The 127,906-nt window shown below is 43.3% G+C and overlaps 5 protein-coding genes across 7 annotated transcripts; 3 read left to right on the plus strand and 2 right to left on the minus strand.

The window, feature by feature from the left end:
• The first annotated feature begins 8,944 nt into the window (after positions 1 to 8,944).
• Positions 8,945 to 50,619, plus strand: LOC118375530 (SWI/SNF-related matrix-associated actin-dependent regulator of chromatin subfamily D member 1-like). 2 transcript variants are annotated; one of them, XM_052474069.1, is made up of 12 exons: positions 8,945 to 9,313; positions 21,965 to 22,173; positions 22,403 to 22,568; positions 23,208 to 23,330; positions 23,452 to 23,568; positions 23,749 to 23,850; positions 32,202 to 32,363; positions 32,862 to 32,959; positions 34,553 to 34,688; positions 42,593 to 42,715; positions 45,297 to 45,398; positions 48,889 to 50,619. In XM_052474069.1, the coding sequence occupies exons 1-12, from the start codon at positions 9,125 to 9,127 to the stop codon at positions 48,940 to 48,942; spliced, it is 1,581 nt and encodes a 526-aa protein (XP_052330029.1). In that variant the 5' UTR covers positions 8,945 to 9,124; the 3' UTR covers positions 48,943 to 50,619. The 2 variants fall into 2 exon arrangements, with proteins under 2 accessions (XP_052330029.1, XP_052330030.1); XM_052474070.1 differs by having other exon boundaries at positions 8,958 to 9,313; positions 22,007 to 22,173.
• A 6,696-nt stretch (positions 50,620 to 57,315) lies between these two features.
• Positions 57,316 to 96,046, plus strand: cers5 (ceramide synthase 5). Of its 2 annotated transcripts, XM_052474073.1 has the most exons (10): positions 57,318 to 57,779; positions 71,857 to 71,965; positions 73,691 to 73,821; positions 80,697 to 80,754; positions 80,854 to 80,904; positions 81,077 to 81,169; positions 88,487 to 88,615; positions 88,863 to 88,969; positions 93,718 to 93,874; positions 95,278 to 96,046. In XM_052474073.1, exons 1-10 carry the CDS (start codon positions 57,607 to 57,609, stop codon positions 95,458 to 95,460), a joined length of 1,191 nt encoding a protein of 396 aa, XP_052330033.1. In that variant the 5' UTR covers positions 57,318 to 57,606; the 3' UTR covers positions 95,461 to 96,046. The 2 variants fall into 2 exon arrangements, with proteins under 2 accessions (XP_052330034.1, XP_052330033.1); XM_052474074.1 differs by lacking the exon at positions 88,487 to 88,615 and having other exon boundaries at positions 57,316 to 57,779.
• A 228-nt stretch (positions 96,047 to 96,274) lies between these two features.
• On the minus strand, positions 96,275 to 97,258 carry LOC118376341 (cytochrome c oxidase assembly protein COX14 homolog). The gene is made up of 2 exons (XM_035763051.2): positions 97,100 to 97,258; positions 96,275 to 96,811 (listed from the first exon to the last, which is right to left on the minus strand). Exon 2 carries the CDS (start codon positions 96,799 to 96,801, stop codon positions 96,622 to 96,624), a length of 180 nt encoding a protein of 59 aa, XP_035618944.1. The 5' UTR covers positions 96,802 to 96,811; positions 97,100 to 97,258; the 3' UTR covers positions 96,275 to 96,621.
• A 53-nt stretch (positions 97,259 to 97,311) lies between these two features.
• On the plus strand, positions 97,312 to 98,830 carry LOC118376340 (pre-miRNA 5'-monophosphate methyltransferase). The gene is made up of 2 exons (XM_035763050.2): positions 97,312 to 97,518; positions 97,717 to 98,830. The coding sequence occupies exons 1-2, from the start codon at positions 97,312 to 97,314 to the stop codon at positions 98,308 to 98,310; spliced, it is 801 nt and encodes a 266-aa protein (XP_035618943.1). The 3' UTR covers positions 98,311 to 98,830.
• Positions 98,831 to 98,922: 92 nt separating this feature from the next.
• On the minus strand, positions 98,923 to 115,282 carry LOC118376344 (keratin, type II cytoskeletal 8-like). Its single transcript, XM_052474072.1, has 9 exons — positions 114,568 to 115,282; positions 110,324 to 110,532; positions 108,294 to 108,354; positions 107,649 to 107,744; positions 107,269 to 107,433; positions 103,582 to 103,707; positions 102,899 to 103,119; positions 101,819 to 101,865; positions 98,923 to 99,333 (listed from the first exon to the last, which is right to left on the minus strand). Exons 1-9 carry the CDS (start codon positions 114,757 to 114,759, stop codon positions 99,227 to 99,229), a joined length of 1,224 nt encoding a protein of 407 aa, XP_052330032.1. The 5' UTR covers positions 114,760 to 115,282; the 3' UTR covers positions 98,923 to 99,226.
• Between the last annotated feature and the right edge of the window lie 12,624 nt (positions 115,283 to 127,906).

Here is a 127,906-nt window from a genome sequence, read left to right on the forward strand (position 1 = left end):
GTATACAGCCTACAATGCACTGTACTACAGTATACAGCCTACAATGCACTGTACTACAGTATACAGCCTACAATGCACTGTACTACAGTATACAGCCTACAATGCACTGTACTACAGTATACAGCCTACAATGCACTGTACTACAGTATACAGCCTACAATGCACTGTACTACAGTATACAGCCTACAATGCACTGTACTACAGTACTACAGCCTATACAGCCTACAATGCACTGTACTACAGTATACAGCCTACAATGCACTGTACTACAGTATACAGCCTACAATGCACTGTACTACAGTATACAGCCTACAATGCACTGTACTACAGTATACAGCCCTACAATGCACTGTACTACAGTATACAGCCTACAATGCACTGTACTACAGTATACAGCCTACAATGCACTGTACTACAGTATACAGCCTACAATGCACTGTACTACAATGCACTGTACTACAGTATACAGCCTACAATGCACTGTACTACAGTATACAGCCTACAATGCACTGTACTACAGTATACAGCCTACAATGCACTGTACTACAGTATATACAATGCACTGTACTATAGTATACAATGCACTGTACTACAGTATACAGCCTACAATGCACTGTACTACAGTATACAGCCTACAATGCACTGTACTACAGTATACAGCCTACAATGCACTGTACTACAGTATACAGCCTACAATGCACTGTACTACAGTATACAGCCTACAATGCACTGTACTACAGTATACAATACTAAAAGGGACAAAAATCAAAGGAGTAAACATGTGATCAATGTGCTTCTTCTTGTCTTTGGGCTGGATCAGGCCAGAGCACTTACAGCCTACAATGCACGACATCACAAGCTATATTGCCCCTCCTGAGGGCGACTGGGGGAAGCAAGCCTCTCCTGAGGCAACGGGGGAAGTGTGCCGTATCCAGCCCTGACATGATTCCTCACCTATATCACCACAGGCTACATCCATGGCTTGCAGCAGATTTACTCTGGTGTAGGGTTGTCTATCATACACTTTCCATCTCCAAGAGGAGAAAAACTCCTCAATCGGATTCAGGAAAGGCGAGTATGGAGAGAGGTACAAGTTCATAAACTGCCCATTGATGTTAAACCATTCCCTTACCTGAGCAGCTCGGTGGAAACTGATATTGTCCCACACTATCACATAGCTGGGAATGGGATTCTCATTTAGCTCTTGACCCTGCTGCTCTTGAACCTGCTGCTCAAATAAAATATATCTTAGATTGGCAATAAATCTTAGAAGGTGCTGGGTGTTATATGGCCCGAGTGTAACATGGTGATGTAGAACACCATGGTCCTGATAGCAGCACAGATTGTGACATTGTCACCTCGTTGACCAGGGACTTCAACAATGGCCCGCTGTCCAATCATGTTTCAGCCTCTCCTTCTCCTCTTTGTTAGATTGAAGCCTGCTACATCGACAAAGATGAACTCACGGGGTCTGTCCAAGGATTCCAAGTCATATATTGTCTGTGTAGAATATACAATACAATATACTGTATGTAGGATTTTGTAAGTCGTACAGAGACAGTGCTATACTGTAGAGTACAATTAGGCTTCTGATTCACATACATTGTATGTACTGAAGAGTAATTTCATTCACATAGTATGTGTTAGTACTGTAGACAATCTGGATTACAGTAAATGTTTCTGAATGTACACTTACTTGCACATACTGAGCTCGCAGTTCTTTCACCCTTGGTGAGTTGCGCTCAAAAGGTGCTCTGTATACTTGTTTCATTCGCATCCTGTTACGATGGAAAACACGGTCAATGGTGGAAATGCTCACACTGTCGATCCCCTGGAAGTGTGTGTTGTCCTGTATCACTCGTTCCTGGAGTTCTCTGAGTCGTATTGCATTATCTTGAAGGACCAGGCCAACTATAACGGCCTCTTGCTCCCGAGTGAATATAGCTGTCCTTCAACCTGCATGTGGCAGCCTTGCAATTCTACAAAAAGTAGTTGTGCAGTTACAAAACATATTCATGCAGTACAATACATACAGTGATTAACTTTACAAATGTCTATTGAAGCAGCTGCATATAGTGTAGTACAGTAAATTTGCAATTACAAAAATACAGTAGTACACTGTACCTGTTCTCTTCTCTGAATGTCCTTACTATGGTGGACACAGAAAATTGGCTCAAATTGGGTTGCACTCAAAATCAAATGAAATTTTATTTGTCACATACACATGGTTAGCAGATGTTAATGCGAGCGTAGCGAAATGCTTGTGCTTCTAGTTCCGACAATGCAGTGATAACCAACAAGTAATCTAACTAACAATTCCAAAACTACTGTCTTATACACAGTGTAAGGGGATAAAGAATATGTACATAAGGATATATGAATGAGTGATGGTACAGGGCAGCAGACAGTAGATGGTATCGAGTACAGTATATACATATGAGATGAGTATGTAGACAAAGTAAACAAAGTGGCATAGTTAAAGTGGCTAGTGATACATGTATTACATAAGGATGCAGTCGATGATATAGAGTACAGTATATACGTATGCATATGAGATGAATAATGTCGGGTAAGTAACATTATATAAGGTAGCATTGTTTAAAGTGGCTAGTGATATATTTACATAATTTCCCATCAATTCCCATTATTAAAGTGGCTGGAGTTGGGTCAGTGTCAATGACAGTGTGTTGGCAGCAGCCACTCAATGTTAGTGGTGGCTGTTTAACAGTCTGATGGCCTTGAGATAGAAGCTGTTTTTCAGTCTCTCGGTCCCAGCTTTGATGCACCTGTACTGACCTCGCCTTCTGGATGATAGCGGGGTGAACAGGCAGTGGCTCGGGTGGTTGATGTCCTTGATGATCTTTGTGACCTTCCTGTAACATCGGGTGGTGTAGGTGTCCTGGAGGGCAGGTAGTTTGCCCCCGGTGATGCGTTGTGCAGACCTCACTACCCTCTGGAGAGCCTTACGGTTGAGGGCGGAGCAGTTGCCGTACCAGGCGGTGATACAGCCCGCCAGGATGCTCTCGATTGTGCATCTGTAGAAGTTTGTGAGTGCTTTTGGTGACAAGCCGAATTTCTTCAGCCTCCTGAGGTTGAAGAGGCGCTGCCGCGCCTTCTTCACGACGCTGTCAGTGTGAGTGGACCAATTCAGTTTGTCTGTGATGTGTATGCCGAGGAACTTAAAACTTGCTACCCTCTCCACTACTGTTCCATCGATGTGGATAGGGGGGTGTTCCCTCTGCTGTTTCCTGAAGTCCACAATCATCTCCTTAGTTTTGTTGACGTTGAGTGTGAGGTTATTTTCCTGACACCACACTCCGAGGGCCCTCACCTCCTCCCTGTAGGCCGTCTCGTCGTTGTTGGTAATCAAGCCTACCACTGTTGTGTCCTGCTTCCCTCATTGTCAGTCCATGGACAAGAACATGGTCTATAACTGTTGCTTGAATTTCATCAGATATTTCCACTCTTTGTCTTCCTCTTCGTCCTCCTCTTCCTCTTTCTTGCCCTCCTCCTCTTCCTCCTCGGTGCCCACCTCGCATACGCACTCGTCCTCATCCTCTCACATTGTTTCTTCTATCCATTCTCAGACTTTCTCCTTCCCACCTTCAACAACCTGTTTTCTCTCTGAACTGGCTTATATTGGTTGTGTCGCATCATTTGAAACAGGTTAAATCAATTTTGAGTGGTTGTGTTCAATCAATGACATATGTTCTCTATTTGTATTTGATTGTTGCCACTTGTGTTTACCAGTATGGATGACATGTGCATTAGAGTGCATAATGTGCTTTGAGAATGAGAATGAGAGTTTTGCTGAAAAGTCTAAGTGAGATCTGCAAATTTGTGTTTTACCATGTGAAATGGTTTTAGGTATTGACAACAGACTGCATAATTAGCTAAATGAGTCCAGGCAACTGAGACCTTTGTTCAGCCAATGGGTTTTAGTGTTTTAGCAATTGAGAAAAACTGTAATAAACAACACCAACTCCCCAATCCTCTCTCTCTCTCCCTTTTTCTCTCTCTCTCTCCCTCTCTCTCGCTCCCTCCCTGCCATTTTATTGGATTAATTAAAGTACGTACAGTACAGGTGACCAAGCGAGCTGAGTGAGGAAGCTAAACTGACTGTTAATAAGCAATTATCTCCTCCCTAATACTCTTTCTTTCTTTCTTTCTCTCTCTCTCTCCCTTTTTCTCTCTCACTCTCTACCTTTCTCTCTCACACTCTCTCGCTCCCAGTTTTCATCACAATTAATGTGAGTGAATCAACATGACAACATAAGAAAGATTCTTTTGATTTAAAGTCTTCCATGATTGATTTTCTAATAGAAGTGATGGCAGGAAGCCATGCAGGCTGATCAGCATGTTGTTCTATCCAAAGAACACGTCAATGGTTCTAAAATACCTTATGAGATAAGTCTGTAACTGAATACATGATGATACAGCTGTGGGGCTGAAGAGGCTCCACTGTGGCCTAGTTGTAATGTCATTGTTGTGGGTTCGATTCCCACGGAGGACCAGCTCTGGATAAGAGCATCTGCTGGCAGTTGTGGCTGCTTCGTGTAATGTGTTGTTGTCTGTACCTTCTTGCCCTTTGTGCTGTTGTCTGTGCCCAAAACGTTTTGTACCATGTTTTGTGCTGCTACCAGGTTGTGCTGCTGCCATGTTGTCTTGCTACCATGTTGTGTTTTCATGTGTTGATGCCATGCTATGTTGTTGTCTTAGGTCTCTCTTTATGTAGTGTTGTGGTGTCTCGCTTGTCATGATGTGTGTTTTTGTCCTACATTTTTATTTAATTGTTTATTTTTAATCCCAGCTCCCGTCCCCGCAGGTGGCATTTTGGTAGGCCGTAATTGTAAATGAGAATTTGTTCTTAACTGACTTGCCTAGTTAAATAAAGGTAAAATAAAACATGTAAATAAAAAGACTCCAGGAAATGAGATGTCTGTCAAATGTGTGTGTGTACATTTACAGTTTATAGACAAATCAATGGGTATACTCAGCTCAAATGGTTGTAGCAAAAAGAAAAGAAAGATGCAATCACTTCACAGACTTTACTGAGTTACAGTTCATATAAGGACATCAGTCTACTCGATGGATTTCACATGACTGGGAATACAGATATTCATCTGTTGGTCACAAACACCTTTAAAAGGTAATGGGGGGGGCTCCAAGGCTCTCCATCGCAGTGCTAGAAGCGTTACTACAGACCTGGGTTCATTCCCGGGCTGTGCCGAGAGTCCCATAGGGCGGTGCACAATTGGTCCAGGTTAGGGGAGGGCTTGGTCGGGGGAGCTTCACTTGGCTCATTGCGCTCTAACGACTGTGTTTCTTCCGACACATTGGTGTTAAGGAGCACGGATAGGCGGGTCATGTTTCGATGGATGGATGGATGGATGGATGGATGGATGGATGGATGGATGGATGGATGGATGGATGGATGGATGCATGACTCCACCTTTGTCTCTCCCGAGCCCGTTGGAGAGTTGCAGTGATGAGACAAGACTGAAAAAGGTGGGTAAAAAAGAAAACAATAAGTAGGGGCGTGGATCAGAACCAGTCAGTATCTGGTGTGACCACCATTTGCCTCATGCAGTGTGACACATCTCCTTTGCATAGAGTTGATCAGGCTGTTGATTGTGGAATGTTGTCCCACTCCTCTTCAATGGCTATGTGAGGTTGCTGGGTACTGGCAGGAACTGGGACACCCTGTTGTACAAGGGCACTGCGTTCATCCACCTCTGGCCTGCTCGCCTCCCTACCACTGAGGAACTACAGTTCCCGCTCAGCCCAGTCAAAACTGTTCGCTGCTCTGGCCCCCCAATGGTGGAACAAACTCCCTCACGACGCCAGGACAGCGGAGTCAATCACCACCTTCCGGAGACACCTGAAACGCCACCTCTTTAAGGAATACCTAGGATAGGATAAGTAATCCTTCTCACCCCCCTTTAAGATTTAGATGCACTATTGTAAAGTGACTGTTCTACTGGATGTCATAAGGTGAATGCACCAATTTGTAAGTCGCTCTGGATAAGAGCGTCTGCTAAATGACTTAAATGTAATGTAATGTAATGTACACATGATCCAGAGCTTCCAAAACATGCTCAGTGGGTGAAATGTCTGGTGATTATTGCAGGCTGGGACATTTTCAGCTTCCAGGAATTATGTACAGATCCTTGCAACATGTGTATTATCATGCTGAACCATTAGGTGATGGCAGCGGATGAATGGCAACAATGAGCCTCGGGATCTCATCACGATATCTCTGCATTCCAAATTTACATCAATAAAATACAATAGTGTTTGTTGTCCGTAGCTTATGCCTGCCCATAACCCCATAACCCCACCGCCGTTGACATTAGCAAACCGCTCGACCACATGACGCTATACACACTGTCTGCCATCTGCCCGGTACAGCTGAAACCAGAGTCATCCATAAAGAGCACACTTCTCCAGCGTGCCAGTGGCCATCGAAGGTGAGTATTTGCCCACTGAAGTCGGTTACGACGCCGAACTGCAGTCAGATCAAGACCCTGGTGAGGATGACGAGCACGCAGATCAGCTTCACTGAGACGGTTTCTGACAGTTTGTGCAGACCTTCTTCAGTTTTGCGAACCCACAGTTTCATCAGATGTGCGGGTGGCTGGTCTCAGACGATCCCGCTGGTGAAGAAGCCGGATGTGGAGGTCCTGGGCTGGTGTGGTTACACGTGGTCTACGGTTGTGAAGCTTGTTGGATGTACTGAGTAATTATCTAAAACAACGTTGTAGGTGGCTTATGGTAGAGAAATTAAGATTAAATTATCTGGCATCAGCTCTAGTGGACATTCCTGCCATTAGTAAACGCTCCTTCAAAACATGAGACGTCTGTGGCATTGTATTGTGTGACAAAACGGCACATTTTAAAGTGGCCTTTTATTTCCCCAAGCACAAGGTGTACCTGTGTAATGATCATGCTGTTTAATCAGCTTCTTGATATGCCACACCTGTCAGGTGGTTGGAGTATCTTGGCAAAGGAATGCTCACAAACAGGGATGAAGACACATTTGTGCACAACATTTGAGAGAAATAAGCTTTTGTTCATATGGAACATATCTGGGATATTTTATTTCAGCTCATGAAACATGGGACCAACACTTTACATGTTGTGTTGATATTTTACACTGTATTTACTAGATGAAAGGAAAAGTCCACACTCCCTAAAATATTCTTTAACTTTTAATGTCTTATTTTTTGGCACCCGAGGACAGAACAAAACTAATATTTCAGTGAGTGTTTTTTCCGTCCCTTCCATTATTTATTTACACTTTAAACAGGCTATTGTTTACCCTCTTAATACAGTAAACATCAGAGATGAGACCAAGTCACTATTATTCGAGTCACGAACAAGTCTCAAGTCGAGTCCCAAGTAGAACGGGTCAAGACTGGAGTAAAGTCCAAGTCGTGCGTTCTAAAATCAAGTCAATTCGAGTCACACGTTTTTAAGTCAAGTCTCAAGTCAAGTAAAAAAAATAATATCTATACATGCAACGACTTGTTCAACTACAAATCTGTGTCTATTTATTGATGATACTAGACAGCTCTTTTGGTTATTTTGTCGACAACATATTTTTATTAGCCTATGTAATCGGGTCGGCAGGTAGCCTAGTGGTTAGAGCTAACCATTGAATCGCCGAGCAGACAAGGTAAACATCGGTTGTTCTTAAACCGAACAAGGCAGTTAAACCCACTTTTCCTAGGCCATCATTGTAAATAAGAATTTGTTCTTAACTGGCTTGCCTAGTTAAATACAGGTAAAATAGGAAGTCAGCATCAAATGAGCTAAAGGCAAGGCAGGTTGACGTGCTTGGAATGTAGATGTATGTACAGCTCTTGGTGATCCAATGGTGAAAGCGCCACATCGTACAAAATATACAAGTAGATTTACCAAATATATATGCGCAAAATCTCAAAAGAAATAGCCTCCTGTCCTATCTGAGAAATCGAATCTGTCTAAGAGGAGCTCAAAAATAAAATAGGATCTTGGCTCCCAGGACCATACAGTTGGCAATTATAGCCAATAAACTGGTTCTACAATGTAAAATGCTATTTCCACAATAATCAGACTGCATGATTATTAATTGTTTCAGACATGGAACAATCATTCAACGTTATTCTGACTCCAAAGCTGGTTCTGTGCGCCCGCGAGCGCTCCTATTATGCACAGCAAAAATGAGAGAGACATGGCTATAAAATGAAACTATTGTAGGCCTATAAAACTTCAAACAGAAATGTCTACGTGTTACAATAAACGGTACGGGAATGGAATTATGAAACTCCAGCAATTACTGTGGTGTTAGATGGAATATAGATTTACCACATGCATTTAAACGTCTGAAAGCAACTGCAGACATTTCAACAAGAGAAAAAAAAGCACTTTCCACTTGCAGGAGTTTAGAGGGATTTAATTATGGCAATCCTCTCTCCATAATTTGACGTTTTGCGCTCCACCTGATCGTATGGCTGAAAAGCAAATCATCGATCTCTTCGCTAGCTCACCCGACCTGTGTTGATTGACAGTTTACTGGTCCAATCAGATTGTGCGTGGCTGCGTGTAGCGTAAACCACGTAGACTTTGCCACAAAATGAGAGACAAAACATTACAAAACCTGGCCAGATCATTTCAAATCATCCGTCTCAGTGCTCCAAGTCCAGGCATTATTTTACCTCCTTTTGTCGTGATATCCAATTGCAATCTTGTCTCGACTCCACAACTCTGGGTGACATACTATAAAAACATTAATATTAACATTTTAAACATTTTAACCTGTTTGAACGTTAAGAAAATCCCAGGTCAACGCCTGTATTGCCCACTATAACCAGTGCTAATTTTAAAACTCCTGACTCCAGAGACGTCTCCATACAGAAAGGTTTTACATGCATATATTTGGTTGTTTTTATTTTGAAACTGCTTTCATAGGGTGCTGAGACTATAACATGTTTAACCTCAATAAAGGCTGGTTGTATGGAAATTAAACAGCAGAGGTCGCTGTTGTAAAGAAAAAGAAACGCTCCGCTACATCAACTTGACTTACTCTCGCGAGTCGCGATAGTTCCGTTCCACTATCCGGTGGCGGAGACATCAGGAGGAGATGGCGGCCAGAGGTAGTTTTCAATCGGCTCCAACGGGAGGAGGTGGTGGCGGGGGAATGGGACCTGGACCCCAGGTGCAAGGTGGAGGACCAGGCATGGGACCTGGAACTCCTGGTGGAAGGATGGGACCCTCATCGGGCGCACAGAACCACCTTTACCGATCTCCGATGCCTGGGCCTGGATACCCGGTGAGCCACGATTCAACGGCTAAACGTTAGCTAGAACAAAGCCGTTTCAAAGCGGTAGTTAACCTATACTTCTACTAATGATATGTAGTTAACGACGGGATACCGTCACGTTATTCGTAAAGGCCCCTGATTACTGATTTTCGTCCTTGATTTATTGTTTTGTGGCTATTCACAATGTTATGTTGATGCACAACTAGTTAGTTAGCTGCTGTAGCTATGAGCTAAGTATGTCCCCAAGTGGCGGTTAAAACTAATACATTAGCTCGTTAACTGTCTAACTAACTGTCCCATTTACTAGTAGTTTGGCGTGTGTTAACTAAAAGTTATCTGGGTAGCTAACTTAGTCACATTTTGATTAGATTTGTCTGGTTTTAAATCCGCCGTTGCTAGAAGATACAGAACTTACCGTTACTTCCGTTTACACAAAGTTGCACTGGGGTCAGGACGCAGTCATAGTTACATTGGGAATGTGTTTAGTAAATTAACTCTGGCTGTCTACTCTGATTTCAGGGCACTCTTGTCTGAGTGTGCCAGAGCACAGAATAACTGATGAATAACCCTACCAACATGTACATATTACCTCGTCTAACCTGTACCCCAGCACATTGACTCAGTACCAGTACCCCAATAACAATTTTGCGTATATATACATGTCATTATTGTATGGTATTACTTTTTTTTAATGTACATTCATTTACTAAATATTTTCTTAACTGCGTTTTTGATTAAGGGCTTGTAAGTAAGCATTTCACAGTAAGGTCTACCTGTTTTATTCAGCGCATTTAACAAATAAAGTTACATTTTTTATTTGAATTTGAAAACCTGTTGAATTTAACGGTGTCAGTAAACGTCAGCAGAAGAACAATTTAAATGGTTGCCAGCAACACAGTTACGAACTAGATGACATGAAAACAGCCTAACCAGCTCTTGTAGGGCAAGTAAAATGATCAGTGAGGTGTTCTTTCAATCGTGTCTGGAAGTTACTAGCAAGCTAGCCAACTTTAGCCAGTTGAGCATTGAGGGAAGTTTTTGAACCCATATCTTTAGCCGCTCACCACTGTGTCTTAATGTAACTCTGATTGCGTTCTGACCCCAGTGCAGCTCAGTGTAAACAAGCGTAACTGTAGGGTCTGTATATTCTGGCAACATCTGCAGATGATTGAATGAAAGGTGGTGTGTGTGCATCACTACCACAGATGAGATGTATAAATGTGAAGCATCCACTTGGAGTTTATACTCACTACCAAATATGGTAGTGAGAGGAAGGCCACTGTCCAGCAGTCAGAGAAGATGGAACGAGATGGATTATGGCCGACATTCTGCAAATTTTCCCATCGATGAAACATTTGATCACAATACAGTTTTCTATTCCCAAAACTAAAATCTGTTATGATCAGAGTGGACTATGTTTAGTAGACTTTACCCTTTGCAAAAGTTTTTATAAATTGCGTTGTTTAGGAGTGCAAAGGCTTATTGAGTTATATATAGCACACTTCACATAGGTGTTCCCTAACGGAACTATGTAGACGTATGCTAGAATGTGCCAATAGGATCTCACTAGCTCGTGCATGGCTCTGACCACCTCCTTGCTAGTTCTGCCCACTATGACTCATTTGCTCCCGTTGGAAATGGCAGGCTGTGGTCTATCTGGGTTTAGTTTAAATCTTTGTCACTACTGTAGTCATCAGGGTTTACCAAACTTTTTTACTCAGGCCCTCCCTCCTTCCAGCATTGGGGAACATGTTTTCTCTAAATATGCGTTGTTGTACAGTTTAAAAGTAAAATACACAGCATTTCAAACAGTCAGCAATAATCTATCAATTCAGGGTTTGTGAAGTTATACCTAGGCTAAATATAAGCCTTCCACAACCATAAGACCCACTAATAATTTAATTATTTTATTAAAAAAAATAGTTTTACCTGCTCTTTGCAATAATCACTGATCTGGCTTTCTCGTCTGTCTATGAAAATGTCCTTTTCTGTTACAAGTTGAACTAGAACCATGCATGATGCTCATTCACTAATAATGACTAACTTCTTGTTGCAGGCATTAGGCTTTAGATAATGAACACAGATCTCATCAATAATCTCTCAAGCCTACATTCTCATGACAAGCCCACTAATCTTTATATTTCAAGTTTAGGCAACTTGGATCTATCTGCTAGCTAACAAGGTTGAACAGTTGAATTGTTATGAACACACCCTTCTGTCTGTATCCAACTGTTTGAAAAGCATGACAATGCCCCTGTGCACAAAGCGAGGTACATACATACAGTGGGGCAAAAAAGTATTTAGTCAGCCACCAATTGTGCAAGTTCTCCCACTTAAAAAGATGAGAGGCCTGTAATTTTCATCATAGGTTCACTTCAACGATGACAGACAAAATGAGAAGAAAAAAAATCCAGAAAATCACATTGTAGGATTTTTTATGAATTTATTTGCAAATTATGGTGGGAAATAAGTATTTAAATTGAACAATAATTCAAGAACAATATAACAAACAACACTAGCCAACAAAATACAGATGGAATTTTATTCACAATAAAAAATATGTAATAGTCATCTTAAAATTATGTAAAGTTTGCAAAGCCTTAAATAAGAAACAAAATGTGTATTTTCACTACCCAATAAAATATATTTCAGGTATAAGGCTATATGTGAAATAACCTGGAAATGCTACAGCAAAAAATCCTAATAAAAAACGATCGCAACAAAAATCATCCACAACACACAACCAAATCACTCACCAATCCATGTGCTAGGAACTCAAACAGGCGACTTCGTGTTTCTGAATGCATGAGTACTTATATAGAGAAGGTAGCTCGTAGGCAGAGGAGAGGATAGATGAGACGCCCTCAGAACAGACCGTTACGGCTTCAGCCAGAGGCACACAATTGGTGGCTGACTAAATACTTTTTTGTCCCACTGTAAATGGTTTGTCGAGATCGGTGTGGAAGAACTTGACTGGCCTGCACAGAGACCTAACCTCAACTCCATCGAACAACTTTGAGATTAATTAGAACGGCGACTGCGAGCCTAATCGCCCAACATCAGTGCCCTACCCCCTACCTAATGGTCTTGTGGCATTTCCACGAGATGTTCCATCATCTAGTGGAAAGCATTCCCAGAGGAGTGGAGGCTGTTGTAGAAGCAAGGGGGGGACCGACTCCATATTAAGGCCCATAGTTTTGGAATGAGATGTTCGACGAGCAGGTGTCCACATACCTTTCATCAACTATGCTTCTATTACTGGGCTTTACAGGGTAACGTTGGTTTATACAAAACGGGTATCTTATAAATGTCCGTGTCCAGTTGCAGGTGATTCTATAAAAAGCTGAAATATATTAAATCTATATTTTGTATCAAGTGAGAAATGCCTCTTGCCTGTGTGTAGATCTTTGTTTTGGTGACATTGTGTGACGTGCGAGCAGTACATTTGGATTTAATATCTTTCAGAGTTTTCTCTGTTTTCATTATCATCGTCATTAGGTATTCTAACTCAGAGCACAACCTAGAGACTTCCTTAATATTAGAGATTACGTACCAGTGGTTGTTAACACACCTCCCCCTTGAGCTTACCAGACGCTGCTGCTCTGTCCTGGCGACGCATAGAGAAACCAGTATATTATCCATGTCTTTGTTCAGCCACGACTCTGACAAACATGATATTACAGTTCTTCAGGTCCCATTTGATAGTATAGTCTCGAACAGAGCTTGTCTAGTTTCTGCTCCAGTGATTGTACATTCTCCAAAAGAACAGAGGGTAGAGGAGGTTTATTTATTCGCCGATTTTAGTTTCGTCAGGGTGCCCGCACGTCGACCTTGCACGGTATCGTTCTCTCCCGAGTCTCCGGCATATTATGTCCTGGTCCAGTGTGAGCCGTATGTCCTGAGCCTCTGACTCGTTGAAGTAGAAATCTTTGTGTTAGTTAGTGATCACTGTTCTGATGGGTCATAAGAAACCATTGGGATAACCATAGTTAATATCAGAGCAACAAAACAAACAACTCACAAAATAGCAGAATTGATCCGGAGGCCGTAAAATGGCTTCTATCCGTTGCAGCACCATTCTACTACATGTAGAATCACAAGCAGGTTAGTTGAAACATCTATGGCGGCGTTTGGTATAAGCTAACCTAGCGATGGGGTGGGGGGGGACACAAAACTCATGAGGGGTCTACGTGGCTCGGGGTCTACGTACCCACATCCATACCCACATATGCAGTTATTCCCCTGAAAAGCATTTCTCAGTGAAAGAAAGATCTGTCTACTTTTGTCTCATGTCACTGCCTGGATCACAAAATCCTACTTCACCTCACCAGCAGCAGTGGCGTCCTTCCTAGTCACTCTGCCACACATTCTATAAGCTTCTGGAACAACTCCCCAGTTGTTGTGTGGAAAACCAAGGTTGCACAGACATGTAAAATCGATTCCTTGAGAATTTTAATGGCTGTTGAATTCTTCATTCCACTCACACACAGTAACGTCCGTTTATTACTGAAAAGATACGTCCACCTTGATTTTTTTTTTTCTTGCCATCTAAACTGCAATGTCCTTCTGCTCTCTCGATGACCGGGCGAAGGGTTTGCAGATGAAATGGCAATAAAGAGCAAATATTTTCATATGGCGTTTGAGGCACGCTTCGGTGGTGAGTTCTCCAGCAACTCCATCTATTAGTGTACAGATTCACAAACCTCTGCTTTAGAACCTTGTCTATCTACATGATTCACTGAAATCACTATGGCGACAAATGTGAGAATACATTCTCCAATGTGGATGAAAAGTAAGGAATAAATAGATGGCTGAAGGTAGGGTGCAGGGTCATGGTAATTAGATTCCAAACCGACTGAAACGGGGAGAAACTACCTGATCTTAAGGCTACACAGGCAGACCAATTCTGATCTTTTTCCCAATTATTGGCAAAATAGCTTTCCTCCTGCTATACAATGGCACTACCCTACAGAGTGCTGAGGCTACTGTAGACCTTCACTGGGGGGGAAAAAGTGTAGTATAATCAATTATTTGGTGACTATATTTAGTATAGTTTTTTCTTAAAAGGATCACTTTTATGTTTTACAATTTTTGTTTTGTTTTTATGAAATTTACTGAGAACGGTCTTCCCCTTCCTCTCCTTCCTCCCTTTCCTCCCCTTCGTACCTTCCTCTCCTTCCTCTCCTTCCTCTCCTTCCTCTCCTTCCTCTCCTTCCTCCCCTTCCTCCCCTTCCTCTCCTTCCTCCCCTTCCTCCCCTTCCTCCCCTTCCTCCCCTTCCTCCCCTTCCTCCCCTTCCTCTCCTTCCTCCCCTTCCTCTCCTTCCTCCCCTTCCTCTCCTTCCTCTCCTTCCTCCCTTTCCTCTCCTTCCCTCCCCTTCCTCTCCTTCCTCCCTTTCCTCTCCTTCCTCTCCTTCCTCCCCTTCCTCCCCTTCCTCTCCTTCCTCCCCTTCCTCTCCTTCCTCCCCTTCCTCCCCTTCCTCTCCTTCCTCCCCTTCCTCCCCTTCCTCCCCTTCCTCCCCTTCCTCCCCTCCTCCCCTGCCTCCCCTTCCTCTCCTTCCTCTCCTTCCTCCCCTTCCTCTCCTTCCTCTCCTTCCTCCCCTTCCTCTCCTTCCTCCTCATTCCTTCACCATCTTTCCCCTTCCTCCCTTTCCTCTCCTTCCTCTCCTTCCTCCCTTTCCTCTCCTTCCTCTCCTTCCTCCCTTTCCTCTCCTTCCTCTCCTTCCTCTCCTTCCTCCCCTTCCTCCCCTGCCTCCCCTTCCTCTCCTTCCTCTCCTTCCTCCTCATTCCTTCACCATCTTTCCCCTTCCTCTCCTTCCTCCCCTTCCTCCCCTTCCTCTCCTTCCTCCTCATTCCTTCACCATCTTTCCCCTTCCTCTCCTTCCTCCCTTTCCTCTCCTTCCTCTCCTTCCTCCCCTTCCTCCCCTTCCTCTCCTTCCTCTCCTTCCTCCCCTTCCTCCCCTTCCTCTCCTTCCTCCTCATTCCTTCACCATCTTTCCCCTTCCTCCCCTTCCTCTCCTTCCTCCTCATTCCTTCACCATCTTTCCCCTTCCTCTCCTTCCTCCCCTTCCTCTCCTTCCTCTCCTTCCTCTCCTTCCTCCCCTTCCTCCCCTTCCTCTCCTTCCTCCTCATTCCTTCACCATCTTTCCCCTTCCTCTCCTTCCTCCCCTTCCTCTCCTTCCTCCTCGGAGCCTCCATTGGTATATCATATATTTCTCCCTCCCCTTCCTCCTCCTCCTCGTAGCCTCCATTGGTATATCATATATTTCTCCCTCCCCTTCCTCCTCCTCCTCGTAGCCTCCATTGGTATATCATATATTTCTCACGCTGTAATGGTATTAATGGAGCCACTACACCCGCAGTAGGCCGTAGTTAGTGTGGTTTTGATTTTCCAGCGGAGTGCTCCATTTGCAGTGAGTAGGCCTTCATCAAGTAGCCTATGCCTTTGCGCTGGAACGTTTTTTTTTTTTGTAGGACATTGACCAACACATTTTACTGATAGCCATGTGTAGGCTAATTTGATTAATCTATTGAGCAGCAATATCATATTTAGAGTTCGCAATCTAGTTTTGAGTTCTTACTTCCTCATTTGGTGAATAATATAACAAAGAGGTCGGCAAGTTCTCTGGGAAAAAAAAAAAAAATTAATGTTAGCCTAATTCTGGATCCTGTTTTGACAGGTTGCACATCAAAATATCAATTATGCATTTCCTGGATATGTTGAATGAGCTAGCTTACTTTAATCATAGACTATATCATCAAATCAAATCAAATTTATTTCTATAGCCCTTCGTACATCAGCTGATATCTCAAAGTGCTGTACAGAAACCCAGCCTAAAACCCCAAACAGCAAGCAATGCAGGTGTAGAAGCATATCATCTCAGTTGTTTTACTTGGCACTGGAAAACAATTGTCTAGAGCCTTGTTGATAATGGAAAGTAACTAACTAACTGTACATTAAACATTTTATTATTGTTGTAGTTGTTGTTGTCGAGCAAAATGGGTTACATTTATCACGACAACTTTTTGCCCATATCACCCAGCCAGCACACCCAAAAATAATTTGTTAATTTATTGGGGATTTGTCGTTATTGGAAAAATGGGTCAATTTATCACAATATGGATTTTTTTATTGTATATACTGGCCATCACTAGGGCAGAGGGCTTCATCGTTGATGAGCAAGGCACACAGCATAGCCCCCCTCCAATCTGTAGAGAGGAGAGGGAAAGGAGAGAGAGTGTGTGCATCAGCGTTGATATGAGCAGAACAGATCAGACAGCCCTCCCTCCAAGGCTGCAGAGAGGAGAGGGAAAGGAGAGGTGTGCCTCTGGCTGAAGCCGTAACGGTCTGTTCTGAGGGCGTCTCATCTATCCTCTCCTCTGCCTACGAGCTACCTTCTCTATATAAGTACTCATGCATTCAGAAACACGAAGTCGCCTGTTTGAGTTCCTAGCACATGGATTGGTGAGTGATTTGGTTGTGTGTTGTGGATGATTTTTGTTGCTATCGTTTTTTATTAGGATTTTTTGCTGTAGCATTTCCAGGTTATTTCACATATAGCCTTTTACCTGAAACATATTTTATTGGGTAGTGAAAATACACATTTTGTTTCTTATTTAAGGCTTTGCAAACTTTACATAATTTTAAGATGACTATTACATGTTTTTTTTTATTGAATGTAATTCCATCTGTATTTTGTTGGCTAGTGTTGTTTGTTATATTGTCCTTGAATGATTGTTCAATTTAGTTCTGATCTACATTAAATATCAGAGCGTTTCTACCTGTAGTTCAACACATGGATTTATTTTCACTTGTTGCTGCTCAACAATGTTTCCTGTATGCTCAACAATGTTTCCTGTATGCTCAACAATGTTTCTTGAATGCTCAACAATGTTTCCTGTATTTTCAACAATGTTTCTTGAATGCATGCCCTTTTCATGAGTCTTTTAGTTATTCATAAATAATGAGGAATTTAATAGAGTTTTCATGCCATTGAAACTGCCTCTATCTAGAGAATCACCTTGTTTGTACGATTCCTTCCACTACCATCCTCACCAAGCCACATCCTTGACCCTGACTGGTATGGTACGGAACAGAACTTATCTGCAGTGTTTTCCTCAAGTGAGTAGAGTAGCCAGCCAAATAGAATAAGTAGCCAGCCAAATAGAATAAGTAGCCAGCCAGGCGCTCCCCGGCCGAAGAAGCTCTATTTTGGTGGCATCTGGCACATTCTAATGCCTTGATTCTATCTTAAATACACAGTGAAATTATTGAATATTTTATGGAGTTTACCTCCCAGATTGGAATATTTTTTGTGGTATTGTGAAGAAAGACTACTTTACAATTTAAATAACTGAAAATGTATGAATTCAGTGGATTTTTAGAAACCTTTTTTTTTTTACAATTAACTTGTCTTCTCTTGAGATTGTAAAGTTGCATTTACAATTTTACTGCAAGATATCAATTGCCACAAATTATGTATTTTATTAAAGCCGACACATTATCTTAAAAATACATTTAGAGGTTTTGATTTTCCAGGTTTCATATTTTTGCTCTCAAAATACAGCTTTTTTTTTAAATACAAAAACAACAATTGTGATGTAAGTCCACAGCAATGCTTAAACCACACCAGAAGACCACCGCTTTTGAGGTCTGAAAAATCTGAGATGTTGATTTATTTTGTTGGTGTATATAACCTTTATTTGAGTAGGCAAGTCAGATAAGAACAAATTATTATTTACAATGATGGCCTACCAGGGATCAGTGGGTTAACTGTCTTGTTCAGGGGCAGAGAGACAGATATTTACCTTGTCTGCTCGGGGATTCAATCCAGCAACCTTTCGGATACTGGCCCAACGCTCTAACCTCGAGGGTACCCCAAAATGTACCCTTTAATTCCAGTGGACAACTAGCAAAAGTTACCCTTTAATTCCAGTGGACACCTAGCAAGATGCTGTTGTTTAGCAGTGGTTTTGTAGCACACGTAATCATAGAGTTTGCAAAACAAATACACACTGGATTGATAAAAATAATGTTATCATTCTGGCAGGTAATTGTAGGCTACTTTGTATTTAACATTTATTTGAGCATCTTTTTGGGAAAAGCCTTCAGTTTTCATTAGCATCACCGCTAACGGCTACATAAAGTGGTAGACATGCGCCGCGCCGCACACACAAAGGGGCATTCTTGTTGCCTCTTCAGAAAGTGGCAGGAAATACATCACTGACGCATTCTGTTCATGTCTTTATGATAAACTTGGACACATTTTTATAAATGTCCAGTACATTTAGTTGATTCCCTACTAAGTTCAATACATTTAGTTGATTCCCTACTAAGTTCAATACATTTAGTTGATTCAATACCCTTTTTGAATATTGTTGAATTCTGTTTTAATGCCTGTATTTTGTGAATGTCCTAATTATCATATTTGGACCAGAATGAGTCTCTAAATGCAGCCACTGACTGATGAGTCACTCACTTTAGCGTCACTGTCTGGCAAGCCCCGACATCCTAAGAAAGGAAACCAAAGAAATCCTCTGGTTCACTTGTCCCGATGGACATATAATCACATTGCATAATTATGAACGTCAAAGGCATATAGAAGAACCAACGGTGTCAGTTCAACACCTTTTATAAACTAGTTAACCCTTGCTGTTCAGTTGTCAATAAAAGGCTGGCCATGCGAAACACGCACAATTAAATTCAACGTATGTGCCAGAAAAATAATTAGGCTCAACTCAGACGCACCGGTAGATTTTCAACTTTTGCCTGCCGACAGTACCTCTAAACAGCGTCGACAGTCAATATCTTGTGTTCACACAGCAAAGACCTTGGAAGTCGTCAGCCACTCAGCCATGTTAAAATACTCCAAACCAGAAGGTGGCAGCAGCGTTGTTTGGTAATTAATATCCTGTGCGTATTGCTTATGGTCTAGATTCTAAGCTGTCTTCACTGATGTTGCTATTGTTATAGAAATCCCTTGTTACTAGCCAGATGGCCACAGCTAGACTACCTAGCAAGATGACGAAGAAACAATTTAATTCACTCCATGATCCCATACTGCCAGCCCATAGCCAAATGTTTAGCTAGCTCGCTAAGGACATTGTGCTAACACAGGCAGCTGTTTCATGGAAACTAGCTAATCAATACTAGCTACAGTTGTTAGCTAGCTTGGAGGAAGTATTTAGTGTTGTGCATTGCGTCTGTGCACTTAGCGAGCTACCATCCTATAGCCTATATATGAAGTGTGACTGGCTCATCTGTGGATGTATGGAGAAAATACCTTCTTCCTCTTTTTTTTTTTTTGGGGGCTCCCCAAAAGTAAAAACTCAACAGAGACCATGAAAGCTTAAACCAAGTTTATTCTTCCCAGAGGATCAATACAGCTGCATTAGACAAAGTGATACAGGCCATAAACTTTTATTTCTCCCTTAACGTGACCTGACCTGATGCTTGCTTTGTGACTGACAGGTGACTATCCTATCAATAGATTGCTATAAGATGGATATCGTTCATTCTAGCGGGAAAGGGCTTGACAGACTAGCGAATTTAAACTTTTAAATTAAAAGTAGCCGGCTGAAAACGCAAATGGAAAACACGATCTGTTGTTGAACACATTCGGTAGACTGCATCAAAAGGAGAATGTTTAGTCTAAGGCAGAAGTAACACCTGCAAAGATGAATATACCAGTAGATGATAGAACATTATAAAATGTAAATAAATCTTCCTCAAATCTCAACCATCAGTAGCACTTTCTCTCCTCCTCTTCCTTCCTTTTCTCTCCCACAAACAACCACAACCTCTTTAGTTCTCCCTTTTCTTCTCCTCTTTACATCTCTTTTATGCTTTTCTACTCTCTTCTCCTATCAAAAACCATCCATCTTTTCCTCTCCAAACTCTAACCCCTCCCTATTTCTTCTCTCCTCCAGACTAACCCCTCCCTATTTCTTCTCTCCTCCAGACTAACCCCTCCCTATTTCTTCTCTCCTCCAGACTCTAACCCCTCCCTCCCTGTCTCTTCTCTCCCTCCTCCAGACCAACCCCTCCCTATTTCTTCTCTCCTCCAGACTCTAACCCCTCCCTATTTCTTCTCTCCTCCAGACTCTAACCCCTCCCTATTTCTTCTCTCCTCCAGACCAACCCCTCCCTATTTCTTCTCTCCTCCAGACCAACCCCTCCCTATTTCTTCTCTCCTCCAGACTCTAACCCCTCCCTATTTCTTCTCTCCTCCAGACTCTAACCCCTCCCTATTTCTTCTCTCCTCCAGACTAACCCCTCCCTATTTCTTCTCTCCTCCAGACTCTAACCCCTCCCTATTTCTTCTCTCCTCCAGACTCTAACCCCTCCCTATTTCTTCTCTCCTCCAGACTCTAACCCCTCCCTATTTCTTCTCTCCTCCAGACTCTAACCCCTCCCTATTTCTTCTCTCCTCCAGACTCTAACCCCTCCCTATTTCTTCTCTCCTCCAGACTCTAACCCCTCCCTATTTCTTCTCTCCTCCAGACTCTAACCTCTCCCTATTTCTTCTCTCCTCCAGACTCTAACCCCTCCCTATTTCTTCTCTCCTCCAGACTCTAACCCCTCCCTATTTCTTCTCTCCTCCAGACTCTAACCCCTCCCTATTTCTTCTCTCCTCCAGACTCTAACCCCTCCCTATTTCTTCTCTCCTCCAGACTCTAACCCCTCCCTATTTCTTCTCTCCTCCAGACTCTAACCCCTCCCTATTTCTTCTCTCCTCCAGACTCTAACCCCTCCCTATTTCTTCTCTCCTCCAGACTCTAACCCCTCCCTATTTCTTCTCTCCTCCAGACTCTAACCCCTCCCTATTTCTTCTCTCCTCCAGACTCTAACCCCTCCCTATTTCTTCTCTCCTCCAGACTCTAACCCCTCCCTATTTCTTCTCTCCTCCAGACTCTAACCCCTCCCTATTTCTTCTCTCCTCCAGACTCTAACCCCTCCCTATTTCTTCTCTCCTCCAGACTCTAACCCCTCCCTATTTCTTCTCTCCTCCAGACTCTTAACCCTCCCTATTTCTTCTCTCCTCCAGACTCTAAACCCTCCCTATTTCTTCTCTCCTCCAGACTCTAAACCCTCCCTATTTCTTCTCTCCTCCAGACTCTAAACCCTCCCTATTTCTTCTCTCCTCCAGACTCTAAACCCTCCCTATTTCTTCTCTCCTCCAGACTCTAAACCCTCCCTATTTCTTCTCTCCTCCAGACTCTAAACCCTCCCTATTTCTTCTCTCCTCCAGACTCTAAACCCTCCCTATTTCTTCTCTCCTCCAGACTCTAAACCCTCCCTATTTCTTCTCTCCTCCAGACTCTAAACCCTCCCTATTTCTTCTCTCCTCCAGACTCTAACCCCTCCCTATTTCTTCTCTCCTCCAGACTCTAACCCCTCCCTATTTCTTCTCTCCTCCAGACTCTAACCCCTCCCTCCGTCTCTTCTCTCCCTCCTCCAGACTCTAACCCCTCCCTCCCTGTCTCTTCTCTCCCTCCTCCAGACTCTAACCCCTCCCTCCCTGTCTCTTCTCTCCCTCCTCCAGACTCTAACCCCTCCCTCCCTGTCTCTTCTCTCTCTCCTCCAGACTCTAACCCCTCCCTCCCTGTCTCTTCTCTCCCTCCTCCAGACTATAACCCCCCTCTATTTCTTCTCTCCTCCAGACTCTAACCCCTCCCTCCCTGTCTCTTCTCTCCCCCCTCCAGAGACCAGGTGGGATGCCACCCTCCAGCCGTATGACACCCCAGGGTCCGCCCATGGGGCCTCCAGGCTACGGCTCCAGCCCCGTGTCCCGACCAGGGATGCCTGGCGTCATGGATCCCTCCCGTAAGAGGCCTGCCCCTCAGCAGGTCCAGCAACAGCGCAACCAACAGTAAGATCTGACTAGCCATCGGTATTTGTTATTTTAGGCTTGAATTGATTTACTTCAACAGTAATATTTTACATTGCTACCAGGAGATGAGGGACATTAAAATTATTATTAGTTTACTTTGATTATTTGTCCTCATTCAGAGTTGACTGTATCTTTGTGTGTGTATATAATGCGTACAGGCCTTTTCGGTCCTTATAAACTCCCACTGTATTGTTTTGTTCAATTGCAGTACCAAGAAGAAGAAAATGGCGGATAAGATTTTACCTCAGAGGATCCGGGAGCTGGTGCCAGAGTCTCAGGCCTACATGGACCTGCTGGCGTTTGAGAGGAAGCTGGATCAGACCATCATGAGGAAACGTCTGGACATCCAGGAGGCACTCAAGAGACCCATTAAGGTAACAAATATGGAGTTATGTCCTCACTTGGGCCAAGGCCTGTATACATAAAGCTTTTCAAATCAAGTTGTATTTGTCCCATGCGTCAAATACAACCGGTGTAGCCTTTAACCGATGATGTGGTTTTAAGAAAAATAAGTGTCAAGTAAAAAAATAAAATAAATAAAAGTAAAAAATAATTAAAGTGCAGCAGTAAAATAACAATAGCAAGGTTATAAACAGGGAGGTACCGGTAGAGACTCAATGTGGAGACTATATACAAGGGGTACCGGTAGAGACTCAAATGTGCCCGGGCACCGGTTAGTCGAGGTAATATGTACATGTAGGTAGAGTTAAAGTGTCTATGCATAGATAATAAACAGATAGTAAAGTATAGCACAGTGCTGATCTAGGATCATTACCTTTTTAGATCCTAATGAATAACATTAGATGGACAGGGATGATTTTATAGGCTACAATTCAGGCCCAGGATCTTTTCCTGGCCGACAAGGTGGCCAGACCAGGACAGCTGAGTCTGAGTTGTAAGCCTATAAAATAGGGCTCAGAGTTTTCCCTGGTCATCACGTCCCATGTTTTGCTCTGAAGGTAATACACATTTTGATAGTGAAATTCAACATGACTGGGCTTCTTGTGTTTCAGCAAAAGCGAAAGCTTCGTATCTTCATATCCAACACCTTCAACCCTGCCAAGCCCGACGCAGAAGACGGAGAGGGCACTGTTGCGTCATGGGAGCTGCGTGTCGAAGGGCGTCTGCTTGAAGATGTAAGACTAATTAGTAGCCATATGTTTGTGTGTGTTGAGGGTGTGTGTGTCTGTGTTGACAGATAGTGTCTTGTGTGTGTTTATAACTTGATGAAATGTCTGAATGTTTTTTCTTTCTCAGACTGCTGTGTCCAAATATGAAGCCACCAAGCAGAAGAGAAAGTTCTCTTCCTTCTTCAAGTCTCTGGTCATCGAGTTGGACAAGGACCTCTATGGGCCTGACAATCACTTGGTCGAGGTAAGAAGATGTGGTTTAATGCTCGGATATAAAAATGCATGATTTAGATCTGTTTTCATGAATAGGCGATCAATATTAGCAACCGCCACTCTTCTCAACCATTTTCTCCATAGTAAACTAATGATATTCTGTTGTAAAGAAACTAAAAAGACAAATAAAGTTTATTTTCTATTGTTATAGTGGCACAGGACTGCGACCACTCAGGAGACAGACGGGTTCCAGGTGAAGAGGCCAGGGGATGTGGGCGTACGCTGCACTGTCCTGCTCATGCTGGACTACCAGGTAAACACACCGCTAATCACAACCTGCTAAAGTTTTAAACTATTTGGTTGTAATATCAGCACTTGTTGAAAATTGTAGTCAGAATTACAAATGTCCAATTATTCCATGCAAAACAATTGCTCACAATTTATCTCTATCATCAGTTACACAGCTAGTAACTATTTAGCTCTATTATCAGAGATATACAGCTAGTAACTGTTTAACTCTGTTATACAGCTAGTAACTGTTTAGCTCTGTTATACAGTTAGTAACTGTTTAGCTCTGATATACAGCTAGTAACTGTTTAGCTCTGTTATACAGCTAGTAACTGTTTAGCTCTGTTATACAGCTAGTAACTGTTTAGCTCTGATATACAGCTAGTAACTGTTTAGCTCTGATATACAGCTAGTAACTGTTTAGCTCTGATATACAGCTAGTAACTGTTTAGCTCTGTTATACAGCTAGTAACTGTTTAGCTCTGTTATACAGCTAGTAACTGTTTAGCTCTGTTATACAGCTAGTAACTGTTTAGCTCTGTTATACAGCTAGTAACTGTTTAGCTCTGTTATACAGCTAGTAACTGTTTAGCGCCATCATCAGAGATATACAGCTAGTAACTGTTTAGCTCTGTTATACAGCTAGTAACTGTTTAGCTCTGTTATACAGCTAGTAACTGTTTAGCTCTGTTATACAGCTAGTAATCTGTTTAGTAACGCCATCATCAGAGATATACAGCTAGCTAGTAACTAGTAACTGTTTAGCTCTGTTATACAGCTAGTAACTGTTTAGCTCTGTTATACAGCTAGTAACTGTTTAGCTCTGATATACAGCTAGTAACTGTTTAGCTCTGATATACAGCTAGTAACTATTTACAGCTCTGATATACAGCTAGTAACTATTTAGCTCTATCATCAGAGATATACAGCTAGTAACTGTTTAGCGCCATCATCAGAGATATACAGCTAGTAACTGTTTAGCTCTATCATCAGAGATATACAGCTAGTAACTGTTTAGCTCTATCATCAGAGATATACAGCTAGTAACTGTTTAGCGCCATCATCAGAGATATACAGCTAGTAACTGTTTAGCTCTGTTATACAGCTAGTAACTGTTTAGCTCTGTTATACAGCTAGTAACTGTTTAGCGCCATCATCAGAGATATACAGCTAGTAACTGTTTAGCTCTGTTATACAGCTAGTAACTGTTTAGCTCTGTTATACAGCTAGTAACTGTTTAGCTCTGTTATACAGCTAGTAACTGTTTAGCGCCATCATCAGAGATATACAGCTAGTAACTGTTTAGCTCTGTTATACAGCTAGTAACTGTTTAGCTCTGTTATACAGCTAGTAACTGTTTAGCTCTGTTATACAGCTAGTAACTGTTTAGCGCCATCATCAGAGATATACAGCTAGTAACTGTTTAGCTCTGTTATACAGCTAGTAACTGTTTAGCTCTGTTATACAGCTAGTAACTGTTTAGCTCTGTTATACAGCTAGTAACTGTTTAGCGCCATCATCAGAGATATACAGCTAGTAACTGTTTAGCTCTGTTATACAGCTAGTAACTGTTTAGCTCTGTTATACAGCTAGTAACTGTTTAGCTCTGATATACAGCTAGTAACTGTTTAGCTCTGATATACAGCTAGTAACTATTTAGCTCTGATATACAGCTAGTAACTATTTAGCTCTATCATCAGAGATATACAGCTAGTAACTGTTTAGCGCCATCATCAGAGATATACAGCTAGTAACTGTTTAGCTCTATCATCAGAGATATACAGCTAGTAACTGTTTAGCTCTATCATCAGAGATATACAGCTAGTAACTGTTTAGCGCCATCATCAGAGATATACAGCTAGTAACTGTTTAGCGCCATCATCAGAGATATACAGCTAGTAACTGTTTAGCTCTATCATCAGAGATATACAGCTAGTAACTGTTTAGCTCTATCATCAGAGATATACAGCTAGTAACTGTTTAGCTCTGTTATACAGCTAGTAACTGTTTAGCTCTGTTATACAGCTAGTAACTGTTTAGCTCTGTTATACAGCTAGTAACTGTTTAGCTCTGTTATACAGCTAGTAACTGTTTAGCTCTGTTATACAGCTAGTAACTGTTTAGCTCTGTTATACAGCTAGTAACTGTTTAGCTCTGTTATACAGCTAGTAACTGTTTAGCTCTGTTATACAGCTAGTAACTGTTTAGCTCTGTTATACAGCTAGTAACTGTTTAGCTCTGTTATACAGCTAGTAACTGTTTAGCTCTGTTATACAGCTAGTAACTGTTTAGCTCTGTTATACAGCTAGTAACTGTTTAGCTCTATCATCAGAGATATACAGCTAGTAACTGTTTAGCTCTGTTATACAGCTAGTAACTGTTTAGCGCCATCATCAGAGATATACAGCTAGTAACTGTTTAGCTCTATCATCAGAGATATACAGCTAGTAACTGTTTAGCTCTATCATCAGAGATATACAGCTAGTAACTGTTTAGCTCTGTTATACAGCTAGTAACTGTTTAGCTCTGATATACAGCTAGTAACTATTTAGCTCTATCATCAGAGATATACAGCTAGTAACTGTTTAGCTCCATCATCAGAGATATACAGCTAGTAACTGTTTAGCTCTATCATCAGAGATATACAGCTAGTAACTGTTTAGCTCTATCATCAGAGATATACAGCTAGTAACTGTTTAGCTCTATCATCAGAGATATACAGCTAGTAACTGTTTAGCTCTATCATCAGAGATATACAGCTAGTAACTGTTTAGCTCCATCATCAGAGATATACAGCTAGTAACTGTTTAGCTCTATCATCAGAGATATACAGCTAGTAACTGTTTAGCTCCATCATCAGAGATATACAGCTAGTAACTGTTTAGCTCTGTTATACAGCTAGTAACTATTTAGCTCTATCATCAGAGATATACAGCTAGTAACTGTTTAGCTCTATCATCAGAGATATACAGCTAGTAACTGTTTAGCTCTATCATCAGAGATATACAGCTAGTAACTGTTTAGCTCTATCATCAGAGATATACAGCTAGTAACTGTTTAGCTCTATCATCAGAGATATACAGCTAGTAACTGTTTAGCTCTATCATCAGAGATATACAGCTAGTAACTGTTTAGCTCTGTTATACAGCTAGTAACTGTTTAGCTCTGTTATACAGCTAGTAACTGTTTAGCTCTGATATACAGCTAGTAACTATTTAGCTCTATCATCAGAGATATACAGCTAGTAACTGTTTAGCTCTGTTATACAGCTAGTAACTGTTTAGCTCTGTTATACAGCTAGTAACTGTTTAGCTCTGTTATACAGCTAGTAACTATTTAGCTCTATCATCAGAGATATACAGCTAGTAACTGTTTAGCTCTATCATCAGAGATATACAGCTAGTAACTGTTTAGCTCTATCATCAGAGATATACAGCTAGTAACTGTTTAGCTCTATCATCAGAGATATACAGCTAGTAACTGTTTAGCTCTATCATCAGATATATACAGCTAGTAACTGTTTAGCTCTATCATCAGAGATATACAGCTAGTAACTGTTTAGCTCTATCATCAGAGATATACAGCTAGTAACTGTTTAGCTCTATCATCAGAGATATACAGCTAGTAACTGTTTAGCTCCATCATCAGAGATATACAGCTAGTAACTGTTTAGCTCCATCATCAGAGATATACAGCTAGTAACTGTTTAGCTCCATCATCAGAGATATACAGCTAGTAACTGTTTAGCTCCATCATCAGAGATATACAGCTAGTAACTGTTTAGCTCCATCATCAGAGATATACAGCTAGTAACTGTTTAGCTCCATCATCAGAGATATACAGCTAGTAACTGTTTAGCTCCATCATCAGAGATATACAGCTAGTAACTGTTTAGCTCTATCATCAGAGATATGCAGATAGTAACTGTTTAGCTCTGATATACAGCTAGTAACTATTTTGCTCCATCATCAGAGATATACAGCTTGTAACTGTTTAGCTCTACCATCAGAGATATACAGCTAGTAACTGTTTAGCTCTATCATCAGAGATATACAGCTAGTAACTGTTTAGCTCTGTTATACAGCTAGTAACTGTTTAGCTCTGTTATACAGCTAGTAACTGTTTAGCTCTGTTATACAGCTAGTAACTGTTTAGCTCTGTTATACAGCTAGTAACTGTTTAGCTCTGTTATACAGCTAGTAACTGTTTAGCTCTGTTATACAGCTAGTAACTGTTTAGCTCTGTTATACAGCTAGTAACTGTTTAGCTCTATCATCAGAGATATACAGCTAGTAACTGTTTAGCGCCATCATCAGAGATATGCAGATAGTAACTGTTTAGCTCTGATATACAGCTAGTAACTATTTAGCTCCATCATCAGAGATATACAGCTAGTAACTGTTTAGCTCTATCATCAGAGATATGCAGATAGTAACTGTTTAGCTCTGATATACAGCTAGTAACTATTTAGCTCTATCATCAGAGATATACAGCTAGTAACTGTTTAGCTCTATCATCAGAGATATGCAGATAGTAACTGTTTAGCTCTGATATACAGCTAGTAACTATTTAGCTCCATCATCAGAGATATACAGCTAGTAACTGTTTAGCTCTATCATCAGAGATATACAGCTAGTAACTGTTTAGCTCTGTTATACAGCTAGTAACTGTTTAGCTCTGTTATACAGCTAGTAACTGTTTAGCTCTGATATACAGCTAGTAACTATTTAGCTCTATCATCAGAGATATACAGCTAGTAACTGTTTAGCTCTGTTATACAGCTAGTAACTGTTTAGCTCCATCATCAGAGATATACAGCTAGTAACTGTTTAGCTCTATCATCAGAGATATACAGCTAGTAACTGTTTAGCTCTATCATCAGAGATATACAGCTAGTAACTGTTTAGCTCCATCATCAGAGATATACAGCTAGTAACTGTTTAGCTCCATCATCAGAGATATACAGCTAGTAACTGTTTAGCTCCATCATCAGAGATATACAGCTAGTAACTGTTTAGCTCCATCATCAGAGATATACAGCTAGTAACTGTTTAGCTCCATCATCAGAGATATACAGCTAGTAACTGTTTAGCTCCATCATCAGAGATATACAGCTAGTAACTGTTTAGCTCCATCATCAGAGATATACAGCTAGTAACTGTTTAGCTCCATCATCAGAGATATACAGCTAGTAACTGTTTAGCTCCATCATCAGAGATATACAGCTAGTAACTGTTTAGCTCCATCATCAGAGATATACAGCTAGTAACTGTTTAGCTCCATCATCAGAGATATACAGCTAGTAACTGTTTAGCTCCATCAGAGATATACGGCTAGTAACTGTTTAGCTCTGTTATACAGCTAGTAACTGTTTAGCTCCATCATCAGAGATATGCATCTAGTAACTGTTTAGCTCTGTTATACAGCTAGTAACTGTTTAGCTCTGATATACAGCTAGTAACTGTTTAGCTCTGATATACAGCTAGTAACTGTTTAGCTCTATCATCAGAGATATACAGCAGGTAATGGCATGCTTTTCATGATCAGTAAAGCATCTGATGATCATGTAATTTCAGATACGTTAGGGTAGCCAAACTGTTTGGCATGGTAGATAGCTAGGCTTTTTGGAAAGAGCTTGACATTGGCAACTAGCCTATTTTTATTCACAACTCGTCCGGGTGAACGCCAGTCATCACCACTATAGATGGCAAGAAATCTAGTTTATTCCCTGGAAGTTAGCTTGTCGACTAGCATTATTGACCTGATCTGTTGTTAGCTTTTCCACTAGCATTATTGACCTGATCTGTTGTTAGCTTGTCGACTAGCATTATTGACCTGATCTGTTGTTAGCTTTTCCACTAGCATTATTGACCTGATCTGTTGTTAGCTTGTCCACTAGCATTATTGACCTGATCTGTTGTTAGCTTGTCCACTAGCATTATTGACCTGATCTGTTGTTAGCTTGTCCACTAGCATTATTGACCTGATCTGTTGTTAGCTTGTCCACTAGCATTATTGACCTGATCTGTTGTTAGCTTGTCCACTAGCATTATTGACCTAATCTGTTGTTAGCTTGTCGACTAGCATTATTGACCTGATCTGTTGTTAGCTTTTCCACTTGCATTATTGCATGTTAGCTTGTCCACTAGCATTATTGATCTGATCTGTTGTTAGCTTGTCCACTAGCATTACTGACCTGATCTGTTGTTAGCTTGTCCACTAGCATTATTGACCTGATCTGTTGTTAGCTTTTCCACTAGCATTATTGACCTGATCTGTTGTTAGCTTTTCCACTAGCATTATTGACCTGATCTGTTGTTAGCTTGTCGACTAGCATTATTGACCTGATCTGTTGTTAGCTTTTCCACTAGCATTATTGACCTGATCTGTTGTTAGCTTGTCCACTAGCATTATTGACCTGATCTGTTGTTAGCTTGTCCACTAGCATTACTGACCTGATCTGTTGTTAGCTTGTCGACTAGCATTATTGACCTGATCTGTTGTTAGCTTGTCCACTAGCATTATTGACCTGATCTGTTGTTAGCTTGTCGACTAGCATTACTGACCTGATCTGTTGTTAGCTTGTCCACTAGCATTACTGACCTGATCTGTTGTTAGCTTGTCGACTAGCATTACTGACCTGATCTGTTGTTAACTTGTCCACTAGCATTATTGACCTGATCTGTTGTTAGCTTGTCCACTAGCATTATTGACCTGATCTGTTGTTAGCTTGACGACTAGCATTACTGACCTGATCTGTTGTTAACTTGTCCACTAGCATTATTGACCTGATCTGTTGTTAGCTTGTCCACTAGCATTACTGACCTGATCTGTTGTTAGCTTGTCGACTAGCATTACTGACCTGATCTGTTGTTAACTTGTCCACTAGCATTATTGACCTGATCTGTTGTTAGCTTGTCCACTAGCATTACTGACCTGATCTGTTGTTAGCTTGTCCACTAGCATTATTGACCTGATCTGTTGTTAGCTTGTCCACTAGCATTACTGACATGATCTGTTGTTAGCTTGTCCACTAGCATTACTGACCTGATCTGTTGTTAGCTTGTCCACTAGCATTACTGACCTGATCTGTTGTTCGCTAACTAGCTAGCCAATTTTACGTGGCCTATCATGTCTGTCAGCAGCCATCGTGATTAAACGCTCTTAACAACAACGTTGAAAAGGGGATAATGTTGTAAGCTAGCTATGTTGGTAGGATAAGTACATCCCTTGATACGTACATCCTTGATCTGTTGTTAGCTTGTCGACTAGCATTACTGACCTGATCTGTTGTTAGCTTGTCCACTAGCATTACTGACCTGATCTGTTGTTAGCTTGTCGACTAGCATTACTGACCTGATCTGTTGTTAGCTTGTCCACTAGCATTATTGACCTGATCTGTTGTTAGCTTGTCCACTAGCATTACTGACATGATCTGTTGTTAGCTTGTCCACTAGCATTACTGACCTGATCTGTTGTTAGCTTGTCCACTAGCATTATTGACATGATCTGTTGTTAGCTTGTCCACGAGCATTACTGACATGATCTGTTGTTAGCTTGTCCACTAGCATTACTGACCTGATCTGTTGTTCGCTAACTAGCTAGCCAATTTTACGTGGCCTATCATGTCTGTCAGCAGCCATCGTGATTAAACGCTCTTAACAACAACGTTGAAAAGGGGATAATGTTGTAAGCTAGCTATGTTGGTAGGATACATCCCTTGTACGTACATCCTTGATCTGTTGTTAGCTTGTCGACTAGCATTACTGACCTGATCTGTTGTTAGCTTGTCCACTAGCATTATTGACCTGATCTGTTGTTAGCTTGTCCACTAGCATTACTGACATGATCTGTTGTTAGCTTGTCCATTAGCATTACTGACCTGATCTGTTGTTAGCTTGTCCACTAGCATTACTGACCTGATCTGTTGTTCGCTAACTAGCTAGCCAATTTTACGTGGCCTATCATGTCTGTCAGCAGCCATCGTGATTAAACGCTCTTAACAACAACGTTGAAAAGGGGATAATGTTGTAAGCTAGCTATGTTGGTAGGATAAGTACATCCCTTGATAAGTACATCCCTTGCCAACAGTAGACTAGACAACATGGGCATATGTGTCCTTATGCTGCTTGACAGGCAGAGCTGAACAAGGATGGAACATTGTCCTTAACTACTTGTCGGGTATAGTACACAATGTTATATTTGTAGTTCTGTGCTCTTCTCTTTATTGTGACGTTTTATTGATAACGACCTATGTGATCCAGGTGTTTTTGACCGCTAGGCCTTTCTCAACATCTCTCCCAAATACATGCTTGTCATTTGCGTCTTCAGTTTGATGGTGTAATGCCACTGCTAATTTCACTTCTCTCTCCCCAGCCCCCTCAGTTCAAGCTGGACCCTCGCCTGGCCCGTATGTTGGGGATCCACACCCAGACCAGGCCGGTCATCATCCAGGCACTCTGGCAGTATGTTAAGACCCACAAGCTGCAGGACCCCCACGAGAGAGAGTTCATCAACTGTGACAAGTACCTGCAGCAGGTCAGGGTTCATCAACTGTGACAAGTACCTGCAGCAGGTCAGAGTTTATCAACTGTGACAAGTGCCTGCAGCAGGTCAGGGTTCCTCAACTGTGAAAAGTACCTGCAGCGGGTCATAGTTCATCAACTGACAAGTACTTGCAGCAGGTCAGAGAGCAGCAATTCTCCTCTTTGTTCACAGCTGGTTGGAAGATATAAGCCTTTCTTGGGGAAAATAGAACCGGTGTCTTTTCTCCACGTTGGTATCTGTAATGTTGAGGATTTGTTATATAACCTGATGGACCGTATGTTAGTAACGGGATTTTGCCATTTCATCATCTTTATGATTATGGGTAAATGGGTCTGTTATGTTGTCCTGAGCCCAAACACACCACAGACCTCTGACATATGATCTTTATTAACTGTCCATAGCCGAAACGTAAAAAGCACAATATTGAAATCCTTGCATGTCCAGTTCTTGAGTAAATGAATAAAGTTGTTTTTATCTATGTTGTCCTAGATCTTTGAGACCCAGCGTATGAAGTTCTCTGAGATCCCACAACGCCTACATGCTCTCCTGATGCCTCCAGAACCTATCATCATTAACCATGTCATCAGGTAGGACTAACCCTAATCGTCTTTATTAACCATGTCATCAGGTAGGACGAACCCTAATCGTCTTTATTAACCATGTCATCAGGTAGGACGAACCCTAATCGTCTTTATTAACCATGTCATCAGGTAGGACGAACCCTAATCGTCTTTATTAACCATGTCATCAGGTAGGACGAACCCTAATCGTCTTTATTAACCATGTCATCAGGTAGGACGAACCCTAATCGTCTTTATTAACCATGTCATCAGGTAGGACGAACCCTAATCGTCTTTATTAACCATGTCATCAGGTAGGACGAACCCTAATCGTCTTTACTAACCATGTCATCAGGTAGGACGAACCCTAATCGTCTTTACTAACCATGTCATCAGGTAGGACGAACCCTAATCGTCTTTATTAACCATGTCATCAGGTAGGACGAACCCTAATCGTCTTTACTAACCATGTCACCAGGTAGGGCGAACCTTAATCGTCTTTATTAACCATGTCATCAGGTAGGGCGAACCTTAATCGTCTTTATTAACCATGTCATCAGGTAGGACGAACCCTAATCGTCTTTATTAACCATGTCACCTGGTAGGACGAACCTTAATAGTCTTTATTAACCATGTCATCAGGTAGGACGAACCCTAATCGTCTTTATTAACCATGTCATCAGGTAGGACGAACCCTTACATCCAGCAGCAACACCTCACTATGTCCTCCTGGCCTCTAGGGTCCACACCTCACTATGTCCTCCTGGCCTCTAGGGTCCACACCTCACTATGTCCTCCTGGCCTCTAGGGTCCACACCTCACTATGTCCTCCTGGCCTCTAGGGTCCACACCTCACTATGTCCTCCTGGCCTCTAGGGTCCACACCTCACTATGTCCTCCTGGCCTCTAGGGTCCACACCTCACTATGTCCTCCTGGCCTCTAGGGTCCACACCTCACTATGTCCTCCTGGCCTCTAGGGTCCACACCTCACTATGTCCTCCTGGCCTCTAGGGTCAACACCTCACTATGTCCTCCTGGCCTCTAGGGTCAACACCTCACTATGTCCTCCTGGCCTCTAGGGTCCACACCTCACTATGTCCTCCTGGCCTCTAGGGTCCACACCTCACTATGTCCTCCTGGCCTCTAGGGGTCGACACCTCACTATGTCCTCCTGGCCTCTAGGGTCCACACCTCACTATGTCCTCCTGGCCTCTAGGGGTCGACACCTCACTATGTCCTCCTGGCCTCTAGGGGTCAACACCTCACTATGTCCTCCTGGCCTCTAGGGGTCAACACCTCACTATGTCCTCCTGGCCTCTAGGGGTCAACACCTCACTATGTCCTCCTGGCCTCTAGGGTCAACACCTCACTATGTCATCACTTGGGTCGAGAGTTGTTCCGTGGTCAGGAAGAACTCCTGGCCTTTTTTGTAAGACAATGCTCAGATGATCAGATCTCACAATGCCTACAGAAGTGTTCAAATGTCTCAGGAACCACGTTAATATGATATAGAACTCTCCTGAGATGTGCAGCGTGACTGCAAGAAATGACCATCTGGAACGAACCCATAGTGTAAGATTAGACTCTGCGTGATCGAACTCCTCTCTGTGTGTCTACAGTGTGGATCCCAATGACCAGAAGAAGACGGCCTGCTATGACATCGATGTGGAGGTGGACGACACTTTAAAGACCCAGATGAACTCCTTCCTCCTATCCACCGCCAGCCAGCAGGAGATAGCTGGCCTGGACAACAAGGTATGTATGGAGCCCATGCTATAGTTGAACTTTACATGGGTCCATTCATTTTCAAGGGATGGAATCAAGCCTACAACATCTTATGGTGAGCTATTCTGAGGTTGCGAACAGATGTTTTCCACACACCTTTTGTCTCATTATTGTACAGCCTGGAAGAGTGAAAAATAGAGGCACTATAAAAAATAACATTCATTGCGTTGATTGTTTGATACTAACTACAGTCAGCAGGGACTGGGAGCAGGCAGGGACTGGGAGCAAGCAGGGACTGGGAGCAAGCAGGGACTGGGAGCAAGCAGGGACTGGGAGCAAGCAGGGACTGGGAGCAGGCAGGGACTGGGAGCAGGCAGGGACTGGGAGCAGGCAGGGACTGGGAGCAGGCAGGGACTGGGAGCAAGCAGGGACTGGGAGCAGGCAGGGACTGGGAGCAGGCAGGGACTGGGAGCAGGCAGGGACTGGGAGCAGGCAGGGACTGGGAGCAGGCAGGGACTGGGAGCAGGCAGGGACTGGGAGCAGGCAGGGACTGGGAGCAGGCAGGGACTGGGAGCAGGCAGGGACTGGGAGCAGGCAGGGACTGGGAGCAGGCAGGAACTGACTACAGAGAAACTCACTGAACTCACTGAATAAAAAGAGAAATAGACAGCCCTCCTCCCTCTTCTCTAGAAAGACAGTCCTCCTACCTCTTCTCTAGAAAGACAGTCCTCCTACCTCTTCTCTAGAAAGACAGCCCTCCTACCTCTTCTCTAGAAAGACAGCCCTCCTCCCTCTTCTCTAGAAAGACAGCCCTCCTCCCTCTTCTCCAGAAAGACAGCACTCCTCCCTCTCCTCCAGAAAGACAGCACTCCTCCCTCTCCTCCAGAAAGACAGCCATCCTACCTCTTCTCCAGAAAGACAGCCATCCTCCCTCTTCTCCAGAAAGACAGCCATCCTCCCTCTTCTCCAGAAAGACAGCCATCCTCCCTCTTCTCCAGAAAGATAGCCCTCCTCCCTCTTCTCCAGGAAGATAGCCCTCCTCCCTCTTCTCCAGGAAGATAGCCCTCCCTTCTCTCCAGAAATAGACAGTCCTCCTCCCTCCTCTCCAGAAATAGACAGTCCTCCTCCCTCCTCTCCAGAAATAGACAGTCCTCCTCCTTCCTCTCCAGAAATAGACAGTCCTCCTCCTTCCTCTCCAGAAATAGACAGTCCTCCTCCTTCCTCTCCAGAAATAGACAGTCCTCCTCCCTCCTCTCCAGAAATAGACAGTCCTCCTCCCTCCTCTCCAGCAGCAGTACGCCTACTTCAAGTTCAGAATGTTAATACAGACAAAGAAGAAGAACCCACAGGAAAGAGTCTCTGAGAGACACACCCTGTCTGTAGCATTGGCACTAGAGCTGAGGTATCTAATGCAGACTAAGGTCAGAGAGACCTCCATTAGACAGTGTATCCAGTAGTGTTTAAAACAGACAGCTTGGTGCATTCAACATGTCAATACTTCTCACAAATACACAAGTAGTGACTTTGAGCCATGAGAGATTGACATGCATATTATTAATGTTAGCTCCCTGTGTACATTTAAGGGCCAGTTGTGCTGTCCTGTTCTGGGCCAATTGTTATTCGACAAGCTGCTGTGACAAAGGCCAATTAAGCACAACAGAGATGAGACCTTCTCTACTGAGGGAGGAGCTAACATGATGTCCTACTACAGGGCCAACAGACTGGTTCAATCTGGTTCATGTTACTGAAGTATGGGAGGAGCTAACGTGACTACAGGGCCAACAGACTGGTTCAATCTGGTTCATGTTACTGAAGTATGGGAGGAGCTAACATGATGTCCTACTACAGGGCCAATAGACTGGTTCAATCTGATTCATTATACTGAAGTATGGGAGGAGCAAACATGATGTCCCACTACAGGGCCAATAGACTGGTTCAATCTGGTTCATGTTACTGAAGTATGGGAGGAGCTAATGTGATGTCCTACTACAGGGCCAACAGACTGGTTCAATCTGGTACATTATACTGAAGTATGGGAGGAGCTAACGTGATGTCCTACCACAGGGCCAACAGACTGGTTCAATCTTGTTCATGTTACTGAAGTATGGGAGGAGCTAACGTGATGTCCTACTACAGGGCCAACAGACTGGTTCAATCTGGTTCATTATACTGAAGTATGGGAGGAGCTAATGTGATGTCCTACTACAGGGCCAATAGACTGGTTCAATCTGGTACATTATACTGAAGTATCGGAGGAGCTAACGTGACTACAGGGCCAACAGACTGGTTCAATCTGGTACATTATACTGAAGTATCGGAGGAGCTAACGTGACTACAGGGCCAATAGACTGGTTCAATCTGGTTTGTGTTACTTAAGTATGGATCCATTTGCATTGTTGTCTGGTCTAATAAACAACAAAGAAAAGTGACTACTTCATCCATCTTGGTTTGGACATCCATCAAATCAAATCAAATCAAATGTATTTATATAGCCCTAAGTACATCAGCTGATATCTCAAAGTGCTGTACAGAAACCCAGCCTAAAACCCCAAACAGCAAACAATGCAGGTGTAAAAGCACGGTGGCTAGAAGCACGCTCCCTAGAAGCACGCTCCTAGAAGCACGCTCCCTAGAAGCACGCTCCCTAGAAAGGCCAAAACCTAGGAAGAAACCTAGAGAGGAACCGGGCTATGTGGGGTGGCCAGTCCTCTTCTGGCTGTGCCGGGTAGAGATTATAACAGAACATGACCAAGATGTTCAAATGTTCATAAATGACCAGCATGGTCGAATAATAATAAGGCAGAACAGTTGAAACTGGAGCAGCAGCACAGTCAGGTGGACTGGGGATAGCAAGGAGCCATCATGTCAGGTAGTCCTGGGGCACGGTCCTAGGGCTCAGGTCCTCCGAGAGAGAGAAAGAAAGAGAGAAGGAGAGAATTAGAGAACGCACACTTAGATTCACACAGGACACCGAATAGGACAGGAGAAGTACTCCAGATATAACAAACTGACCCTAGCCCCCGACACATAAACTACTGCAGCATAAATACTGGAGGCTGAGACAGGAGGGGTCAGGAGACACTGTGGCCCCATCCGAGGACACCCCCGGACAGGGCCAAACAGGAAGGATATAACCCCACCCACTTTGCCAAAGCACAGCCCCCACACCACTAGAGGGAAATCTTCAACCACCAACTTACCATCCTGAGACAAGGCCGAGTATAGCCCACAAAGATCTCCGCCACGGTACAACCCAAGGGGGGGGGGGGGCGCCAACCCAGACAGGCCGACCACAACAGTGAATCAACCCACCCAGGTGACGCACCCCCCCCCCAGGGACGGCACGAGAGAGCCCCAGCAAGCCAGTGACTCAGCCCCCGTAACAGGGTTAGAGGCAGAGAATCCCAGTGGAAAGAGGGGAACCGGCCAGGCAGAGACAGCAAGGGCGGTTCGTTGCTCCAGAGCCTTTCCGTTCACCTTCCCACTCCTGGGCCAGACTACACTCAATCATATGACCCACTGAAGAGATGAGTCTTCAGTAAAGACTTAAAGGTTGAGACCGAGTTTGCGTCTCTGACATGGGTAGGCAGACCGTTCCATAAAAATGGAGCTCTATAGGAGAAAGCCCTGCCTCCAGATGTTTGCTTCGAAATTCTAGGGACAGTTAGGAGGCCTGCGTCTTGTGACCGTAGCGTACGTGTAGGTATGTACGGCAGGACCAAATCAGAGAGGTAGGTAGGAGCAAGCCCATGTAATGCTTTGTAGGTTAGCAGTAAAACCTTGAAATCAGCCCTTGCTTTGACAGGAAGCCAGTGTAGAGAGGCTAGCACTGGAGTAATATGATCAAGTTTTTTGGTTCTAGTCAGGATTCTAGCAGCCGTATTTAGCACTAACTGAAGTTGATTTAGTGCTTTATCCGGGTAGCCGGAAAATAGAGCATTGCAGTAGTCTAACCTAGAAGTGACAAAAGCATGGATTAATTTTTCTGCATCATTTTTGGACAGAAAGTTTCTGATTTTTGCAATGTTACGTAGATGGAAAAAAAAAGCTGTCCTTGAAATGGTCTTGATATGTTCTTTAAAAGAGTGATCAGGGTCCAGAGTAACGCCGAGGTCCTTCACAGTTTTATTTGAGATGACTGTACAACCATTAAGATGAATTGTGAGATTCAACAGAAGATCTTTTTGTTTCTTGGGACCTAGAACAAGCATCTCTGTTTTGTCCGAGTTTAAAAGTAGAAAGTTTGCAGCCATCCACTTCCTTATGTCTGAAACACATGCTTCTAGCGAGGGCAATTTTGGGGCTTCGCCATGTTTCATTGAAATGTACAGCTGTGTGTCATCCGCATAGCAGTGAAAGTTAACATTATGTTTTCGAATGACATCCCCAAGAGGTAAAATATATAGTGAAAACAATAGTGGTCCTAAAACAGAACCTTGAGGAACACCGAAATTTACAGTTGATTTGTCAGAGGACAAACCATTCACAGAGACAAACTGATATCTTTCCGACAGATAAGACCTAAACCAGGCCAGAACATGTCCGTGTAGACCAATTTGGGTTTCCAATCTCTCCAAAAGAATGTGGTGATCGATGGTATCAAAAGCAGCACTAAGGTCTAGGAGCACGAGGACAGATGCAGAGCCTCGGTCCGATGCCATTAAAATGTCATTTACCACCTTCACAAGTGCCGTCTCAGTGCTATGATGGGGTCTAAAACCAGACTGAAGCATTTCGTATACATTGTTTGTCTTCAGGAAGGCAGTGAGTTGCTGCGCAACAGCCTTCTCTAAAATCTTTGAGAGGAATGGAAGATTCGATATAGGCCGATAGTTTTTTATATTTTCTGGGTCAAGGTTTGGCTTTTTCAAGAGAGGCTTTATTACTGCCACTTTTAGTGAGTTTGGTACACATCCAGTGGATAGAGAGCCGTTTATTATGTTCAACATAGGAGGGCCAAGCACAGGAAGCAGCTCTTTCAGTAGTTTAGTTGGAATAGGGTCCAGTATACAGCTTGAAGGTTTAGAGGCCATGATTATTTTCATCATTGTGTCAAGAGATATAGTACTAAAACACTTGAGCGTCTCTCTTGATCCTAGGTCCTGGCAGAGTTGTGCAGACTCAGGACAACTGAGGTTTGGAGGAATACGCAGGTTTAAAGAGGAGTCCGTAATTTGCTTTCTAATAATCATAATCTTTTCCTCAAAGAAGTTCATGAATTTATCACTGCTAAAGTGAAAGTCATCCTCTCTTGGGGAATGCTGCTTTTTAGTTAGCTTTGCCACAGTATCAAAAAGGAATTTCGGATTGTTCTTATTTTCCTCAATTAAGTTAGAAAAATAGGACGATCGAGCAGCAGTAAGGGCTCTTCGGTACTGCACGGTACCGTCCTTCCAAGCTAGTCGGAAGACTTCCAGTTTGGTGTGGCGCCATTTCCGTTCCAATTTTCTGAAGCTTGCTTCAGAGCTCGGGTATTTTCTGTGTACCAGGGAGCTAGTTTCTTATGAGACATTTTTTTAGTTTTTAGGGGTGCAACTGCATCTAGGGTATTGCGCAAGGTTAAATTGAGATCCTCAGTTAGGTGGTTAACGGATTTTTGTCCTCTGGCGTCCTTGGGTAGGCAGAGGGAGTCTGGAAGGGCATCAAGGAATCTTTGTGTTGTCTGTGAATTTATAGCACGACTTTTGATGTTCCTTGGTTGGGGTCTGAGCAGATTATTTGTTGCAATTGCAAACGTAATAAAATGGTGGTCCGATAGTCCAGGATTATGAGGAAAAACATTAAGATCCACAACATTTATTCCATGGGACAAAACTAGGTCCAGCGTATGACTGTGACAGTGAGTGGGTCCAGAGACATGTTGGACAAAACCCACTGAGTCGATGATGGCTCCAAAAGCCTTTTGGAGTGGCTCTGTGGAGGCTCCAAAAGCCTTTTGGAGTGGGTCTGTGGACTTTTCCATGTGAATATTAAAGTCACCAAAGATTAGAATATTATCTGCAATGACTACAAGGTCTGATAGGAATTCAGGGAACTCAGTGAGAAACGCTGTATATGGCCCAGGAGGCCTGTAAACAGTAGCTATAAAAAGTGATTGAGTAGGCTGCATAGATTTCATGACTAGAAGCTCAAAAGACGAAAACGTCTTTTTTTTGTAAATTGAAATTTGCTATCGTAAATGTTAGCAACACCTCCGCCTTTGCGGGATGCACGGGGGATATGGTCACTAGTGTAGCCAGGAGGTGAGGCCTCATTTAACACAGTAAATTCATCAGGCTTAAGCCATGTTTCAGTCAGGCCAATCACATCAAGATTATGATCAGTGATTAGTTCATTGACTATAATTGCCTTTGAAGTAAGGGATCTAACATTAAGTAGCCCTATTTTGAGATGTGAGGTGTCATGATCTCTTTCAGTAATGACAGGAATGGAGGTGGTCTTTATCCTAGTGAGATTGCTAAGGCGAACACCGCCATGTTTAGTTTTGCCCAACCTAGGTCGAGGCACAGACACGGTCTCAATGGTGATAGCTGAGCTGACTACACTGACTATGCTAGTGGCAGACTCCACTATGCTGGCAGGCTGGCTAATAGCCTGCTGCCTGGCCTGCACCCTATTTCATTGTGGAGCTAGAGGAGTTAGAGCCCTGTCTATGTTGGCAGATAAGATGAGAGCACCCCTCCAGCTAGGATGGAGTCCGTCACTCCTCAGCAGGTCAGGCTTGGTCCTGTTTGTGGGCGAGTCCCAGAAAGAGGGCCAGTTATCTACAAATTATATCTTTTGGGAGGGGCAGAAAACAGTTTTCAACCAGCGATTGAGTTGTGAGACTCTGCTATAGAGCTCATCACTCCCCCTAACTGGGAGGGGGCCAGAGACAATTACTTGATGCCGACACATCTTTCTAGCTGATATGCACGCAGAAGCTATGTTGCGCTTGGTGATCTCTGACTGTTTCATCCTAACATCGTTGGTGCCGACGTGGATAACAATATCTCTATACTCTCTACACTTGCCAGTTTTAGCTTTAGCCAGCACCATCTTCAGATTAGCCTTAACGTCGGTAGCCCTGCCCCCTGGTAAACAGTGTATGATCGCTGGATGATTCGCTTTAAGTCTAATACTGCGGGTAATGGAGTCGCCAATGACTAGAGTTTTCAATTTGTCAGAGCTAATGGTGGGAAGCTTCGGCGTCTCAGACCCCGTAACGGGAGGAATAGAGACCAGAGAAGACTCGGCCTCTGACACCGACCCGCTGCTTAATGGGGAGAACCGATTGAAAGTTTCTGTCGGCTGATTGAGCGACACCGGTTGAGCTTTCCTACACCATTTCCTTCCAGAAACCGTGAGAAAGTTGTCCGACTGCGGGGACTGTGCGAGGGGATTTATACTACTATCTGTACTTACTGGTGGCACAGACGCTGTTTCATCCTTTCCTACACTGAAATTACCCTTGCCTAACGATTGCGTCTGAAGCTGGGCTTGCAGTACAGCTATCCTCGCCGTAAGGCGAGCACAGCGGCTGCAATTAGAAGGCATCATGTTAATGTTACTACTTAGCTTCGGCTGTTGGAGGTCCTGACGAATCGTGTCCAGATAAAGCGTCCGGAGTGAAAAAGTTGAGGAAAAAATAAATAAATATATGAACGGTAATTAAAAAGTGAAACCTGTAAAGTTGTCAGGTAGCAAAATAGGTTGGCAACAAAACGCACAGCAATTCGAAAACAAGCCTGCAAGTTGTGACCGGAAATGACGAGAGGACGAGAGTTCACTCTATACCAGTGGATCCCAACTCTGGTCCTTGAGTACCCCCAATGGCACACATTTTTGCCATCTTGCTGTTTCTTCCTCTTCAGATCCATCAGATCATTTAGACAATAGTTTATTCAGATGTTGAACTAGGATTGACCCTCCATCTCTCTCTTCTTCCCCTGTAGATCCATGAGACCATAGAGACGATCAACCAGCTGAAGACCCAGAGAGAGTTCATGTTGAGCTTCGCCAGAGACCCCCAGGGCTTCATCAACGACTGGCTGCAATCGCAGTGCAGGGATCTCAAGGTAAACACACAGGGAAACACCACTATGGAGCATTGTTCAGTAGAGAGAAAACAGGGAATGAAACAGCGAAGTACTTCAGGGCTTTATCAATGACTGGCTGTATTTGTATTTAACAAGGATCCCCATTAGCAGCAGCTACTCTTCCTGGGGGTCCTGCAGCATTAAGGCAGTTTATATACCATTTAAAACATTACATGACAGAACAGATTTCACAACACATTAAGTGTGTGCCCTCAGGCCCCTACTCTACTACCACACATCTGCAACACAAAATCCATGTGTACATATTTACATTTACATTTAAGTCATTTAGCAGACGCTCTTATCCAGAGCGACTTACGAATTGGTGCATACACCTTATGACATCCAGTGGAACAGCCACTTTACAGTAGTGCATCTAAATCTTTTTAGGGGGGTGAGAAGGATTACTTACCCTATCCTAGGTATTCCTTGAAGAGGTGGGGTTTCAGGTGTCTCCGGAAGGTGGTGATTGACTCCGCTGTCCTGGCGTCGTGAGGGAGTTTGTTCCACCATTGGGGGGCCAGAGCAGCGAACAGTTTTGACTGGGCTGAGCGGGAACTGTACTTCCTCAGTGGTAGGGAGGCGAGCAGGCCAGAGGTGGATGAACGCAGTGCCCTTGTTTGGGTGTAGGGCCTGTAGGACCTGCCTTGTTGATAGTGTTGTTAAGGAGGTAGAAACTAGGGCCTTGTAGGACCTGCCTTGTTGATAGTGTTGTTAAGAAGGTAGAAACTAGGGCCTGTAGGACCTGCCTTGTTGATAGTGTTGTTAAGAAGGTAGAAACTAGGGCCTGTAGGACCTGCCTTGTTGATAGTGTTGTTAAGAAGGTAGAAACTAGGGCCTGTAGGACCTGCCTTGTTGATAGCTTTGATAACAAGGCAGAGCAGCGCTTTATTAAGGACAGACTTCTCCCCATTTTATCTACTGTTGTATCAACATGTTTTGACCATGACAGTTTACAATCCAGTGTTACTCCAAACTTGCTCAATTTCCACATTATTCATCACAATATTTAGTTGAGGTTTAGTGAGTGAGTGAGTGATTTGTCCCAAATGCAATGCTTTTAGTTGATGAAATATTTAGGACTAACTTAATTGGATACAGTCACAGTTCAGGGGCTGTAGGGTAGACTAACAGGGAAACACCACTATGGGGCATAGGGAGAAAACTGTGGAAACAGGGATGTACCCCAGGGCTTCATCAATCACTGGCTGTGATCACAGTACAGGGACCTCAAGGTAAACTACTAAACTTAAGAGAACTGGTGCCGAGGAAAGATTCTACTTCAGATAAAGAAATGAGGGGAGCAGTAATATTATATTTTCTTTACTGCAAGGTAAACAAACACATGGGGAAACCACAGCTCTCTAGTGCTGCTCAGTTACTGATTACCCTTTACATAATAACCCCCCCAAAGCATTTGGGTCATGTTCATTAAGAAGAAAATACATTGAAATTAAGTGAAACTGGGAGACACTACTTGAACTTGTGTCCAATACATACACAGATTGCCGTTTTCGTTTGCAGAACATTTTGATGAGTGTCTTACTGAACATTACCCCCTCCATGTGTTGTCATGGATTTGGTTAGCCATTAGCGCTAGCTAGCTGCCATGGATGTATGTTAGCCATTAGCGCTAGCTAGATGCCGTGGACGTATGTTAGCCATTAGCGCTAGCTAGCTGCGGTGGATGTATGTTATCCATTAGCACTAGCTAGCTGCCGTGGATGTATATTGTCCATTAGCACCTGCTAGCTGCCGTGGACGTAGGTTAGCCATTAGCACAAGCTAGATGTGTAGTGTTTGTTCAGATGATTCTTGGACCAAACACCAGGCTGACTGGACCGTCAATGACAACCGAGGGGTGATTAAAGCTGAGTCCAGTCCAAAGTTCATAGCTGTTGTTTTCTTCCTCCAACTGAACATTCAGACTTCCGCATGGTTGCCTGGTGCCAAGTAACCTTGTAGTTTGTAGTCCTGAATTAAGAGATGGTCCCATAGGTCTCTCTTTAACCACGACACAGGGATGAGGTATGCCAGCAGCATACCACCCTGAATACCACTGCTGGTTTGCTTCTGAAGCTAAGCAGGGTTGGTCCTGGTCAGTACCTGGATGGGGGAGACCAGATGCTGCTGGAAGTGGTGTTGGAGGGCCAGTAGGAGGCACTCTTTCCTCTGGTCTAAAAAAGAGGTCATTAAAGATCCCATGGCACTTATCGTAAGTTAACCCCGGTGTCTTGGCTAAATTCACAATCTGGCCCATGAACCATCACGGTCACCTAATAATCCCCAGTTTACAATTGGCTCATTCATCCCCCTCCTCTCCCCTGTAACTATTCCCCAGGTCGTTGCTGCAAATGAGAACGTGTTCTCAGTCAACTTACCTGGTAAAATAACGGATAAATAAAAATAAAAATGTTGATAGGCCTGAGGATTTGTATCTGAATGAAAAAATAAATATAGATAACATGCATGGTGCGTAGAACAACAAACTACACATTATACCTGTAGGCTTTATTGAAGGAAGTTTTAAGTTTCTTATGTATATGATTATTTTTTACAGACTATGACTGATGTGGTTGCGAACCCAGAAGAGGAGAGGAGAGCAGAGTTCTACTTCCAACCCTGGGCCCAGGAGGCCGTGTGTCGTTACTTCTACTCCAAGGTAAAATGTTCACCTCTCACCATTCTGTACCGTGTTGTGTGTGTGTACCGTGTTGTGTGTGTGTGTGTACCGTGTTGTGTGTGTGTGTACCGTGTTGTGTGTGTGTGTACCGTGTTGTGTGTGTGTGTGTACCGTGTTGTGTGTGTGTGTACCGTGTTGTGTGTGTGTGTGTGTACCGTGTTGTGTGTGTGTGTGTGTGTACCGTGGTGTGTGTGCGTACCGTGGTGTGTGTGCGTACCGTGGTGTGTGTGCGTACCGTGGTGTGTGTGTGTACCGTGGTGTGTGTGCGTACCGTGGTGTGTGTGCGTACCGTGGTGTGTGCGTACCGTGGTGTGTGTGTGCGTACCGTGGTGTGTGTGTGCGTACCGTGGTGTGTGTGTGCGTACCGTGGTGTGTGTGTGCGTACCGTGGTGTGTGTGCGTACCGTGGTGTGTGTGTGCGTACCGTGTGTGTGTGTGTGCGTGGTGTGTGTGCGCCGTGGTGTGTGTGCGTACCGTGGTGTGTGTGTGCGTGGTGTGTACGCCGTGGTGTGTGTGCGTACCGTGGTGTGTGTGCGTACCGTGGTGTGTGTGCGTACCGTGGTGTGTGTGCGTACCGTGGTGTGTGTGCGTACCGTGGTGTGTGTGCGTACGTGGTGGTGTGCGTACCGTGGTGTGTGTGCGTACCGTGGTGTGCGTGTGTGCGTACCGTGGTGTGCGTGTGTGCGTACCGTGGTGTGCGTGTGTGCGTACCGTGGTGTGCGTACCGTGCGTACCGTGGTGTGCGTACCGTGCGTACCGTGGTGTGTGTGTGTGCGTACCGTGGTGTGTGTGCGTACCGTGGTGTGTGTGCGTGGTGTGTGTGTGTGCGTGCCGTGGTGTGTGTGTGCGTACCGTGGTGTGTGTGGTGTGTACGCCGTGGTGTGTGCGTACCGTGGTGTGTGTACACCGTGGTGTGTGTGCGTACCGTGGTGTGTGTACACCGTGGTGTGTGTGCGTACCGTGGTGTGCGTACCGTGGTGTGTGTACACCGTGGTGTGTGTGCGTACCGTGGTGTGTGTGCGTACACCGTGGTGTGTGTGTGCGTACCGTGGTGTGTGTGTGCGTACCGTGGTGTGCGTGTGTGCGTACCGTGGTGTGCGTGTGTGCGTACCGTGGTGTGCGTGTGTGCGTACCGTGGTGTGCGTGTGTGCGTACCGTGGTGTGCGTACCGTGGTGTGCGTACCGTGCGTACCGTGGTGTGTGCGTACCGTGCGTACCGTGGTGTGTGCGTACCGTGCGTACCGTGGTGTGTGCGTACCGTGCGTACCGTGGTGTGTGCGTACCGTGCGTACCGTGGTGTGTGCGTACCGTGCGTACCGTGGTGTGTGTGTGCGTACCGTGGTGTGTGTGCGTACCGTGGTGTGTGTGTGCCGTGGTGTGCGTGCCGTGGTGTGTGTGTGTGTGCCGTGGTGTGGTGTGTGTGTGTGTGCGTGCCGTGGTGTGTGTGTGCGTACCGTGGTGTGTGTGCGTACCGTGGTGTGTGTGTGCCGTGGTGTGCGTGCCGTGGTGTGTGTGTGCGTGCCGTGGTGTGTGTGTGTGCGTGCCGTGGTGTGGTGTGTGTGTGTGTGCGTGCCGTGTGTGTGTGTGTGTGTGTGCGTACCGTGGTGTGTGTGTGCGTACCGTGGTGTGTGTGCGTACCGTGGTGTGTGTGCGTACGCCGTGGTGTGTGTGCGTACGCCGTGGTGTGTGTGTGCGTACCGTGGTGTGTGTGTGCGTACCGTGGTGTGTGTACCGTGGTGTGTGTGTGTGTACCGTGGTGTGTGTGTGCGTACCGTGGTGTGTGTGTGCGTACCCGTGGTGTGTGTGTGCGTACCGTGGTGTGTGTGCGTACCGTGGTGTGTGTGCGTACCGTGGTGTGTGTGTGCGTACCGTGGTGTGTGTGCGCGTACCGTGGTGTGTGTGCGCGTACCGTGGTGTGTGTGCGCGTACCGTGGTGTGTGTGCGCGTACCGTGGTGTGTGTGCGCGTACTGTGGTGTGTGTGCGCGTACCGTGGTGTGTGTGTGTGTGCGTACCGTGGTGTGTGTGTGTGTGCGTACCGTGGTGTGTGTGCGCGTACCGTGGTGTGTGTGTGTGTGTGCGCGTACCGTGGTGTGTGTGTGCGTGCCGTGGTGTGTGTGTGTGCCGTGGTGTGTGTGTGTGTGCCGTGGTGTGTGTGTGTGTGCGTGCCGTGGTGTGTGTGTGTGTGTGTGTGTGTGCGTGCGTGCCGTGGTGTGTGTGTGCGTACCGTGGTGTGTGTGTGCGTGCCGTGGTGTGTGTGTGCGTGCCGTGGTGTGTGTGCGTACCGTGGTGTGTGTGTGCGTGCCGTGGTGTGTGTGTGCGTACCGTGGTGTGTGTGCGTACCGTGGTGTGTGTGTGCGTACCGTGGTGTGTGTGTGCGTACCGTGGTGTGTGTGCGTACCGTGGTGTGTGTGCGTACGCCGTGGTGTGTGTGCGTACGCCGTGGGTGTGTGTGCGTACGCCGTGGTGTGTGTGTGCGTACGCCGTGGTGTGTGTGTGCGTACGCCGTGGTGTGTGTGTGCAAACCGTGGTGTGTGTGTGCGTACCGTGGTGTGTGTGTGCAAACCGTGGTGTGTGTGTGCGTACCGTGGTGTGTGTGTGCGTACCGTGGTGTGTGTGTGCGTGCCGTGGTGTGTGTGTGCGTGCCGTGGTGTGTGTGTGCGTGCCGTGGTGTGTGTGTGCGTGCCGTGGTGTGTGTGTGCGTACCGTGGTGTGTGTGCGTACGCCGTGGTGTGTGTGTGCGTACGCCGTGTGTGTGTGTGCGTACCGTGGTGTGTGCAAACCGTGGTGTGTGTGTGCGTACCGTGGTGTGTGTGTGCGTACCGTGGTGTGTGTGTGCGTACGCCGTGGTGTGTGTGTGCGTACCGTGGTGTGTGCAAACCGTGTGTGTGTGCAAACCGTGGTGTGTGTGTGCGTACCGTGGTGTGTGTGTGCGTACCGTGGTGTGTGTGTGCGTACCGTGGTGTGTGTGTGCGTGCCGTGGTGTGTGTGTGCGTGCCGTGGTGTGCGTGCCGTGGTGTGTGTGTGCGTGCCGTGGTGTGTGTGTGCGTACCGTGGTGTGTGTGTGTGTGTGCGTGCCGTGGTGTGTGTGTGCGTGCCGTGGTGTGTGTGCGTACCGTGGTGTGTGTGCGTACGCCGTGGTGTGTGTGCGTACGCCGTGGTGTGTGGGTGTGTGTGTGCCGTGGTGTGTGTGTGTGCGTGCCGTGGTGTGTGTGTGTGTGTGCGTGCCGTGGTGTGTGTGTGCGTGCCGTGGTGTGTGTATGTGCCGTGGTGTGTGTGCCGTGGTGTGTGTGTGTGTGTGGTGTGTGTGCCGTGGTGTGTGTGTGTGTACCGTGGTGTTTGTGTGTGTGCCGTGGTATAACAATATAGAACACGATATATATGTATTCAGTGGTCTTTTATTGCTGTGCTGGCTGTCCATTTCTTAGTGGTTATATATATATATATATATAAATAAATAAATGTATTTCAGGTCCAGCAGAGGAGGCAGGAGCTGGAACAAGCCCTGGGAATCAGAAACACTTAGAGATGAAGATGTTGAAGAAAAACAGGCCAACAGATGAACAAGTGGCCATTCTCTCTGGGAGGAGGAAGAGAAGTGTGGGACATTCATTAATACACCCCCGATTTGAGAAAAACATCTTTGATATACATCTGCTTTACTGCTGGTGGTAACTATAGGATATCTTTTTGAAAGTCACCTAGCAGGCTGTTATGGTTATATATCAATGTTAGATTTTTACTTCTTATCTCTTCATATGTTGTCCCGCTTAAAGATCTTTTGACTTATTTTTTCTCAATGGTCTCTCTCTCTATGCCTTACCTCAATGCATTCCCTTTTGGGGCTGAACTCTCAAGTCGCCAATCTTGAATCTATATTCAGGCCTAAGTGAGGTTGAAATGACCCCCAACTAAGTATTGATGCTACTCCACCATAACTAATATTGAGTATTTTAAGTCTTAACATTTGGCCATTTGTGAAAGAGCATTGGGTTAATTTTAAATACTTTGACTGTCTCTAACCTGCTCTGAGTCCATACTAACTCATAACTGATAACATAACATAACATAAGGTGATAGACTACACACACTACCATTCTGGCTTTGGTCTGGAATAGATTTTTCAGTGTTTGTTTGGTATTGATAGGGTTGTGAGTATTCAGTGGTCTGTTATTGGTGTGCTGGCTGTCCGTTTCTTAGTGGTTCAAGACTATTCTAGAATTCTTGTTGTAGAATATTGTGTACCTCAAAAATTCTCCCCTGAACACTTCAAAGTATGGTGATGGCAGCCGGGCTTCACAATATTGTGAAGATTCAGTCTGTTGGTTTAGTTAATCATTTAAGGGGCCATTTCATTTTAAACTATTTTTGTGATGCTTTTTTTTTTTTGTTAATTATCTTTTTTTATGTTTCGAAACTATGAATTATATTAAAGCTTGTATTGTTAGAAGTTAAACCTTAAGGAAGTAGTGTTAGCAGTAATAACCTCAAGTCGAATCTAGTTTTGTAAATACTGAGCAGAATAATCTGGTTTGATGTGAAGGAAAAATGTCTGTTTTTAAAGGGCAGACCATCATTTTGACTCATTGTCTAATGCTCCGATTAGTTTTCCCAAGACGTTCCCCTTCAAGTGATACCAATGGTTTAATCCAGAACATTCTCTATAACCTAACAGCAAGCTGAAGTTGCTTGTTGAACCCCGTCTGGAAGAGAGAACAACCTTCAAGGTTCTACTGTTCGGTTAAGAAGACTTCTTCTGGGATTTCATCTTTAGTATTTGTTAGTGTGCAGACGCCATCAACACCGAGGAAGATAAGCATAGAGCTGGGTTCACTAGTAGATGTGACATATTTTTTGATAGTATGATCGAAAGCTTCCGCTTGTTGTATTGCTGTTTAGATATGATGACATGTAAAGGATGTATGAAGTTTCATGGTTGGACTCAATTCATTAACAGTTAAATAGTCAAGTGAATTGAAATTAAGCGACATCTATTTTCAATGGGGATTTGTTTTCTTCAATATTAAAGTGTATTTTCCATCCATCCTCTGATTATCCTGAATTGCCCCCAATCCTGTAAAGGATGATACTGAAGACTGATTGAAATCTTCAGACTTAAATTGTATTTTTCTCTTATTGACCAAACTTATTTTTCCCTGTATGTTTTAATCCTATGCTATAATAAAGGATATCTTCATGATAACTTCTCAGTTATGAATGGATGATTTTAAAGCTGGTTTTCTACCATTTGATGCAAAAACTGGCAGTCTTTCCATGGATGTTGTTTACCTGCCTAATGTTCAGCATCACAGTTTAGTTCTGGGATTCTTATGAACACCACACACACCTGACTCATTGCTGTGAGAAGTGGGTTGATGCACTTGATGGTATAACAACCAGGGGACGGATCTGGTCATTGGCCCACAGGTGAGCATATCATGTTTATAGGGCCAGGAGTTTTTCCTGGACAGCTGTTCTTGTGAGAGGTTAAGAATGGGTTTTCTGGGTCCCCTAAAATCGCCAAACTATATGTATTGCTTCAAAAACCCTTTTGCTCTTGAAATGATCCTAATCATACTAGGTCATAGCCTCACTTGTTCAAACAGCGAAGTCTGTTAAAGGATGAGTACCTGTATTTATTGAGATGTCTTTCTAAGGCAAACTATTGCTAATGTGTTTAGAAATAGTCCTCTTAAAATAAATAAATAAAATAAGGAAAGTGTGGCATTTCCAAACTTGGAATTGTATCAACCTGCTACCCAAGGCTTTTACTTGTGACATATGGTTAAATGCACTAAAGATGACCAATAGGTACATATTGAAGATCCACAATCTTTTTGCGTGTCTATTTTCAAAGGATTAAGCTAAGAACGTTAACTTCAAAGTTAGGAACACTATAACAATATGGAACACTATAACAGTATAGAACACTATAACAGTATAGAACACTATAACAATATAGAACACTATAACAATATGGAACACTAGAACAATATAAATAGAACACTATAACAGTATAGAACACTATAACAATATAGAACACTATAACAGTATAGAACACTATAACAATCAAAATCAAATGTATTTATATAGCCCTTCGTACATCAGCTGATATCTCAAAGTGCTGTACAGAAACCCAGCCTAAAACCCCAAACAGCAAGCAATGCAGGTGTAGAAGCACGGTGGCTAGGAAAAACTCCCTAGAAAGGCCAAAACCTAGGAAGAAACCTAGAGAGGATAATAATATAATATATTATAACCTAGAGAGGAACCAGGCTATGAGGGGTGGCCAGTCCTCTTCTGGCTGTGCCGGGTGGAGATTATAACAGAACATGGCCAAGATGTTCAAATGTTCATAAATGACCAGCATGGTCGAATAATAAGGCAGAACAGTTGAAACTGGAGCAGCAGCACGGCCAGGTGGACTGGGGACAGCAAGGAGTCATCATGTCAGGTAGTCCTGGGGCATGGTCCTAGGGCTCAGGTCCTCCGAGAGAGAGAAAGAGAGGAGAGAATTAGAGAACGCACACTTAGATTCACACAGGACACCGAATAGGACAGGAGAAGTACTCCAGATATAACAAACTGACCCTAGCCCCCCGACACATAAACTACTGCAGCATAAATACTGGAGGCTGAGACAGGAGGGGTCAGGAGACACTGTGGCCCCATCTGAAGACACCCCGGACAGGGCCAAACAATAAGGATATAACCCCACCCACTTTGCCAAAGCACAGCCCCCACACCACGAGAGGGATATCTTCAACCACCAACTTACCATCCTGAGACAAGGCTGGATATGGATATGGAACAATATGTAACACTATAACAATATGGAACACTATAACAGTATAGAACAATATAACAGTATAGAACACTATAACAATATGGAACACTATAACAATATGGAACACTATAACAATGTGGAACACTATAACAATATAGAACACTATAACAGTATATAGAACACTATAACAGTATTGAACACTATAACAATATGGAACACTATAACAATATAGAACACTATAACAATATAGAACACTATAACAATATGGAACACTATAACAGTATAGAACACTATAACAGTATAGAACATTATAACAATATGGAACACTATAACAATATAGAACACTAACAGTATAGAACATGATAACAATATAGAACACTATACCAATATAGAACACGAAAACAATATAGAACACGAAAACAATATAGAACACTATAACAATATAGAACACTATAACAATATAGAACACTATAACAGTATAGAACACGATAACAATATAGAACACTATAACAATATGGAACACTAACAATATAGAATACTATAACAATATGGAACACTATAACAGTATAGAACACTATAACAATATGGAACACTATAACAATATAGAACATTATAACAATATGGAACACTATAACAGTATAGAACACTATAACAATATGGAACACTATAACAATATGGAACACTATAACAATATGGAACACTATAACAATAGGTCAGGGTGGGTGTTAGGGGTGGTGAGGGGCTGCAGCTTCTCTCTAGGAGTCTCTACAGTCTGTTCTCTGTGATGCAGCAACCTCTTGATGACAGACAACTCCTTTACCATCTCTTCCTTTTCATTTACATTACATTTACATTTAAGTCATTTAGCAGATGCTCTTATCCAGAGCGACTTACAAATTGGTGCATTCACCTTATGACATCCAGTGAAACAGCCACTTTACAATAGTGCATCTAAATCTTTTAAGGGGGGAGGTGAGAAGGATTACTTTATCCTATCCTAGGTATTCCTTAAAGAGGTGGGGTTTCAGGTGTCTCCGGAAGGTGGTGATTGACTCCGCTGTCCTGGCGTCGTGAGGGAGTTTGTTCCACCATTGGGGGACCAGAGCAGCGAACAGTTTTGACTGGGCTGAGCGGGAACTGTACTTCCTCAGTGGTAGGGAGGCGAGCAGGCCAGAGGTAGATGAACGCAGTGCCCTTGATTGGGTGTAGGGCCTGATCAGAGCCTGGAGGTACTGAGGTGCCGTTCCCCTCACAGCTCCGTAGGCAAGCACCATGGTCTTGTAGCGGATGCGAGCTTCAACTGGAAGCCAGTGGAGAGAGCAGAGGAGCGGGGTGACGTGAGAGAACTTGGGAAGGTTGAACACCAGACGGGCTGCTGCGTTCTGGATGAGTTGTAGGGGTTTAATGGCACAGGCAGGGAGCCCAGCCAACAGCGAGTTGCAGTAATCCAGACGGGAGATGACAAGTGCCTGGATTAGGACCTGCGCCGCTTCCTGTGTGAGGCAGGGTCGTACTCTGCGGATGTTGTAGCGCATGAACCTACAGGAACGGGCCACCGCCTTGATGTTAGTTGAGAACGACAGGGTGTTGTCCAGGATCACGCCAAGGTTCTTAGCGCTCTGGGAGGAGGACACAATGGAGTTGTCAACCGTGATGGCGAGATCATGGAACGGGCAGTCCTTCCCCGGGAGGAAGAGCAGCTCCGTCTTGCCGAGGTTCAGCTTGAGGTGGTGATCCGTCATCCACACTGATATGTCTGCCAGACATGCAGAGATGCGATTCGCCACCTGGTCATCAGAAGGGGGAAAGGAGAAGATTAATTGTGTGTTGTCTGCATAGCAATGATAAGAGAGACCATGTGAGGTTATGACAGAGCCAAGTGACTTGGTGTATAGCGAGAATAGGAGAGGGCCTAGAACAAAGCCCTGGGGGACACCAGTGGTGAGAGCGCGTGGTGAGGAGACAGATTCTCGCCACGCCACCTGATAGGAGCGGCCTGTCAGGTAGGACGCAATCCAAGCGTGGGCCGCACCGGAGATGCCCAACTCGGAGAGGGTGGAGAGGAGGATCTGATGGTTCACAGTATCGAAGGCAGCCGATAGGTCTAGAAGGATGAGAGCAGAGGAGAGAGAGTTTGCTTTAGCAGTGCGGAGCGCCTCCGTGATACAGAGAAGAGCAGTCTCAGTTGAATGACTAGTCTTGAAACCTGACTGATTTGGATCAAGAAGGTCATTCTGAGAGAGATAGCGGGAGAGCTGGCCAAGGACGGCACGTTCAAGAGTTTTGGAGAGAAAAGAATATATATGTAGTTGTTGACATCGGAGGGATCGGGTGTAGGTTTTTTCAGAAGGGGTGCAACTCTCGCTCTCTTGAAGACGGAAGGGACGTAGCCAGCGGTCAGGGATGAGTTGATGAGCGAGGTGAGGTAAGGGAGAAGGTCTCCGGAAATGGTCTGGAGAAGAGAGGAGGGGATAGGGTCAAGTGGGCAGGTTGTTGGGCGGCCGGCCGTCACAAGACGCGAGATTTCATCTGGAGAGAGAGGGGAGAAAGAGGTCAGAGCACAGGGTAGGGCAGTGTGAGCAGAACCAGCGGTGTCGTTTGACTTAGCAAACGAGGATCGGATGTCGTCGACCTTCTTTTCAAAATGGTTGACGAAGTCATCTGCAGAGAGGGAGGAGGGGGGAGGAGGATTCAGGAGGGAGGAGAAGGTGGCAAAGAGCTTCCTAGGGTTCGAGGCAGATGCTTGGAATTTAGAGTGGTAGAAAGTGGCTTTAGCAGCAGAGACAGAGGAGGAAAATGTAGAGAGGAGGGAGTGAAAGGATGCCAGGTCCGCAGGGAGGCGAGTTTTCCTCCATTTCCGCTCGGCTGCCCGGAGCCCTGTTCTGTGAGCTCGCAATGAGTCGTCGAGCCACGGAGCGGGAGGGGAGGACCGAGCCGGCCTGGAGGATAGGGGACATAGAGAGTCAAAGGATTCAGAAAGGGAGGAGAGGAGGGTTGAGGAGGCAGAATCAGGAGATAGGTTTGTAAGTCGCTCTGGATAAGAGCGTCTGCTAAATGACTTAAATGTAAATGTAAATGTAATAGGTTGGAGAAGGTTTGAGCAGAGGGAAGAGATGATAGGATGGAAGAGGAGAGAGTAGCGGGGGAGAGAGAGCGAAGGTTGGGACGGCGCGATACCATCCGAGTAGGGGCAGTGTGGGAAGTGTTGGATGAGAGCGAGAGGGAAAAGGATACAAGGTAGTGGTCGGAGACTTGGAGGGGAGTTGCAATGAGGTTAGTGGAAGAACAGCATCTAGTAAAGATGACGTCGAGCGTATTGCCTGCCTTGTGAGTAGGGGGAAGGTGAGAGGGTGAGGTCAAAAGAGGAGAGGAGTGGAAAGAAGGAGGCAGAGAGGAATGAGTCAAAGGTAGACGTGGGGAGGTTAAAGTCGCCCAGAACTGTGAGAGGTGAGCCGTCCTCAGGAAAGGAGCTTATCAAGGCATCAAGCTCATTGATGAACTCTCCGAGGGAACCTGGAGGGCGATAAATGATAAGGATGTTAAGCTTGAAACCTCCTTCCTGGGCTGCTGTAATAAAACGTACCTCCTTCCTGGGCTGTTGTAAGAAAACGAACCTCCTTCCTGGGCTGCTGTAATAAAACGTACCTCCTTCCTGGGCTGCTGTAATAAAACATACCTCCTTCCTGGGCTGCTGTAATAAAACATACCTCCTTCCTGGGCTGCTGTAATAAAACGTACCTCCTTCCTGGGCTGCTGTAATAAAACGTACCTCCTTCCTGGGCTGCTGTAATAAAACGTACCTCCTTCCTGGGCTGCTGTAATAAAACATACCTCCTTCCTGGGCTGCTGTAATAAAACGTACCTCCTTCCTGGGCTGCTGTAATAAAACGAACCTCCTTCCTGGGCTGCTGTAATAAAACGTACCTCCTTCCTGGGCTGCTGTAATAAAACGTACCTCCTTCCTGGGCTGCTGTAATAAAACGTACCTCCTTCCTGGGCTGCTGTAATAAAACGTACCTCCTTCCTGGGCTGCTGTAATAAAACGTACCTCCTTCCTGGGCTGCTGTAATAACTAATAACCCCCTGTTCTGTTCCAACTGATTCTTCATGTATCATTGATGCCATTGTCACTAGGCATTGTGTCAGTAATGTGTCAGTGCTGTGTAGAAATGGACAGAAAGACATTTTGTTTAGAATGCCCATATCCCTTATTCTTCAAAGGGGAGAGACAACCAGAAAATATAAACAATTCAAAATCAGAATATTGCTTAAAAAACGAGCACGCCAATAACCTGCTGGGGCGCTCTTTGCAGAAAACAATATATTCTGCAAAACCTGCAATTTAGCATTCGATTATTATACATATGGATATGAAGGGCATTTGTAGACTATTTTCAGAACATACGTGGCTGACATATTTTCATTAGCTCTAGAAATAAAACCCCAACAACTTCTCCAACTGGGTAAAGACGGCACTATATGGAGTATTTTTCTATCTCCACAAAGCGCAGATTCTCGAGAACACTGTTGAATAGTTCTCTGCCTGTATCAACCAGAACCATTTTTAACGTCTTCTTCACCTAGCTCTCCTACAAAATATGAAGAACATATTGGTCTTGTGTGTCAGTGGATTCCTCCATTATTATGGAGACGCTTTCACATATATTTTGTTTTACCAGACTGCGCCGCCGTTCTTTACGTATGTTAATGAATGCACATGCATTTGGGAATTGTCATTTCTTTTGGAGAGGGATGTTGTCCTCAGCATTTACGTTCTTAGGCTTACGTGTATTTCTATAGCGAATGAAAATTGCTAATTTGTTCGGAAATGTTTTTTTTTTTTTTAAATGAATTGTCGGCAAAACATTTAATTTGAAGTCAATCCACATTGTTGGGAATTTATTTTGGTCTAATAGAATAAATACGTTAGATGATCATGGTACGCTCACCTGACTATTAATTCACAAGTGGTGTGAGATGGCGCTGTATGGGTCTCTTGCTGTCGTTTAATTGAAATGTGGGGTAACCATGACATTTCAGAACGTCTCCCTTGTAATACTATGGATGGCCGCTTGGTGGTGACCTTCTCTTCAAACTTTTAAAGTCACGTCTGGGGGACAAGACCATTTTCTACATACATCACACATTCACCTATATTGGGCACACGATTTTAATCTCGGATTATTATTGATTACCTCTTATTTTGAAAAGAACGCTGCGGACTGGCAAAGTAACAGTATTCCATCAATGATACCTCTCTGAATAGCGGGCGGGAGGTGGGTCGTGGCCCATTTCACTTCCTTAATCCAAGAACTCCATCACGAAACGGAGGGACGGCGGTGGAAACGTTGTCAAGTTTTTCCTTAGGATATATTTATTTAATTGAAACCACTTTTGGTGACCATGGCTGCTCTTTCAGCCTGGTTTTGCAACGAGAGATTTTGGCTCCCACATAATGTGACTTGGGCGGACTTTGCAGACCCAGCGCCCGGGGTGGAGTATCCTAAAGCCAGTCACTTGCTCTCTGCTTTACCGCTGGCTTTGGGGATCTTTGCGGTCAGAATACTATTTGAGAGGTACTGTCTGTTTTTTGAACTCATATCATTACATTCATCAACTCTTTCTTGAACATAACACTCGCCCGGCCATGCCAGAGTCTTTGCAGCCACAAATACGACTCGAATATTTAATAATTGAAAGGAAGTGTACTTGGAATTGATGAAGAACCTAAGGTCATTTGGGAGGTTTGCCCAGCCTAGCTAGCTAAGCTAACCTGTTGTCTGTCTGGTTGCCTGTCACTTCTAAGTGAGAGCACTGGAGCAGGCCAACTCATTCTAGGTTTCTTCCAACTTATTTATGGAACAATCTTCAAAATGTTATTACAGTTTATGTATTGGTGCCTCTTGGGTAATTCAGACAGCTGATTGAGGACCGTATAACTGATGAATGTGATGTTCTGGTGCCTCTAGGGGTCATTCAGACAGCTGATTGAGGACCGTATAACTGATGAATGTGATGTTCTGGTGCCTCTAGGGGTCATTCAGACAGCTGATTGAGGACCGTATAACTGATGAATGTGATGTTCTGGTGCCTCTAGGGGTCATTCAGACAGCTGATTGAGGACCTTATTACTGATGAATGTGATGTTCTGGTGCCTTTTGGGTAATTCAGACAGCTGATTGAGGACCGTATAACTGATGAATGTGATGTTCTGGTGCCTCTAGGGGTCATTCAGACAGCTGATTGAGGACCGTATAACTGATGAATGTGATGTTCTGGTGCCTCTTGGGTAATTCAGACAGCTGATTGAGGACCTTATTACTGATGAATGTGATGTTCTGGTGCCTCTAGGGGTCATTCAGACAGCTGATTGAGGACCGTATAACTGATGAATGTGATGTTCTGGTGCCTCTTGGGTAATTCAGACAGCTGATTGAGGACCTTATTACTGATGAATGTGATGTTCTGGTGCCTCTAGGGGTCATTCAGACAGCTGATTGAGGACCTTATTACTGATGAATGTGATGTTCTGGTGCCTCTAGGGGTCATTCAGACAGCTGATTGAGGACCTTATTACTGATGAATGTGATGTTCTGGTGCCTCTAGGGGTCATTCAGACAGCTGATTGAGGACCTTATTACTGATGAATGTGATGTTCTGGTACCTCTAGGGGTCATTCAGACAGCTGATTGAGGACCTTATTACTGATGAATGTGTTTGTTTTTTATGATCGTGTTTTTCTTTCTGCGTTTTGTATTTATATCGATGTGTGTATTGTCTGTCATTTAGACCTTGCTCTCAGTATGAATCGCTGATCAAATAAAGGTTAAATAGATAAATCAATGCTCACCATCGAAATAGATCAAGTAAGTTCATTATCTCTTTGAAGTAATTGCTTTGGCAGACACTCAGTGGCTGTACACCAGAACTTGATGACTGTTCTCAGGGCTGGCTATGGCCTGTGTTATTACACCGTTAACATTACATCATTCCTCAGTTGTAGTTAGGCTACAGCCCACCCGCAATACACAGGTTGTCTGCAATTCAAATCAGGCCTGTAAATTATAGCTATAAAACTGATGGAGAGAGTAAACGTGTATAACACACCCTTGTCACTGAGAAAATATAGAAAATGACACAGCATAGAAACGGTTGCACTTTTGAGAGTTTTAGGGCTTAGTTAGGTTGAAATCAAAAGACAAAGTCCTGTGATGATGAAGAGTTACATTGTAGGCTTTTCATAGTGGCTCTGGACATTGTGTGCATTTCACCACATTGGTCATACTTTTAGTGCCCTTTTTCATAAAGTGTCTCAGAGTAGGAATGATGTTTTAAAATATGCATACATTTTGAACATTGTATCAGTCTGGTCTCATAGACTACACGTAACATAGTTAATGTGAATCTGGGAAACTGTTTTGTTACAATAGACAGTAGGTTATCGTACAATATTGTATGAGACATATCATACAAATTGTATTTTGTAACATATCATACAAAATGAATGTTGGCATCCACAAATGAATACATACCATATGAAATGTAACATATTTTACTAAGGCCAGCAGCATACCACCCTGCATACCACTGCTGGCTTGCTTCTGAAGCTAAGCACGGTTGGTCCTGGTCAGTCCCTGCATGGGAGACCAGATGCTACTGGAAGTGGTGTTGGAGGGTGAGTAAAAGGCACTCTTTTCTCTTGTCTAAAAAATATCTCAATGCCCCAGGGCAGTGATTGGGGACACGTGTGTTGTCATGTGTTTCTGCCTTGCTATGTTGTTGTCTTAGGTCTCTCTTTATGTAGTGTTGTGTTGGCTCTTGTCGTGATGTGTGTTTTGTCCTATATTTATAAACTCAGCAAAAAAATAAACGTCCCTTTTTAGGACCCTGTCTTTCAAAGATAATTCGTAAAATTTAAATAACTTCACAGATCTTCATTGTTCACTATTTCCCATGCTTGTTCAATGAACCATAAACAATTAATGAACATGCACCTGTGGAACTGTCGTAAAGACACTAACAGCTTACAGACTAGAGGTCGACCGATTATGATTTTTCAACACCGATACTGATTATTGGAGAACCAAAAACGCAGATAACAATTAATCGGCCGATTCTTATTTATTTATTTGTAATAATGACAATTACAACAATACTGAATGAACACTTATTTTAGGTTAATATAATACATCAATAAAATCAATTTAGGCTCAAGTAAATAATGAAACATGTTCAATTTGCTTTAAATAATGCAAAAACAAAGTGTTGGAGAAGAAAGTAAAAGCGCAATATGTGCTATGTAAGAAAGCTAACGTTTCAGTTCCTTGCAAAGAACATGAGAACATATGAAAGCTGGTGGTTCCTTTTAACGTGAGTCTTCAATATTCCCAGGTAAGAAGTTTTAGGTTATAGTTATCATAGGAATTATAGGACTATTTCCCTCTATACCATTTGTATTTCATTAACCTTTGACTATTGGATGTTCTTATAGGCAGTATTTAGTATTGCCAGTGTAACAGTATAGCTTCCGTCCCTCTCCTCGCTCCTCCCCGGGCTCGAACCAGCAACACAACTACAACAGCCACAATCGAAGCAGCGTTACCCATGAAGAGCAAGGGGAACAACTACTAGAAGGCTCAGAGCGAGTGACGTTTGAAACACTATTAGCGCGCTAACTAACTAGCCATTTCACTTCGGTTACACCAGCCTCATCTCAGGAGTTGATAGGGTTGAAGTCATAAACAGCGTAATGCTTGAAGCACAACGAAGAGCTGCTGGCAAAACGCACGAAAGTGCTGTTTAAATGTTTACGCACCTGCTTCTGCCTACCACCGCTCAGTCAGATACTTAGATACTTGTATGCTCAGTTAGATTATATGCAACGCAGGACACGCTAGATAATATCTAGTAATATCATCAACCATGTGTAGTTAACTAGTGATTATGATTGATTGTTTTTTATAAGATACGTTTAATGCTAGCTAGCAACTTACCATGGCTTACTGCATTCGCGTAACAGGCAGTCTCCTTGTGGAGTACAACGAGAGAGAGGCAGGTCGTTATTGCGTTGGACTAGTTAACTGTAAGGTTGCAAGATTGGATCCCCCGAGCTGACAAGGTGAAAATCTGTCGTTCTGCCCCTGAACGAGGCAGTTAACCCACCGTTCCTAGGCCGTCATTGAAAATAAGAATATGTTCTTAACTGACTTGCCTAGTTAAATAAAAAAAAAATTTAAAAATTAAATCGGCGCCCAAAAATACAGATTTCCGATTGTTATGAAAACTTGAAATCGGCCCTAATTAAACGGCCATTCCGATTAATCGGTCGACCTCTATTACAGACGGTAGGCAATTAAGATCACAGTTATGAAAACTTAGGACACTAAAGAGGCCTTTCTACTGACTCTGAAAAACACCAAAAGAAAGATGGTCAGGGTCCCTGCTCATCTGCGTGAACGTGCCTTAGACATGCTGCAAGGAGGCATGAGGACTGCAGATGTGGCCAGGACAATACATTGCAATGTCCGTACTGTGAGACGCCTAAGACAGCGCTACAGGGAGACAGGACGGACAGCTGATCGTCCTCGCAGTGGACGACCAAGTGTAACAACACCTGAACAGATCGGTACATCTGAACATCACACCTGCGGGGCAGGTACAGGATGGCAACAACAACTGCCCAAGTTACACCAGGAACCCACAATCCCATTTGTAGTAGGAGTAACCCTCAGAAGACCATTTGTAGTAGGAGCAACCCTCAGAAGACCATTTGTAGTAGGAGTAACCCTCAGAAGACCATTTGTAGTAGGAGTAACCCTCAGAAGACCATTTGTAGTAGGAGTAACCCTCAGAAGACCATTTGTAGTAGGAGTAACCCTCAGAAGACCATTTGTAATAGGAGTAACCCTCAGAAGACCATTTGTAGTAGGAGTAACCCTCAGAAGACCATTTGTAGTAGGAGCAACCCTCATAAGACCATTTGTAATAGGAGTAACCCTCAGAAGACCATTTATAGTAGGAGTAACCCTCAGAAGACCATTTGAAGTAGGAGTAACCCTCAGACTGTCCACTTTTCAACCGAGATTACAGGTAGCCTATCAAGGATATACAACCTGGATAAATAAAGTTGACCAAGTCTACACTAAGCAATATCTAATAAAGCTGCTGGGTACCAGATTCACAGGACTGCAAACAGAAAAAACACCCACTGTCACCCACTGTCAGCTCCTAAATGTTTGCTGTCTGACTCTTCACTCAACGATGGAGGCAGTAGGCCTAAATTCATCGAGCTGGATAACAGATCTCTGTTGATGGCTCCGTAAACTACATACTAACATGTTTAACATCTCTATAATCTATCATCCCTGAGCCTTCAATGCACATAATACATAAGGATGTAAACTACATTAAACTTTTGTGTCCAAATCATTGTTCACGCTATATTCATACAGGGGATTTATGAATGACAGAGGGCGTAAACTTAACACTAGACTGTAAAGCAAACTGAGATTTGAAACCATAGCCTGGCCTATGGTGTAAACACTGATAATGAAACTAGTTTACCCTATGGTGTAAACTCTGATAATGAAACTAGTTTACCCTATGGTGTAAACTCTGATAATGAAACTAGTTTACCCTATGGTGTAAACTCTGATAATGAAACTAGTTTACCCTATGGTGTGGTTTTAACACTGAGACGTGGGGCAATGTTTTCCCCTCTGACTTCTTATTCACCCCAGTGCAGTGTGGGGTGGACATATTCTTTTTGCTCATATTTTTAATACTTGTGAACCGGAATGACAGCAGGGAGAGGAGGAGAGACAGGGTGAAGAGTATAGGGGCTTGTCTTTTTCTTTCTTCAGTAACTGGTCGGAGTAGTTTCAGAAACAAGATCTGATATTCTTCTCACATTCTAATTAACCACAGGACTCTGGCTGGCAGAATGACTGCCCCACTGGGAGAATAGTGTCGTATTCCACTGCAGAGTATCCCTTCCTTTAGCCTGATCCCAGATCTGTATGTGGTCGAGCCAACTTCTTGGTCACTGTGAATTTACAGATCTGGGTCCAGGCTAACACCCTCCACTGCGACAATGGAATTCTCTACCAGGTTTTGGCAGCTTGCTCTACTCTGTGAGATTCTGGCTTACCCACAGTTAACCTCTGTTGTGGGATTCTGGCTTACCCACAGTTAACCTCTGTTGTGGGATTCTGGCTTACCCACAGTTAACCTCTGTTGTGGGATTCTGGCTTACCCACAGTTAACCTCTGTTGTGGGATTCTGGCTTACCCACAGTTAACCTCTGTTGTGGGATTCTGGCTTACCCACAGTTAACCTCTGTTGTGGGATTCTGGCTTACCCACAGTTAACCTCTGTTGTGGGATTCTGGCTTACCCACAGTTAACCTCTGTTGTGGGATTCTGGCTTACCCACAGTTAACCTCTGTTGTGGGATTCTGGCTTACCCACAGTTAACCTCTGTTGTGGGATTCTGGCTTACCGACAGTTAGGCTAACCTTTTTATTTTGTATTTTATTTGTTACCCCTATTTGTTACCCCTGTTACCCCAGTCTTGTCCCATCGCTACCACTCCCGAACGGACTCGGGAGAGGCAAAGGTCGAGAGCTGTGCGTTCTCCGAAACACAACCCAGCCAAGTCGCACTGCTTCTTGACACAATGCCCACTTAACCCGGAAGCCAACCGCACCAATGTGTCGGAGGAAACACCATACACCTGGCGACCGTGTCAGTGTGCACTGCGCCCGACCCGCCACAGCGATGGGACAAGGACATCCCTGCCGGCCAAGCCCTCCCCTAATCCGGAGAGCGCTGGGCCAATTGTGCACCACCCCATAGGTCTCCCGGTCGCGGCTGGCTGCGACAGAGCCTGGACTTGAACCAGGATCTCTAGTGGCAATGCAGTGCCTTAGACCACTGTGCCACTCAGGAGGCCTTAGGCTAACTTTTTAATGTAAACTTCTGGTTTACCTACACAGTGTGCTAACCAATGCTGGAATGGCTGGGACAAAGGGGTTGTGTGTTGTCTGTCTGTTCTTTTTTTCCTGTTGTAGGCTTCTGTTTTTGTCAACTATGTCTGTCTGACCTTTTAGTCTGTCTGTTTTTTTGTTATGATTTTCTACTATAAACAGTCCAGCTATAAGGACAAAGGACCGAGTAAGACGTCCTCAGAACCTTTTCAAACGTCCCGAAATCAACGTCTATTTCTAGTGATCAGGCTGCTCTAGGCCTATGCTCTCTATTATCTTTGGACACACTGATTTAAAAAAAAAAAAAAATATTTCACGTTTATTTAACCAAGTAGGCTAGTTGAGAACAAGTTCTCATTTGCAACTGCGACCTGGCCAAGATAAGGCATAGCAGTGTGAACAGACAACACAGAGTTACACATGGAGTAAACAATTAACAAGTCAATAACACAGTAGAAAAAAAGGGGAGTCTATATACAATGTGTGCAAAAGGCATGAGGAGGTAGGCGAATAATTACAATTTTGCAGATTAACACTGGAGTGATAAAGGATCAGATGATCATGTACAGGTAGAGATATTGGTGTGCAAAAGAGCAGAAAAGTAAATAAATAAAAACTGTGGGGATGAGGTAGGTGAAAATGGGTGGGCTATTTACCAATAGATTATGTACAGCTGCAGCGATCGGTTAGCTGCTCAGATAGCTGATGTTTGAAGTTGGTCCAACTTCAGCGATTTTTGCAATTCGTTCCAGTCACAGGCAGCAGAGTACTGGAACGAAAGGCGGCCCGAATGAGGTGTTGGCTTTAGGGATGATCAGTGAGATACACCTGCTGGAGCGCGTGCTACGGATGGGTGTTGCCATCGTGACCAGTGAACTGAGATAAGGCGGAGCTTTACCTAGCATGGCCTTGTAGATGACCTGGAGCCAGTGGGTCTGGCGACGAATAATGAAGCGAGGGCCAGCCGACTAGAGCATACAAGTCGCAGTGGTGGGTAGTATAAGGTGCTTTAGTGACCAAACGGATGGCACTGTGATAAACTGCATCCAGTTTGCTGAGTAGAGTGTTGGAAGCGATTTTGTAGATGACATCGCCGAAGTCGAGGATCGGTAGGATAGTCAGTTTTACTAGGGTAAGCTTGGCAGCGTGAGTGAAGGAGGCTTTGTTGCGGAATAGAAAGCAGACTCTTGATTTGATTTTCGATTGGAGATGTTTGATATGGGTCTGGAAGGAGAGTTTGCAGTCTAGCCAGACACCTAGGTACTTATAGGTGTCCACATATTCAAGGTCGGAACCATCCAGTGTGGTGATGCTAGTCGGGCATGTGGGTGCAGGCAGCGATCGGTTGAAAAGCATGCATTTGGTTTTACTAGCGTTTAAGAGCAGTTGGAGGCCACGGAAGGAGTGTTGTATGGCATTGAAGCTCGTTTGGAGGTTAGATAGCACAGTGTCCAATGACGGGCCGAAAGTATATAGAATGGTGTCGTCTGCGTAGAGGTGGATCAGGGAATCGCCCGCAGCAAGACCAACATCATTGATATATACAGAGAAAAGAGTCGGCCCGAGAATTGAACCCTGTGGCACCCCCATAGAGACTGCCAGAGGACCGGACAGCATGCCCTCGGATTTGACACACTGAACTCTGTCTGCAAGGTAATTGGTGAACCAGGCAAGGCAGTCATCCGAAAAACCGAGGCTACTGAGTCTGCCGATAAGAATCTGGTGATTGGCAGAGTCGAAAGCCTTGGCAAGGTCGATGAAGACGGCTGCACAGTACTGTCTTTTATCGATGTCGGTCAGTTGGTAGAGCATGGCGCTTGTAACGCCAGGGTACGATTCCCGGGACCACCCATTAGAATGTATGCACACATGACTGTAAGTCGCTTTGGATAAAAGCGTCTGCTAAATGGCATATATTATTATTATTATGTTGTTTAGTACCTTGAGTGTGGCTGAGGTGCACCCGTGACCGGCTCGGAAACCAGATTGCATAGCGGAGAAGGTACGGTGGGATTCGAGATGGTCAGTGACCTGTTTGTTGACTTGGCTTTCGAAGACCTTAGATAGGCAGGGCAGAATGGATATAGGTCTGTAACAGTTTGGGTCCAGGGTGTCTCCCCCTTTGAAGAGGGGGATGACTGCAGCAGTTTTCCAATCCTTGGGGATCTCAGACGATATGAAAGAGAGGTTGAACAGGCTGGTAATAGGGGTTGTGACAATGGCGGCGGATAGTTTCAGAAATAGAGGGTCCAGATTGTCAAGCCCAGCTGATTTATACAGGTCCAGGTTTTGCAGCTCTTTCAGAACATCTGTTATCTGGATTTGGGTAAAGGAGAACCTGGAGAGGCTTGGGCGAGGAGCTGCGGGGGGGCCAGAGCTGTTGGTCGAGGTAGGAGTGGCCAGGCGGAACTAACAGTTTGTTATCATATTTCACTTTTACATTCCACTCTTCTGTACTCTACTGTATGCAGCATTCTCACTGACAGACAAATGCTGTGCCAAACATTCTATGTATGGCATCCTATTTCATCTCTACTCTCTTTAGTAATCTGGCCTCTTTCCCTGTTGTGGCAGTCCTACTGTCTTTGTCTTTTGGCTGGTGTTGGACAAATATTGAAAGATGGATATAAAATATTTGAAAAATCTTTATCAAACAAGTCATGTAAGCCATTGGGAGACGTTGGGAAACATTGGGAGAGATTGGGAGACATTGGGAAAGATTGGGAGACATTGGGAAAGATTGGGAGAGATTGGGAGACATTGGGAAAGATTGGGAGACATTGGGAAAGATTGGGAAAGATTGGGAGAGATTGGGAGACATTGGGAAAGATTGGGAGAGATTGGGAGACATTGGGAAAGATTGGGAGACATTGGGAAAGATTGGGAGAGATTGGGAGAGATTGGGAGAGATTGGGAGAGATTGGGAAAGATTGGGAGAGATTGGGAAAGATTGGGAGACATTGGGACATATTGGGAGAGATTGGAAGACATTGGGAAAGATTGGGAGATATTGGGAGACATTGGGAAAGATTGGGAGAGATTGGGAGAGATTGGGAAAGATTGGGAGAGATTGGGAGGGATTGGGAAAGATTGGGAGGGATTGGGAAAGATTGGGAGAGATTGGGAAAGATTGGGAGAGATTGGGAAAGATTGGGAGAGATTGGGAAAGATTGGGAGAGATTGGGAGGGATTGGGAAAGATTGGGAAAGATTGGGAGAGACTGGGAATGATTGGGAGAGACTGGGAATGATTGGGAGAGACTGGGAATGATTGGGAGAGATTGGGAAAGATTGGGAGAGATTGGGAGAGATTGGGAAAGATTGGGAGGGATTGGGAAAGATTGGGAGAGATTGGGAAAGATTGGGAGAGATTGGGAGAGATTGCATTGTGTGAATATAAGAATACAAATGAGAATGAAAGCAGTATGAGAATACAAATGAGAATGAAAGCAGTGTGAGAATACAAATGAGAATGAAAGCAGTGTGAGAATACAAATGAGAATGAAAGCAGTGTGAGAATACAAATGAGAATGAAAGCAGTATGAGAATACAAATGAGAATGAAAGCAGTATGAGAATACAAATGAGAATGAAAGCAGTATGAGAATACAAATGAGAATGAAAGCAGTGTGAGAATACAAATGAGAATGAAAGCGGTGTGAGAATACAAATGAGAATGAAAGCAGTATGAGAATACAAATGGGAATGAAAGCAGTATGAGAATACAAATGAGAATGAAAGCAGTATGAGAATACAAATGAGAATGAAAGCGGTGTGAGAATACAAATGAGAATGAAAGCAGTATGAGAATACAAATAGGAATGAAAGCTGTATGAGAATACAAATGAGAATGAAAGCGGTGTGAGAATACAAAAGGAGCAGGTTTTCATCAAGGATCTCTCTGTACTTTGGTCCGTTCATCTTTCCCTCAATCCTGACTTGTCTCCCAGTTCCTGCCGCTGACAAACGTACCCACAGCATGATACTGCCACCACCATGCTTCACCGTTGGGCTGGTATTGGCCAGGTGATGAGCGGTGCCTGGTTTCCTCCAGACGTGACGCTTGGGATTCAGGCCAAAGAGTTCAGTCTTGGTTTCATCAGAACAGAGATTCTTGTTTCTCATGGTCTGAGTGTCATTAAGGTGCCTTTTGGCAAACTCTAAGCAGGCAGTCATGTGCCTTTCACTGAGTGGCTTCCGTCTGGCTACTCTACCATAAAGGTCTGATTGGTGGAGTGCTGCAGAGATGGTTGACCTTCTGGAAGTTTCTCACATCTCCACAGAGGAACTCTGGTGCTCTGTCAGAGTGACCATCGGGTTGTGACAGTCTTGTTCTTTTGAATGAGTTTCTGTGTATTTAATCTCTACTCTCTTTGTCTTTTGGCTGGTGTTGGACAAATATTGTCAAAATATTGACATGATGGATATAACATCTTTTAAAAATGTTTATAAACAAGACATTGGAATACATTGGGAGACATTGGGAGAGATTGGGAGACATTGGGGGAGATTGGGAGACATAGGGAGAGATTGGGAGACATTGGGAGAGATTGGGAAACATTGGGAGAGTTTGGGAAGCATTGGGAGACATTGGGAGAGATTGGGAGACATTGGGAAACATTGGGAGACATTGGGAGACATTGGGAGACATTGGGAGACATTGGGGGAGATTGGGAAACATTGGGAGACATTGGGAGAGATTGGGAGACATTGGGAGAGATTGGGAAACATTGGGAGAGATTGGGAAACATTGGGAGACATTGGGAGACATTGGGAGACATTGGGAGACATTGGGAGACATTGGGAGAGATTGGGAAACATTGGGAGACATTGGGAGACATTGGGAGACATTGGGAGACATTGGGAGACATTGGGAGACATTGGGAGACATTGGGAGACATTGGGAGACATTGGGAAACATTGGGAGACATTGGGAGACATTGGGAGACATTGGGAGACATTGGGAGAGATTGGGAAACATTGGGAGAGATTGGGAAACATTGGGAGAGATTGGGAAACATTGGGAGACATTGGGAGAGATTGGGAGACATTGGGAGAGATTGGGAAACATTGGGAGACATTGGGAGGGATTGGGAGACATTGGGAGAGATTGGGAGACATTGGGAGAGATTGCGAAACATTGGGAGACATTGGGAGACATTGGGAGACATTGGGAGAGATTGCATTGTGTGAATATAAGAATACAAACGAGAATGAAAGCAGTATGAGAATACAAATGAGAATTAAAGCAGTATGAGAATACACATGAGAATGAAAGCAGTGTGAGAATACAAATGAGAATGAAAGCAGTGTGAGAATACAAATGAGAATGAAAGCAGTATGAGAATACAAATGAGAATGAAAGCAGTGTGAGAATACAAACGAGAATGAAATCAGTGTGAGAATACAAATGAGAATGAAAGCAGTGTGAGAATACAAATGAGAATGAAAGCAGTATGAGAATACAAATGAGAAGGAAAGCAGTGTGAGAATACAAATGAGAATGAAAGCAGTGTGAGAATACAAATGAGAATGAAAGCAGTATGAGAATACAAATGAGAATTAAAGCAGTGTGAGAATACAAATGAGAATGAAAGCAGTGTGAGAATACAAATGAGAATTAAAGCAGTATGAGAATAGAAATGAGAAGGAAAGCAGTATGAGAATACAAATGAGAATGAAAGCAGTATGAGAATACAAAGAATAAACAGTATGAAATACAAATGAGAATGAAAGCAGTATGAGAATACAAATGAGAATGAAAGCAGTATGAGAATACAAATGAGAATGAAAGCAGTGTGAGAATACAAATGAGAATGAAAGCAGTGTGAGAATACAAATGAGAATGAAAGCAGTGTGAGAATACAAATGAGAATGAAAGCAGTGTGAGAATACAAATGAGAATGAAAGCAATATGAGAATACAAATTATAAGATTTTTAAATTGTGTATTCTGATAAGGCTTCCTTCCTTATATATAGATAGGTTTATAATGAGTCCATCTGTAAGTGCGATTGTTTGTATTGTGTATATGTGCGATTGAGTGCGATTGTTTGTATATGTATATTTCACAATTTTACTGAGTTACAGTTCACATAAGGAAAGCAGAATTTAAATAAATTCATTAGGCCCTAATCTATGGATTTCACATGACTGGGCAGGGGTGCAGCCATGGGTGGGCCTGGGAGGACATAGGCCTACCCACTTGGGAGCCAGGCCAAGCCAATCAGAATGCAGTATTGTGAATACAGTGCAGAAAGTATTCAGACCCATTGACTTTTTCAACATTTTGTTACCTTACAGCCTTATTCTAAATTTGATTAAATAGTTTTTTCCCCTCATCAATCTACACACAATACCCCATAATGACAAAGTAAAAACAGGTTTTTAGACATTTTTGCTCAAATAAAACCTGATGTCACATTTACATAAGTATTCAGACCCTTTACTCAGTACTTTGTTGAAGTACCTTTGGCAACGATTACAGCCTCAAGTCTTCTTGGGTATGACGCTACAAGCTTGGCACCTGTATTTGCAGAGTTTCTCCCATTCTCCCAGCTCTGTCAGGTTGGATGGGGGAGCGTCACTGCACAGCTATTTTCAGAGATGTTCGATCGGGTTCAAGACGGACACTGGCTGGCCCACTCAAGGACATTCAGAGACTTGTCCCGAAACCAGTCTCCCAGTCCCTGCCGCTGAAAAACATACCCACAGCATGATACTGCCACCACCATGCTTCACCGTAAAGATGGTATTGGCCAGGTGATGAGCGGTGCCTGGTTTCCCCCAGACGTGACGCTTGGCATTCAGGCCAAAGAGTTCAATCTTGGTCTGAGAGTCCTTTAGGTGCCTTTTGGCTAACTCCAAGCGGGCTGTCATGTGCCTTTTACTGAGGAGTGGCTTCCATCTGGCCACTCTACCATAAAGGAATGATTGGTGGAGTGCTGCAGAGATGGTTGTCCTTCTGGAAGGTTCTTCCATCTCCACAGAGGAACTCTGGAGCTCTGTCAGAGTGACCATCGGGTTCTTGCTCACCTTCCTGACCAAGGCCCTTCTCCCCCGATTGCACAGTTTGGCCGGGCAACCAGTTCTTGGTAAAGTCTTGGTGGTTCATAACTACTTCCATTTAAGAATGATGGAGGTCACCGTGTTCTTGGGGACCTTCAATGCTGCTGACATTTTTTGGTACCCATCCCCAGATATGTGCCTCGACACAATCCTGTCTTGGAGCTTCGGCCTCTTGGCTTGTTTTTTTCTCTGACATGCACTGTCAACTGTGGGACCTTATATAGACAGGTGTTTGCCATTTCAAATCATGTCCAATCATTTGAATTTACCACAGGTGGACTTTAGTCAAGTTGTAGAAGCATCTGAAGGATGATTAATGGAAACAGGATGCAACTGAGCAAATGGTCTGAATACTTACAGTAGGTAAAGAAGGTATTTCTGTTTTGTATTTTTTATACATTTGCTAACATTAAAAAAATGCTTTGTCAATATGGGTTATTGTGTGTAGATTGAGGAGTATAAAAATAAATACATTTTAGAATAAGGCTATAACGTAACAAAATGTGGGGAAAGTCAAAGGGGTCTGAATATTTTCTTAATGCCCTGTATACAGCTAATAGCAATAAGAAAGAGATCGGCTTTCACTGCTGGTTTTCCTTCAGGTTCATAGCCAGACCATGTGCCTTCCTCTTGCATATCCACGCGACCTCAGTCCACTGGCGAGCCACACCCAACCCTGTCCTGGAGAAGGTGTTTACATCTATCACAAAGGTATACACACACACACACACACACACAGACACACACACACACACACACACACAGACACACACACACACACACACACACACACAAATAAGGTATTAGATGAGGTTTTTACAGTGTTTACATCCATTTCACATGTGACACACACACACACACACACACACTCACATCACACAAGACACACACACACACACAGACACACACACACACACACACACACACACACACACACTCACATCACAACACACACACAGACACACACACACACACACACACACACACACACACACACACACACACACACTCACACACAGACACACACACACACACTCACATCACAAAGGTACGCTACCCTCACACACCACACACCCACCCACACTAGACACAAGGAAAATATTGAACTGTTTGTCTGTCAGCTGTCCTTTGTCTCCTATTGTCTCTTGCCACGCATCCATGCAGCGGTCTTACACAATACTAAACTATACTGGTCTCACATGCCTTAGTTCTTCATTTGTTTCTTCCTCCTTCCTGCTCCTCTTACTTTCATCTCTCTCTCGTGTCTAAGTTGCAAAATTCCAGTAACTTTCCCTAAATTCCAAGGTGGGAATTATTTAATGGAAAACATAGGAATTTGGTGAACATTTTTAGATCCTAGATGACATGTCACTCTCTTGTCTCTAAGTTGTGAATTGTGAAAATAATTTCCTCTTGAAGAACAATAAGTGCTGTCAGTCTCCTAATGCCCCCACCCTCCCACCTGTCCAAATCTCAACCGCCTCACTCTCTGAATCCGTCTCTTCCTCCTTCCTCCTATTCTCCCTCGTAAATCATACTCTTATGACCTAGGCCTGTCATCTGATGTAATGTCTTGTGATGTGTTGGTGGGCCAGGAATGCCTTTGTTTTAAAGCAAATGTCTGTGTTGAGTTTCCCTTGTTAGTCATACTTTCTCCTATCTCTCTCTCCCTCTTTCTCCCTCTCTATGCCCCATTGTCTCTCTCTCCCTCCCCCTTGTCTCTCTCTCCCTCCCCCTTGTCTCTCTCTCCCCCTGTCTCTCTGTCCCTCTTTCTCTCTCTCCCTCCCCCTTGTCTCTCTCTCCCTCCCCCTGTCTCTCTCTCCCTCCCCCTTGTCTCTCTCTCACTCCCCTTGTCTCTCTCTCTCTCCCTCCCCCTTGTCTCTCTCTCACTCCCATTGTCTCTCTCTCACTCGCCCTTGTCTCTCTCTCCCTCCCCCTTGTCTCTCTCTCACTCCCCTTGTCTCTCTCTCTCACTCCCCTTGTCACTCTCTCCCTCCCCCTTGTCTCTCTCTCACTCCCATTGTCTCTCTCTCCCTCCCCATTGTCTCTCTCTCCCTCCCAATTGTCTCTCTCTCCCTCCCCCTTGTCTCTCTCTCACTCCCCATTGTCTCTCTCTCCCTCCCCCTTGTCTCTCTCTCACTCCTCCTTGTCTCTCTCTCCCTCCCCCTTGTCTCTCTCCCTCTCCCGTGTCTCTCTCTCACTCCCCCTTGTCTCTCTCTCACTCCCCCTTGTCTCTCTCCCTCTTCCGTGTCTCTCTCTCACCCCTTTGTCTCTCTCTCTCCCTCCCCCTTGTCTCTCTCCCTCTCCCGTGTCTCTCTCTCACTCCCCTTTGTCTCTCTCTCCCTCTCCACCTTGTCTCTCTCCCTCCCCCTTGTCTCTCTCTCCCTCCCCTTTGTCTCTCTCCCCCTCCCCCTTGTCTCTCTCTCACTCCCACAGTGCCCAGACTGGCGACACCTGGATGGGTTATCTAAGCAGCTGGACTGGGATGTGAGGAAGGTTCAGCAATGGTTCAGACACAGACGCAACCAGGACAAACCCAGCGTACTCACCAAGTTCTGTGAGAGCATGTAGGTTATCAAACCCAGCATACGCCCTTGTCTCTCTGAGAGCCGTAGGTTATCAAACCCAGCGTCTCACCAAGTTCTGTGAGAGCAACAGTTGTCAAACTGGCGACACCTGGATGGGTTATCTAAGCAGCTGGACTGGGATGTGAGGAAGGTTCAGCAATGGTTCAGACACAGACGCAACCAGGACAAACCCAGCGTACTCACCAAGTTCTGTGAGAGCATGTAGGTTATCAAACCCAGCGTACTCACCAAGTTCTGTGAGAGCACGTAGGTTATCAAACCCAGCGTACTCACCAAGTTCTGTGAGAGCACGTAGGTTATCAAACCCAGCGTACTCACCAAGTTCTGTGAGAGCACGTAGGTTATCAAACCCAGCGTACTCACCAAGTTCTGTGAGAGCACTTGGGTTATCAAACCCAGCGTACTCACCAAGTTCTGTGAGAGCATGTAGGTCATCAAACCCAGCGTACTCACCAAGTACTGTGAGAGCACGTAGGTTATCAAACCCAGTGTACTCACCAAGTTCTGTGAGAGCATGTAAGTTATCAAACTCAGCGTACTCACCAAGTACTGTGAGAGCATGTAGGTCATCAAACCCAGCGTACTCACTAAGTTCTATGAAACCATGTAGGTTATCAAACCCAGCATACTCACCAAGTTCTGTGAGAGCATGTAGGTTATCAAACCCAGCGTACTCACCAAGTACTGTGAGAGCACGTAGGTTATCAAACCCAGCGTACTCACCAAGTTCTGTGAGAGCATGTAGGTTATCAAACCCAGCGTACTCACCAAGTTCTGTGAGAGCATGTAGGTTATCAAACCCAGCGTACTCACCAAGTTCTGTGAGGGCACTTAGGTTATCAAACCCAGCGTACTCACCAAGTTCTGTGAGAGCATGTAGGTTATCAAACCCAGCGTACTCACCAAGTTCTGTGAGAGCACGTAGGTTATCAAACCCAGCGTACTCACCAAGTTCTGTGAGAGCACGTAGGTTATCAAACCCAGCATACTCACCAAGTTCTGTGAGAGCATGTAGGTTATCAAACTCAGTACAGAACATGTAGGTTATTAAACCCAGTACATGTAGGTTAACAAACCCAGTACAGGACATATAGGTTATCAAACCAGGTACAGGACATGTAGGTTATCAAACCCAGTACATGTAGGTTATCAAACCCAGTACATGTAGGTTATCAAACCAGGTACAGGACTTGTAGGTTATCAACCAGGTACAGGACTTGTAGGTTATCAAACCAGGTACAGGACATGTAGGTTATTAAACCCAGTACATATAGGTTAACAAACCCAGTACAGGACATGTAGGTTATCAAACCAGGTACAGGACTTGTAGGTTATCAAACCCAGTACCTGACATGTAGGTTATTAAACCAGGTACAGGACATGTAGGTTATCAAACCCAGTACAGAACATGTAGGTTATCAAACTCAGTACAGAACATGTAGGTTATTAAACCCAGTACATGTAGGTTAACAAACCCAGTACAGGACATATAGGTTATCAAACCAGGTACAAGACATGTAGGTTATCAAACCCAGTACATGTAGGTTATCAAACCCAGTACATGTAGGTTATCAAACCAGGTACAGGACTTGTAGGTTATCAACCAGGTACAGGACTTGTAGGTTATCAAACCAGGTACAGGACATGTAGGTTATTAAACCCAGTACATATAGGTTAACAAACCCAGTACAGGACATGTAGGTTATCAAACCCAGTACCTGACATGTAGGTTATCAAACCAGGTACAGGACATGTAGGTTATCAAACCCAGTACAGAACATGTAGGTTATAAAACCCAGTACAGAACATGTAGATTATTAAACCCAGGACATATAGGTTATCAAACCCAGGACATGTAGGTTATAAAACCAGGTACAGGACATGTAGGTTATCAAACCCAGTACAGAACATGTAGGTTATAAAACCCAGTACAGAACATGTAGGTTATCAAACCCAGGACATGTAGGTTATAAAACCAGGTACAGGACATATAGGTTATTAAACCAGGTACAGGACATATAGGTTATTAAACCCAGTACAGAACATGTAGGTTATTAAACCCAGGACCTGTAGGTTATTAAACCCAGGACCTGTAGGTTATCAAACCAGGTACAGGACATGTAGGTTATCAAACCCAGTACAGAACATGTAGGTTATCAAACCCAGTACAGAACATGTAGGTTATTAAACCCAGGACCTGTAGGTTATTGAGGACCTGTAGGTTATTACAAACCCAGGACCTGTAGGTTTCAAACCAGGTACAGGACATGTAGGTTATCAAACCCAGTACAGAACATGTAGGTTATCAAACCCAGTACAGAACATGTAGGTTATTAAACCCAGGACCTGTAGGTTATTAAACCCAGGACCTGTAGGTTATTAAACCCAGGACCTGTAGGTTATCAAACCAGGTACAGGACATGTAGGTTATCAAACCCAGTACAGAACATGTAGGTTATCAAACCCAGTACAGAACATGTAGGTTATTAAACCCAGGACCTGTAGGTTATTAAACCCAGGACCTGTAGGTTATTAAACCCAGGACCTGTAGGTTATCAAACCAGGTACAGGACATGTAGGTTATCAAACCCAGTACAGAACATGTAGGTTATCAAACCCAGCATACTCACCAAGTTCTGTGAGAGCATGTAGGTTACCAAACCCAGCGTACTCACCAAGTACTGTGAGAGCACGTAGGTTATCAAACCCAGCGTACTCACCAAGTTCTGTGAGAGCACTTGGGTTATCAAACCCAGCGTACTCACCAAGTTCTGTGAGAGCATGTAGGTTATCAAACCCAGCGTATTCACCAAGTTCTGTGAGAGCACGTAGGTTATCAAACCCAGCGTACTCACCAAGTTCTGTGAGAGCACGTAGGTTATCAAACCCAGCGTACTCACCAAGTTCTGTGAGAGCACGTAGGTTATCAAACCCAGCGTACTCACCAAGTTCTGTGAGAGCATGTAGGTTATCAAACTCAGTACAGAACATGTAGGTTATCAAACCCAGTACATGTAGGTTATCAAACCCAGTACATGTAAGTTATCAAACCCAGTACCTGACATGTAGGTTATCAAACCAGGTACAGGACTTGTAGGTTATCAACCAGGTACAGGACTTGTAGGTTATCAAACCAGGTACAGGACATGTAGGTTATTAAACCCAGTACATATAGGTTAACAAACCCAGTACAGGACATGTAGGTTATCAAACCAGGTACAGGACTTGTAGGTTATCAAACCCAGTACCTGACATGTAGGTTATTAAACCAGGTACAGGACATATAGGTTATTAAACCAGGTACAGGACATATAGGTCATTAAACCCAGTACAGAGCATGTAGGTTATCAAACCCAGTACAGAACATGTAGGTTATCAAACCCAGTACAGAACATGTAGGTTATTAAACCCAGGACCTGTAGGTTATTAAACCCAGGACCTGTAGGTTATTAAACCCAGGACCTGTAGGTTATCAAACCAGGTACAGGACATGTAGGTTATCAAACCCAGTACAGAACATGTAGGTTATCAAACCCAGTACAGGACACGTAGGTTATTAAACCAGGTACAGAACATGTAGGGTCATGTCATAGGCTATAACATCTAGTCTTGATCTATGGCTCTTATTGACTAATGAGTTTGCCCTTGACCTCTGTGGGATTGTGCACACGTTGTTATGTGGTGTGTGTGTGTGTGTAAATTAATCTGACTACTGTCATTACTACTGGCTTTGTTCTATCACTGACTACAATACATGATTCATCAGGATGTGTGTAATTATGAAGTGCATGCAAGGTCAGAGACCGAGACACGCATTCTTTTACAGTCTATTGTTCTGTCTGACCCCAGCCCTGTCATGTATTACAGGTGGAGTTTACAGTCTATTGTTCTGTCTGACCCCAGCCCTGTCATGTATTACAGGTGGAGTTTACAGTCCATTGTTCTGTCTGATCCCAGCCCTGTCATGTATTTACAGGTGGAGTTTACAGTCTATTGTTCTGTCTGACCCCAGCCCTGTCATGTATTACAGGTGGAGTTTACAGTCTATTGTTCTGTCTGACCCCAGCCCTGTCATGTATTTACAGGTGGAGTTTACAGTCTATTGTTCTGTCTGACCCCAGCCCTGTCATGTATTTACAGGTGGAGTTTACAGTCTATTGTTCTGTCTGACCCCAGCCCTGTCATGTATTTACAGGTGGAGTTTACAGTCTATTGTTCTGTCTGACCCCAGCCCTGTCATGTATTTACAGGTGGAGTTTACAGTCTATTGTTCTGTCTGACCCCAGCCCTGTCATGTATTTACAGGTGGAGTTTACAGTCTATTGTTCTGTCTGACCCCAGCCCTGTCATGTATTACAGGTGGAGTTTACAGTCTATTGTTCTGTCTGACCCCAGCCCTGTCATGTATTTACAGGTGGAGTTTACAGTCTATTGTTCTGTCTGACCCCAGCCCTGTCATGTATTACAGGTGGAGTTTACAGTCTATTGTTCTGTCTGACCCCAGCCCTGTGATGTATTTACAGGTGGAGTTTACAGTCTATTGTTCTGTCTGACCCCAGCCCTGTCATGTATTACAGGTGGAGTTTACAGTCTATTGTTCTGTCTGACCCCAGCCCTGTCATGTATTTACAGGTGGAGTTTACAGTCTATTGTTCTGTCTGACCCCAGCCCTGTCATGTATTACAGGTGGAGTTTACAGTCTATTGTTCTGTCTGACCCCAGCCCTGTCATGTATTACAGGTGGAGTTTACAGTCTATTGTTCTGTCTGACCCCAGCCCTGTCATGTATTACAGGTGGAGTTTACAGTCTATTGTTCTGTCTGACCCCAGCCCTGTCATGTATTACAGGTGGAGTTTACAGTCTATTGTTCTGTCTGACCCCAGCCCTGTCATGTATTTACAGGTGGAGTTTACAGTCTATTGTTCTGTCTGACCCCAGCCCTGTCATGTATTACAGGTGGAGTTTACAGTCTATTGTTCTGTCTGACCCCAGCCCTGTCATGTATTACAGGTGGAGTTTACAGTCTATTGTTCTGTCTGACCCCAGCCCTGTCATGTATTACAGGTGGAGTTTACAGTCTATTGTTCTGTCTGACCCCAGCCCTGTCATGTATTTACAGGTGGAGTTTACAGTCTATTGTTCTGTCTGACCCCAGCCCTGTCATGTATTACAGGTGGAGTTTACAGTCTATTGTTCTGTCTGACCCCAGCCCTGTCATGTATTACAGGTGGAGTTTACAGTCTATTGTTCTGTCTGACCCCAGCCCTGTCATGTATTACAGGTGGAGTTTACAGTCTATTGTTCTGTCTGACCCCAGCCCTGTCATGTATTTACAGGTGGAGTTTACAGTCCATTGTTCTGTCTGACCCCAGCCCTGTCATGTATTACAGGTGGAGTTTACAGACTATTGTTCTGTCTGACCCCAGCCCTGTCATGTATTACAGGTGGAGTTTACAGTCCATTGTTCTGTCTGACCCCAGCCCTGTCATGTATTACAGGTGGAGTTTACAGTCTATTGTTCTGTCTGACCCCAGCCCTGTCATGTATTACAGGTGGAGTTTACAGTCTATTGTTCTGTCTGACCCCAGCCCTGTCATGTATTTACATGTGGAGTTTACAGTCTATTGTTCTGTCTGACCCCAGCCCTGTCATGTATTACAGGTGGAGTTTACAGTCTATTGTTCTGTCTGACCCCAGCCCTGTCATGTATTACAGGTGGAGTTTACAGTCTATTGTTCTGTCTGATCCCAGCCCTGTCATGTATTACAGGTGGAGTTTACAGTCTATTGTTCTGTCTGACCCCAGCCCTGTCATGTATTTACAGGTGGAGTTTACAGTCCATTGTTCTGTCTGACCCCAGCCCTGTCATGTATTACAGGTGGAGTTTACAGTCTATTGTTCTGTCTGACCCCAGCCCTGTCATGTATTACAGGTGGAGTTTACAGTCCATTGTTCTGTCTGACCCCAGCCCTGTCATGTATTACAGGTGGAGTTTACAGTCTATTGTTCTGTCTGACCCCAGCCCTGTCATGTATTACAGGTGGAGTTTACAGTCTATTGTTCTGTCTGACCCCAGCCCTGTCATGTATTACAGGTGGAGTTTACAGTCTATTGTTCTGTCTGATCCCAGCCCTGTCATGTATTACAGGTGGAGTTTACAGTCTATTGTTCTGTCTGACCCCAGCCCTGTCATGTATTTACAGGTGGAGTTTACAGTCCATTGTTCTGTCTGACCCCAGCCCTGTCATGTATTACAGGTGGAGTTTACAGTCTATTGTTCTGTCTGACCCCAGCCCTGTCATGTATTACAGGTGGAGTTTACAGTCCATTGTTCTGTCTGACCCCAGCCCTGTCATGTATTACAGGTGGAGTTTACAGTCTATTGTTCCGTCTGACCCCAGCCCTGTCATGTATTACAGGTGGAGTTTACAGTCCATTGTTCTGTCTGACCCCAGCCCTGTCATGTATTTACAGGTGGAGTTTACAGTCTATTGTTCTGTCTGACCCCAGCCCTGTCATGTATTACAGGTGGAGTTTACAGTCCATTGTTCTGTCTGACCCCAGCCCTGTCATGTATTACAGGTGGAGTTTACAGTCTATTGTTCTGTCTGACCCCAGCCCTGTCATGTATTACAGGTGGAGTTTACAGTCCATTGTTCTGTCTGACCCCAGCCCTGTCATGTATTACAGGTGGAGTTTACAGTCTATTGTTCTGTCTGACCCCAGCCCTGTCATGTATTACAGGTGGAGTTTACAGTCTATTGTTCTGTCTGACCCCAGCCCTGTCATGTATTACAGGTGGAGTTTACAGTCCATTGTTCTGTCTGACCCCAGCCCTGTCATGTATTCACAGGTGGAGGTCTACATTTTATCTGTGCATATTTACCTATGGCATTCGTTTTCTATGGCAGGTGAGATTTGTGGTGATTGTGTGTATATTGACATTTTTCCTATTGATGTAACCGTGGTGTACTGAATTGAGACTGACTGTGTTTGTCTGTGTTGTACAGTGCCCATGGATGTGGGATACACACCACTGCTGGTACAACTACCCCTACCAGGTGACGTTATACAGCCTCTTTATTTGGTTGGAAGTATTTTGGAATGATAGAGTACTTCCTAGTAAACCCAGGAGGGTACAAGAAGACAACAGTATGGTATACACGTTCAATAATGTCTTTATCCGTATTAACAAAAACCCTGTCTGTCTTGGTCCCTGTTGGTATCTAACAGGTCCTGACCCCAGGCCTGTACCACTACTATGTGACTGAGCTGGGCTTCTACTGGTCCCTCATGTTCTCTCAGTTTACTGACATCAAACGCAAGGTGAGACGGGCAACAGATGCTGTCTGTTTGATGGGAACGTACACACACACACACACACACACACACACACACACACACAGCGCTACTTGAAAGGGGAGAAAGACTGGCCTCTAGATGTAAAAAAGAACTACTAGGTATGCTGAGATATTTCTTTCTGTTGTGAAATACAGGTCAGGTGTAGGGATGTACTTTATTCCACTGAATTAGAGCAGTTTAGTATGACTCATGAAAGGTTTTTTATTTTACCTTTATTTAACTCGGCAAGTCAGTTAAGAACAAATTCTTATTTTCAATGACAGCCTAGGAACAGTGGGTTAACTGCCTGTTCAGGGGCAGAACAACCTTGTCAGCTTGGGGGTTTGAACTTGCAACCTTCCGGTTACTAGTCTAACGCTCTAACCACCAGGCTACCCTGCCGCCCCATTATGAAAGGTTGCATGGGTTCTGCTCAGAAATGCTGTTAGTTTCAACCTCTAAATGCCTAGTTCCAGCACAGGGGACAGGATTTATAGTTATGTGATATTAGGATAGAATGTCCCGGTCCTTAATATAATTATTCAAATTCCATCATGGATTCCATGTGGTCAAGAAAATCTGTCTGGGGTTGGATAAGGCTAAAGCTATGTTGGAGTTTGTAAGACTGAGATTAAGATCACAGTGCATTCGGGAAGTATTCAGACCCCTTGACTTTTTCAAAATGTTATGTTACAGCCTTATTCTAAAATAGATTAAATATTTTTTCCCCCTCTTCAATCTACACAGGATAGCCCATAATGACATCACAATACCCCATAATGACAAAGCAAAAACAGGTTATTAGAAATGTTTGCTAATTTATAAAAAAATAAAAAACTGAAATATTACATTTACATAAGTATTCAGACCCTTTACTCAGTACTTTGTTGAAGCCCCTTTGGCAGTGATTACAGCGGCAGGGTAGCCTAGTGGTTAGAGCGTTGGACTAGTCACCGGAAGGTTGCAAGTTCAAACCCCCGAGCTGACAAGGTACAAATCTGTCATTCTGCCCCTGAACAGGAAGTCATTGAAAATAAGAATTTGTTCTTAACTGACTTGCCTAGTTAAATAAAGGTTAAAAATTATTTTTTTAAAACAGCCTCGAGTCTTCTTGGGTATGACGCTACAAGTTTGGCACACCTGTTTTTGGGGAGTTTCTCCCATTCTTCTCTGCAGATCCTCTCAAGCTCTGTCAGGTCGGATGGGGAGCATTGCTGCACAGCGATGTTCAGGTCTCCGGAGATGTTCGATCTGGTTCAGGTCCGGGCTCTGGCTGTGCCACTCAAGGACATTCAGAGACTTGTCCCGAAGCCACTCCTGCGTTGTCTTGGCTGTGTGCTTAGGGTCATTGTCCTGTTGGAAGGTGAACCTTCTGTATGAACATTCTGTATACTTCTGGCCCTTCTTTGGACACTGTGTTAACAACCCTCCAGGCAAGCTTCAATGCCATACAACTCTCCTTCCGTGGCCTCCAATTGCTCTTAAATACAAGTAAAACTAAATGCATGCTCTTCAACCGATCGCTGCCTGCACCTGCCCGCCTGTCCATCACTACTCTGGACGGCTCTGACTTAGAATACGTGGACAACTACAAATACCTAGGTGTCTGGTTAGACTGTAAACTCTCCTTCCAGACCCACATCAAACATCTCCAATCCAAAGTTAAATCTAGAATTGGCTTCCTATTTCGCAACAAAGCATCCTTCATTCATGCTGCCAAACATACCCTTGTAAAACTGACCATCCTACCAATCCTCGACTTCGGCGATGTCATTTACAAAATAGCCTCCAATACCCTACTCAACAAATTGGATGCAGTCTATCACAGTGCCATCCTTTTTGTCACCAAAGCCCCATATACTACCCACCATTGCGACCTGTACGCTTTCGTTGGCTGGCCCTCGCTTCATACTCGCCAAACTCACTGGCTCCATGTCATCTACAAGACCCTGCTAGGTAAAGTCCCCCCTTATCTCAGATCGCTGGTCACCATAGCATCACCCACCTGTAGCACGCGCTCCAGCAGGTATATCTTTCTGGTCACCCCCAAAACCAATTATTTCTTTGGCCGCCTCTCCTTCCAGTTAGTTCTCTGCTGCCAATGACTGGAACAAACTACAAAAATCTCTGAAACTGGAAACACTTATCTCCCTCACTAGCTTTAAGCACCAACTGTCAGAGCAGCTCACATATTACTGCACCTGTACATAGCCCACCTATAATTTAGCCCAAACAACTACCTCTTTCCCTACTGTATTTATTTTATTTATTTATTTATTTTGCTCCTTTGCACCCCATTATTTTTATTTCTACTTTGCACATTCTTCCATTGCAAATCAAACATTCCAGTGTTTTACTTGCTATATTGTATTTACTTTGCCACTATGGCCTTTTCTTGCCTTTACCTCCCTTATCTCACCTCATTTGCTCACATCGTATATAGACTTGTTTATACTGTATTATTGACTGTATGTTTGTTTTACTCCATGTGTAACTCTGTGTCGTTGTATGTGTCGAACTGCTTTGCTTTATCTTGGCCAGGTCGCAATTGTAAATGAGAACTTGTTCTCAACTTGCCTACCTGGTTAAATAAAGGTGAAATAAAAAATAGATTAAAAATAAACCTTCGTCCCAGTCTGAGGTGCTGAGCTCTCTGGAGCAGGTTTTCATCAAGAATCTCTCTGTACTTTGCTCCGTTCATCTTTGCCTCGATCCTGACTAGTCTCCCAGTCCCTGCTGCTGAAAAACATCCCCACAGCATGATGCTGCCACTACCATGCTTCACCGTAGGGATGGTGGAAAACATCCCCACAGCATGATGCTGCCACTACCATGCTTCACTGTAGGGATGGTGGAAAACATCCCCACAGCATGATGCTGCCACTACCATGCTTCACCGTAGGGATGGTGGAAAACATCCCCACAGCTTGATGCTGCCACTACCATGCTTCACCTTAGGGATGGTGGAAAACATCCCCACAGCATGATGCTGCCACTACCATGCTTCACCGTAGGGATGCTGAAAAACATCCCCACAGCATGATGCTGCCACTACCATGCTTCACCATAGGGATGGTGGAAAACATCCCCACAGCATGATGCTGCCACTACCATGCTTCACCGTAGGGATGGTGGAAAACATCCCCACAGCATGATGCTGCCACTACCATGCTTCACCATAGGGATGGTGGAAAACATCCCCACAGCATGATGCTGCCACTACCATGCTTCACCGTAGGGATGGTGAAAAACATCCCCACAGCATGATGCTGCCACTACCATGCTTCACCGTAGGGATGGTGGAAAACATCCCCACAGCATGATGCTGCCACTACCATGCTTCACCATAGGGATGGTGGAAAACATCCCCACAGCATGATGCTGCCACTACCATGCTTCACCGTAGGGATGGTGAAAAACATCCCCACAGCATGATGCTGCCACTACCATGCTTCACCGTAGGGATGGTGCCAGGTTTTCCTGACACCAGAGAATCTTGTTTCTCAATGTGTGAGAGTCTTTAGGTGCCTTTTGGCAAACTCCAAGCCGACAACCATGTGCCTTTTACTGAAAAGTGGCTTCCGTCTGGCCACTCTACCATAAAGGCCTGATTGCTTTTGTCCTTCTGGAAGGTTCTCCCATCTCCACAGAGGAACTGAAGAGCTCTATCAGAGAGATCATCTGGTTCTTGGTCACCTCTCTGACAAAGGCCCTTCTCCCCTAATTGCTCAGTTTGGCCGGGCGGCCAGCTCTAAAAAGAGTCTTGGTGGTTCCAAACTTCTTCCATTTAAGAATGATGGAGGCAACTGGGTTCTTGGGGACCTTCAATGCTGCTGACATTTTTTGGTACCCTTCACCAGATCTGTGCCTCGACACAATCCTGTCTCGGAGCGCTATGGACAATTCCTTCAACCTCATGGCTTGGTTTTTGCTCTGACATGCACTGTCAATGTGGGGCGTTATATAGACAGGTGTGTGCCTTTCCAAATCATATCCAATCAATAGAATTTACCACAGGGGGACTCCAATCAAGTTGTAGAGACATCTCAAGGATGATCAATGGAAACAGGATGCACCTGAGCTCAATTTAGAGTCTCATAGCAAAGGGTCGGAATACTTATATAAATAAGTGTAAAATGTTAATAAATAAAAAACTGTTTACGCTTTGTCATTATGGGGTATTGTGTGTAGATTGACGAGGATTATCATTTTTTAAATCCATTTTAGAATAAGGCTGTAAGGGCTATGAATACTTTACAAAGATACTGTAAGACTAAGATTTTTTTCAAAGCACTTTGCTGTCTTGTGAATAGTAGTGGAAGTGATTGTAGGCCCTGTTTTTGGTATGCTGAAGTACAGAAGAATCAGAAAGGAGTTCAAGAACCAGTCTCTTTCTGTTTCTCAGATTTATTGAATTATTTCAAGTCATTATTTGTATTTGATGTGCTCAGGAAGAGAGCCGTTTAACCAGGAAGTGCCAGATAAGTCAAATATGTAGACGGGTAGGATACTGTAAATGCTTCATCATCATCAGGACGTGGAGGGAGTGTTTTAGTCATTGTAGCTGTCAGTTTGTCTGGTCATTGTAGCTGTCACTGGACATGTCCTCAGTGTGACAGAGTCATAGACTGTCTGTTTATTTTAGTGTCGTTGCTTCAAAGTGTTCATCTCTGACCTTGGCTTACAGTGCTCCCTGTCTGTTTCTGTATCTTACTGCTACTGTAGAAGAGTAGATCATGTCTTACTGCTACTGTAGAAGAGTAGGTCATGTCTTACTGTTACTGTAGAAGAGTAGATCATGTCTTACTGTTACTGTAGAAGAGTAGATCATGTCTTAATGTTACTGTAGAAGAGTAGATCATGTCTTACTGTTACTGTAGAAGAGTAGATCATGTCTTACTGCTACTGTAGAAGAGTAGATCATGTCTTACTGCTACTGTAGAAGAGTAGATCATGTCTTACTGCTACTGTAGAAGAGTAGGTCATGTCTTAATGTTACTGTAGAAGAGTAGATCATGTCTTACTGTTACTGTAGAAGAGTAGATCATGTCTTACTGCTACTGTAGAAGAGTAGATCATGTCTTAATGTTACTGTAGAAGAGTAGATCATGTCTTACTGTTACTGTAGAAGAGTAGATCATGTCTTAATGTTACTGTAGAAGAGTAGATCATGTCTTAATGTTACTGTAGAAGAGTAGATCATGTCTTAATGTTACTGTAGAAGAGTAGATCATGTCTTACTGTTACTGTAGAAGAGTAGATCATGTCTTACTGTTACTGTAGAAGAGTAGATCATGTCTTACTGCTACTGTAGAAGAGTAGATCATGTCTTACTGTAGAATAGTAGGCCATGTCTTACTGTAGAAGAGTAGATCATGTCTTACTGTAGAAGAGTAGATCATGTCTTAGTAGGTCGGGTCTTACTGTAAAAGAGTAGGTCATGTCTTACTGTAGAATAGTAGGCCATGTCTTACTGTAGAAGAGTAGATCATGTCTTACTGTAGAAGAGTAGATCATGTCTTAGTAGGTCGGGTCTTACTGTAAAAGAGTAGGTCATGTCTTACTGTAGAAGAGTAGATCATGTCTTACTGTAGAAGAGTAGATCATGTCTTACTGTAGAAGAGTAGGTTGTGTCTTACTGTAGAAGAGTAGATCATGTCTTACTGTAGAAGAGTAGATCATGTCTTACTGTAGAAGAGTAGGTTGTGTCTTACTGTAGAAGAGTAGGTTGTGTCTTAATGTAAAAGAGTAGATAATGTCTTACTGTAAAGGAGTAGATCATGTCTTACTGTAGAAGAGTAGATCATGTCTTAGTAGGTCATGTCTTACTGTAGAAGAGTAGATCATGTCTTACTGTAGAAGAGTAGATCATGTCTTACTGTAGAAGAGTAGATCATGTCTTACTATAGAAGAGTAGATCATGTCTTACTATAGAAGAGTAGGTTGTGTCTTACTGTAAAATAGTAGATCATGTCTTACTGTAGAAGAGTAGGTCATGTCTTACTGTAGAAGAGTAGATCATGTCTTACTGTAGAAGAGTAGGTTGTGTCTTACTGTAAAAGAGTAGGTTGTGTCTTACTGTAAAATAGTAGATCATGTCTTACTGTTACTGTAGAAGAGGAGGTCATGTGAAAGTACACAACTCCTAGTTTTCCATACAAAGGCACAAACACTTGCACACATTGAAAGGAGAGTAGTCTTGAGTTGCCACACTTCCAAGTATCATTTTCCTTTCGTTATTGATTTTCTGATAGATTGTGAGAACCAGAAATCAAGGTTCATAAGAGGTAAACTAGGAAGTCAGATTATTTACCAGTTATTATAGGGAGCTCCTATAAATTATTTATGCTGTTTTAACGCAACATATAAATGTGCATCTGCATCCAATATCTAACAGTATTCCAGAATTTCCCTGTAACATTTCTGTAATGACCCAGTTGCTGTGACAACCTCCTGGTTCGTTATGACCCAGTTGCTGTGGTAACCTCCTCCTGGTTCGTTATGACCCAGTTGCTGTGACAACCTCCTGGTTCGTAATGACCCAGTTGCTGTGGTAACCTCCTGGTTCGTTATGACCCAGTTGCTGTGACAACCTCCTCCTGGTTCGTTATGACCCAGTTGATGTGGTAACCTCCTCCTGGTTCGTTAGGACCCAGTTGCTGTGGTAACCTCCTGGTTCGTTATGACCCAGTTGCTGTGGTAACCTTCTCTTGGGTCGTTATGACCCCGTTGCTGTGACAACCTCCTCCTGGTTCGTTATGACCCAGTTGCTGTGACAACCTTGTCCTGGTTTGTTATGACCCCGTTGCTGTGACAACCTCCTCCTGGTTCGTTATGACCCATTTGCTGTGACAACCTCCTCCTGGTTCGTTATGACCCAGTTGCTGTGACAACCTCCTCCTGGTTCGTTATGACCCAGTTGCTGTGACAACCTCCTCCTGGTTCGTTATGACCCAGTTGCTATGACAACCTCCTCCTGGTTCGTTATGACCCAGTTGCTGTGACAACCTCCTCCTGGTTCGTTATGACCCAGTTGCTGTGACAACCTCCTCCTGGTTCGTTATGACCCAGTTGCTGTGACAACCTCCTCCTGGTTCGTTATGACCCAGTTACTTTGGTAACCTCCTCCTGGTTCGTTATGACCCAGTTGCTGTGGTAACCTTCTCCTGGTTCGTTATGACCCAGTTGCTGTGGTAACCTCCTCCTGGTTCGTTATGACCCAGTTGATGTGGTAACCTCCTCCTGGTTCGTTAGGACCCAGTTGCTGTGGTAACCTCCTCCTGGTTCCTTGTTGAATTGCAGGACTTTCCCATCATGTTCATCCATCACCTAGCAACAGTGAGCCTGATCAGTTTCTCCTACGCTAACAACATGCTACGTGTCGGGAGCCTGGTGATGTGTGTCCATGATGCATCAGACTTCATACTGGAGGTCAGTGGGTATGGACGGACACAAACACACACACACACAGGCTCAGTTCCAGTGTCCACATTTACAAACTAGCATAATACTTAGAATGAGTTGGCCATGCATTTTCAGTGATATGCTAGTGTGGATACTGGAATGTCTTATTTCTCATGAAGAAGGAACTTCTGGTGTGACATGGAACATTCAGTCAGACACAGAAACTAGTAGGTACATTCAATTATATCAAGCTTTTTCTACTCCTCTTTTTCAGGCAGCCAAGCTGGCCAACTACGCCAAGTACCAGCGCTTGTGTGACTTCCTGTTTGTTCTGTTTGCAGTAGTCTTCTTCATCACACGGCTCGTCATCTACCCTCTACGGTTAGTGAAACTCTATGGTTGTCATCTACCCTCTACGGTTAGTGAAACTCTATGGTTGTCATCTACCCTCTACGGTCAGTGAAACTCTATGGTTGTCATCTACCCTCTACGGTTAGTGAAACTCTATGGTTGTCATCTACCCTCTACGGTTAGTGAAACTCTATGGTTGTCATCTACCCTCTACGGTTAGTGAACCTCTATGGTTGTCATCTACCCTCCTCAGTTAGTGAAACTCTATGGTTGTCATCTACCCTCTACGGTTAGTGAAACTCTATGGTTGTCATCTACCCTCCTCAGTTAGTGAACCTCTATGGTTGTCATCTACCCTCTACGGTTAGTGAAACTCTATGGTTGTCATCTACCCTCTACGGTCAGTGAAACTCTATGGTTGTCATCTACCCTCCTCAGTTAGTGAAACTCTATGGTTGTCATCTACCCTCCTCAGTTAGTGAAACTCTATGGTTGTCATCTACCCTCTACAGTTAGTGAACCTCTATGGTTGTCATCTACCCTCTTACGGTTAGTGAACCTCTATGGTTGTCATCTACCCTCCTCAGTTAGTGAAACTCTATGGTTGTCATCTACCCTCTACGGTTAGTGAAACTCTATGGTTGTCATCTACCCTCTTACGGTTAGTGAACCTCTATGGTTGTCATCTACCCTCCTCAGTTAGTGAAACTCTATGGTTGTCATCTACCCTCTACGGTTAGTGAAACTCTATGGTTGTCATCTACCCTCTACGGTTAGTGAAACTCTATGGTTGTCATCTATCCTCTATCTACCCCCTATGATACGTGCAACACTGGGGTGTATCCACTTGGAACCAAACGGAAGTAAATGGGATGAAACAGGGAGGCGCCTACCTGAATACATCCCAGTTACCATCTACCCTTTATGGTTATCCATCTACCCTCTATGGTTATGGTTATCCATCTACCCTCTATGGTTATGGTTATCCATCTACCCTCTATGGTTATGGTTATCCATAACCTCTATAACCATAGAGGTTATCCATCTACCCTCTATGGTTATGGTTATCCATCTACCCTCTATGGTTATCCATCTACCCTCTATGGTTATCCATCTACCCTCTATGGTTATCCATCTACCCTCTATGGTTATCCATCTACCCTCTCTAGTTACCCATCTACCCTCTATGGTTATGGTTACCCATCGACCCTCTATGGTTATCCATCTACCCTCTATGGTTATCCATCTACCCTCTATGGTTACCCATCTACCCTCTATGGTTATCCATCTACCCTCTATGGTTATCCATCTACCCTCTATGGTTATGGTTACCCATCTACCCTCTATGGTTATCCATCTACCCTCTATGGTTATCCATCTACCCTCTATGGTTATCCATCTACCCTCTATGGTTATCCATCTACCCTCTATGGTTATGGTTACCCATCTACCCTCTATGGTTATGGTTACCCATCCACCCTCTATGGTTATGGTTACCCATCTACCCTCTATGGTTATGGTTACCCATCTACCCTCTATGGTTATCCATCTACCCTCTATGGTTATTGTTACCCATCTACCCTCTATGGTTATCCATCTACCCTCTATGGTTATTGTTATCCATCTACCCTCTATGGTTATCCAGCTACCCTCTATGGTTATTGTTATCTATCTACCCTCTATGGTTATCCATCTACCCTCTATGGTTATTGTTATCCATCTACCCTCTATGGTTATCCAGCTACCCTCTATGGTTATTGTTATCCATCTACCCTCTATGGTTATCCATCTACCCTATATGGTTATTGTTATCCATCTACCCTCTATGGTTATCCAGCTACCCTCTATGGTTATTGTTATCCATCTACCCTCTATGGTTATCCATCTACCCTCTATGGTTATTGTTACCCATCTACCCGCTATGGTTATCCATCTACCCTCTATGGTTACCCATCTACCCTCTATGGTTATTGTTACCCATCTACCCTCTATGGTTATTGTTACCCATCTACCCTCTATGGTTATCCATATACCCTCTATGGTTAAAAATCTACCCTCTATGGTTACCCATCTACCCTCTATGGTTATCCATCTACCCTCTATGGTTATCCATCTACCCTCTATGGTTACCCATTGACCCTCTATGGTTATCCATCTACCCTCTATGGTTACCCATCTACCCTCTATGGTTACCCATCTACCCTCTATGGTTATCCATCTACCCTCTATGGTTATCCATCTACCCTCTATGGTTACCCATCTACCCTCTATGGTTATCCATCTACCCTCTATGGTTATTGTTACCCATCTACCCTCTATGGTTATTGTTACCCATCTACCCTCTATGGTTATTGTTACCCATCTACCCTCTATGGTTACCCATCTACCCTCTACGGTTATTGTTACCCATCTACCCTCTATGGTTACCCATCTACCCTCTATGGTTACCCATCTACCCTCTATGGTTATTGTTACCCATCTACCCTCTATGGTTGTTACCCATCTACCCTCTATGGTTATCCATCTACCCTCTATGGTTACCCATCTACCCTCTATGGTTATCCATCTACCCTCTATGGTTACCCATCTACCCTCTATTGTTACCCATCTACCCTCTATGGTTATCCATCTACCCTCTATGGTTATCCATCTACCCTCTATGGTTATCCATCTACCCTCTATGGTTAAAAATCTACCCTCTATGGTTACCCATCTACCCTCTATGGTTATCCATCTACCCTCTATGGTTATCCGTCTACCCTCTATGGTTACCCATCTACCCTCTATGGTTACCCATCTACCCTCTATGGTTACCCATCTACCCTCTATGGTTACCCATCTACCCTCTATGGTTATCCATCTACCCTCTATGGTTATCCATCTACCCTCTATGGTTACCCATCTACCCTCTATGGTTATCCATCTACCCTCTATGGTTATTGTTACCCATCTACCCTCTATGGTTATTGTTACCCATCTACCCTCTATGGTTATCCATCTACCCTCTATGGTTACCCATCTACCCTCTATGGTTATTGTTACCCATCTACCCTCTATGGTTATCCATCTACCCTCTATGGTTATCCATCTACCCTCTATGGTTATTGTTACCCATCTACCCTCTATGTTTATTGTTACCCATCTACCCTCTATGGTTATCCATCTACCCTCTATGGTTATTGTTACCCATCTACCCTCTATGGTTATTGTTACCCATCTACCCTCTATGGTTACCCATCTACCCTCTATGGTTATTGTTACCCATCTACCCTCTATGGTTACCCATCTACCCTCTATGGTTATTGTTACCCATCTACCCTCTATGGTTATCCATCTACCCTCTATGGTTACCCATCTACCCTCTATGGTTATCCATCTACCCTCTATGGTTATCCATCTACCCTCTATGGTTATCCATCTACCCTCTATGGTTATCCATCTACCCTCTATGGTTATCCATCTACCCTCTATGGTTATCCATCTAACCTCTATGGTTATCCATCTACCCTCTATGGTTATCCATCTACCCTCTATGGTTATCCATCTACCCTCTATGGTTATCCATCTACCCTCTATGGTTATTGTTACCCATCTACCCTCTATGGTTATCCATCTACCCTCTATGGTTATCCATCTACCCTCTATGGTTAGTGCAGCACAGCTTTCTATTGTTATCATCTGCCTTCTATGGTTAGCCTCTGTCTCTCTGCCAGGTCTCCCTTGGGAAACTTCCTGGTTAATGGGACTTCCTGGTTAACTGAAGGTTAAATAACATTCAGCAGAACTATAGTGCATTCGGGAAGAGTATTCAGACCTCTTGACTTTTTTCACATTTAGTTACATTACAGCCTTATTCTAGAATGGATTCAGTTGTTTGTTGTAATCATCAATCTCCACTCAATACTCCATAATGACATAGCAAAAAAAAGTTTTGGGGAAATTTTAGCAAATTTATTAAAAACATTTAAAAAACTGAAATATGACATTGGTATAAGTATTCAGACCAGCTCTAGGAAGAGTCTTGGTGCTTCCAAACTTCTTCCATTTAACACTGATGAAAACACTGTTTTCTTAGGGACCTTCAATGCTGCAGACATTTTTTGGTACCCTTCCACAGATCTGTGCCTCGACACAATCTTGTCTCTGAGCTCTACAGACAATTCCTTCAACCTCATGGCTTGGTTTTTGCTCTGACATGCACTGTCATCTGTGGGACCTAATATATACCGCTGTGTGCCTTTCCAAATCATGTCCAATAATTTGAATTTACCACAGGTCGACTCCAATCAAGTTGTAGAAACATCTCAAGGATGATCAATGGAAACAGGATGCACCCGAGTTCAATTTGGAGTCTCGTAGCAAAGGGTCTGAATACTTATGTAAATAAGGTATTTCTGTTTTTTATGTTATCCAAGCAGATAAAGTAGGCAGGAAGCCTAGCGGTTAGAGAGGCGAGCCAACAACTGAAGGGTTGCCAGTTCGAATCCCAGGTCAAACGGATATAATCTGTCAGGAAGTGAGCTGGCCAGTATGCCAGTGCACCTCTCCAAAAACATGTATGTGTGTCATTCGTAGGGGATGGATTAAGTATGGCTCTCCGGTTGCTCTCTGTGTGTGTGTGTGTGTGTGTGTGTGTGTGTGTGTGTGTGTGTGTGTGTGTGTGTGTGTGTGTGTGTGTGTGTGTGTGTGTGTGTGTGTGTGTGTGTGTGTGTGTGTGTGTGTGTGTGCATCATTCTGTGCACATCTTAATTCATGGTGTGATACTTCCTATGTTCCAGGATCCTGAACACAACGTTGTTTGAAAGCTGGGAGATCATTGGTCCATACCCTTCCTGGTGGCTCTTCAACTCCCTACTGCTGGTGCTACAGGTGCTGCACGTCATCTGGTCCTACCTCATAGCCGGGATCGCCTACAAAGCCTTGGTTCGAGGAAAGGTGAGTGGGATGTAGGACTGGTACAGGTTAGATATAAACAGGTGAGTGGGATGTAGGACTGGTACAGGTTAGATGTAGACAGGTGAGTGGGATGTAGGACTGGTACAGGTTAGATATAGACAGGTGAGTGGGATGTAGGACTGGTACAGGTTAGATATAGACAGGTGAGTGGGATGTAGGACTGGTACAGGTTAGATATAGACAGGTGAGTGGGATGTAGGACTGGTACAGGTTAGATATAGACAGGTGAGTGGGATGTAGGACTGGTACAGGTTAGATATAGACAGGTGAGTGGGATGTAGGACTGGTACAGGTTAGATATAGACAGGTTAGATATAGACAGGTGAGTGGGATGTAGGAGGAGGACAGCGTCTCAGATTAGAAGTGCTGATCTAGGATCAGGTCCTTCCTGTTCATATAATCGTATTCATTATGATCTAAAAGACACAGCTCATGCTATATCAGCAATGTTACTGGGAGACTGTTGTGAATACAGGCCCAGACTTTGAGACTGTTGTGAATACAGGCCCAGACTGTGAGACTGTTGTGAATACAGGCCCAGACTTTGAGTCTGTTGTGAATACAGGCCCAGACTTTGAGACTGTTGTGAATACAGGCCCAGACTTTGAGACTGTTGTGAATACAGGCCCAGACTTTGAGTCTGTTGTGAATACAGGCCCAGACTTTGAGACTTGTGAATACAGGCCTAGACTTTGAGACTGTTGTGAATACAGGCCCAGGCTTTGAGACTGTTGTGAATACAGGCCCAGACTTTGAGACTGTTGTGAATACAGGCTCAGACTTTGAGACTGTTGTGAATACAGGCCTAGACTTTGAGACTGTTGTGAATACAGGCCCAGGCTCGAGAAACTCAGGAGTGGAAATTTCATCATGTCAGACTTCAGCTCAGGCTATAGTGAGTAAATAATAACTGTTGCATGTTGGAGGCTATGGAAGAACTATGGAATAAAAACAGTTTTTTATCTGTTCATACCTTTTCTTTCTCTTGTTCTCTCTGCAGAGATGGCTCTTTTATTTTCTCTCTGGGGTGAGAGAGATCCTCCTATCTTTCCATCTGTCTTTCTCGGCTGAGTCTTCCTCCTCCACTGCTCTTTTCCTTGCTTGCCCTGTCTATCTGATGACTATATATATATATATATATTTCTCTGCTCTCTGCAGTAAGTATTCTATTTATGCCTTTTTTTTTCTTTTTCCCCCCAAACAATGTGGTTGTCATCTTTGTGACATTTTGACCTGCAATGGGTTGCATATGAAGAGATCATGTTATGAATTTGTGTAATTTACCTATGAAAATAAGGTGCATTATTCATTCAACCATGTTTCCAGGATGTCAAGCACGTTGTTCACTTTGAATTGTAACCTTGTATTCCTCTGTCTGTCAGGTGTCTAAGGATGACCGCAGTGACGTGGAGAGCAGCTCGGAGGAGGAGGCTGACACCAACAGAACCAATGACAGGGGGGTTCAAATGGCTTTCTCTCCTAAGGCAGAGAACGGCACCAATGGCACCAACGGCCACGCCGTCACCACTAAAAGCTGGCCACAGATACGCACCAGCAGCAGGTGATAGAGGAGCCTGCCGTCTGATTCACACTATAGGGCCGAGCCAGGTCAAATATGTCTGGCCTGGTTACACTGCACATCCACTATTTGTCGGAACTGTGCTGGAAAGGACCATATCAGAGCCAGTACTGTTCGGGTCGGCCCTATAGTGAGAATTAGGCATATCTGTGCGGCCTTTCCACTACTAGTTCGTCCTATCCTAGATTACATCTTGAAGCGCTTTTCCAGCCTCATCCAGTTCTCTGGACGGTTTAACTTAGTTTCTTCATTCATCTAACTCTTAATTAAAATGTCTTCTTCAGAACTAACAATGATCGATGACTATGACAGCATACGATGGATGAATAGACACACTACTGTGACCTATAGAATCAAAACTGATGAAATGAAGAGAGAAAAAAAGTGCATTCCCTGATGTCAAGTGAATGGGTCTGTAGATATTTGCGGTACCTTATGAACATAGAACGCTTGCTTGTATTCCATTTGTTTAATGTGATGCTGCAGTTTGCCTGAGATTCTCTTCTGTCCGTTTTATTGGTCAGGTGGACTTGAGTTACTACTGTGTATTTTAAGAAGTAATTGTTCAGTTACTTTGATTCTGGTCAGTTCTGTTCACTGTTTCTATCTTATTAATATGAGACCAATGTTTATTGAATGTTTAACATTTTTTTTAAATGTCTTTGGTATACAAAAAAAAAATGCATATGAATTTAAATGTGAAGAAGCCAACAGAATCCTCTTCAGTAGAGATCATCCATAGATGTGGTGTGTATTAGGGCTAATAATGTGAGTGTTGAGTACAGAGAGAAAAATAGATGTTATTTGTGTAAGATGTTTTTATTCATATTAACGGTTGGTACATAACCTTGAAGATCTCACCACACAAACTATGATTCAGTATGATCCAAGCAAGTTATGATAAGAGACTGATTTGACATTTAGTTTAAGCTGGAAGGAGTCAACCCATTTTTCATTCAACTCCAGTCCTCTGCCCCTTCTCCTTTTAGCAGACAAATTATGAACTTGACAGTAAATGAAGAGTAGATTCTCCTTTACTCATCTGGGCACACAAAACTTCCACACCCAAATAGTTATCACATAAAAGTCCCATGGGAGGAACAGAAATGTCCATGATTTTGTGGACAAACTATTCAGTTCCAGTCCTCTATGGCTTGAGGACCTCCACGGCTTGGTTTTCTGCCGCTACCTGCAGCTCTTTTTGCTTGTTCATGTAGCGGTATCCCCGCATGGTGCACAGGTATCCCCCGTAGAGTGTCAACAGCATCATCGAGGCAGAAAACCCCCGGTATCCGAAGTCGGCGAGTCGCTTTGCGGTGGTCAACATGATGGTGTTCCTGAGAAAGTTATAACCAGCAACGACAAGTTGTAGTACAACTAAGGGTAGCTACATAGATCTCACTGTTTACTCGTATTTAACAATGTGGTTCACATATAACAAAATGTCAACATTTCAACAAAAAAAGTATAACATCGGATGTTAGTCAAATTCAGGGTATCTGATGTAATTTAGCTAGGTTAGCTAGCTATCAAGGTTAGCATGCTTTTATCAACACATTGAATAAAAATTGTGATTTTTTTTTTTAGTTTCAAATGACTGCTATGTAAATTGCATTGTCGTTTACCTTGTAAAATATGACAGTCAGATTATTGATACCCTTCTCAATGTCAACACACCTGGCTTGCTAACTTCTTCCGTAACTGAAAACAACGGAGTCTTGTGAGGGTCAAAAGTCGTTCGGTTCTTGAGTAATCAGCAGTGGGAGGAGCGGTATAGAAGTTCTGTAGATTTTTCCTAGGTCGGACGTATTTTGATGCTGCACACGTGGGAACAGCGATGGCCACATGTGGAGCAGAGAGTGAAGTTCTGGATGAAAAAGATGGTCCCGGTGCAGCACCATACGGCAATTTTATAAACTATTACACATTTAACCCACCAGAGAACCGTTTAAGCCTCATTCCGACCACACTTATTCAAGATTTGGGGTATGGCAAGGACAGCAGTGAAACCATATTGATGCTGGATGTCGGTTGCAATTCAGGGGTAAGCTTAAGCTAGCCAGCTAAGGTTAGCCACATAAAGAGATTTAATCATGTTAGCCATCCTTTACAAACTGATCCACCACCCACACATATTAAGACAACAATCACCGAGTTTCATCATCGGTCTTTGAATACTTTGAGTTAGATGTCTGTCACTAATGAAGTATTTTCTCATCTATCCATGTGTAATATATAACAGGACCTGACAGTGGCATTGTACAGACACCTTCAACAGAGAGTCTTGTCTGAAGACTCTACAACACCACCCGACACTGATCTCCAACTCCTCGGCTTCGACCTGGACGAAACCCTGATCCTCCGGGCCCAACAGACCAACCCTTTCCCCCAGAGCATCTCTTTCATTCGCTTAGACATCACTGAGGATGCTGCTAGCCAGACCCAGCTACAGGACTACCTGAGACAACATGGCGGCTTCCGCTTCCACCTCTCCTTGTGCCTGGCTGTTACCATGTGGGTCCACCTGAACCACGGAGACGCTGCCCTACTGGGGCTCCTCTCCCGGCTGGCCTCCGTCAGCCAACATCTCCTCCTGGAGGCCCAGCCCTGGAAGTGCTACCGTTCGGCTGCCCGGAGGCTGAGGAAGCTCGGGCGGTCTGACTTTGACCACTTCAAGGAGTTAAAGATCAGAGGAGATGTGGCAGAACAAGCCAGGGAACACTTAGAGAAACACTGTGGGATGGCACTGATGCAGTGTTTCGGTAGTACCAGCTGGGATCGTAGACTGCTCCTCTTTAGGAGAAGAGAGACGGTTGACCTACATTTATCCCAGTAGATAAAATGACTGGACTTGTAGTATATGTTATGATGATTGTCTTGAAGGAGTAAACTGAAAACATTTGAAAATTGTCTTCCTTGACAATGAAGTGACAAGGTCCTAAGGAAATATGTATGTGTGCAGAGAAGGAACTCCATGTTCCTTAGCCTCCTTCACAGCCAGCTCAAGTTCTTTAAGTGCAGTGAAGGACCAGTATGTTGATTGAACACTAGGAGGCAATAATACTCTGTTACTACTTGTATTACCACCATACCTAGTCTATGCTTTCAGCTATGCATTTAACTGATCTTACTCGATTTTCTTCTTAATAGCGTATATGTTCTGGCAAACAATTATGAATGAACTGTGTGTTTATGAGAAATGAATTTAATATTTTATTTTTGGGGATGTTTAAAAATAAGAATGAATAAAGCCCATGAATTTACTACTCCAAAGTATCATATCTCTTCAAATAACACGCCCCCCCTTTCTTCAAGGACCTCTCTCTCAAAGTTCATATTAAATGAATAGACAAGAAGCAGGTGGTGTCCTTTTTTTTCTGACCTCATGACAACCATTCTCTCGTTGCCTGAGGATGAAGCTTTTTGTACTTACATTGTAGGCCTTGAGTACTCTCTTGTTCTTTATTTAAAAACTTCTACACCATCCCATGTGTTACAGCAAGCTTTGATTAAAAAAAAAAACGTAACATTTTACATTAACATGAAATGACCAGTTGAAACTGCAAGTTTGTTCTTTCTGTAATGAAAATACAAAGCCAAAAGTTTGTATCCAAACAAACAACTAGCTACAAAATCAAAACTATTAGATCTTGAATCATGATCTTACGGTATACTCTCCATGCACATAAACAAAAGAAGCAATACATGTGATATAAACTCTTCATCCTCAGCCAGAAGGATCTGAGAGCTCCTCAGTGAGAGCTGAATCTGGAGCTTCCTCGTTGTTCAATCGTTTTAATCAGCAGCTTGGGTGTTGAGCTGAAGCTGCTGAGGTATTTGTTACAGCTGCTCTTAGAACCTGAACAGAACACACCAGTCTAATGGTTAGAGCATAGAATTAGGAATTAGAATGCTAGGATGGACATGAACCTTCTGATGGTATAAAGATAAGGGAGTTGGTCAACCATAGTTTGTTACTACTTTATTTTGATTAGCTAGCCAGTCAGTTTTGGAGGAATGATTACATACATTTTTTCAAATTAACTGCCAACAATACAGTCAATCCACGACATACACTGTCTGAAATCAGTTGTCGATAGGACTTACACAAGTTGTCAATGCAACGGGAATGTTTTCATTTTTTATTTAACCTTTATTTAACTAGGCAAGTCAGTTAAGAACAAATTCTTATTTACAACGACGGACTAAAAGCACTGATACTGTATCATAATAGCACTCACAGCTTTCCACGAAAACAAACATTTAGTTTGATGGTCTGTTTACATATGTTTTAGAGGCTTTTTATACAGAACATTTGTTTAAAACCTCTATAAACTGTATTTATAGTTACAGTGTATTTGGAAAGTATTCAGACCTTGACTTTTTACACATTTTGTTACATTACAGCCTTATTCTAAAATGTCTTTAAAAAAAGATTCCCTCAATCTCCACACAATACCCCATAATGACAAAGCAAAAAAGGCTTTTTAGAAAATTTTGCAAAAAAATAAATAAAACGGATGAAAATATTACATTTACATGAGTATTCACACCCTTTACTCAGTACTTTGTTGAAGCACCTTTTGGCAGTGATTACAGCTTCTAGTCTTCTTGGGTATGACACTACAAGCTTGGCACACCTGTATTTGGGGAGTTTCTCCCATTGTTCTCTGCAGATCCTCTTAAGCTCTGTCAGGTTGGATGGGAAGCGTTGCTACACAGCTATTTCCCAGTCTCTCCAGGGATGTTCGACCGGGCTCTGGCTGTGCCACTCAAGGACAAACAGAGACATGTCCTGAAATGAGTCCTGCGTTGTCTTGGCCTGTGTGCTTAGGGCCATTGTCCTGTTGGAAGGTGAACCTTTGCCCCAGTCTGAGGTCCTGAGCGCTCTGGAGCAGGTTTTCATCAAGGTTCTCTCTGTACATTGCTCCGTTCATCTTTCCATCGATCCTGACTAGTCTTCCAGTCCCTGCCGCTGAAAAACATCCCCACACCATGATGCTGCCACCACCGTTCTTCACCGTAGGGATGGTGCCAGGTTTCCTCCAGATGTGACACTTGGCATTCAGGCCAAAGAGTTCAATCTGGTTTCATCAGACCAGAGAATCTTGTTTCTCGTGGTCTGAGAGTCCTTTAGGTGCCTTTTGGCAAACTCCAAGCGGGCTGTCATTTTACTGAGGAGTGGCTTCCGTCTGACCACTCTACCATAAAGGCCTGATTGGTGGAGTACGGCAGAGAGCCTGGCTAACCGTTGTCTGTATGTAGCCTCGCTACTTCTATAGCCTCGATACTGTATATAGCCTGTCTTTTTACTGTTGTTTTATTTCTTTACCTACCTATTGTTCACCTAATACCTTTTTTTGCACTATTGGTTAGAGCCTGTCAGTAAGCATTTCACTGTAAGGTTGTATACACCTGTTGTATTCAGCGCACGTGACAAATCTACTTTGATTTGACGATTGTCCTTCTGGAAGGTTCTCCCATTTCCGCAGAGGAACTCTGGAGCTCTGTCAGAGTGACCATTATTTTGTTGGTCACAGCTCTAGGAAGAGTCTTGGTGGTTCATAGCTACTTCCATTTAAGAATGATGGAGGCCACTGTGTTCTTGGGGACCTTCAATGCTGCAGAAATGTTTTGGTACCCTTCCCCAGATCTGTGTCTCGACACAATCCTGTCTCAGAGCTCTACGGACAATTCCTTTGACCTCATGGTTTGTTTTTTACTCTGACATGCACTGTCAACTGTGGGGCCTTATATAGACAGCTGTGTGCCTTTCGAAATCATGTCCAGTCAATTTAATTTACCACAGATGGACTCCAAGTTGTAGAAACAACTCAAACAGGATGCACCTGAGCTCAATTTCGAGTCTCATAGCACAGGATCTGAATACTTATGTAAATAAGGTATTTCTGTTTTAAATTTTAATATATTTACAACAAAATAAATCTAAAAACATGTTTTCACTTTGTCATTATGGGGTACTGTGTGTAGATTGATGAGGGAAAACAATATTTAATACATTTTAGAATAAGGCTGTAACGTAACACAATGTGGAAAAGAGAAGGGGTCGGAATACTTTCTAAATGCACTGTATATGACAATAGTTGAGGTTGACAATAATTCTATTACACAATTGCTGATATTAAATCTATATTGGTTGCCATTTTTAATCCATTCTGGAACTTGGTCATTTAATGTGATCTCTATGGGTTGGAGCCTAAACATAAATGCTCTTGTGTTAAAAAAAAAACAACTGAATTTTGTATGATTCTAGTCAGTGGATGATAACATTAAATAGAGTACATTTTCTGATGTATTTTTTCAGTAGTACATAGGCTACTTACTGTAGCTGGACACCGACTGGATATTGACAATAGATTGATGTCCAATCCTAGAAGAAAAATAAATAGTGCCGCTTCAGTTTCTGAAATACCTTTAAAACATTGTCCAGTCCTTGTTAAGAACCTCAACTTATAGAAAGTGGTCATACTGTATCATGTCCCAGGTTTACCTGTCCTCTTCCTCCATGCCTGTCCTCCTCTCCCTCCATGCATGTCCTCCTCTCCCTCCATATCTGTCCTCCTCTCCCTCCATGCCTGTCCTCCTCTCCCTCCATATCTGTCCTCCTCCCCTCCATACCTGTCCTCCTCTCCCTCCATACTGTACCTCTCCTCCTCTCCCTCCATACCTGTCCTCCTCTCCCTCCATACCTGTCCTCCTCTCCCTCCATACCTGTCCTCCTCTCCCTCCATACTGTACCTGTCCTCCTCTCCCTCCATACTTGTCATCCTCTCCCTCCATACCTGTCCTCCTGTCCTCCTCTCCCTCCATACCTGTCCTCCTCTCCCTCCATACCTGTCCTCCTGTCCTCCTCTCCCTCCATACCTGTCCTCCTCTCCATCCATACCTGTCCTCCTCTCCCTCCATACCTGTCCTCCTCTCCATCCATACCTGTCCTCCTCTCCCTCCATGCCCGTCCTCCTCTCCCTCCATACCTGTCCTCCTCTCCCTCCATACCTGTCCTCCTCTCCCTCCATACCTGTCCTCCTCTCCCTCCATGCCCGTCCTCCTCTCCCTCCATACCTCTCCTCCTCTCCCTCCATACCTGTCCTCCTCTCCCTCCATGCCCGTCCTCCTCTCCCGCCATACCTCTCCTACTCTCCCTCCATACCTGTCCTCCTCTCCCTCCATGCCCGTCCTCCTCTCCCTCCATACCTGTCCTCCTCTCCCTCCATACCTGTCCTCTCCCTCCATACCTGTCCTCCTCTCCCTCCATACCTGTCCTCCTCTCCCTCCATACCTGTCCCTCTGTCCCCCCTTCATACCTGTCCCCCCCTCCATACCTGTCCTCCTCTCCCTCCATACCTGTTCCCCACCTCCATACCTGTCCTCCTCTCCCTCCATACCTGTCCCCCCCTCCATACCTGCTCTCCTCTCCCTCCAGTAGTTTTCTGTAGGTGGCTATCTCTATGTCCAGGGCCAGCTTGATGTTCATCAGGTCTTGGTACTCTCTGAGCTGCCTGACCATGTCTTGCTTGGCCCTCTGCAGAGCATCCTCCAGATCTCTCATCTTGGACTTGGCCTCCTTCACAGCCAGCTCCCCGCGGCCCTCAGCATCAGCGATCTGGTTCTCCAGGTTGGCACGCTACGGGAGAGATAGGTATAGTTAGGGTTAGGTTAGAGACTTAGCCTCCTTCACAGCCAGCTCCCCACGGCCCTCAGCATCAGCGATCTGGTTCTCCAGGTTGGCACGCTACAGGAGAGACAGGTATAGTTAGGGTTAGGTTAGAGACTTAGCCTCCTTCACAGCCAGCTCCCCACGGCCCTCAGCATCAGCAATCTGGTTCTCCAGGTTGGCACGCTACAGGAGAGACAGGTATAGTTAGGGTTAGGTTAGAGACTTAGCCTCCTTCACAGCCAGCTCCCCACGGCCCTCAGCATCAGCGATGTGGTTCTCCAGATTGACACGCTACGGGACATCAACACCAGGGCTAAGGTTGATATCCATTTCATGGCATTTGCTTGTGTCACACCAAGTGGCACTTGTTTGATATTACTGTGCCTCAAAGCAGTTAAACTATATAGCATTATATAATAAGTGAACTACCTGTTGTTTGACAGCCTCTATCTCACTCTGCAGACGGACGATCAAGCGGTTGATTTCGGCTGTCTCTCCCTTGGTGTTCCTCAGCTCGTCTCCATACTGTGTGGCCTGGATGGCAATCTGGTCCAACTGAGATTTAAACACAACATGTATTACGTAAAGACCCCGAATCAGTTGGACTGCTGGTCTAGGATCAGGTTGAAATAATGTTATTCACTATTATCTAAAAAGCTAAAACTGATCCTAGATCAGCACTCCAACTCTGAGAGGCACAGAGTTCTTTTGGACCTTTTTCACACTATCTGCCAAACCACACTTTTTGGCCTGATATTATCCATTAACATTGTCCTGACAGCCTGGTTTCAGCTGCTATGGTAGATGTGTAACAAGGCCAGATCAGTACGGCTCGGCTCAGAATGTGTGAAATGGGTATTGATTTCCATGTAGTAAAACAAAATCCCTCTTATCCACTTCAATCTAACAAAATCCCTCTTATCCACTTCAATCCAACAAAATCCCTCTTGTCCACTTCAATCTAACAAAATCCCTCTTGTCCACTTCAATCTAACAAAATCCCTCTTGTCCACTTCAATCTAACAAAATCCCTCTTGTCCACTTCAATCTATCAAAATCCCTCTTATCCACTTCAATCTAACAAAATCCCTCTTGTCCACTTCAATCTAACAAAATCCCTCTTGTCCACTTCAATCTAACAAAATCCCTCTTGTCCACTTCAATCTATCAAAATCCCTCTTGTCCACTTCAATCTATCAAAATCCCTCTTGTCCACTTCAATCTATCAAAATCCCTCTTGTCCACTTCAATCTATCAAAATCCCTCTTGTCCACTTCAATCTAACAAAATCCCTCTTATCCACTTCAATCTATCAAAATCCCTCTTGTCCACTTCAATCTAACAAAATCCCTCTTATCCACTTCAATCTATCAAAATCCCTCTTGTCCACTTCAATCTAACAAAATCCCTCTTGTCCACTTCAATCTATCAAAATCCCTCTTATCCACTTCAATCTAACAAAATCCCTCTTGTCCACTTCAATCTAACAAAATCCCTCTTGTCCACTTCAATCTAACAAAATCCCTCTTGTCCACTTCAATCTATCAAAATCCCTCTTGTCCACTTCAATCTAACAAAATCCCTCTTGTCCACTTCAATCTATCAAAATCCTCTTGTCCACTTCAATCTAACAAAATCCCTCTTGTCCACTTCAATCTATCAAAATCCCTCTTGTCCACTTCAATCCAACAAAATCCCTCTTGTCCACTTCAATCTAACAAAATCCTCTTGTCCACTTCAATCTATCAAAATCCCTCTTGTCCACTTCAATCTATCAAAATCCCTCTTGTCCACTTCAATCTATCAAAATCCCTCTTGTCCACTTCAATCTATCAAAATCCCTCTTGTCCACTTCAATCTAACAAAATCCCTCTTGTCCACTTCAATCTATCAAAATCCCTCTTGTCCACTTCAATCTATCAAAATCCCTCTTATCCACTTCAATCTATCAAAATCCCTCTTGTCCACTTCAATCTAACAAAATCCCTCTTGTCCACTTCAATCTATCAAAATCCCTCTTGTCCACTTCAATCTAACAAAATCCCTCTTGTCCACTTCAATCTAACAAAATCCCTCTTGTCCACTTCAATCTAACAAAATCCCTCTTGTCCACTTCAATCTAACAAAATCCCTCTTGTCCACTTCAATCCAACAAAATCCCTCTTGTCCACTTCAATCTAACAAAATCCCTCTTGTCCACTTCAATCTATCAAAATCCCTCTTGTCCACTTCAATCTAACAAAATCCCTCTTATCCACTTCAATCTATCAAAATCCCTCTTGTCCACTTCAATCTAACAAAATCCCTCTTGTCCACTTCAATCTAACAAAATCCCTCTTGTCCACTTCAATCTAACAAAATCCCTCTTGTCCACTTCAATCTATCAAAATCCCTCTTGTCCACTTCAATCTAACAAAATCCCTCTTGTCCACTTCAATCTATCAAAATCCCTCTTATCCACTTCAATCTAACAAAATCCCTCTTGTCCACTTCAATCTAACAAAATCCCTCTTGTCCACTTCAATCTAACAAAATCCCTCTTGTCCACTTCAATCTATCAAAATCCCTCTTGTCCACTTCAATCTAACAAAATCCCTCTTGTCCACTTCAATCTATCAAAATCCCTCTTGTCCACTTCAATCTAACAAAATCCCTCTTGTCCACTTCAATCTATCAAAATCCCTCTTGTCCACTTCAATCCAACAAAATCCCTCTTGTCCACTTCAATCTAACAAAATCCCTCTTGTCCACTTCAATCTAACAAAATCCCTCTTGTCCACTTCAATCTATCAAAATCCCTCTTGTCCACTTCAATCTATCAAAATCCCTCTTGTCCACTTCAATCTATCAAAATCCCTCTTGTCCACTTCAATCTATCAAAATCCCTCTTGTCCACTTCAATCTATCAAAATCCCTCTTGTCCACTTCAATCTAACAAAATCCCTCTTATCCACTTCAATCTATCAAAATCCCTCTTGTCCACTTCAATCTAACAAAATCCCTCTTGTCCACTTCAATCTATCAAAATCCCTCTTGTCCACTTCAATCTAACAAAATCCCTCTTATCCACTTCAATCTATCAAAATCCCTCTTGTCCACTTCAATCTAACAAAATCCCTCTTATCCACTTCAATCTATCAAAATCCCTCTTATCCACTTCAATCTAACAAAATATCTCTTATCCACTTCAATCTATCAAAATCCCTCTTGTCCACTTCAATCTAACAAAATCCCTCTTATCCACTTCAATCTATCAAAATCCCTCTTGTCCACTTCAATCTAACAAAATCCCTCTTGTCCACTTCAATCTAACAAAATCCCTCTTGTCCACTTCAATCTATCAAAATCCCTCTTGTCCACTTCAATCTATCAAAATCCCTCTTGTCCACTTCAATCTAACAAAATCCCTCTTATCCACTTCAATCTATCAAAATCCCTCTTGTCCACTTCAATCTAACAAAATCCCTCTTGTCCACTTCAATCTAACAAAATCCCTCTTGTCCACTTCAATCTAACAAAATCCCTCTTGTCCACTTCAATCTATCAAAATCCCTCTTGTCCACTTCAATCTAACAAAATCCCTCTTGTCCACTTCAATCTATCAAAATCCCTCTTGTCCACTTCAATCTATCAAAATCCCTCTTGTCCACTTCAATCTATCAAAATCCCTCTTGTCCACTTCAATCTATCAAAATCCCTCTTGTCCACTTCAATCTAACAAAATCCCTCTTATCCACTTCAATCTATCAAAATCCCTCTTGTCCACTTCAATCTAACAAAATCCCTCTTGTCCACTTCAATCTATCAAAATCCCTCTTGTCCACTTCAATCTAACAAAATCCCTCTTATCCACTTCAATCTATCAAAATCCCTCTTGTCCACTTCAATCTAACAAAATCCCTCTTATCCACTTCAATCTATCAAAATCCCTCTTATCCACTTCAATCTAACAAAATATCTCTTATCCACTTCAATCTATCAAAATCCCTCTTGTCCACTTCAATCTAACAAAATCCCTCTTGTCCACTTCAATCTATCAAAATCCCTCTTGTCCACTTCAATCTAACAAAATCCCTCTTGTCCACTTCAATCCTAGAATAGCCAACTGTTGTTCACCTTGGACTTGTACCACATCTCAGCCTCCTCTCGGCTCTTAACAGCGATGTCCTCATACTGAGCCTTGACGTCAGCCACTATCTGGTCCATGTTGAGGTCACGACTGTTGTCTATCTGTACCACCACAGAGGTGTCCCTGATACTGGCTTGCAGCTCACGCAGCTCCTGGATGTATGAAGAGGTGAACAAACAAACAAACAAACACTCCAAAAGGATCTTACCATAACTTGAGTTCCCGGGAATTGTTTTGTATGTGATCATTACAGTATTTGAACTCACAACTTTGGCATTGATAGCCACTCACTCTCACCAACTGCCTGAACCATACAGGACATACATGTGTGGATTGCAGTTTCTTGGTAATACAGTTATGATCATACCTCTTCATAGATGAACCTGAGGAAGTTGATCTCATCAGTCAGAGCTCCCACCTTGTCTCCCAGGTCTGCCTTCACCATGTGTGCCGAGTCCACATCCTGATAGGACAACATAATATAGTTACCCTCTCTAGTCCCTTCGACTACTACTGTTTTGTAAAAACCTAATACCTTGAAAGAACAACAGTAGGCCACCAAGTACCTTGTCCAAACATACCAGGTGCAATTTATTGGAGACTGAGTGTTTCATTGCAAGACAGCTAATTAAGTTGATGTCAAAATTGATTTTGACATGGTGGTTTGATATTTTCTCTGTCTCCCCTATACACCTCAGGTCCAGATCCTTCATTTTTGTTTTCAGTGGTGAAATTATACCTTACAAGCGTATGGTTTCTTAATCTCGCAGAAGATGGGGCAGGTTTGCTCATACTAGCTATTGTTGTCTCTGTCTCTCTGGGCCTTTTCATTTGCAGTGTTTGTCTAACTTAACCTCACTCTCATGGTACAGCACTGTATCACTGAATACAACATTAAGTTGATGTCATAGTATGGTATTGTGTCCATAAAGTAATCCAAAAGCATCAATGTTATACTTCTGAGACCATTAAAACACAAACCGGTATCACTGGGGAAATGTGACGCTCTCACCTTTTTCAGATTCACAAATTCATTCTCCATATTTTGTCTCTTGTTGATCTCGTCTTCGTATCTAGTTAAAAACAGAATGACAAGAGACTGACTTTGCTCCGAAAGTATCTGGCTTTGATCATATTCGAGTCACACTTTGTTAATGGTCAGTGTTAAAATGACACCAGATTATATGTTAGTCATAATCTGGGCCAGGAGTTTCTCCATGAACCTGCAGACTAAACCCCTCTCGCTGGTAGCTCTTCCCCCTAGTCATTGTCAGTAAAAAGAGAACAAAAGAGAACTCAACCAACATTCCTGGCAATAACTAGGTGTCCCTACTTGTGTTTGAAGTCATCCACCAGACATTGCATGTTCATCAGCTCTCCATCCAGACAGATAGATAGATAGATAGATAGATAGATAGATAGATAGATAGATAGATAGATAGATAGACAGACAGACAGACAGACAGACAGACAGACAGACAGACAGACAGACAGACAGACAGATAGATAGATAGATAGATAGATAGATAGATAGATAGATAGATAGATAGATAGATAGATAGATAGATAGATAGATAGATGGAAAGTGGTGTTGGGGGTAAAACATACGACATTATAAAATCCATGTACACAAACAACAAGTGTGCGGTTAAAATTGGCAAAAAACACACATTTCTTCACACAGGGTCGTGGGGTGAGACAGGGATGCAGCTTAAGCCCCACCCTCTTCAATATATATCTCAACGAATTGGCGAGGGCACTAGAAAAGTCTGCAGCACCCGGCCTCACCCTTCTAGAATCCGAAGTCAAATGTCTGCTGTTTGCTGATGATCTGGTGCTTCTGTCACCAACCAAGGAGGGCCTACAGCAGCACCTAGATCTTATGCACAGATTCTGTCAGACCTGGGCCCTGACAGTAAATCTCAGTAAGACCAAAATAATGGTGTTCCAAAAAAAGGTCCAGTCACCAGGACCACAAATACAAATTCCATCTAGACACTGTTGCCCTAGAGCACACAAAAAACTATACATACCTTGGCCTAAACATCAGCGCCACAGGTAACTTCCACAAAGCTGTGAACGATCTGAGAGACAAGGCAAGAAGGGCATTCTATGCCATCAAAAGGAACATAAAATTCAACATACCAATTAGGATCTGGCTAAAAATACTTGAATCAGTCATAGAGCCCATTGCCCTTTATGGTTGTGAGGTCTGGGGTCCGCTTACCAACCAAGACTTCACAAAATGGGACAAACACCAAATTGAGACTCTGCACGCAGAATTCTGCAAATTGAGACTCTGCACGCAGAATATCCTCCGTGTACAACGTAGAACACCAAAAAATGCATGCAAAGCAGAATTAGGCCGATACCCACTAATGATCAAAATCCAGAAAAGAGACGTTAAATTCTATAACCACCTAAAAGGAAGCGATTCCCAAACCTTCCATAACAAAGCCATCACCTACAGAGAGATGAACCTGGAGAAGAGTCCCCTAAGCAAGCTGGCCCTGGGGCTCTGTTCACAAACACAAACACACCCAGGACAGCAGCACAATTAGACCCAACCAAATCATGAGAAAACAAAAAGATAATTACTTGACACATTGGAAAGAAATAACAAAAAAACAGAGCAAACTAGAATGCTATCTGGCCCTACACAGAGAGTACACAGCGGCAGAATACCTCACCACTGTGACTGACCCAAAATTAAGGAAAGCTTAGACTATGTACAGACTCCGTGAGCATAGCCTTGCTATTGAGAAAGGCCGCCGTAGGCAGACCTGGCTCTCAAGAGAAGACAGACTATGTGCTCACTGCCCACAAAATGTTTATTTATAGTTTATTTAACTTATATTCACTCTATATATTATCTACGTCACTTGCTTTGGCAATGTTAACACATGTTTCCCATGCCAATAAAGCTCCTTGAATTGAATTGAATAGATAGATAGATAGATAGATAGATAGATAGATAGATAGATAGATAGATAGATAGATAGATAGATAGATAGATAGATAGATAGATAGATAGATTCCTACTTGTGTTTGAAGTCCTCCACCAGACCTTGCATGTTCCTCAGCTCTCCGTCCAGCTTGGTATTGTCGTTGTTCACCAGGTCCATCTGGCGGCGGAGGTTAGCCATATAGGCCTCGAACAGAGGCTCGATGTGTGAGCGGCCCGTCTGCTTACCGTGCAGCAGATCAAACTTAGTCTCTAACATCTTGTTCTGCTGCTCCAGGAAACGCACCTAAAGGGGGAAAAGAGACTCAGATAGTTGAGGACATAGCACATAGTGGGTCTTTGGTGGCCGTGAAGAGAGGCATTTCTCTTTGATTCAAAGACACCTTGGAATTTCTCTTTGACTTGTCATGACCTTCATGAAGTTTATATAGAATCAGATGTAAATGATCGGTAGATAACAGTTGATACTCCATAGATAACCATGGAAACGCCATAGATAACCATGGAAACGCCATAGATAACCATGGAAACGCCATAGATAACAGTTGATACTCCATAGATAACTGTGGAATCTCCATAGATAACAGTGGATACTCCATAGATAACAGTTGATACTCCATAGATAACAGTGGATACTCCATAGATAACTGTGGAATCTCCATAGATAACAGTGGATACTCCATAGATAACAGTTGATACTCCATAGATAACAGTGGAAACTCCATAGATAACTGTGGAATCTCCATAGATAACCATGGAAACGCCATAGATAACAGTGGATACTCCATAGATAACCATGGAAACGCCATAGATAACCGTGGAATCTCCATAGATAACCATGGAAACGCCATAGATAACAGTGGATACTCCATAGATAACCATGGAAACGCCATAGATAACAGTGGAATCTCCATAGATAACCGTGGAATCTCCATAGATAACCATGGAAACGCCATAGATAACAGTGGATACTCCATAGATAACAGTTGATACGCCATAGATAACTGTGGAATCTCCATAGATACCAGTGGATACTCCATAGATAACAGTTGATACTCCATAGATAACAGTGGATACTCCATAGATAACCGTGGAATCTCCATAGATACCAGTGGATACTCCATAGATAACAGTTGATACTCCATAGATAACAGTGGATACTCCATAGATAACTGTGGAAACGCCATAGATAACAGTGGATACTCCATAGATAACCATGGAAACGCCATAGATAACCGTGGAATCTCCATAGATAACCATGGAAACGCCATAGATAACCGTGGAATCTCCATAGATAACCATGGAAATGCCATAGATAACCGTGGAATCTCCATAGATAACCATGGAAATGCCATAGATAACAGTGGATACTCCATAGATAACAGTGGATACTCTATAGATAACAGTAGATACTCTATAGATAACAGTGGATACTCCATAGATAACAGTGGATACTCCATAGATAACAGTGGATACTCTATAGATAACAGTATATACTCTATAGATAACAGTGGATACTCCATAGATAACAGTGGATACTCCATAGATAATAGTAGATACTCTATAGATAACAGTATATACTCCCTAGATAACAGTGGATACTCCATAGATAACAGTGGATACTCTATTGAATTTGTATTTTTTATTTCACCTTTATTTAACCAGGTAGGCTAGTTGAGAACAAGTTCTCATTTACAACTGCGACCTGGCCAAGATAAAGCAAAGCAGTGCGACACAAACAACAACACAGAGTTACACATGGAATAAACAAGCATACAGTCAATAACACAATAGAAAAAAAAGAAAGACAATATACAGTGTGTGCAAATGGCATGAGGAGGTAAAGCAATAAATAGGCCATTGTATCGAAGTAAATACAATTTAGCAAATGAACACAGGAGTGATAAATGAGCAGATGGTGATGTGCAAGTAGAAATACTGGTGTGCAAAAGAGCAGAAAAGTAAATAAAAACAATACGGGGATGAGGTAGGTAGATTGGGTGGGCTATTTACAGATGGGCTATTTACAGCTGCAGCGATCGGTTAGCTGCTCAGATTGCAGATGTTTAAAGTTAGTGAGGGAAATATGTCTCCAGCTTCAGCGATTTTTGCAATTCGTTCCAGTCATTGGCAGCAGGGAACTGGAAGGAAAGGCGGCTAAAGGAGCTGTTGACTTTGGGGATGACCGGTGAGATATAGCTGCTGGAGCGCGTGCTACGGGTGGGTGTTGTTATCGTGACCAGTGAGCTGAGATAAGGCGGAGCTTTACCTAGCATGGACTTGTAGATGACCTGGAGCCAGTGGGTCTGGCGATGAATATGTAGCGAGGGCCAGCCGACTAGAGCATACAGGTCGCAGTGGTGGGTGGTATAAGGGGCTTTGATGACAAAACGGATGGCAATGTGATAGACTGCATCCAGTTTGCTGAGAAGAGTATTGAAAGCTATTTTGTAAATGACATTGCCGAAGTCGAGGATCGGTAGGATAATCAGTTTAACGAGGGTATGTTTGACGACGTGCATGAAGAAGGGTTTGTTGCGAAATAGGCAGCCGATTCTAGATTTCATTTTGTATTGTAAATACAGTCCAACGCTCTAACCACTAGGCTACGCTGCCACTGTCTAACCAGACACCTAGGTATTTGTCATTGTCCACATACTCTAAATCAGAACTGTCCAGAGTAGTGATGCTAGTTGGGCGGGCGGGTGCGGGAAGCGAACGGTTGAAGAGCATGCATTTAGTTTTACTAGCGCTTAGGAGCAGTTGGAGGCCACGGAAGGAGTGTTGTATGGCATTGAAGCTTGTTTGGAGGTTAGTAAACACAGTGTCCAAAGAAGGGCCAGATTTATACAGAATGTTGTCGTCTGTGTAGAGGTGGATCAGGGAATCACCCGCAGCAAGAGCGACATCATTGATATATACAGACAAAAGAGTCGGCCCGAGAATTTAACCCTGTGGTACTCCCATAGACACGCCAGAGGTCCGGACAACAGGCCCTCCGATTTGACACACTGAACTCTGTCTGAGAAGTAGTTGGTGAACCTGGCGAGGCAGTCATTTGAGAAACCAAGTCTGTTGAGTCTTCAGAGATAGTAAATAATAGATAACAGTAGATACTAAATAGATAACAGCACTGAGATTATTGTGGTTATAATGACTAGTCAGTCAGTCCTACTGAGATCCTCAAGGTTCTATTTCACACCCAAGGCAGCTGTATTTTGTTCCCATTGTTTGTCTGCGATCATCACAAAAGCTTCCTCCCTAAATACAAGGGAATTTTCCACTCTTGAAAGACCATACCACGCCTGACCTATTTTTTATTAGGTTACCAGTGAGCTGAATGAGCTGAGAGAAATGGGACATGGAGGGTGCTTTAAATATCTTTCACTTGTTATTAGACATCTTTAAATGGGCTTTGCATCTCAAATTTCCTGCAACTCATGAGACAAATAGGAGTTTGTTATTGCAGGAAGCTTAGAGCTGTGCACTAGGCTGGTGGTCCATAGCGTAGAACAGACACAAAGCCTCTATTGTAACTCTGTTACCCATTCCGTGAGAAACGTCAGATATGATGTAAGCTAAGCGGTGTATCAGTGACCACGGCTGTGAGAGAGCAGGTGACTTTGTTTTCTTGGGTTAACGCGAGTGAAACTGATATACAAAGTCAACAGAAATACAGAACAACAAACAAACAAAAAAATCATTTGCTTTCATCATCTTTGCTCCTGACCTCCTGACCTCTTTGGGGTTTAACCACCGTGATTATTCTTTGACCCCGCCGGTCATCTATGAACATCTGAACATCTTGCAGAACAATCTGGCCTTAATGGCCATGTTCTGTTATAATCTCCACCCGGCACAGCCAGAAGAGGACTGGTCACCCCTCATAGCCTGGTTCCTCTCTAGGTTTCTTCCTAGGTTCCTGCCTTTCTAGGGAGTTTTTCCTAGCCAACGTGCTTCTACATCTGCATTGCTTGCTGTTTGGGGTTTTAGGCTGGGTTTCTGTTCGGCACTATGTGACATCAGCTGATGTAACAAACAGCTTTATAAATACATTTGAATTTGATTTGATATAGATTCAGTTACTTCAAGGTTGTAATGAAAAAATACAGAGATGGCAATCACTGTTTGTTCTCCCTTTTTCCAATCAATGGCTAAACCAAGTTAGCTTTCAGTCCTTTAGTAGCTGATTCAGACAGAGGAACACCATCAGAGACATAAGACTCCTTGGAAAACAGTGGCAGTTATTGCTACTGGGTGGACTATCCTGATTAAATAAAAAAAAGAGACCTTCATAATCCTAAGCGACAACCACACAGACCTTGTCGATGATGGAGGCGAAGCGGTTGTTGAGGACCTTGATTTGGTCCTTCTCGTGGATGCGGGCGACCTGCAGGTTGGGGTCGATATCCAGATTGAGGGGGGCCAGCAGGCTCATGTTGACTGAGATAGAGTGGAGAGGGCTGCTGTGCTGGTCACTGGAGCTGGAGATATGCTTGGACCTCAGGCTCATGGTGGAAGGGGAGACGGAGAGGGGAGAGGTGGAGGGACAGTTGGAGACAGTGATTTGGAGAGGAAGAGATGGAGAGGAGTACGGGTCAGAGAGGGAGAGATGGAGAGGAGGGAGAATCAGAGAGGGAGAGATGGAGAGGAGTACGAGTCAGAAAGGGAGAGATGGAGAGGAGTACGGGTCAGAGAGGGAGAGATGGAGAGGAGTATGGGTCAGAGAGGGAGAGATGGAGAGGAGTACGGGTCAGAGAGGGAGAGATGGAGAGGAGGGAGAATCAGAGAGGGAGAGATGGAGAGGAGGGAGAATCAGAGAGGGAGAGATTGAGAGGAGGGATAATCAGAGTGATGCTCATGGACAAGCCAGGACAGGATAGCAGCAGGGCTGTCTGACCTCAGTGAGGTGTCTCAGGCGTTCAGCCCTCCTTTTAAACTCCCCTCCCTCAGGGTGGAGGTGGTTCTCTAGTTCTCTTATTCTCTGGCCACAGAACCAGTTATTCACTCACACCTTTTCTTTCTCCTCTCCCTGGCCCCACATTCTCTCTCTCTCTCTCTCTCTCTCTCTCTCTCTCTCTCTCTCTCTCTCTCTCTCTCACTCTCTCTCTCTCTCTCTCTCTCTCTCTCTCTCTCTCTCTCTCTCTCTCTCTCTCTCTCTCTCTCTCTCCCTCTCTCTCTACATAAATTGTTAAAGTACACAAGGGAAAATAAATAAGCATAAATATGGGTTGTATTGATATGGGTAGTATGTTCTTCACTGGTTGCCATTTTCTTGTGGCAACAGGTCACAAATCTTGCTGCTGTGATGGCACCTCTCTCTCTCTCTCTCTCTCTCTCTCTCTCTCTCTCTCTCTCTCTCTCTCTCTCTCTCTCTCTCTCTCTCTCTCTCTCTCTCTCTTCTCTCTCTCTCTCTCTCTCTCTTTGTCTCTCTCTCTTTGTCTCTCTCTCTTTGTCTCTCTCTCCCTGCTCTGTCTTCCCCATCTCGTTCTTTCTTTCTTTCTTTCTTTCTTTCTTTCTTTCTTTCTTTCTCTCTCTCTCTCTCTCTCTCTTTGTCTCTCTCACTCACCCTCCCCTCTCTCTCCAAGCTGTGCAGTAGAATACAGAATAGTACTTACTTATTTTGTGTTAACTGTTTAAGTCATTTAAGTAATTTAAGTTAATTTCTGTGCTAGTTTGGCTGAAGAACCAGTTAGACACCTTATTCACTCACCACTGTCCTCTCCCTGGCCCCACACGGCGCACCCTCCCCCTCTCTCTCACCCAAGCTATGCAGCAGAATAAAGGTAGTCTGTCACCACACCCAGATAGTCTTTCTGAGCTGTGCGTGTCCTCAGGTCCATCCTTTGGGCACGCACCCATTCTTTAGTGACTCCTGGGAGAGAGATACAGTGTCATCTCTCTCCAACCTGCTGTACAGTGTCTGCTGTGGCTATCTGAGCAACACTGTGAAGCAACAGAAGTTAGTAAACATTCTAGTCTAGTGGATCAACAGTTTCAAGCCCTATAGCTGCAATAGTTTCCATCACCTGCTGTGAACCAGTTGGTATATTTGGTGACCTATTTTTTATATTTTTTATATATCATTTTGCGATGCAGGTCTTAATGTTTTGGTATGTCTTTCTCCCAGTCTTTTCTTCTTCTTCTTATGTGTTTTTGTGTTTATACTGGGAGACAGTCTTCAGCTCCACCTCTATAGGGTCGTGGTGACACATACTCAGAGCATCATTTGAGGGAGTAAAGGACTGATATAGTAAGGGATTACCCACGAACACCGTTTCCTGGACACAGATTAAGCCTAGTCCTCGACTAAAAATCCAACTCAATGGAGAATCTCAATTAAAAATTATTTTAGTCCAAGAAAGACTCCAACAAATAGTTAATAGATGAACTATGATGTACCCTGGCTTCAGATAGGTGAAAGGCTTTGTGGTAGTTGAAGGTCTTGGCTGAGTTGGGGACCATCGCCTAAAACATATCATCCGCAGACATCACAATCCTGATAGGATACAAAGGAAACAACAATATTTAATTAGTTCCATAGGATTATGTTGGATAACCTTTTTGAAAAAGGACTATGTTGTATTCGATTTATATAGAAACAATCTGGACATATGGGATAGAACAGAATAATACATGAAATATATCATGTGAACAATCTGGACATATGGGATAGAACAGATTAATACATGAAATATATCATGTGAACAATCTGGACATATGGGATAGAACAGATTAATACATGAAATATATCATGTGAACAATCTGGACATATGGGATAGAACAGATTAATACATTAAATATATCATGTGAACAATCTGGACATATGGGATAGAACAGAATAATACATGAAATATATCATGTGAACAATCTGGACATATGGGATAGAACAGAATAATACATGAAATATATCATGTGAACAATCTGGACATATGGGATAGAACAGAATAATACATGAAATATATCATGTGAACAATCTGGACATATGGGATAGAACAGAATAATACATTAATTATATCATGTGAACAATCTGGACATATGGGATAGAACAGAATAATACATTAATTATATCATGTGAACAATCTGGACATATTGGATAGAACAGAATAATACATGAAATATATCATGTGAACAATCTGGACATATGGGATAGAACAGATTAATACATGAAATATATCATGTGAACAATCTGGACATATGGGATAGAACAGAATAATACATTAATTATATCATGTGAACAATCTGGACATATGGGATAGAACAGAATAATACATTAATTATATCATGTGAACAATCTGGACATATGGGATAGAACAGAATAATACATTAATTATATCATGTGAACAATCTGGACATATGGCATAGAACAGAATAATACATGAAATATATCATGTGAACAATCTGGACATATGGGATAGAACAGAATAATACATTAATTATATCATGTGAACAATCTGGACATATGGGATAGAACAGAATAATACATGAAATATATCATGTGAACAATCTGGACATATGGGATAGAACAGAATAATACATTAAATATATCATGTGAACAATCTGGACATATGGGATAGAACAGATTAATACATTAATTATATCATGTGAACAATCTGGACATATGGGATAGAACAGATTAATACATTAATTATATCATGTGAACAATCTGGACATATGGGATAGAACAGATTAATACATGAAATATATCATGTGAACAATCTGGACATATGGGATAGAACAGAATAATACATTAAATATATCATGTGAACAATCTGGACATATGGGATAGAACAGATTAATACATTAATTATATCATGTGAACAATCTGGACATATGGGATAGAACAGATTAATACATGAAATATATCATGTGAACAATCTGGACATATGGGATAGAACAGAATAATAGAGATGTTTCAGGACTTTCTTATTGGCCACATTGCTTGGGCCGCCATCTTCTGACGTTAAATGACGCCACCTTCCTTATTGCTTCAGGTAATATAACAGTCATTATACATCTCAGTAGTCGGCATAGAGTCTAGTGTTTATACAGTCTGTATCCACAATGCTTGTATTTGGATGTAACATGTTTGTCAAGATGACTTGTTAAACCTGATATTTCACACTAATTTGTACTTCAGCAAACATTGATTTAGTGCAATATATGCTTCCATTATTTTACCATACAAAAAGAGGCTCGACTTTCTGGACGTTTTATGGTAGAAATAAACTCTGTATAAATAATTCGCTATTTTAGTCTCCACATCGTGTTCATTGGAGTTGGATTCAGTCCTGGTAATTCAATTCACCAGTAAATTGTAAATAGATACCAGTACAGACAAAAAGGCTTTAAAGACAGAACGCAGACCAGCAGCCTTACAGACGGTCTGACCTCAAGAAGAGCGGAATGCCTCAAAACGTCCAACACATGCATGCAATTACTTCCTGTGCAGTCTCACAGCTGTTTCTCACACGAAGAACATCAACATGAAATGTCGTTGTTCCACTTGGAACCGACAGGTTGCTTGGCCTTATTCATGGATTCATCGCTCGTAAAGATAATATATAATATTATCTAATATATTCCATTTAGCAGACGCTTTTATCCAAAGCGACATGTGTGCATACATTCTACGTATGGGTGGTCCCAGGAATCGAACACACTACCCTGGCGTTACAAGCGCCATGCTCTACCAACTGAGCTACAGAAGGACCACATAAGATGGTGGAATTATGATGGAATTACAGTAAGTCAAGGTCGGACGGATACACAGACACACTGATACACAAATAAACCTTCATTAATATGGTGTATCTGTAGACACACCTCCTCCACCACACCTTCATTAATACAATGTATCTGTAGACACACCTCCTCCACCACACCTCCATTAATACAATGTATCTGTAGACACACCTCCTCCACCACACCTTCATTAATACAATGTATCTGTAGACACACCTCCTCCACCACACCTTCATTAATATGGTGTATCTGTAGACACACCTCCTCCACCACACCTTCATTAATACAAGGTATCTGTAGACACACCTCCTCCACCACACCTTCATTAACACAATGTATCTGTAGACACACCTCCTCCACCACACCTTCATTAATACAATGTATCTGTAGACACACCTCCTCCACCACACCTTCATTAATACAATGTATCTGTAGACACACCTACTCCACCACACCATTAATACAATGTATCTGTAGACACACCTCCTCCACCACACCTTCATTAACACAATGTATCTGTAGACACACCTTCATTAATACAGTGTATCTGTAGACACACCTCCTCCACCACACCTTCATTAATACAATGTATCTGTAGACACACCTCCTCCACCACACCTTCATTAATACAATGTATCTGTAGACACACCTCCTCCACCACACCTTCATTAATACAATGTATCTGTAGACACACCTCCTCCACCACACCTTCATTAATACAATGTATCTGTAGACACACCTCCTCCACCACACCTTCATTAATACAATGTATCTGTAGACACACCTCCTCCACCACACCTTCATTAATACAATGTATCTGTAGACACACCTCCTCCACCACACCTTCATTAATACAATGTATCTGTAGACACACCTCCTCCACCACACCTCCATTAATACAATGTATCTGTAGACACACCTCCTCCACCACACCTTCATTAATACAATGTATCTGTAGACACACCTCCTCCACCACACCTTCATTAATACAATGTATCTGTAGACACACCTCCTCCACCACACCTTCATTAATACAATGTATCTGTAGACACACCTCCATTAATGCAATGCATCTGTAGACACACCTCCTCCACCACACCCTCATTAATACAATGTATCTGTAGACACACCTCCTCCACCACACCTTCATTAATACAATGTATCTGTAGACACACCTCCTCCACCACACCTTCATTAATACAATGTATCTGTAGACACACCTCCTCCACCACACCTTCATTAATACAATGTATCTGTAGACACACCTCCTCCACCACACCTCCATTAATACAATGTATCTGTAGACACACCTCCTCCACCACACCTTCATTAATACAATGTATCTGTAGACACACCTCCTCCACCACACCTTCATTAATACAATGTATCTGTAGACACACCTCCTCCACCACACCTTCATTAATACAATGTATCTGTAGACACACCTCCTCCTCCACACCTCCATTAATACAATGTATCTGTAGACACACCTTCATTAATACAATGTATCTGTAGACACACCTCCTCCACCACACCTCCATTAATACAATGTATCTGTAGACACACCTCCTCCACCACACCTCCATTAATACAATGTATCTGTAGACACACCTCCTCCACCACACCTTCATTAATACAATGTATCTGTAGACACACCTCCTCCTCCACACCTCCATTAATACAATGTATCTGTAGACACACCTCCTCCTCCACACCTCCATTAATACAATGTATCTGTAGACACACCTCCTCCTCCACACCTCCATTAATACAATGTATCTGTAGACACACCTCCTCCACCACACCTCCATTAATACAATGTATCTGTAGACACACCTCCTCCACCACACCCTCATTAATACAATGTATCTGTAGACACACCTCCTCCACCACACCTTCATTAATACAATGTATCTGTAGACACACCTCCTCCACCACACCTCCATTAATACAATGTATCTGTAGACACACCTCCTCCACCACACCTTCATTAATACAATGTATCTGTAGACACACCTCCTCCACCACACCTCCATTAATACAATGTATCTGTAGACACACCTCCTCCTCCACACCTCCATTAATACAATGTATCTGTAGACACACCTCCTCCACCACACCTCCATTAATACAATGTATCTGTAGACACACCTCCTCCACCACACCTCCATTAATACAATGTATCTGTAGACACACCTCCTCCACCACACCTCCATTAATACAATGTATCTGTAGACACACCTCCTCCTCCACACCTTCATTAATACAATGTATCTGTAGACACACCTCCTCCTCCACACCTTCATTAATACAATGTATCTGTAGACACACCTCCTCCTCCACACCTTCATTAATACAATGTATCTGTAGACACACCTCCTCCTCCACACCTCCATTAATACAATGTATCTGTAGACACACCTCCTCCACCACACCTTCATTAATACAATGTATCTGTAGACACACCTTCATTAATACAATGTATCTGTAGACACACCTCCTCCTCCACACCTCCATTAATACAATGTATCTGTAGACACACCTCCTCCTCCACACCTCCATTAATACAATGTATCTGTAGACACACCTCCTCCTCCACACCTCCATTAATACAATGTATCTGTAGACACACCTCCTCCTCCACACCTTCATTAATACAATGTATCTGTAGACACACCTCCTCCTCCACACCTTCATTAATACAATGTATCTGTAGACACACCTCCTCCTCCACACCTTCATTAATACAATGTATCTGTAGACACACCTCCTCCTCCACACCTTCATTAATACAATGTATCTGTAGACACACCTCCTCCTCCACACCTTCATTAATACAATGTATCTGTAGACACACCTCCTCCTCCACACCTCCATTAATACAATGTATCTGTAGACACACCTCCTCCTCCACACCTCCATTAATACAATGTATCTGTAGACACACCTCCTCCACCACACCTCCATTAATACAATGTATCTGTAGACACACCTCCTCCACCACACCTCCATTAATACAATGTATCTGTAGACACACCTCCTCCACCACACCTTCATTAATACAATGTATCTGTAGACACACCTCCTCCACCACACCCTCATTAATACAATGTATCTGTAGACACACCTCCTCCTCCACACCTCCATTAATACAATGTATCTGTAGACACACCTCCTCCACCACACCTCCATTAATACAATGTATCTGTAGACACACCTCCTCCACCACACCCTCATTAATACAATGTATCTGTAGACACACCTCCTCCACCACACCCTCATTAATACAATGTATCTGTAGACACACCTCCTCCTCCACACCTCCATTAATACAATGTATCTGTAGACACACCTCCTCCACCACACCTCCATTAATACAATGTATCTGTAGACACACCTCCTCCTCCACACCTCCATTAATACAATGTATCTGTAGACACACCTCCTCCACCACACCTCCATTAATACAATGTATCTGTAGACACACCTCCTCCTCTACACCTCCATTAATACAATGTATCTGTAGACACGCCTCCTCCTCCACACCTTCATGTCTTTGATCTCCACACAAAGCTACTAGCGGGTGAACAACATACTATTCTCATAATTAAGTTGAAGGTCAGATTAACCGTAGAGAGAAAAGTGTATAAAAAGGGAATTACTATCCATTACGGTCCAATGCATCTGTTTTTTTATTTTTTATTTGATTTTTCTTAATATCAAATTTCTGGTTAACTATTAAGTACCTCACTGTGATAGTTTTAAATGAAAACGGTCGAAAAGAAACAAGAATATCTGTTTGGGAGTGGCCTGAGCGGAGAGGGGAAACTGAAAACTGCCTGTTATTAGCAAAGAGGTTTGGAACTCTCTGTATTATTGTTCTATTTACATATTTACCACTTGGTGATGTCATCATGGAAGGGCCAAAACTCCATCCCACCAAAACAGGCTGAAATTCCAGTCTTTTCAAACAGCTCTTTCACTAAAAAGTCACTACCATAATTTTCACAATATCACAGTATTATTCCACCCTCATAGTGTGGAAATACAGTACATATATACAGTATATATATATGACATAGTAAATCTCGTTTTTGAGTGCACTAGGCCTTTAAAGACTGTGGCAGTCCCACTACTTCCATATATATTTTGTTCATGTTTATTGGACAGGATAGAAAGAGAGGAGAGTGTGCTGAAATAGTAGTGGGCTGGATTCAAACCCCATGCTCCAGCAGGCCAGAGGTATATGTGTTGCAGAGGCTTAGACCTTTAGACCAACCTAGGCTACAGGGCCCCTATTTATTTTGGCCCCTCTGATCATCAGGGCAAGTTCCAACACACAATGACAGGAGCCATGGCATTCCATGAAAATAAAAACAATCCATGTGTTGACATACTGTGTTAGGGAGTAGTGAACTACATCTGGTTCAACCAGTAATTTAACTACATTTTACAGTAGCTTGGTGGTACTTGAACTAAATAAAAATGTTGGTAGTGTTGTCAGTAGTTAATGACTTGTCATGCCATGTAGAGGTGTAGATAACTACTGTAACTACACGCTACTGTTTTACCATGTAGCGGTGTAGATAACTACTGGAAATACACACTACTGTTTTACCATGTAGCGGTGTAGCTAACTACTGGAAATACACACTACTGTTTTACCATGTAGCAGTGTAGCTAACTACTGGAAATACACACTACTGTTTTACCACGTAGCGGTGTAGCTAACTACTGTTACTACACACTACTGTTTTACCACGTAGCAGTGTAGCTAACTACTGTAACTACACACTACTGTTTTACCATGTAGCAATGTAGCTAACTACTGGAAATACACACTACTGTTTTACCATGTAGCAGTGTAGCTAACTACTGTAACTACACACTACTGTTTTACCATGTAGCGGTGTAGCTAACTCCTGGAACTACACACTACTGTTTTACCATGTAGCAATGTAGCTAACTACTGGAAATACACACTACTGTTTTACCATGTAGCGGTGTAGCTAACTACTGGAACTACACACTACTGTTTTACCATGTAGCGGTGTAGCTAACTACTGGAACTACACACTACTGTTTTACCATGTAGCGGTGTAGCTAACTACTGGAACTACACACTACTGTTTTACCATGTAGCAGCGTAGCTAACTACTGGAACTAAATACTACTTTTGTTTTTTACCAAAATTAAATATGGGTAAAGTAGTCAAGAATATAATGTATTTTTCAGCATCAGACCTGCCTAATTCTCACTTGAAACAGGCTACTAGGCTAAATTGCTAAATGTGCTTATTTATTTTTTTTTAACTCTTAGGCCTCCCTCCCTCCTATCTGAGATACCTGCTGAAGCCCTCATCCTCCGCATACATCAAATTGATCAGAAATACAGTGTAGACATTGTTCATGTTGTAAATGACTATCGTAGCTAGAAATGGCAGATTTGTTTAAGGAATATCTACATAGGTGTACAGAGGCCCATTATCAGGTGTACAGAGGCCCATTATCAGGTGTACAGAGGCCCATTATCAGGTGTACAGAGGCCCATTATCAGGTGTACAGAGGCCCATTATCAGCAACCATCACTCCTGTGGTCCAATGGCACGTTGTATTCGCTAATCCAAGTTTATCATTTTAAAAGTCTAATTGATCATTAGAAAAACCTTTTGCAATTATGTTAGCACAGCTAAAAACTGTTGTGATGAAAAAAGAAGCAATAAAACTGGCCGGTGCATAACTGAGCAAGAGGACAAGTACATTAGAGTGTCTAGTTTGAGAAACAAGTCCTTAACTGGCAGCTTCTTTAAATAGTACCCGTAAAACACCAGTCTCAACGTCAACAGTGAAGAGGCGACTCCGGGATGCTGACCTTCTAGGCAGAGTTGCAAAGAAAAAGCCATATCTCAGACTGGCCAATAAAAAAAGGATCAAGATGGGCAAAAGAACACAGAGACTGGACAGAGGAGTGGCCAGCACAGTCACCGGATCTCAACCCTATTGAGCTGTTGTGGGAGCAGCTTGACCGTATGGTACGTAAGAGGTGCCCATCAAGCCAATCCAACTTGTTTGCTTCAGGAAGCATGGGGGAAAATCTCTTCAGATTACCTCAACAAATTGACAACTAGAATGCCAAAGGTTTGCAAGGCTGTAATTGCTGCAAATGAATGAATCTTTTGACGGAAGCAAAGTTTGAAGGACACAATTATTATTTAAATTAAAAATCATTATTTATAACCTTGTCAACGTCTTGACTATACTTTCTATTCATTTTGCAACTCATTTCATGTTTTCATGGAAAGCAAGAACATTTCTAAGTGAGCCCAAACTTTTGAACGGTGGTGTGTATTTTTGACAACTTTTACTTTTACTTCACTACATTCCTAAAGAAAATGATGTACTTTTTACTCCATACTCCTGACACTCAAATGTACTCATTACATGTTGAATTCTTAGCATGACAGGAAAATGTTCCAATTCCCACACTTATCAAGAGAACATCCCTGGTCATCCCTACTGCCTCTGATCTGGCGGACTCACTAAACACACACAAAAAAATTATACTGTATTTTCAGATAATGAGATTGAGAAATAATAGCCTATACATGGGGACACAGACAAGAGGACAGAGGTGATGGAACTGAAAAGAGGAAACCTTCTCCTCCCCCAACCAGAGAAGCTACATTTAGAGATACAGGTGCTGAAGATGCAGATGGCCAAGCTTGGAAAAGTTACATTGAACTGTGATTAAGTCTTACCAGAATACTAGTCATATTAGTACTCTATGTCATGTTCATGTTTTAAAAGGAACTGATATTTTTGAGAAGAGACTTATAAAGAGACATTGTCCTATTTTTTATGAGATGCTTCCCACCTTTTCCAAATAAAATATTGTTCATTGTGAATCTTGCCTGGTTGTCATTCATCCTTTCCTGAAATTGCACAGGGGCACCAAAGAACCAGACTTTTCCCATATCTGACATAAGTGGAGGCTGCTGAGGGGAGGACGGCTCATAAAAATGGCTCACAGTAATCAAATCAAATCCAACTTGATTTGATTTGCTTACTTACAAGCCCTTAACCAACAGTGTGGTTCTAGAAAGGGTTAGGAAAATATTAAACAAATAAACTAAAGTAAAAAATGATAAAAAAGTAACACAATAAAATAACAATAATGAGGCTATATGCAGGGGGTACCGGTACCGAATCAATGTGCAGGGGTACAGGTTAGTCGAGGTAACTTGTACATGTAGGTACGGGTGAGGTGACTATGCACAGATAATAAACAGCAAGTAGCAGACGTGTACAAAAAGGTGGGGTGAGGTGGGGGGGGGGGGCGGTGTCATTGTAAATAATCTGGTGGCCATTTGATTAATTGTTCAGCCGTCTTATGGCTTGGGGGTAGAAGCTGTTAAGGAGCTGGAATGGACTGTGATCAAACACATGGAAACCATAGAAACCATGGAAACCATGGAAACCATATGTTTGATTGATGTATTTTATACCATTCTACTCATTCCGCTCCAGCCATTCCCATGAGCCTGTCCTCCCCAATTAGGGTGCCACCAACCTCCTGTGTCTGACACACAGAAAGCAGAACACTAGCCTTGCAGACTGTCTAACCTCAAAGAGAGCGGAAGCCTCAAAACAGGGTTACTTCCTGTGCAGCCAGTCGTTACTTCCTGTGAAAACAAATCAGCCGCAGCTTTTTCTCACACGAAGAACATAAACATTAAATATTATACAAACGTTTCTCATGTTAACTTTCTTTATACTTTTGGCTTTTTGGTAAAAAAATATGATATTATTTTTAAAAAATGATATGACATTAACAAAGAAGATGATTGACAAAAATTTTGTCGATATTATAACTGTTTCTTTATTCCAAGTTGGTAGCGTGTTATGGAGATGTTCCCAGGATCTGAAAGATGCTCTGGTGCCTTTGTAAAATGTATTTTGTATTATTGAAAATTAAAACATACAATCTACCTGCAGTGAAGCCTTTCAACATGTATGTTACATTCAGTCATCTAACCTTCTCCCGTCCAGAGCGACCTACTGGAGCAATCTGGGTCAACCGCCCCACCCAACGGCATGTCGACAAATCTCCCACCAAGTCAAGTCAAAATAGGAACCCGAACAAGCAACTTATCTGCCACTGGCCCAAGCTCTCAACCGCCAGGCTACCAACCATCCAAGACCCCCACAGTCACTGAGAGCTGCCCCTCAACCATCCAAGACCCCCACAGTCACTGAGAGCTGCCCCTCAACCATCCGAGCCCCCCACAAAATACATAATAAAAATAATAAAACGGACATTAAAAAAAAAACTATGAGTAGCTCTTAAGGCTTTGTAAATCTGGTGCTGGTGGTATCCAGGATATATCTTGATCTCTTGATAGCTGGGGGGGTGCTGGTGGTAACCAGGATGTATCTTGATCTCTTGATAGTTGGGTGGGGTAGCTTAAGATTTTTTTTTTTGTAAACAATTGTTAACTTTTCTATTAACTCAAAGAAGTGGTTAATATCATAACATTTTCAGAAATTTGAGGTCTGGGCTTTGACTAGGCCATTCCAAGACATTTAAATGTTTCTCCTTAAACCACTCGAGTGTTGCTTTAGCAGTATTCTTAGGTTCATTGTCCTGCTGGAAGGTGAACCTCCGTCCCAGTCTCAAATCTCTGGAAGACTGAAGCAGATTTCCTCAAGAATTTCCCTGTATTTAACACCATCCGTCATTCCTTCAATTCTGACCAGTTTCCCAGTCCCTGCCGATGAAAAACATCCCCACAGCATGATGCTGCCACCACCGTGCTTCACTGTGGGGGTGGTGTTCTCGGGGTGATGAGAGGTGTTAGGTTTGCGCCAGACATATAGTTTTTCTGGATGGCCAAAAAGCTCAATTTTAGTCTCATC

This window comes from Oncorhynchus keta, chromosome 21 (genome assembly GCF_023373465.1).
Source record: "Oncorhynchus keta strain PuntledgeMale-10-30-2019 chromosome 21, Oket_V2, whole genome shotgun sequence".
NCBI lineage: Eukaryota > Metazoa > Chordata > Actinopteri > Salmoniformes > Salmonidae > Oncorhynchus > Oncorhynchus keta.

Coding starts and splice junctions, on each gene's coding strand:
- LOC118375530 (XM_052474069.1), top strand. CDS start 9,125: ATGGCGGCCAGAGGTAGTTTTCAATCGGCTCCAACGGGAGGAGGTGGT. Junction 23,331..23,451: donor AAGGGCGTCTGCTTGAAGAT/GTAAGACTAATT, acceptor TTTCTTTCTCAG/ACTGCTGTGTCCAAATATGA. Junction 34,689..42,592: donor TAGCTGGCCTGGACAACAAG/GTATGTATGGAG, acceptor CTTCCCCTGTAG/ATCCATGAGACCATAGAGAC.
- cers5 (XM_052474073.1), top strand. CDS start 57,607: ATGGCTGCTCTTTCAGCCTGGTTTTGCAACGAGAGATTTTGGCTCCCA. Junction 80,755..80,853: donor GCATTCGTTTTCTATGGCAG/GTGAGATTTGTG, acceptor TGTGTTGTACAG/TGCCCATGGATGTGGGATAC. Junction 88,616..88,862: donor CATCAGACTTCATACTGGAG/GTCAGTGGGTAT, acceptor CCTCTTTTTCAG/GCAGCCAAGCTGGCCAACTA.
- LOC118376341 (XM_035763051.2), bottom strand. CDS start 96,801: ATGTTGACCACCGCAAAGCGACTCGCCGACTTCGGATACCGGGGGTTT.
- LOC118376340 (XM_035763050.2), top strand. CDS start 97,312: ATGGCCACATGTGGAGCAGAGAGTGAAGTTCTGGATGAAAAAGATGGT. Junction 97,519..97,716: donor ATGTCGGTTGCAATTCAGGG/GTAAGCTTAAGC, acceptor AATATATAACAG/GACCTGACAGTGGCATTGTA.
- LOC118376344 (XM_052474072.1), bottom strand. CDS start 114,759: ATGAGCCTGAGGTCCAAGCATATCTCCAGCTCCAGTGACCAGCACAGC. Junction 107,745..108,293: donor AATTTGTGAATCTGAAAAAG/GTGAGAGCGTCA, acceptor TTGTCCTATCAG/GATGTGGACTCGGCACACAT. Junction 99,334..101,818: donor CCAGTCGGTGTCCAGCTACA/GTAAGTAGCCTA, acceptor TGTTCTGTTCAG/GTTCTAAGAGCAGCTGTAAC.